The sequence below is a fragment of the Hirundo rustica genome, chromosome 7 (assembly GCF_015227805.2).
Source record: "Hirundo rustica isolate bHirRus1 chromosome 7, bHirRus1.pri.v3, whole genome shotgun sequence".
Taxonomy (NCBI): domain Eukaryota; kingdom Metazoa; phylum Chordata; class Aves; order Passeriformes; family Hirundinidae; genus Hirundo; species Hirundo rustica.
This window is the reverse complement of record NC_053456.1, coordinates 23,463,693-23,567,632: the sequence shown is the minus strand read 5'-3', so window position 1 is coordinate 23,567,632 and position 103,940 is coordinate 23,463,693. Positions and strand designations below refer to the sequence as shown.

The 103,940-nt window shown below is 39.8% G+C and overlaps 1 long non-coding RNA gene across 2 annotated transcripts; it reads left to right on the top strand.

Moving 5' to 3' along the window:
• Nucleotides 1-1,340: 1,340 nt before the first annotated feature.
• LOC120755188 (uncharacterized) lies at nt 1,341-42,146 on the top strand. Of its 2 annotated transcripts, XR_005701661.2 has the most exons (4): nt 1,341-1,412; nt 2,254-2,436; nt 3,524-3,573; nt 41,713-42,146. It is a non-coding gene; the product is annotated as an uncharacterized LOC120755188 (long non-coding RNA). The 2 variants fall into 2 exon arrangements; XR_005701660.2 differs by lacking the exon at nt 3,524-3,573.
• The last annotated feature ends 61,794 nt before the right edge of the window (nt 42,147-103,940 follow it).

Here is a 103,940-nt window from a genome sequence, read left to right as displayed (position 1 = left end):
GCACCTTATTGTTGCTGTGTGCAGTGATGTGACATGTGAGTTATTTGTTTGCTCTGCCATAAGATAGCATTAGGGGATATAATGTGAACAGATCACTCATTTGTGGAAATATTTATGTTGCTGCTTTCGAGGGATCATTCAATTCGAAAGCAGATGGCAAAGCATGGATATTCATGGACTATTTTAAAAGCTATCTCAGGTAAAATGTTTTCACACAGAGCAGCTAAAGCCTGTAACATTCTGATATTTTACAACATTTATTACTTAATGTTTACATATATTTACAATAAATCTTCATAAATGCTACTCAAGCAAGAATTTGCTAGTTCCAGTTTTTATTACAGTATATCCCATGAGCTCTTTATTGCTCAGGCCCCTGACCCTACAAATACCTACACATGACTTAAATAATATTCAGCTGAGGGGGCCTACTGTGTTCAGCAGTGTTTATAACATGGCAAACTTTGGGAACATGTGTGTATCAAGATTTTCAGTTATATGGGGATTTGAAACCTCCATCTCATGACAGCTAAAGTGACTCTAGCTCTAGAAGTGATCATCTTGTCTGCTCAGAACCACAGAATCCTTCTAAGGCATTCCTTTGAGCATCCAGAAAACAAATCTTTTTTAAAGATGATTTCCAAAGGCTTTAATAGTCTGCAAATACAGATTCAGGTAAATGTGAAGTAGCTGTTTTGATAATTTCATGTCATTCTTGCCCAACTGCTCGAAGCCCAGCTTTCCATAGTTCAGTGTTTCAAAAAGGAGATGAATAAAAGTCCACTATTTGTGTTGAGTTGGAGGACTGACCTTTTTCATAGAATAGGTGATTTAACATATATTAAATGCTACAAATTTTTCAGCTTCCTGATTGTGTATGTTGTCCCTCACCCAGCATTCCCTGGGCTGCCTCTTCCTTGCTGCCTTCTGTTCCTTCAGGAACATCCACATGCCCTTTCCACAAAGTGGCTTTAGAGATTCGCACAATGAAATTTGACATAAAAGGAAAAAAAAAAAATCAGAATGTACTTTGAAATTATTCCCTCAGTAAAACTTATGACACAGCATTTGCTTTACCCATTTCAGCTATGTTCACTTGCAGCTTGTTCACTTGTTTCCAGCTGACTATAACAGTCCCCATTGCATTGCGGTGCTTCAGGTGTGGGCTCTGTGCCTGCCTTTGGTGGGGTCTGGCCCTGGGTCCCAGCTGGGGCTGTCTGGGTTGTTCCCACTGCCCAGCTGTTTGCAATGAACAAATGAGCTGTGCCAGAGCCTGATTGGTTGGGATAGGCACAGCCAGGAGCTTTTCCCTGTGCCTGGGGGCAGGTGGGGGGTTTGGCTGTAGTTCAGGAGCTGCAGGGAGCACAGGCTCTCCTCAGTTTTGTGTAGGCTCTTTTCCACAGGATGGGCAGGTAAGTTATTCTGGTTTTATGTCACTGAGGCTGTCAGGCTCTGGGTGATGAGTAACTTTGATTGAGGAAGTAGGGGCTGAAGCGCATTAAGATACTACAAGTGTTTCCTAAGCAAATGTCTTTTGAAGTGCTTGGTTTTGATTTTTTTTTTTTTTTTTCAGGACTGTGTAGATATGAAGGTATAGTGCTGAGTGTGGATTGGATTATTTTGGTTGTGGTGTGTCCTGTTTCTGAAAAACTACTGGTGCCGGAGGTTTGACTAGCTTGAACTTTTGTGGAGTTGAATGCACTGGTCCCTGCCCTGCTGGAGTATCTTCAGATGTTAGGGAGAGGTTAAAAACCCCATTTTTACTGTTTCCATGGGGTCTTGTTATAGCTCTCACAGTAATAAAAATTATTATTAGTGTATCCTGCTTCTTTTCTCTCCCTCATCCACCCCAGCCTTAGTACAGTTATTTCATGTTAAAATTGAGATAAGCCCTGTGACTGAATGTGACCTCCTCACCCACTGTGGTCTGTGCTTATTCATAAACAATGCTTTTGATAGTGGACCATCCTTCAACCCTCCATCTAACTTATTGCCTTTTTTCCATCTTTGTTCTTCTGCAGCCTCACAATGCTGGTCTCTACTTTTTCTACTCCTACAAATTGGACTGTCTCTCAGCTAACAGTAAATGTTCTTGGTGCTATAGTAGGAGCAGTACATGCTCTGGGAAATACCTTGCCATGAGCATTCAAAGGCTGATGTAGAGTGTGTACTTACATGCATATGTACATGGTATTTATTAAAATGTGCTTGAGTAAGTATTAATAATGGATATAATGCTAATGTTTGTTATAGGTTTTCAACCCACTGGGGAAAGTGGAGTATAAACTACAACTCAAACTACTTCCCTGTTGAGAAATAGGTGGATTACAACTATTGCAGTGTGCTCACTTTTCAGGAAAGCTATTAGTTAAATCTTATTAATGCCATAAATTGTCTGAAGGAGATAATATGCCTCTGAAAAATGCTCTTGAGTCGGTAAGTACTTGTGTACAGCCATGTTAACAGCATAGCAAAGGTGGAAGCTGGTTTTTTCTGACTTAAATACAGTGTCTCTGTTATCTGTGCTTATCGAGAAAGACCTGGATGGAAGAGACCTGGGATTTACTGTCCTTGTTCACTTTGGCCAAATGTGGTACTGACTTTTATAGAAAAAGTTGGAAACTTAGATTGGCTAAGATGGTGTGCAGAGTTTGTGCGTGCTCTTTGGGTTAAATTATTTAAGCCTGGTTTCCACCATCATTCATGCTCTGTGCTGGTTTGTGCTACACAAGCCTGTGAAATATTACAGTAGGACTCTTTCAAATTCCTCATCTTGACTGGCAAAAAGAATACTAAGGGGTACAAGCAAAACAAACAAACGAGACTCAGCAAAACTTACTGGCTCTGCACAACGTTGAAGCAGGCAGTCTGTGGTAGACTTTAAATGAAACAAGAACACAGGGGACTATATTTAATTTAAACACCACTCATCCTAAAATAACTTAACCTGTGGAATGATTGCTGTGCAAACACTGTAATAATATAGCAGAGCTGTCACTTCAGTCAGTATTTAATAGACTCTGGCCGATTTCATTATTAACACTTAGAACACTTCATAAAAAGTGATGAAAGTATGGATACATAACCTGTACTGAAATCTCTGAGATCCCACAAAACATTGTTGTAGCTACTGCCTGACACTTCTCAAGGCGGACTGCAAATGATTGTGAACTTGAGCTGTTAGCAGCAGATGCCAAAACTCCTCTTGTTTCAAAATTGCAAAGTAGATGAAATAGGCTCCTCACAGTTTTGCTTCCATGTAGTCTGTGTGAAAGCCTGGTAAGGGAGATGAAATGTTTGCTCCTGTTACTGCAAATGATTGGGAATTATTTTTTTCCTCTTAATTTAAATTTATATGAAGACTATGGGGATATATTATACTGGCTGGAAGGTATATTGATGGAACAACCCAAAAATAAATACCAAAAAAAAAGACTGTAGCTGCAGGAAAAGTGCCTGCAGTTGTGCTGTTAATGTTTTGTTCTTATTACCCTGTATTCCAAAATTCTTTTCCATAACACAGGTCCTGATGATTGTAGAAAGAAGCAGACTAGCCAAAGTTTTTATATTTGTGTGAGTATATGGACACTGTCATTATGGTGCAAATGGAAGAGAGTACCACTAAATTCATTAGAGTTCCTGTGGTTTTCTTAAGGCTCCAGAAAGAGACTTCCCTTATAGTGAGGGAGAGTGTGTGGGTTTCTCCTTTTGTTTTCACTGGGCTTTGGTGGAGATGCTTGATGTAGCTGTGGCTGGGTTGATGGTGGTTGTTGGTAACAACTGGCACAGGGCTTAGTCCAGGGCTTGATCATTGTCTGAAGCAGCCAAAATGGAATCCCTGGAGAGCCTGGGTATTTCCTTGGTTCCTGGCATCAGCTCAAGCTGTAAGTCACAACCTTCCTGTGCTAAATTACAGCAGCTGGGAAGTTTGTGTATTTCCATTGGTAAGAGTAAGTAACATTAATTGGAGCTTGGCGATCTTAACTTTAGGTGCACCTGTGCTGACACCTGGCCTGGAATAAACATGAGCATGGAGCTTCTGTCCTTCCAGGCAAGAAAAATAGATGGGAAGGATGAGGCCAGTGATGCAGGGGTCTCCATGCTTAAAATGCAGAAAACTCCTTTGGGAAGGACATTCCTTTTCTGCCTTCTTCAGCTTCTGTATATATCTAGGAATGAATGCCTGAAGGCATTTGTCTGGTATTGAGTGGTCATCTGAGTTACTGTGGTCTTGTCTGAAGCTTATGTCATGAAATTGAGAAAATATTGTTAAAAGGACAGGGGATCACTAATAACTGGATTTTAATAATGTATTCCCAGCTGAGGTGTTTCCACTGGATGCATTGGTTTCTCTTTCTGGACAAGTGCATTTCAGATAACAAAGGAGGTGAGAGGTTGGCTAGATTCACTTTTCCTTAAAAAAAAATTGTAACATCTCACCACTGATCTTCTCTTTGGTGTTGCTTGAATGTGACACAAACTGTGGAACTAGGGAATCTCTATAATGTAATGGGGCTGAATATCTGCAGTCTAGAGGCTGGATTGGTTGGGCTTTCAGCTGATGTTCTAGAAGTACTTGGACATAAGCCATGCTTGATTTAAAGGAAAAGTAATGCTTAGAACTTTCTCAGGCTTCACATAATTGTTTGGATGTGAAAAAAAACAAATGAGCAATGAATCTTAGATTAATGAAGATTCATTGTGTGTTCATAGCACTTGGACTACAAGTGCCCAACCTTTTGTGTGCCTCCTTGCACGCTTCTTAGTTCTGGGCTGTCTGGCTCCTGTTACAGATGAAGGCTTGGCAGGTTTGCTTGCAGCAGTAAAGGGCTATGGGATCAGCCCTGTAGTGACAGAGATATGTGCAGCCTGGCTCGTAGGGCTGGTGCTGGCTGAAGCGAGCTCTTGGTGCTCAAAAGCAGGAGAGACAAGTTGGGTGCTGCCCCAGTGGGAAGGCAGGTGAGGGGTCTGGCAGAGGACCTGAGGTGCAGGATTAGCCTGGTGCCTCTTCTGGCCTATGCTGGGGTGAGGTTGATGGGCATTGGGAGAGGGCAACAGGAGGCCACTGCTTAATCTTGTTCAGCTCTTAGGGATGCATCAACTAAACTGGGCTTGTTCATTTAGTAAACTATTAAAGAAGTTGTCTTCAGGGTATTTATTTCAGGCAGTTCTAGTGAAGTAATCCTTTAATTCCTCAGAGTAAATGCTGATGAGGATTTACTGCAGAGTAAGCCATGTGCGGGTCACAGTGTGAGTGGTTGTAGAGTATGTTTGGGAGCAGTATGGCTGCTTTCCCCTGGGGCTGGGCAGTGGGAGCTGCAGGGTGTCTCCACAGCAGGGCTGTCCTCTATGGCTGTTGATGGCTGTGGTTGGGTGCTGTGCTTGGCAATGCTTGTGTCTGGCCTAGAGAAGGAGGCTGGTTCTGCTTCAGCTTTGGCTGAAACCACTCCTCCTCTTAGTGTTCTGTTTCTTCCTGTTGTGCATGCTGCTCAGCCTTCAGTCCTCTGCCCTGATCTTTTCCCTGGGTTGTCCCAAATAATGAGAGAAGCCCCAGATGAAGCCATGGTCTGATGTGTATAATTCAACTTCAGCAAAGTTCTGTCTATGTGTTATTTTGCCCACAAAATCGTAATGGTTTCTCATTCCCTAGGCAGTGATTTCTTCACTCTTCACAAGACTGTTCTGCACTTAGGAGGCCAGGAGAAGGCCTGTGCTCTTCTACTTAGTCAAAATAGATGTGTAGGGCTTCAATTAGCTAGGTTTGCAAGTCAGGAATTATTTATCCTTCTCTTGGTATTGCTGGAGCAAGTAAAAAAAAATCCAAGGGGAGCTGCAGCCTACAGTGAGCAAAGGAGCTTGGACTTTTCTATTCCATCCAGCTCCTTTTCCCAAGGGAGCTGGTTTCCTGGGAACACCAGGGGAGTGTTGTTGAAGCTGCATGGAAAGCAATGTGAGTAAATTCTCATGCCAATATTTTGGTTGGGAAGCTGGTTACAGAATGTCATTTGGTATTGAGAGTGATGAGCTACCTTATGCAAAGGAAATGATTGTCTGCAGTGGGAGAACTTGTAAGTCCAGTGAGTAACTTATTTGCTCTGGAAATTCCTTTGCTTATGGAAAATGTGTTAGTGGCCAGAGCATGGCTCTGGTCTGAGCAGGTACTCTTGGTCTCTCCCTGGCACTGCTCTGCTCTGACTCCCTTCTGTAAAATGTTCCTCCTGGTGACTGCAGCATTATTGGAAAAAATCTGATATTAGAAGCTTGTTCTTGGATAATAATAAATCAAAACCTGAAAGTATTGGAAAAGTAGTCGCATAGAAACTTGAAACTTTTAGCAACTTTTCTGCTGTGGAGGTAAAATGATAAACAACTTTTACAAGTTCCAAGTTATTAAATCAAAATTTAAACTATCTTTTTCTAATAAACTGGATTCTTTCAATGTCTTAATTTCTTATCTTAGACATGGAGCTGATTTACATGGAAACATTTTTGTGTTAGAAGTTGCAACATGTTATTATGTTTTCTTTCCATAGACAGAAAGAAAAAAGTTATATTAGAATTTTTCTTGAAATTAAGTATATGAGAAGGCACTTGAAACTTTAAATTGATTAACAGAGCACTTTAGTTTGAAATGGAATGTGCTTTTATATATAGCCAAAACATATAGGGTTTGCATTATTTCTGAGTAATTGTAGTCCCTGAATGATCCCATAGTTGAAAAAGGCTGTTTTGGTTTAATAGTAGAAGCTCAAAGATATTGGAAGCAGCTGTTCTTCAGTTTAGAAATAGTTTGATCTGGAAAATAACAATAAGTCATCTTATGAAGGGGAAAAGGAAATATTTTGACCTAGAAAATAAAGTAAGAAGTTTCATGAATTCCAAGTACCAGTAGTCACCCTTAAAAATGAGAATATTTGTGTGCCTTAATCTGACATGTCATTATGTTTATAAAGCTTGTGACATGGCTTAGTACAATGCATTGTATTTAGTGTTATCATTGACCTATGTCATGAAATAGCATGAATAATAACTATAAAAGTAAATACAAGGGCTTATTTTATAGTATAATTCAACATGAAATTAAAAAATATCCTGCTTCTGGAAATTGTTCTGAAAGAGAAGGGCAGATTGATGCCATTTGAGTGACAGAGGACAATGAATATGTGCATGTTCCTGCAGCCTCCAAATATCATTGTGGTGTTGGAAGCGAGTCAAGGCTGCTTACACTTCATAGTCTCAGCAAAGGGTGAAGTTGAGACTTGTGGGAGTCATTGACAAATTCCCGTTTGACTCAATGAGGTGAGGATTTTGGCAGTGGCTCCAAAAGCAGCTTTGAGTGGTTCCCATTGCCCTTGTGGAAGAGGGCACACAGGAGACCTCATGGGACCCTGGGTTGTGCTGTTCTGTGGGCACTCCTGACGAAGCCTGGAGGCTGGCGGGGGAACAGAGGGATGTGCTGCCAGGGGAGGGAACCCTGGTGTGACTGCCCTCTCTTCTGGCTGCAGCTGTTGACTTAATAAAATATCTCTGTCTCTAACACTGACAGGCACGGGAATCTCAACTTGGCATGTCTAAAACAGCAATACTGGTTGTATTTTGTAGCACAAATGTCCTCTTTGTGAGTGTTTGAGGCCTAAATGCAGACCTTTGAAAGGGAAGACAAATTGATAAGGCCAGCATGTAGCAGCCTCGCTCTTCGTTTACCCTGTTGAGATCAAAGTATGAGGTTACTAGACCCGAGTCAGTGGTTCATTATTGGGAAGTTTTTATTTAAGCTCTCTCAAGGTATTAAACTACTGCCTGTTAAACTGACTTTCCTTTTTCTGGTGATTAAATCAGTAGCAGATCTTTATCTTACGGTGGCAAGAAGAGAAAACACCAAGGGCAATGAAATTACGGCTTAAAGTACCATTGAATGGTTTGTGTTGGAAAGGACCTTTAAAGGTCATCTAGTCCAACTCCCTTTCAATGAGCAGGGGTATCTTCAACTAGAGCAGGTTGCTAGGAGCCATGTCCAGTCTGACCTTGCATGTTTCCAGGGATGGGGCTTCTATCACCTCTGGCCAGTCTGTTTCAGTGTCTCACTGTAATTGCAAAAAGTATCTTCTCTATAATGCAGTCTAAATCTTCCCTCTTACAGCTTGAAGACTTTACCTCTTGTCCTGCAGCAAAAGGCCCCGCTACAAGAGCATCAGCCTGCCAGGCTTCTTCTCTTGTACTTGTTGCTGGCTCAGTCTAGTGCTTGACAGCCTTCAAGAGTTAGTGAATTTTAAAGAGCTCTTGTGTAGTTATCTCCATTTTTGCAGAGGAGAAAAAGTCAGACACACACAAATGACATGCCCAAGGTCACAGAGGAAAAACAAACTTGTGTTCTGTGATGCTTTTGCCTACTGGCTGCTCTGCCTAGTTTTAGAAGAAAAGCTCTGCTTGTCTTTCTCATGCTGTTACTGGGATGGATGTTTTTCACCACACCTCATGAGGGCAAGCTGGGTGGGGAGCTAGAGAGCATCCCAACATAGTTATTTTCCAGTGGCCTTAACTGCTGTCATTTATCGCAAGTCTTTTTGTAAGGTTCATCATGATTGACTTTTGCCCTATTGCTCCTTGTTGTTTACCTAGCAGGAAGAAATAAGCACAACTATCACTGTTAGGTAGAGAAACAAATCTTCAGAGTAGAAGATGCAAACTTTATAATCCTCAGGATATTTGTAAAGGTGGATAATATTGTTAATGTAAGCTGTCCTACAGGTGTTCTTTGTGGTCATTAGTTTTGTGTCACATACACCTCTCAGCTTTGGTCTGCATTTGCCTCGCTCCTCTCACTGCTGTCTTCATGTCCAAATCAACTCTGTGGAGAAATCAGAGCAGCGGGAGTGCTGGTATTGTTTATTTTTTCCAGGGTCTTTGTCTCCCACTGCATTAACTATTTGCAGCACCAGTATTACTTAAAAATACAGTTCTGGGAGGACATTCTTGCCTGTGACTACAACTGCTGCTCCAGAGTCTTTCCATGCCTTTCCCAAGGCTCAGCCTTGCTCCACTTAGCAGAGGCACCTGTTCAGTCAGGACAGATGAAGGTCAAGTACAATAATGTGTTTTGGTGAATAAATAGTTCATACATGCAGTGGCATCTGAGTGTTCAGCAGTCTTCACCTGTTGCCTCTTTTGTACTTATGTTGGCCAATTTCCATTATGTAGTTTTATATAACCAGGTAAGACCTGTATCACCAAAAGATTATTTTTTGGCTAATTTGTTTATCCACATTCAAAGTGGACAAATTAATATACCATGAGTTTGTGTATTTTTTCAAATGCTGTATTTGGGCCTTTTTATATTTTCCTTTATAAAATGCTACAGGTGTCTTGGATACCTTCATTAGCCATTTAATAGACTACAGGAATTTTACTCATTAGTGTGTTATCTGGCTGCTTATCAGCCTTGCTCTTTAATTCTGAGTGTGTTGTCCTGTTACAGTAATTGGGCTTTATTCTTATCAGGTTTGTGTAGCATTGTATTAGAGTAGAAATAAAATGCTTTTGAGTAGAAATAAAATAAGCATGAATAATGTTCTTGTGTTATAGAGAATTTGTGTGGATTGCTGTGTATAAAATGTGTTTGTACCTTTAACTGATAAAGCTATAACGGGGCACCACACTGAGAAATTCGATGATTCAGACCTGGAAAAATAGTAGGGGAAAAACACAGACCCTCACCCTAATGGTGAAAGTGGGGAAAAGCCAAGGGGAGCCAAAAAAATTGGGATGCAGAAAGACCGAAGCTGAGAAAGGAAGCCACAAAATACGAAGGCCGTTTCTAATCTCTGTCTAGAAATGTTATCAGTAGTGCTTAACTTCTTGCCACAGAGTAGGATATCACATTAAAGAAGCAGGATCAAACAGTTATGGGAGTTCTTGCTGATCAAATATAACACTAAGAGCAGTACTCACCCTGGCTGGTATTAGCCCAAAGGTTGCATGCAAGGTCCTAGGCACTGCATTTTTCTCACTGGGGAGAAATAGGAGCTTCCAGTGGAAGCTGAAAAGGTGATCAAGGGGAGCTGTCATCCCAGAATTGATCCGCTAGGAAATAACCTACCCTGTTTCTTGCAGTCAGAAGTAATTTTGTGCATCAGCAGAAATACTCCAAAGAATTAGTGTATCTTCAGTGGTTTCAGTACTTAGTCTGTATTCATTTGGGTCTGTGAGAGATGGTAAGTCCAAAATAAATGCCCAGTCAATTGTACTGAAGATCTTTCTTATTATAGTGTGATTGAATAAACAGAATGGTGCTAACCCAGAGTATCTGACAAATAACTGTGCTGAGCTCTGGAATTAGGCATAATGACTCTCCATACTGATGCTTATTGGTACAGCAGCAAAAGCATTAATGTGCATCTGTAGTCTGGTTAAGAGTGAGAATTAATCTGTGCAGAGCCATGAGCTGTAGAGACCTTCATTTCCTCTGCATGTGCCTTAAAAACCTGTGTGCTCTGGCCAGCTCTTGGCTGTGTCCATTCTGCAGCTCCACATACAGACGCTCATTTCTTTGGAGGGGGGATGGCCGTGTCAGTCTGTGTTGCTCTGAGACTGAGTGTCACGTGAAACTAACAGTGCACGTGACACTTAATATGAAGAAAAAATGTAGTCAAGATGTATATTCTTTTTAAATGGAATAAACTCAATTTAGCTTATAGTTAAAAACAAATGTGATTCAGCATTATCTGAAGCAAAAATTAGCTGTACTTATTTAAGTAGCTAAATCTTGTTGAAGAAGGGGCTTAGCTAAGCAAAAATGGAGTTTTAAAAATTTAAATACTGATCTTGATTCAATTATTAGAGGATTTAGTATTTTTCTTTAATTTTTATTTTAAAAAATAATCCATTGCAGTCCCTTTCATTGAAGGGGTTGTTATTGCTCAGTGTGAGTTTCTCTCTTACAAAACTGACTTGTTTGCCTTTGAATATTAACTTTCTGTATATAAAGAAGAATTATATCAGATACTTTCTGGTAGAAAAACTTCCTTGTGAAATGCTGAAATAAGACTTTAAAAATACAACTTGCTGCAAACCTTTGAAATGGATGTACAAAGTACATTAAATTTTGGCAATTGTAGCTTTCAAGTTTGAATCATAGGATGGTTTGGATTGGAAGGGCCTTAAAGACCATCCAGTTCCTATCCCTGTGAGGAAGGGATACTTTCCACTAGACCAAGTCCTATCCAGTCTGACCTTGCACACTTCCAGAAGTGGGGCATCCACTGCTTCTCTGCTGGCACCTGTTCCTGTGCCTCATCACCCTCATAGTGAAGAGTTTGGTCTTGTGTCCAGTCCAGACTTCTTAAAGTTTTATCCATTACCCCACGTCCTATAGATCTGTGCCCTTGTAAAAAATTCCTCTCCACCTCTCTTGCATGCCTAAATCATCATGGTAAATGTTTTCTGGCCAAACTGAGTCTGCCTAGTACTTCTTGGGAGCAAAAGGCATTTTTTTCAACATCAGCAAATTTTGTCAAATTACCTAACCTATTGGCTGTTTGTACCACTTGTTTCCTTCCATTTTTATGGTGAGTAGGGTATTGCCCTTTCTGTGAGGACTCATGTAGGATGTGTTTAGTTTTGTGCACACTAGCTTTGTGTTTAACACGTGCAGACTCATCTTATAGAGGATCTTTAATGCCCTGATGAGATCATGTCTCTTTCATTCAGGAAATAGAGGAGTAGATCCAGTTCTGACCTGAGCTTTATTCCCACCTGAAACCAACCAGTTTGGATTTAAATGAGGATGGAATTTGGCCTGAGTCTTGTGCGCTTTGGAACAGAGGAAAACAAGAAATGATCTCATTGGATATAAAACCTGTAAAATACACCCAGATTTTATGAATGCTAACTTTGAAAGAGGTCTTTGACTTAATCTTACCAACTTGAGGCTTTATAGGAGGGTCTGCGTATGTTAACAAGTGGACCTTTGTAAGGATCATTGTTTAATATTTTACAGGTGCACTTTGAAAGAATCTGTGGCCATTGAGATTTGTTTTATGATTTGTTTGGAGATTTGGTGAAAAACTCTGCAACACTGCAGATCAGAAATATCTTTATTTTGTCTCTTCTCAGAGAGGCACCAGCCCAAGTGTGAAAAAGTGGAAAGGTAAAATGACAAACTGTGCCAACTAGGTCTTGCTTCCACTCTGTCTTCCTCTTTCTCAAGTACTGTAAATCACCACTTTCTCTATTAATGCACTGTTCCAGAATATTGTGTCACTCAATACTTTCTCTAGAGTTGAGAGCGTTTTACCTTGAGCAAGCTAGAAGTAATTCACCCTTATTGCCCTGCCCAAAGAGATGTTCTTTCTTTTTATATTTTTTAAAATTACCATATTATTTTTTGTTTCACTTCTGAATACACAGATTGGAAAATTGGATTAACTAGCAAGTCAAGATATTTCCACTCTGGGACACCAAGAAAAGCTAGTCTGTGGTGATAGAACAATATGCTCCTTTGTCATGATTTGTTTATCAGACTCTTAACAAATTAAAGTTCTTCTGGGTTTAGCTGTTTTTGTTTGGAGTTTTTCCCTTTCTGAATAACTTGGTTTTTAAAACTGATGGTTTAGTGTGGTTTCTGATGTGCTTATGGAAGCAATATAACACTGATAGCAATAGTGCCTAAATGAATCTCTAATGGCAGCTACAGTATTACAGGGTTGGGATAAGCCAGCAAATGAAGCTGTTTGAGTGCAGCTCTCAGCTGGAGCTGATGGCTGAGAAGATGGAAAGCCATTCCCCCTTTGTATCTCAGGCCAGCTAAAGAACCCTGGCAATGTGCCAGTCCCCATTCCTTCCTCCCTTCCCTGCCAGAGGCAGGAGAGCAATAGCAAATACTGCCAGATGTGGAGGCATCCTGCTGTGGGTTTGTGTCCAGGATTGGCAAGGACCCTTCTCAAACCACCAACTGCACAGGAACTTGCCAAGCCATTGCAAGTGTGGTTTGAGTAATCCCCCAGCCTCTCAGCCTAGGTTTAACTGCTTTGTGGAAGGTGTTTTTTCCTACTAGTTTTGATATTTTACTGTACTTTTTTTTTTTTTTAATACCTCAGATCTTTAAATTGGTGTAGTCTATACTTCAGCTTAGGAAAAGCATTGCACACAAACACTATCCTGAGCAGGTTTGATTGCTTCCACCACTGATTTTGTGGTAGTTTTGTTTAAGATTTGGAGGCTGCCACCATATGCCAAACTGCAAGAGCAAGTTGGAGAAACCTAAGCATCTTCCTCAGAAACCACACCTTTCCTTTTTCACCTTGCTCAGGTGAAATGCTGATTGACACAAGAAAAGGGAAAGGATTTCTAGTGGAATGGCTCTTGCAGTGGAAAAGCAAAGTTTGATGTGAGCAGCCTTAGTGCTCTTCTGCCAGTTCCAAGTTGGAGATTTCTCCTCTAGAAAGTGTTTTCTCTCCTCATAATTATACAATTCAGTCCAGCACGGTAATCCTGACTTTGCTGATAAATGGCACATCTTGCCTGGAGCACTCTAATTCCTGAGTTGCTGGTATATTTGTCATACTGATGTATTTCTCATGTACCTTCCAGACTTTGAGGCACACAAAAGACAATTATACCACTGGCTGGTAGAGGAGTGGGAGTTTTCTTTTTCTTGGTATCTGCTCTGTGTTAAATTTTGCAACTATAAAGTCAAGATAAGGTATGACTTCCATTGCCTGGCATTTTATGACCTCATTGGCACCAAAAAATGCAGATATGATAATAATGGCAATAATCTTTAAAGCATCATAAAAGTATGAAACAAAGTATCTGCTGCCAAGACCTGCCTAGTTCTAGCATCTCTGGGATTTGGCAATGCAGATAGAGCCGTTATTTTTGTGAAGGTAGAGTGTCCTGGGAAGCCCAGTCATCTTCAGATATAAGTCTCCTTTCTCATTAGAAGTGTTTTGTTTGGCTTTTTTCTTTTATTATTATTTTTCTGCCAGATTGGCACTGTTTCCTTGAGCGTGTGATATCTCTGCCTCTGTTTGCCTGTGATCAGTGTGAGTAATCATTTGAATGATGTATCACATATACCCAGTTTGTAGAATATTGTTGCTCATTATTACATTAGAGCTCCTTTCCACAGTTCTGTAAGTGCACTTCAGTAATTGCTGCTTCATATCTTGGGTCCAAGTGTTCTCCTGGTCAAAGGAACAGGCATCATTAATTACATTCCCTACTTAATTTTCCAAGGTTTCTGCTCCTGGCAAGCAGCTGGTCTGTGCAGCCTCTCTGCAGCTGGAGCTTTCAGCCTCCCAGCGAACAGCATTGAGTGTAATTGCAAGATGAGTCTGCACAAGGCAAGTGCCAGACAGTATTGGTATGATTATCAAAAAGAGGAAGGAACATGGCAAAGCATCTTGGCTTAGACAGGCAGCCACTTCTCAGAAGTTCCCCAGAAGTGCTGTCTAGCTGAATGGAATGCTGAGAAATAGTCAAGCAGCTGAAGCTTGCTGCCTGTTTTGATCAGCAAGCAAGGTGAGAACAGTGTCCTGTGTTCAGGCTGGCCAGCAGCCTGTGAGAGGACAATGCTGGCCCAGGGCAGTTTCTGTTCTAGGCAGTGTTTCATTTTTCTGGTACTGAAATGCATCCAGTAAGAAGTGGGGCAGCACAGCTGGCCTGCTGGCTGAAGAAGGCCAAGGAGAATCTCTGTAGATGGGACAGGAGTTTGCAGGCAGTCTGCTGATGAAAAGCTGCTTTTTCATTGCCAATTTGTATTTCATTACCACTCCTCTGTGTAGTTCAGTCCCTGAGATAGAAACTAATTCTTGAGCAATCAAAAGAAAAGATTCTCATTTTATTGGATCTATTATAGATTTTATGCTATAATAATTCAGTATAGACATTTTTCTTATGATTGTTCTTTTTATATTGATTATGATTTTTACAGATTTAGAATGTACAGTGGCTGAAGCTGTAAGATCAAATAAATTTGGTTATAAACCACCAGATTGGTCTTTGTGTTGCATACATCCTAGCTTTGTGTAGGCAGGCAATAGGCTTAGATATCAGCATATCTGTTTAAATGTAAATTGTTTGCTAATTTGGGTTTTGGTTTGTAGAAGAAAGAATCATTCCCCGTAGTATTGACCTGGAGCTGAACATTTAGAGCCCTGTCTTTGCCACTTCTCATTTTAGGTCAGGTGCTTCAGCCTACTTTGTAGTATAGGCAAGAGATCTACATCATACAAAAGAAGCCTGACAGTGCTTTCTGTCTTGAGTTGTCTGCCAGTGATGCCACTAGCATGTGCTTATTTATACCTTGCTCAAGGGCAAGGTATGCTTACTCTGTTCTGAAATGCCTTTTGAAATTTCAGGCACTCTTGGCTTTTTTGCACATCTCTTCACCCTTTGTCTTTGCTACCTATTTATTGATGTGCAATTATCTCTTCATTGGTTAACTTTGTTTCCTGTGCTCATAGTGTCACCAAACACACAGGGTCCACTCCAGAGATCTATATGAGGACAAACTGTATGCCTGACTTGCAGTTAATCCTTTTTCTTGTGAGCCCTCTGAATGCCGCAGCTCAGCAGCAGTGCAGCTGATACGCGTGTGCATGGTTAACTTACTGCAGAATCTCCTCTTCCCTCAGTGGTGCAGCTATGGCCAATCTCCTCCTTCCCTGCAATGACTTCCATGTCCATCCTCTCACTGCCCTCCAGTGTTTTTATAGATTCACAAGTTGAACGCAATATAGAAGTAGTTTAGCTCCTTTGGAGAGGGGATATTCAGATGATTTGGAGTAGATATCTCTGACCCATATGTTGTTACCTATCATCAATCTTCAAATCTTGGTCAGATGGCAAATTCTGAATGTTATGACTACTTTTGGTTAACTGCTGGTGGGACAGTTCCTCTTAACTATGCGAAGGCTGTACTTTGAAAGTGGAAGTTACATGCCTTGACTTATTGGTGGACAAAAGAATGTGTTTGGAGGGAAATGGACAATAAAGAGGAAATAGTAATTTTTAGTGATTTCAGAGCTCTTTGGACTTCACCTATAGTATCTTTCCTAGAAATTATTCTAAAACATAGCAGCTCACTGGATCCAAAATTTTTATGACATTCAGAAAAACTAGTTTCTCTTTAGGTTTTCTACACTGAGGGATGTGTATGTAATTTTCAGGGTTTGGTTTTACTTGCCTTGGTATCAGGCCTATAAAAGCAGTCTTTATATTAATTTCTGTGGATTTCTGCACTGGAACTGTATTAATTTTAGGCTGACTTATTGGAGCCAATTTTTTTAGAATAAACTGTCCATGCTGCTGTCAGCTTTTCAAGAGGCAAAAAGTGATGCAGCCTTGATTAAATACAGCTAATCTCATGTTTAAATCTGAATGCACATGGGAGCAAAGATTTGCTTGGATACTTAGACTACAGAGGGAGTGAAGCACTAGCCTAATGCTCAAAGAAATTTGTGTGGCACTAATACTTATTACAGTTTTTCTATGTGCTTTCATAGCCAAGAATGTATGTAAATATGCATGGGCAACCTAATTCATGTACTTTATGTACTAATTCACATAACTTCCATTGCTTAAGTTTCTAAAATGTTTGAAACTGACACCTACACACCAAGTTAAAACATCTCCTTCCTGTTCTCAGCAGATTAAGTGTGTGTGGTAGAACTGTATATTCTACATTATCATTTTGATCTACATAAATACAGATCCTTTTTGGTATGTCCAAAAAAATAGATACCACTAAGATGAATAAAGAGTTTACTTTATTATTGTCTTTGTCCGATCTTAATTTCCCACCTAAACACCTGACAGGCTTATTCCTGGTTATAGCTTGTTTTTCTCTTCAGTGTAATGAAAAGTGCCTTTTGCCCTTTGAGCCAGGAGCTTTTTCAGTGTCTATTTTCTTGTACAAACACTGCTTCCCTCCAAGGCCCTTGGCAGTCTCTCAGCCTCTGTTAAGATTCTTTCTGCAGCGTAAGGTGAGGATAACAGCATCACTAATGGCACCTTCCTACGGTGTGGGAAGAACGAGCAGTTACAGTTTGCAAATTGCTTTTATGATAACAAACTTTATTGGCTCTAGCCTCATTCTCATTGAGGCCAATGGCCAAAATTATGTAAATAGCATGTGTTTCTTCAGCATGAATGCATTCCCAGCCTCTCCCAAACTATGAAGCAAAATCCCTGAAGGCATGAGACTATCGAGGAAACAGAAGGCAAAGAAAAAAAAAAATTCTCTAAGTTGTAGTCAGAAATGTAGAAATTCTGGATATGTTATGTCTATAAAACCTGCCACATTATTTCTATTAAAGTTTAAAAAAGGTGGCTTGCTTGTCTTCTGAGCTATATAGTTGTACTTGAGTGACCTAGGAAATTCTGAGAAACAATGAGGAATGAATTTCAATGAAGTAATCCATAATGAAGCTTTCAATATATGTTTCTGCAGTTGTATAATTATTTGATATATTTCCTCTGGCAAATAAGCTTGCCACAAGGATAAATCTTAGACTATTCTAGCAGATGCTGTATATACTTAGATTATATTTTTGAGAACTGATCTGTAGTCCTTCAGCAGCAACCTTTATCTGTCATCTACAAATAATTGAGCTATACTGCTCTTCTTAAAGCTGAAGACATTGAAAAGAGGAAGGGCCATATCATTCACTGTCTGGAACCCTATTTCAGTTGTCTACAAGAAATAAAAATGGCTTTCCTGTAGCCTTGTACTGCGTTTTTGTGTACATTGCCTGAGATAGGTAAGGTTGGTTGTTTGTTGTTGTTGCATCTGAGTGAAAAGCTACTCTTCTTGTTGAAGCTGCATTTATGACTGGTAGGAGTGTCAGCAGGGTGCTGCTGGAGACAGTGCTGCACCTGGCCTCTATCCTGAGGGTTGGGAGCTCAGCTCACACTGTCCCTTCCTGCATGGGAATATGCACACACCGCCTGCAAGAGTAGGACTCCAGCCTTTTAATTGGTTTTGTTTCCTGGTAAGTTGTGAGACTGCTGAAACATAGCTAGCAGATGAAATACTGGGCAGTATTGCGCCTTTTTGCACCAGCACAGAAAGTTAATGTTCTCAGTCATTATTAAGCAAGTAAGTAAACTTTATTTTAACCTCTGGTGAAGTACAGTACTGAAGGATTTTGCAGTGTGAAAAAATGTTTCCTGCACAGCATAAAATAAAATTCAAGTGTGTTAGTTACAGAAAGAGGCCCCAACTCTTTAATAGAAGGAAGTGCCTTAAACTGTTACATGATGCAGCACATGTGTGCGGTCCTCTCTAACATTTGCAGCAGCTTTATTTGCTAAGATCTTATCTTGTAGTATAGCAAAACCTTCAGTCAGTTTTCAGTAGTATTTCATTTTGTGATCAGACTACACAGGATTATGATATTTATTTTGACAGGCTTTTTTTTTCCTTAAAATGACTGCTCAGAGCTGTGTTCACTTTTACATCAAGTATCATGTACATTTCAGAATATGAGTACATAATTACTGATCTTTGATACCTTTGCAAAACAGAAGTGTATCTCTTGGACTACTTCATGTACAGTTTTTTCAAGCAAGTTCATCAAGGACTTACTGTACTTGAATAAAAGGAAGGTTCTTGAGAGGTGTAGTGGGTAGCTTGAATCTGAATTTAACTTCGGGGAAACATAAGCAGTTTCTTTGAAATCTCTTTGGTACTGGCTCATGCCTCAGAGTTCAGCACTACTTTTATCTACTTTAGAGGCAATCCAGGTGGGACTGGATCCTGGCTGTTAACTAACAGAGCTTTATCAAAGGAAGTATGCTGACTTATGCTGGCAGAGGCACAAGGCCTTAATATTTTTAGGTCTTTAGCCCAGAAGTCTCATTTCTTTTATTATCAGTGCATCACTTCAAGTTTTAAAAAAGTTTACACAAGAGTATCAATCTTAGATCTATCAAATGAAATTGTAGGTCTTTCAAATATTTACATATGCAGATGAGTGTAAACCAATTTAGAGAGTTAAACCAAGAGTAACCATATGTCTAAATATGGTAGGGAAATGCATCATTGTAGATATTAGGACATTTTCCCTGGCTGCTGGGGGAAGGGGCAGAAGTACCACTGACATGTTAGTAAACTCTATACTATTAAGGGGTGCAAGCCTTGTGCAGGGTTGAGATAAGAAAAAAATAGATTAGAATATTATTGCAGGGCAAACTGAACTGTTGCAAAACCATTCAACCTTTCTACTGCTGTAAGAAAAGATTAATTTTCTCAATTAAAGTGGCAGAGTGTAATATACTCTGAAGTATACTGGGAGTATAGGTCAAGAGCAGGAAATATAATGGCTGAACTGTTTCATTACAGGCGACCTGCTGAAATCTTTGCAATCAGCCTAGTCTCATCGAGAGTTCTATCACTGTGAATGTACTCAGTTGCTATTACTGCTTCAAGTTAATTCAATGTTACCTGATCAGTGTTGGATATAATGTAAGATGAAGCTCAAAGCTGTTCTGATTTGGTTTTGGTAACCATCCCATTTTTCTGTTAGTCTCCTGACAGCAGTAGCCAAACTTCCTAAACTTAATTTGGGCACAAAAAAAGAGGAAAGGCACGAGGTTAAATCTTGTTAGTAACTCTTGTTAGCCTTGTCTAACGTTTTTCCAATATAGTTCATGTATTTAAATTCTGTGAGTTGGTGGGTGCCTGAAGCAGAGAGACCATCTCACTTGCTCCAGAGAGTGAATTTAAGTGCACTGGGACTGATTTCTAGTATGTTAATTTGGGGTACAAAAGTGGATGATCTTGTGCTGTTCTAAGTGAGGGACAGGCTTTGCTGCAAGCAGCCTTCTTCAGTAGATGGAGGCTGACATTTCTTCCTGGAAATGTGTTCTGATGATTCTTTCAGCACTTAGTGGGGATGAGGTGATTTCATCTTGGGTCACAACTTGCAGCTGATAAGTTCTGTGTTTTTATGATCTGGCTTTTAGAAAGGATCATGTGAAATAATAGGTGAAAAGTGGTTAGCTACTGCTGGGTAAAGAGAGACAGATGATTCTTGTGCAGTAATGAAATGTCTTGAGGTTCTTCCATTTCTGACATGTCACAAATGCTGGTCTACACACTTGGAATTCTTCTGATCCCTGTTTTCAGCCTTGTATGAAAGAAATTGATTTCTTCTGTCAATTGGCTAGAACAATCCTAATAGTATGTTTTGCATAAATAGAGCTGAGGAGTCAAATAATGAGATTTTTAAATAAGAATTTGTCAGTAAGTAAAAACTGTTGCTGTATTTATAGAAGAAAAAGCTTTGTTCAAGAGAAGATCTGGGGGTGCTCTGTTGGCCTGGTCTCCTGTGTAGGGAGTTCCTTGGCACCTTGGCTATTTCATGCTTGGGAGCTCTAAAACTCTTCTACTGATGAAAAGGCTAAGTCCCACCAGAAGAAAGAACCTCACTCTTCACAAATTTCATCCTTGACACTTAAATAATTCTTTTCTTTTTTTTTTTTTTTTTAACCAAAGGGATGAACTCCTGTACTCAGGTAAACTTTTATGCTCAGACTGGAGCTAGCACAAAACCCAAGAGCTTATTTAAACACTTTCCAGGCAACCAAGACGATACCTATAGTCCTGAGGCTGCACTGGTAGCTTTGTGGTTAGATGATGGCTTCTGACTTCTGCAGGTCACAACTGACCTCCCTATTATAAAATGTTTTATTGTTTTGCTCTGCTGTGCCTCTTCCACAGTAGGAAGCTCAGGTGTGTGAGAGCTGGTGAGGGCCAGTGTTCTTGTCCTGGCCTCCTCTTCTGTAGCCCTTCCCTCTGTCTTGGGGGTAGGTTGGCAACTAGGGAAAGTCTCAAATCCAGTTTGTGTGGATTATGCCTTTATGGAGTTGTAATAGTATTTTTTGTAGCTGAAATATGACAGCAAAACCCTCCTCTTCTGAAAAGAATTTATTGCTGATTCTGTTCGTGGCATTTTATGTAAAGCTTAAGACAACCCTTTCGTTTCTTAAAACCTTGTTAGCATGTTATCCTCTGGTATTGATCATGTTGTAAGGGTGGGAAGATCCTATGGTATTTTTAAAATGGAGGGGGGGGGGTTAGAAAATGACACCTTCATCGCTTCTTCCATGGGCTTTTTTTGTATTGTTGGGTTTTTTCCTAGAGAAAAAAAATAGTGATACAGTAAAGAATTAACTCAGTGACACACTGTTTCTCTTTGGCTGCTTTTCCAAGCAGAACTGTCTTACACTTTAATGTTTGAGGCTATAAAGGTCTGGTAAATGGTTTTGCCCATATTAATATGCAGCAAATAAGGTTACACCTTCCCTAGGCCAGAAATGGTACACAGTGCTCCTTGATCATTGTGTTCCTTTCTGGGCAGTCATGTTATTTAAGTAAGTGGCACTTGAAAGCTGTTTGTGAGAGTCTGTGGTCCAAGAGGTGATTTCTGAATCACCAAAAATGATAGGTCGTCTAACTTAATATACAGCCTGTGTTCCAGAAAGCAGTGCAATGAGAGAAGTTCTTTTGGTTTTTTTGACTTTCAGTAAAAAAAAAAATCTCTCGTGGAAAAAAAAAAGTAGCTCAAAGTAGTATTTTACTGAGTAGTAGCATGTATTATTTTCTGCTGCTTTTTGCTCTGGACCTGGTGTTATATGAACACTTAACAGAGCCCTTCTCCTCTTGTAATGATTGCTGCAACCAATGGAGTATTTTGGGTTTTTTTGAAAAGTCAGTTCACAGCAATGTCTGTGTGTGCCTCAGCAGGAGAAGCCCAACACTTGCAGATGGGCAGGACTTTTAAAAAAAAAAAAAAAAGGTGGGAGGGGTCCCTGAGGCAGGGCCCCTGCTCTCCTGAGCCTGCTGCAGCAGCCCCAGGAGTGTCCTGGCTCCCCACCAGCCTGCTGGGATGGTTCTTGCCTGTTCCTGTGCTCTCCGAGCTGGGACCAAAGTGACAAAGCAGGAGCTGATGCCAAGCCCGCCAAAACAAGTGTGCTATGCATGTGACAATTTTTAGCTTTTCATGTTGCTCTGGACCATGCAACTCCTGGTATAAATTAGGGTGGGGAAAAAAAAAAAAGCTTTGATTATTTCTCACTAAAACTGCTTATTTTTGTTTCTTATATATTCAGCATAATTCTTACTGAAATAGCTTTATATATTCTTGCATCTGTCTCAAGGAAATACTGTCATATTGTTCCAGACTGAAAATGTAAGCTAGGCTGACTGAAAAATTATACACTTCAAATACCAGAGGTGCTGTGAGCACATTGTTTCCAAATCTCCATTGCCAGAGCTGTGGGGAAAACAAATGAACCGGATTAATGTCACTGCTTTTCCATAACTCCCAGATATTTTCTTGGCAAGTTTCTTTTTCCAGCAAGTTTTTCATCTCTCTTCTGTTCCTCCTTAATTCATAACTCCTCTTTCTCAAGAAGCAGAAGGAAGCCCCTTTCTAGCTTTCAATGCTCCTTTGTGGTATATACCCTTTATCCTGGCAGTGCAAAAATGTTCCATGCCTTATTTCAGAGCTCGATCAGGCTTGTACGGGGCAGGGGCTCCTTAGTGAAGGGCTGGTGAATCAGCTGTGGGAACATGGACTTCATCTGAAATCCAGAGAATGTGAGAAGTTCAGCTGTAATTTGTATGTGGATATATATGTTACATTAAAAAGTAGCCTGAAGTGTGGTCATTACCTTACTGCAAGTGCATGAGTGTTCTAGATGCAACTTGTCTTTGAAATCCTCCCTGTGGGTGTAGCTTTGGCAGCTCGTTTTCACTTCATCAATTTTTTTTGTTGTTTGGGGAAAAAAGAGATGTTTTATCACCGAAATGAACAATTATTCATTTTCTGTTGGCATTAAATTTTTGCTGATATCAGAATTTGAATGCTTCTTTCTCAGCCTTTGGTTGACCTACCTTGACTGCCCTTTACTGAAGGGTGTTGCACCAGTGCTTCCATGTGCCCTTACTTCCAGTAAATTACGTGCACCAGTTCACTGCAAAGAGGTACCATGTGTGTCTTTTCTATATCTCATCTGCACACCTTAATAGCACTTTTCTATTAGAATTTTTTTGCTCTTATCATTGTGTCCTTGGAGCCCTTTTGCCTTCAGAAATGGTGGCTGCTCTTTCCAGTGGCTGGCTGGTTCCAGAGAGATGGACAAAAAGAAAATGCTTTTCTCACTTCAGTAATATGTTATTTGCAGGACCTTGCATGAATTCAGCAAGCAAAGAAAACGTGCTTCCCTTAGCTCATCCCACTCTGTGCATTTTGAATATATTGCCAAGTGATAAATACACTATTTTTGGCGAAACCCTGTTCAATGCTAGAGATTTATTATTTTATCTGCTACCCAGTGGCTTCTGCAAACAGAAGCTCTTCTTGTGTTAAAGTCCCTAAGCTCCTTCTGTCTCTAGCCAAATAATTAAGAGGTCAAAACAGAGATATGTCTAACTCTGGCTTTCCTGCTTTTTGGTAAGACACATATGATGACGTTGCAGGTGCATAGATATGAAAAGGAGGAACAAGTGAGTTGAAGTACATACCCACATAGTCTTAACTCTGTGTCCTGGCACTGCCTCAGTACCCTTGCAATATGTGGATTTCTCCCATTATTTTTCACTGCTGCATGGAAATTATCTTCTGTCTCAGCAAGTCTTTTATCCCATAAAAGGAGGAAGGCCATGCACACTTAATTCTGCAATTGTTGATGTCCTTTGCATGTCCATTCCTCTCATGTTCTGTGCCACAAAATGTGATGCTTTACTAGCTGTCATTAATCCCAGAAATCATGTCTGTCTGCCAGCTGACTACTGACCCTGGTAAAAACTTTTCCTCAGTTGTGACAGAGGTAGTCTGTATAACACTATCCTGAAATGAGCTGCTTTTGTTTCTCTGAAAGACTTTTAAAAAGTTTTGTTTTTAATCATACATAGAAGGTCTCTCCTTCCCTGTCTTCACCCCATGAGATGGCTGTTTCTCTGGTGTTTTTTCCCAGCACTGTAAAGCTGCTTTATGTAATCTCCCTGCTGCTCTACACCTACACCCCTCCCAGTGAATGCAGCTGACCTCTTTGTGGATACTACTTTCTGGCTATTACCAGCTTCAGGGCTGGCTGTGAGAGGGCTGCACTGGCCCTGCTGTGTGTATCTTGGCCCTGTCTTCATAATTTTGATCTGAGTTCCTCTTTAGGTATGTCATCGTCAAGGCTGGTTTCCTTGTTTTAACCCCTCTTTGAAGCAACAATATTCAGCAGAAAGAAAGGCTTGCTAAGTAGTGTGGAGCAGTTCTGTGTTGTTTGGGAAATTGTTTCAAACACAGGATCTTATTAGCTGAATTGGATGTGGTAGCAGGTAGTAGCATTTTCAAGCCAATGCAGAGAGGAAGATTTCACAAATGAGACTTAAAAGAGCTATTTTTGCTCAGTAGGATTACTGAAGGAGTTATTCCTCACCTGCAAGAGGTATACAAATTTTCTGGTTTTGCTCTATATTCTAGAGAAATTAGCCTGAACTAGAATGCTGAAGGGAAGGTGAAGAGGCAGCTTGGCAGCTCTGCACAGCAGCTCCTGGAGTACAGCTGCCAGGAGTAATAGTAAGGTGTAGTAATGCAGATATAGCAAATCCGTAACAACCTTTGAAAGACTTCCCAAAGTCCCCAAAGGGGACTGAGGGGGAAGAGAATCCTGCTGAAAGAATATAAGCAAAAGAATCTAGCCTTACTGTAGAAAAAATTCCACTACCATCAATTAACCTATTAATAACTTTGTCCATAAATGTGTCCTATAAATAAAAAAATCATCAGTTTTCCACTGTTTCTAATAGAAATAGGTTCTGTGCAAAAGAGGAATATTCATTGCCCTCTTTGAGACGGGTATTGTGAATATTCAGACAGGAAGTGTAAATAGTAGATTGTCTATTTCTACACTCTTCTTGAGCCATCTGGTTGTCTCCTTGAAAAAAGTTCTATTATTTTTGAGTATTCTTTTCCCTCATACATCCTTAGTTATATTTCTTGGAGTTTTGTCTCACACTTTTTACCTTATAATATTTCACATTGTTTTGTTTTTTTGATATGCAAGCTTGACAGCATATGCTTAATAGTAAAAATCATTAGCTCGGTACATCTGGGTAAGCAGAATTCAAGATTTTTAGCGTATAAGTCACTGACTCAAATTTTCAGATTACCTTCCTCCTCTGAATGCCAGGAGTTGCCTGATGTGCTGTGGGTGGTTCTTTTGCTTCTGTTTTCAGACAGCTAATAGCTGATCGTTTCCTAAACCACTGCTCTTCTCACCTTGGACTGAATCCAAACTATTGTTTTTACTTTGATAAGTAAACCTATCAAAAAGTCTGGCTTAGACAGTTGTACATTAAGCCACCACACATCTGTGAATTTAATTATCGCGCAGATTTAGCACTGTCCCACAATAACACATTCAACAAGCTAAAATTTAAAAGTTTATCAGAGGTAGAGTGAGCAGAAGATAATAGAAGTTCTAGAACAGTGTAGATTCTGCATTCCATGAAGATAAAACACCAGAGCTATGATGTGTGTGTGAAACTATGTAAGAACCTATTCATCTCCATGGACCTTAAATAACACTGTACAGTACAGGTGTGTTGCTGTGCTGTAGTAATGTGTTCATGACTTAAGGAGACCTGTCCCAAAGTGTGTCACTCCTATAGTGTTCAGAGTGGTGGGGTGGATTAAAACACGTGAAGGTGCTGTTTTACAGAGCACTGTGATGTCACTGTGACAATAGATCAGGAGAAAAAATTTGTCTGTTCTGGGCAACTTTAATTCCTAGTGGTAAAGAGCACTGTGTCCTTCCTGTGAATTGCTGTAGGTGACAGGATCCCCCAGGACACTGCTGTAACTTGCTGGGCACTGCTGTCATCTGCAGGCAGTGCTGGTTCAGACTGAGCAGGTATGCAGCCTGTCCAAGTTGTGACCAGCTGTTTGAGCTGTGACAACAAGCTAGAGCTGGATGGTGTAAAAATGACCTGTGCAGTCATCCTTAGAAACAGAAGGTTTTCTTTTCTGGTAAGTGCAAGGCATATGAGTTAAACAGGGAGACTGAAATACCCTTAAAATCCCAGAATGTGATGGAATAATGGTTAGTATTTCAAAGACACATGTCTTATTAGTTCATACGAACTCAGACACTGAGTAATCATTCAATGTGATAGGGAAAGCTGGGGCTTTCATCTGGATTTATTAATATGAGCTACTTATGGAAGAGTTCAAAAATCTGTCTGTGTTTAAATGTTTGAGCACATAGCTGAGGACAGACACCTAACAATTCATAGCTGAGTATAATCAGCCTTGCATGTCATAAAACATAAAACAGAATCCTTCCTTTTAAAGTGGTTGTTATGTCTAGATCAAAGGTAGAGGATTATGCAGTATGCCCAGTTTAAGAAAGTGCCATTCAAGAGGTTAAAGTAAAACTGGAAGCACAGCACTTCTTATGTTTAATGTTATCTACTATCTTTCTATTATGTAGAAACATTAGTGAGTGTTTGCAGCCAGCCATGCCAAAAATCACTGAGCTCAGAAGAAGAAAGAATAAAGGAAGCTTTAAACTGTGGGGTTTGTCTTTTAAAACGACAACCTAGATGTAGCATTGTGTTAACTCTGTTTCCAATCACTGGGTATTGGTGGCTTTGCAAGCTCTCACATAATTTTGAACAATAATGTGTTACATACACCTATCAGCCCAGCCAATATGGCCCAGGAATATGAATAAGTATATACTGGGTCTTGTGGCCCCGGTGCCAAGAGTGAAAGTGGTGACTAGGTTTGAGTAAAGGTCGGCTGCTCTGCATCATCTTCAGATCCTTGCCTGTTCTGTGTGGCTCCCAAGACCACAGAATTAAAAGAGGTGTAAGTGTGGTATGACTTCATGTGCTTTTAGTCCACATATATGGAGATTTAATCCAGAACTAACCAGCTTGAGTTTCAAATTTATTGGGGAGTTTGAAAGAGGTAAATTTTTCTTTTCTCTTCCTGGAACACTTTTGACTGTTGAGATTTGGAGGTGAAGGAATGTGGCTTTGCTCTTTAAACAAAGTCACTCTTCAGAGTGCATTAGCAGGAATTCCTTCTCTCCAGTGCTCTGATTCTCTGTAGTTATCTGTACTTCAAGATTCATGGTGCCTTCTGTAATGAGAGCAATCTTATGTAATATATGCAGCCTTTGTACTTTCTAGACTAGAGCATAATCCAGTTTAGTTCTTTGAAAAATGCCTTCATGTCTGCTGGCCTCTTTCAGATCTTGGGCTTTCAGAGTGTAAAGACCTGTATTTTTAATACTCTTGGCCTGTATTCTTTCCTGATGAAGAACTGGTAACCTTAAAAAAGTTGATAGTGAACCAGATCCAGTCAGAATCTGGTGGGCTGAGTGCATAAATATGTATGTACACAAGCAGGCTTTTAATGATGGTATGGAAACTATGTAGACAATCTATTGATACAGTAATAAGTGTAAGAACTGCATGAATAATAGCTTCTAACTTTGGTACTAGGGCTGGTTAGTGTTACCTTATGTGATGATTCATCATTATAAAGCCTGATCCTTACAAGCTACAGCAGTGTCCCAGGCAACTTGCCATAATTACTGTGTGTTTTTTCAAGAAAACAAAAGACCTTCTTTTGTCTGGTAATTGCTGAACAGTTATGTTTGTGATATGAAATAGAAATGATACTATAATGTTTGGTCTTTTGTCTGAATGTCCTCCCCAGTTATCTGGTTTTGCTTTTGTTGTGGTTTTGTTTTTGTTTGTTTGCTTTTGAGGTTTTTTTGTTGTTGTGTTTTGGTTTTTTGTTGGCTGTTTGGTTTGCTTTTTTTTTCCAGCTCACACAAAAAAATGCATCTCTTCTTACTGGTATTTTATTGGTAGAACACATTGTGGGGATGCTGCTGAGTTTGCTGCCTTTGTTTAGCAATTAAGACCTAGACTTGAAAGAAAAAAGTGCTCTCCCCTAGGATTTGGTGACTTAGCAGCGCAGTGGATTCAGATATCACTGAGACTTGTACCATGGAATTCAGGCTCCTTTTGTGCTGCGCTCACAGCACAAAATTGAAATTTCCACGAACTTTTGAAAGAAGTCTGCCACTATATGTGGTATTGAGGTGGCTCTTCTCACTGAGTATCTGGTATTTGTTGATTGTGTAGTTGTGTAGTGTTGGGTTTTTTGGGGGGAGGAAGGTAGGTTGTTGTATTATAAATAAAGTAATCCTAGCTTTATAGGGACTTTGGAAGTAGATAAGTCTTCCCAGATCTCAATATCTTCTCAAATATAATATTTGTCCTTCTCCAATCTCAGCAACTTTGGTGTTTTTTTCACAAAACAAAGTCCCAATCTGTCTTCTGTCTATAACTCAGTTTATAAACTTAAGGGGAGTAAAACACTGATGCAGAGTAGTGAAGAAACTGCATTTGTTGTTGAACTTCTAAGCAGACCCTTCATTTCATACCTAGGCAGTGTATTATGTAAAAATGTAAATTATGGGTTCATGTGTAAATTGGGTAGACAAATAATAGAAAGGACAAGATATGCAATTAATGTGTAAGAGTATTTGGCTGCAGAGTGTTGAGCAGTTGGGTGTCCCATGGGTGGATTATGAGGGACTGAATGGAGCAGGAAAGGCTTGAGCAGGAGATCCACTTGAGCCACTGTGTTTGGTCAGACAAATGCCTCTGAAAACATGATTGGAGACACCTTCTCTCCCTGAACTATTGCTTAGACTTCATGGGATTTTGTTCCACTTAACCTCTAATTTAGGAATGCCATATGGCATGTTGCTTTAAAAGCTGATGATTCCTTTTATGTGGAGCAGATTTTGGAAAATGATTTTCACTAAGTGAGCAAGAGATGGAGCACTTTGTATTCCTCATACATCCAGCACTATTAAAGAAACATATTGGGGCAGACAATAAACATTGCTCAAACACTGTTTAGTGCCTCTTGCAATACCTTAATACCACCATCTGGAGAGCTGAAATCATGTTACAGCTTATTTGTAGGTTCTTTTATATAATTTAATGGGCTTGTCTGACAAGGTTTTGACCAGGGAGCTGAACCTCCTAAAACAGGATTGTGGTGTGAGTGCTGCAGTACTGAGTGCTTGGCTTGCTTTGTTTCCTGATGTGAGGTGGGTGCAATAAAAGAGCACAGGGAATTCTTGTCTCATATGTAGGATTTTTGGTGCTCTGCTCAGCTTTTTTCAAGCTGCTGAGCCAGTGGAAGAAAAAACTCCAGCTCTTGTTGCATTCTGAAAAAACCTGTTGCTGAATGACTTGTAACGGTTTTGGTTCATGCAGGATCTGACTAATTGCTCTTAATTAGTTGTCTTGGGATGCTTATCTGATCTCAACTTCTAGACCTTCTGAATTTCATGTCATGAATCTGAGCCTCATTTTTAAGGGTGTTCTATATACACCAAGTTGATTAATGTCATCATAATGTAAACTTACTTAATGAATGTTCTTTGTGCTTGCTTCTAATTCCATCATGTGGTGATAAAAATCCCATTTTTAGTTGTTTCTTTATCCGTTATTGATGAATAGGGTTCTTAAACTGTGAAACAGCTCTCCCAGACTGTCCTTCTGGTTCTGTTCCAGCTGAAACATATTTTTGGTTTGGAATAAAGCATGATTATCCAACATTTTTAAAAAGAGGTTGGACCTGACCTGAGCCTGGCATTAGTTGCTGTTGCTCCTGTCTCTTTGAATTGCATCCAATTGAAATGAAACTGCTACAGAAGACACTGGCAAGTGCAGAAAAATATATCAAAACAGTTAAATGTTATGCTCAGTTTTTGTTAATTGTAATACTTTAAAATCCCATAGTATAAAACCTCAGACTAATGATTAATTGTTCATAATTAGCAGATAGCCCAGTGGAAAGAAAGAGGATTTCTTTTTCACTGACAGAATAAAAGGAAGGAAAGCAACTATCTTGGTTCCTATCCTGTGGGGAAGATTGTCATTATTATGAATCAATTTAGGCAATTTATTATTAACAAAGACAAGTTTAAGAGCAAGGACAAATGTTGATAGCCCCAGCCTGCATATTCACACTCTATTATAGTGTTATTTCTTTGATAATATTTTCTCCTAGGAACAGGAGTGACCACGTCCTTTTAGCAAGAAATCCTTTGCAGCTAAAAGAAAAAGGCAATGTATCCTCTTGTGCTGTGACCTGAGGTAAAAGATAAGATCAGTCTTAAACAACTACTCTTTAAAAGGTATTTATTCCCTCATATACCCTGGGAGAAAAAGAAAAAGTACAATAGAGGAAAGGAAAATTACTTTTTTACTCTTGACTGAATCATCTCTTTTCAGTGTTTGTAAAATGCAGTGTGATCATTTCATATTAAAAGGAAATTAATTTTTCTCTTAGGCCTGGTGAGACGTATTAAGTGGGCTGAAATGGCATTTAGGTTTGTCCAGCAAGGCTCAGTTGTTAAACCTGATTGTTCATAATTCAACCAAAATAATGATGAATAAATTATCCCATTTCTGCAACAGTTGGATATTATGGACATCTTATTCCATGGAGAGAGGCTTTCCAATTTGTTTTTCTAATAATTTGAGGAGCTCTATAGGATAGAAGGACTCTAAATTAGGTTTAAGCAATGGTCCAGTGGCAATATGTAATAGTGTGGATCCCTGTGTAGCTATTCCTACCATCTTAAAGAGCTTTTTCCTTTGATGTTTTTCAAATTAATGTTCTTTGAAACTTATTTTCTTATTTTTACTAGTTGGTTGAACAGAACTTGTAATTGTCAGGCTAACCACACTTTGGGGTTTTTATTTTGTATTTTATTTATAAATGGTTTAATGTTTTATTCCTTCCTAAATAATCTAATTGCTTCCAAGCATTGCTTCAAAAAACTTCAGTGCATCATGCTTGGACCAGTTGCCTTGGTTTTCTCTTTTTTTGTCTCACTCTTTGCAAGTGGGAATTGCTCAGCTGTCTGTTTTGTAGCACAAGATACTTTACTAAAAGAAGGTTATGCATCCTCTCAGCCTAGGGACAACATATTCTCTCATACTTGGTCTTCAGCGATATTGAGCAGCACTTGTGTGCTAAATGTAGCTTGAGAGAAGTTACATGACCATAGTGAAACACCTTACACTGCCACAGAACATCATTTCCCCATCTCCAGCAAGTGCTTGAACTGAGTGTCACTGTTGCAGTGGGAAGCAGGATCCTACCACTTTGGAGAATCTGGAGAAGTCCAACGTGTTTGCCCAGCATCAGCTGGAAGCTGAGAGGGGACTCCATGTGGCTAAAATGTCTTGAGGAAGGAAGTGAAATGTAAATTCACAAATGTGGTTGCTAGAGAGAAAAGGAGCAAATGGATGTGTTTGAATTCAGCTTGGTTACAAGAACCAAAGTCTTCATGTCTCTTACTATGCTGGAGTGAAAGCCAGAGGTGGTGGAGGTAATTTCAGAGGCATCTGCTGTTGGCAGGTGTGTTTGCATGGAAAGAAAGGATCAGCTCAGGCCTTGGTGACACAGAGAGGAATAATATCACTCCTTCTCAAGTGTAGTAACATGTGACTTAGCAAAAGAGCACCATATGTGTCTGTTACATAAGCAACAAACAACAACAATGTATAAAAAACTTGTACCTTCACCATAAAGTTGAGTGTGCCCATGGCAGTTTGTGTTACCAGGTTAGAAGTGCACGGATCACATGGTGCTGCCTGATGTGAGAGCTGGTGTTTGTGTTCTTGAGGTCAGCAGTTAAATGGAGCCAGGAGCTCCTTAGTGTAATACGCCCTCTTGCTAAGTCCTTTCCACCCAGATGTCTGTAGGACAGGCACCTGAAGGAGGAACTTGGCTTGGGAGCATGCAAGGCATAAACACCACTAGGAAGAGGTGCAGCAATATCTTTCTCCCTAGTGCCCAGCAGGATAAGGCACAATAGGGGGATCTGCACCCACCGTCACTGCCTAGGACATGGGAGAGGTGCTGGCAGCTCCATGTAAGGCTGGTCTGCTAAATGTGTGTGTGCCTGTGACTGCACAGGGGAAAGGAGGGAGCTTTGTCTGAGGGTTGGCTAATTAGCTGCCCCGCTTCCCCAAGCTGCTGTGTTCAGCAGTGTCGCTTGCTCTATACTTTGCAATTTCCTCTCCCTTGCAAAAATAAAGCATCTGCTGCCCCTTTCTTCCCCTTGCAGAGGCTTTCTGCTGATCATGTGGAACAAATGCTTCTTCCCCAGATGTTTTTGCTTTCCCTTGGCTGTACTGACTTGAGACAGACATGGCACTGTTCTGCTTGTGTCCCTGCTGTGGTTTATCCAAACCTACTATTGACATCTGCTCTTGTGTAGCGGGGACAATGATAATGGGCTAAGAACCTGCTCTTGCAGTAAGTTCTACTCCTGCTTCCAGTGGGACCAAGGTTTAAGGCAGGATTATTTTCTTCACTGCCCCTGTGTAGTTTATTTCACATGACTATTGATGTTGCCCTCCAATATTTTATCATGTTTGATTAAGTAATTAAGCAGAGACAGAGGGATTTATTCAGTGCATGCTTTTGTGGTGAATTGATACCCTTATGTATAAAGCACAGTTTTATAGACAAAATTGGGCAATTAAGTGAGCCATTATGTAGAAAATCACAGCTGCTGGAACAAGGATTCCCCTTCCTTTTTAAATTAAAAAAAAATACATAGCAATTAATATCTTCTAATATAACACAGGGATTAAAAATATTTTTAAAGAGCCTTGTGCTTGTTTGACTACTCAGAACCTGAAAGAGTACTACTGATTACATTAACCATGTGTTTAAATCTGAAAGAATTATACACAACAATATCAGGTAGATCTATTCACTCTAATATATGAAGTTGTGCATTCAATCCATTTGACTGTCACTTTGATAGTGTTAATGATAAATTTCAGGTTCCTTCTATATAATGAAATAAAGAAGTACCCTGTTTTTAAAAGCTAAAATGAGCTCTATAAACATCAGTGTTCATACATACATTTTTTAAGTCTTGAGTAAGCTTGTTGAAAATAAGTCAATTGAGCAATTGTGCATTTAATTGCTAATCTGTTTTATGTTTTATTAAATGCTGAGTGTTGTTTTCCTAATTCACTTACATGGTAATGGGTAATCAAGTAATGATGAGTGGCTTGTAATTTAAAAATAGCTTAATTGTATGGAACCTTGAAAGCTAAACAGGACCTGATACCTGAATGGACATTTATGAGCATATGTAACTTTTTCCCCCAACAAACACTAATTGTTCAATTGGTAACTGGCATTTACCTTAACATACCAGATGATTTCTTTATAGTCCATTCTCAGCACTTCTGAAAGCTGACTTTTGGACTGAAAACTCTTGGGGTTGATATTTTTTCCATGATGTGTTCTTATGGGTGTAAAATGTACTACTGGAATATATTCTGCTTTACTCTTAAGGTGGTGTGAGGGAAACGCACCCGGAGTGGTTTTTATTGTTCAGAAAAATAAATGGTGATTTGAGCCTGAGTCTGTCAGGCATGGCCAAGCTCTAGACACTATTCATGGCAGAGTATGAAATGCCATCTAGCAAGGGCCTTAAGAACTATGGCTTGGATCTCAAAACCTCCTAGGGAGAGAGGGGAGGATGGGAAGCCAGTGAGTAGCTGATGTGTACAAAAGAGCAAGGGCAGTGAAAGACAGTAGTTAGTGAAGATGTGAACCTCCAGTGCCACGCTAGCTGCAGTTTAGGTGACCTGGGTGTGTGTGCCTGGGCTGAAATTCCCTGTGCAGACTTGCTTGCCTGTACTTGGGTGCCCATGTTGGTGTAAATTAATATCCAGTGATAAAAAGAACAGGCTTTGCATTAACACAGACAACTGGGTAGTTTGTGGGAAAACACTCGGGATAGAAAAATCTTATACTCAAAGCTACTTTTTTTCATGGACAAATTTCCTTTCAAACTCCTAACAGTAAGGCTTTAAATCAGCAGCCTACACAACCTATTAGCTTAGAAAAAGTCAAACTGGGAGTCTACTTCTGAAAACTGACAGTGTCAACTAAGGTTTTATTTTCTAGTTTACCCATTCCTCAGGTAGATATTTACATGAACCAGTAAAGGAAACAATGCAGGAGTGTAAGTCAAAGCACAAATTTCATTTATGGTCAGTCTTGTAGTTTTGTTTCACACAAGGTAACAGCTCTTTGTTTAGTGAAGCATTAGAGACTTCACCCTACATAGAAAAACTTCAGCTTGCTTTAAGGAAAAAGATTATTTAACCGCAGCATTGAAATCCTTCATCAACCACAAAGCCCTCAGGGACAGCTGAGCACACTAGAGGTGTGGACTGACAACCTGCAGTAGCTTGCAAATGCTTGTGGAGAAAACCACTCGATGGGTGAGTTCAGAGCTGAATTGGTTATCACTACATTTAAGCAAGGAAAAAGGAGAAAATATGTGGCAAAATTCTGTTTTTCTTCCACCTGTGTTTAAATTTTCAATGAAGGGCTTCAGATAATGTTTGAGGAGTATGAAGTTGTAAGTAGGATGGCAATAGATGCTTCTAGAGATTGTATTACTTTTGAAACTATTAACTTATCAGATACTTCTGCTTTCTTATTGGTTCAGTGGGAGGACACAGACTTATTTACTTTAATATCCTCCTCTAGCAAAAAACCCCAGTGTTCTTATTGTGATAATTCAAAGGGACACAGAAGAAACCAGAAAATTACTGATTATGACAGGAATAAGCTGGTGATGTTTCCAATTTCCCCTGAGCATTTGTGGCTCTGTTGTTTAAATATAAGGATTATAACCCTGATACATTACAATGTATTTTAGGGGGAAAAAGTAAAACTGCTGCAAATGCAGAAGGAATTACTGCAGTTCAAAAGATGAAAATCTTAAGTAGGCCACTGAGGGGGGCAAGGGAAGAATCAAAATATGCCAGGGGCATTAGCAAATTCTCAGAGTGATGTCTTCCTTCTGTAGTTCAGGACCTTATTACAGAAGATGACAAAACATATTTAACATGAATTCAATTGCACACTGTAAAACTCAGTCCTTATTAATCTATGACCAAGTAACTCTGTTCCTCCTTGCTAAAGTATTAAATAATGATCTTTTATTTCACAATTAAGTAATTACTTGAGAAGCAGCAGGTGCAGTGGAATAGAGAAAAATGGAAGAGGGAGTTATGCAAGCTGACAGTAGCTGATTATGTATAGATTATCTAGAAACAAATACAACAAATTAAGTGGCAATGGGCATTAATCAGTTTTGATGTTGAATGGGGTAACCAGAAAAACATAGATTTGATATAAACATGTGTTTTAGGACATACTGAGAATTAGGAAGATGTGCTCTAATTTATTTTTTTTTAAGTGAGACAGGTTATTTAGGTTGGCTGTGAGCAACAGGATTTAAAAACCAACAGGATGACTCTAGTGGCACCCGGAGGATTGCTTTTCTGTCAGTTAGTGCTGGACTAAAATGCATTTGCTTTGTGTGCAGCAAACAGGGCTGACTTTCCCTCTCAGAAGCTTTTATTGCTGATGATCCTTTGATCCAGAAACATTGTGTCTTTCTGGGCATATTTTTGTCGCAAGTGTCTTGGCTTCAAAATAGTCACCGGTAGATAGCACACCTTTATCCTGTGGAATGAGGCAGGATGTTTGGGTGAGCCAGCAATGCATTTATTAAAGGCATGAGTCATAAACTTCCTTATGGGCATCTCTCAATTGTGACTTGACTCTGGTTGTCCTGCCAGGTGCAGGAGCACTGTGAGGGTGTGGGACAGCTCAAGGAGGACATTTGCAGTTTTGTGTGGTGCTTGGGGCTGCCTGGGCATGGGTGGCGGCTACTCAGGTGTGAGGAGGAGAGAATGTGACAAGTTACAAATTGTATTTTTGCAGGAGAGTTTCTGCTAAACAGTCACTAAACTCAGAGCATAACTTATACTGGAATTATGGTTTTTCCTCAAGACTTGGTCTTTTATTAGTGCTCTAACTAAAAGTGGAGTGTGAGTCCTGAAAAAGTGGAGGTGATTCCATAACTGAATTATTGATTTGGGTAGGGAGGGAGAAGATGATGGAAATTGTTTAAATACCATTGTCTTAGTGCTTGTTACATGCTCACTATTCTGAAAACTTAATTCCCTGCTTTGTTGCTCTTTTGTAACTAAAAGACAAACATTGTTATATTGTAATGCAAGTACATAATGCTGTTCAGACCCAAATGAATGGCAGACAAATTCCATTATTTCTTCTACATGTCCACTGTGGCTGGATGTTAGTTGAAAATTAGTCTATCAGCAAAGGAAGAATCCTGTTAGCAAAATACCATGGAGGGCTTTGGTTTGTTTGTGGCACCTGCAAACTGCCCTGCCTATATCTTGCTTTTAAAGATTTTGAAATGTTTATTTTAATGATGTTGACTGTGTTTCTTTCAGTCTTGCAAGCTGTGTGAGCTTAGGGAAAATTAATGAAAAGCTCTGTATTTGAACTGTCATTGTGGCTCAGGTTTTTGTTTGGTTTAACCTATACCTTCAAAGGTAGGAAATAGCAGTAGCCTTGCAATGTCATGTGCATAACTGACCTTTTGAGTTCCAGATTGCATCAGGAAGGAGAGGAAAGTACTTTGAGGTACAAAAGCATAAGGTTAAAACAAGGTCTAATAACTCCAGCACTTTGCATCACTGGTAACAATAAATACTGCAGAGATAATTGTGCAGTCCTGTGATCAAAGATGGAAGAAAAAAATGTAAATGTATCCCGAACCATTAAGATATTAAAGAAATGTTTTCAGCATCACTGTAACTTCAATTGTATTGAACTGTGAAGTTGAGTACCACAGAAGTAAATGCCAAGTGTGACAAAATAAAACGAGAGAGAGAAATTAATGCCAAATGGCATCATCCGAAGCTATTAAACAAGAATCAGACACAGCTACAGCATTCACTGTGTCTAATTCACTTGCATGCACTAGTTCTGATAAGCAATTTAGCTGCATTTCCTCTATCCTGGATAGCACAAAGGTTAATGCATGAAATAATTGCAATAATTGCCCCAGGGTTTGGAAGTTGTATGTGAAAAGCAGTGGTTTTGGTGTCGCTTTTTTTGTTTTTATTAAACAGTGAGAATAAAATCCCAACTTTTTAAACTGATGTCTGTGGCATAACTTTTTTTGATAATATTTTTGATGTAAGTAATAATAACTCATGCTCCAGCAAGTGTGAGGCCTGTTGTGCTGCCAATACAGAAATGTGGAATAAGAGACAGGTGCTGTCCTCAGAGAAATTGCCTTCCAAGCAGTATAAAACTGGAAAAAAGTATAAAGCAAGTGGCTTACAGAAGCGATTTCATTTAAGTGATATCTCTGTAGTGAAGAGGTGTGGGGCTCCAGAATCTCAGAAGGTAGAGGGGGAAAGAGAGCAAATGACCCCAACCCTTCACTGCAGAACTTTGAAGTAAAAATATCAGCAGCAGATCATGAATTAATGTTATCTGGCTGGGTCTGTTCTGAGATGTGCCTGCTCTCTCTCCCTCACAGCCCCATGGAAAACTGGCTCTGGGGTCTACAGGCCTGTGGAGTGCATTCAGTGAGTCAGTCATAAATTTAATTGTGTATGTACCACTTGCTGAGATGGGTGTGAGAGCTTCTTTTGTCACAAGAAGCACTCCCTGTGCTGCCACATTGTCTTGTGGCATCCGTGGTGACAGCTGCTTAGGGTGAAAAGGGGAGTGCTCTGCTCCCAGCAACAAGGGGAGTGGAGGAGCATTGCTGGAGTTACCAATCACCTGCACTTTGTGCCCCAGTTTTCCCCAGCTCTTCTTTTTGAGCTGTTTTTTCATTTTTGTAGCTTTTGACAGTCATGAGCCTTCTTGCACTGCCTTGGAGCATTGAAGGATTAGGAAAGACCTGTCACTGTTGGATGGAGTGGACTAGGATTCCATGGGTTTTCTGCTCACCTTGCAGCTAGAGCGCAGAGAATAAAGGCTCATGTGTTTCCTTCTGTGTGTAGTAAAACAACGTTTTTGGTGACCTGAGATGGCTAAGCACAGAAAAAAAAAATTATAAACATCATAAATGAAATTGAAGCTTTCTCTGTTTGATCTTGGCCAGGAGGAGCCAGTGTCTTCTATTCACATGATGTGTTAAAGAGCAGGCTGCAAGGCCAACCCAACAGGAGCTTTGCACCTCAAACCTGGAACAGGTTAGATGCCTGATCACTGGAATTGCAAAAAGATAGATACTTTTATCCAATGCATTTTAAAATAAAGGTCAAGCCTGCTGCTTAAAACATCTTCCATTTTAAGATAATTATAATCTGTTTTCATTTATATGCCCTATGCAAGTGCTTTATTTCAAAATGGTGTTTGTGGCTTTTTGTTGGCGTTTAGTGTGAGAAATTAGATATCTGTCTTAGGTGCCAAGTTATTTTCCTGTGGCTTTAAATCCCAGTAGCCTTCTGTATCCGAAGCCTCATCACTTTGTGAAACAGAAAACACTGTGACAAACCATATTCACAGTTAGTCTTTACCCTTCATATTTATGCTGTAGTTTCATTCTAATCTAAAAGCACAGTTGCTTTGAGGATATATAGTTAGCAGTATAAAAAGCTCTTAAATGGTATTAAGATCTCATTTGTTAAGCTGCCATTTTTAAATAGCGTTTTACTCTACTTGTAAATCACGCATTTTTGTGCATCTTATGGTCCACAGCCCTTGAGGTTTTTCAGGCACTTCCAGCTGCTCAAGATGTGGACTGCTCTCAAGTAGTGAAATGATTTCCAAGTCTCATGTGGCTCACAGGTGCATTAATACTGCACTTAAATGTGAGCTTGTCATGTTAGTAACACACAGGCTAGCAAGCCTTGAAACTGTCCCTCAGTATCCTACAAAGATTGTGTAAGAAACAGGGTAGTTCAACTTAATTTGAATTTAAGTTACTGCTGTTGTTTTTATAAATAAAGTGAAAATCAGACCTTACCACCTGCTGAAGAGAAGATAATTCTTGCGGATGAAACTTCTTGTGCAAATTTTAGCACTCCTGTGCTAAAAGGAAAAAGAATGAACAAAATCTAATTGTACAATAAATATAGTGGTAAAATTGTAGTGTTCATATGCTTGGCCTCTCTAACCCGGCCTCTGGAGCTAAGAGATTGTCCTTATCTTGTATCAGGTGGTGAGCAGTTTCTGGCAGAGGTATGACCATGGCTTGATGGTGAATGCCCTTGGGTTCTAATATTAAGAACAACTTTATATGTGTATGCGCTCAGTTTAGATAAACTTGATATTGCAGAGGGTATCCTATACAATAAGGCTGGATCTTGCTGTCATTGACATGGAATACTGGTTTTCCATCCTCTCAAAGTACATTATTTTAAATGCTCACTTGCTAAAACAATTAGTAGTAACATCTCCTTACTAAATGCAGAAGACTCTTCCATTAACAATGGAGCTCTGAATCTCATGTTGTCAATTTTGATGTTGTTCACCTCTTTTACTGATGGCTGCTGTTTCCTCAGTGAAGTTGGCAGACAGCAGTACAGCCCCAAGCTGTAGGGTATCCACAGCCAAACCCAGTATCTTTACTGAGAGTTGTGTTCTCCAGCAATTCAAGCAGAGGGCATGATGGAGGCTCAGGCAGTAATTCTGAAACCACTGAAAGTAGTTGCTGCTTTGACAGGAGATGCAAATAATTTCTCCCCACCAAGAAGGCTCTTGAGTATAGCAGGACTGATGTAATGGGTTAGGTATGACCTAGGGTAGTTAGCTGAAAATGATCTTGTTGTCTGTTAGATACGATTTGAAAATTGAGATTGGGGAAAGGGGGACCAGGGAAGAAACCTGATTATTCATGTAATCTCTAATGGAGAGCACCTGAACAGAATTTCCTGGTTTAATAGGATGTCTTTTTGGCAGTTTCCATGCTCTCCTTTACTGGCTGTGAGTTTGAGACATTTAAATTAAAAAGTTCTGACACATCCTGCTTTTATTATTCTCTTTTCTGAGATTAATTTTTTCCCCTCTTCCTGTGGGAGATTAACCAAGATTCCTGTCAATTTCTGTGGTGTAGCATTGGGAGCAAGGAGACTGCAGACTGAGATGTTGGAGTTTTTTGGCCGTTCTTGCCCATTAATACCCTTCTGCTGATGTTTTAAGAAGTGAAACATTGGTTCTTTTAGAGAAAATGTGGAGGGGGAGGTGTGTGCAAGGCTGGGCAGGGCTAAGGGAAGGTCTCTCCAATCCGAAACTGAGCAGGACACTGGTGGTGCTCTGAATTTCTAATGATCATTTAATTTGTCAAGCTCTACAATTGCACGCAGTGCAAGCCATACAACTGTTGGTAGCAGATATGAAGCATTTTGTGTGGCTTTAAAAAGATTATTTTTGTCCCCAAATAGTGCCTCCTACAAAATGTATTAGTTCGTTTCACTGCATCAATATAATTAGTTCAATCTGTTAACCAGCTTATTTCATATAATACTTTCTCCCGCACTTGCTGACAATACAGCTACAAAAAAATCACAAACCGACTGAAAACAATGCAAACAGATTTGTTTGCTGTTTCTTCTATGGTGGCAGTTTGCCGGAGATGACATGCTTTGCTAAATGTCACTAACTATAATGTATTTAGGACTTAATTATGCCTTTAAGGCACTGTCCCTTTCAGGGAAGAGTGGATGAAATTGCTTCCTTGAGAGCTTTCAGCCATGCTCTGCCTGAGAAAACATGACTGCTGGTCGCGTGGTGGGAAATGAAAATGCAAGTTGATCATCTATTCAAGATGATGGAGCATATGTTCTTGCCCACACCTCTAGGCTTGGCTGATGGATGAGATCTCACTGCTTTGGGCATTAAATAAACCTTGATTAAAGCTATGTCTGCGACCTGTAGCCTCAAATGCTCTTTTTATCTAGAGCTTATAATGAAGAAGAAACTTTCAGGCTATGATGTCTAAGACTCTAAATACTCCTAGATTTTCTTACAGTAAAACAATGTGAATGGTTAATTATAAAAATACTTTGCAGGCTTTTATCCAACTAACAATGAACCAGGAGGGCTGAGAGGGGGGTAAGAGTCTAGACTGGGACCTTTGATCTCTAAAGAGACTGTCAACCCAGGACACACAATTGCTGCCAACTTCTGATTCTTAACTTCTTGAAAATATCATATTTCATAGCATATTTATAAACCTTAGAATATATTCAGAGGCAACTCATGGGAACACAGCTAAATCAGGATTATACTCTGTGGAAGCATGTAGGATGTAGCTGTTGAATAATTTAATGCCTCTTTGCTCTATCAACTTTTTAGTCAATCCATTTTCCTTAGCATTTAGTCAGCTCTCAAAGGTTCTCTATCAAAACTCAAACTATTACAAACTCTTGCAGATGTGAGTCTGAGTGCTATCAGTAGTACTGCATTTCCCAAGAGCTCTCTCTCATGTCAGGTAACTTCATTTAGCGTTTTAAATCTTTAGTCAGTAACTCATTGACAAAAGTAGTATCTGTTTAAAAGTCTGCTTGTCCAGGTTACAAGAGCAACTGCCTAACCTGGGAAAACTTCTTCCAGTGCTTCCTCATGGTTCACAAAACTTCTCTGTGGAATAACAGTTTGTAGGTTCAGGAGCCTGGCATCTCCCTTTTTTCTGCTGTAGTACTTTCCACCTCTAATGTGAGCTTCCTCCAACCCACCTCTGCTGGATAACTTCACTCAAGCTCTTTTCCAGGGCAGAAGAATTTGAAGAGACGGAAACAGCATCTGTCTTTGATGGAACCTGCTCCCCTACCACCAGCCATGGATTTAATGTCTTCACTGATTTCTGGAAAACTTTTTGAAGTTTTTTGAGGAGTTAAGCCTACCATTCATATATTTTTTTAATTAGAGGTGGTCGCAGCAAATCCTTTAATCTTTGCTATGCGTGTACTCAAACACATCTGGGCTAAAATATTACAGCTTAGAAGAAAGTAACATATGCTCTAGTCTCAAACAGTGTCTTTCAAACCAAAAAATAGCAGAGCCTGAGTTCTAATAAGTAAAACAGAGCTACACCTCCCATGGACTGTTTGATTTTAACCTTGACTTCAACAGAGAAAACATCCTAGAACCTAGGACATTATATATTCCTTGCTGTAATATAAATAAAACACAAATGCACTCTAATGTACTGTCATTGGTGATATTTATATTAAGCACTGGGTTTACAATGGTACATAATTTATTATTGAAATTATCTTTAATTGCACTGAAATATTACTCACTGCATGCCTCTTTCCATTCTATTATAAATGCATCTTAGTATGCTCCCCGCTTGCAGCTGAAATAATGAATGATTTCATAACTTGAGTCATTTGTGGGATACTGGAAATAGGTTTTCTGTCAGTACAGAGACATTTTATGAACTTGTTATGGTGTGGGTATTCATTGCTTCCTCTCTTCTTGCAGGATAAGTCTCTGCACAGTAGTATCTAAAATATTTTGGACAAGATAATGTTAAGAAGAATATTGAGGGTAGACGTCAAATTATAGTTTTGCCCAAGATTTTAGTTTTGCTGACATGTATTTATTAATACTTCACTAAATAACTTCAAATCTGTACATTATAATAACAGCTTTGTTCTTGTGTTATGCTTTCATTGCTCTCAGTGCTTTTAAAACAGATCTTTCTCCCTCCATCATAAAATTTATCAGTATGTATTAATAATGGGAAAAACAATGCATCTGGCATAATGGTTGTCATGGAAAATATTGAAATGCTGCCACTTCCCACAGAAGGTATTTTCCCAGGACTTAGGTGAAACACAAGATAACTCTGATGCTAGAAGATTTGCTGTGTAGTAGTTTTAGAGACTATGGTCTTAGATACCATCTTAATAACAAGCTAGTATTCCTCTTCTTGAAATGCTATTAAGACTACAATGTGAAATGCACAAAGCTTAAAAAAAAGTTCAGAGTTCAGCAGAGTTTTGAAACCCAAACTTGGTGTGTTAGCATATGGTATGGTCTTTTCTTTCTTTTCCTCTTCTTATTTCTGCCTTATTCAACACTTTCTATGAAAGGTATTTTTTTCTCCATCTTTCAGTGTGTGGTCACATGTATTATTAACTACTTGCTATTCTAGCCCTGCCATAAAAAACCCCAGGCAAGTTAATGTATGCCTAGACTTGTGTATGGCACTGTCATCAATTGTAGTATTGTGACAAGTATTAATGAACCCATCCTTAAATTGGATCTATTATGGGAGACTGTGTGTATGAGAGAGAAAAATGTCTGTCATTAGCTGTAGATACATTTTAGACATGAGGCTATGAGACACAAGGTTAATGCCATAAACTTGTCTGACACTGAGAACTCTGAATTTTATTTTTGAAGTACTTGATATGTTAGGAAACTTTTTTTAATCGTAAGGTGAGTGCATGGGTACTTGTCGCTTCTGCAAATCACTCTATAGGCATTGGTAATTTGGCATCTGTAGGTGTAGTTGATGGAGAGAGAACATGAAGGGCTGTTAAAGATTAAAGGACTGTCAGAGGAAGTTAGAGGTGGTTCAGTGCTCAGAGATGTGTTTGTGGTGGCTTAATGCAGGGCCTGGGTAACAAGCTGGGACCAAATACACCTCGTTACAGAGGGAGTGCTGTTGGTGTGGTGCTGACAGCTGCTCAGGCATGTGTGCAAGCCCAGCTTTGGAGCTATAGCCTGCCTCTGCCTGGGGTGCAGGGCTTCAGAGGCAATTGTGGGATTAAGAGGATGGTAATGACAGTCCAAGCAGTATTATCCTGTTGTTACTCTGTATAAGCCTGCTGATGACTCTTGAAAAATGTGCTGGACTTGCATGCTCTTGGGTAGAGCTTCTGAAGTTGGAAACTTTTAAGAAATTTTAGATGTGAAGGCATCAGTTCTAGGAAGAAATCAATACCAAGGTTTGCAGTGCAGACCTGTGCAGTTCAAGCCAATGCAGTAATTCTGTGAGAATAGAGTACTGAAGAAAGATGAGATGTGCTTTTGACTTCATGAGAGAGGAGTGATGAGAGGGTGAGGCTCCTGGTTCAGTTTACAGTTGTGTATCAGTGCAGCCTTCAGTAGGATTCTGCTTCTGCCACTGTATGATCCTCAACTACTTGCATCTGTCCCTCCAGCTCCCAGTGCCCTACCTGTGCCCTTTTTACCATGCCCTTTTTCCTATGCCCTTTGCCAATACATCTGCATTTCTCCATAGTGCCTGTTATTCTCTATAAAGTTGTTTCTTTGCCAAATTGTCCTGGCATCTTGCCTCACTCATTATTTCTTGTAGCTTTTTGGGTTGTTTTTTTGGTTTGGTTTTTTTTTTTTCCCTGTGCTTGACTAATGTTCTTCTCTGCCCTTCTTTTTCTGTTTCTGCAGTTTTCAGGTATCAAGAAAAGAGGAGAAATATCTCCATTACTCCTTACTCTTTAGTCAGTCAAGCTGTTCAGGCACAAACTCCAGAAGGAAAAGTAATTGTCCTCAGCAATAAGGGCAACAAAATTTTACATTTTGGGTGGTCAGGCAGATAAAAGATATTACATGCTCAAATAGTTTCATTCCATATTGGTAGATCACACCCTTTGATCTGTAAAAATATATATTTCTAGCCTGGAATATGTCTGTAGTTAATAATCCTGTTTCTCTTATCCTTTTGGCCACTTAGAAAATTTTTAGGACTGTATTGCTTTAGGGATCTGATTGTACAAACTAAATCATGATTTCATGCTCAGACTATGTTTTAAAAACAATTGCTGTGATGAGGTGACTGACTTGTGGTATGGATGCTGTAGATGAAATATGGGGCTAAATATAATGCATTTCAATGCTAATTAAAATCTTGCACTTGAGCCAGTAACAGGCTCTGGGTGTTCTCACTGGGTGAGTCAGTTCCCTCCCTTTTCTCTCACATCAGAAGACCCACAATTTGTACCATTGATCCCATAATTTGTACCAATAATTATTAGTAATGCCAATGCACAGACCTCAATGAAAAAATGAGATTTTCTTTACTGAAGTGGTGTATGTTTGAATTTCTGCTGGTTGGTGTTTGTCTATTTATGATTTCTTCTTTTCTTGAGGACTTTTCCCTTTAATTCTTAACAGAAATGGTGGAGATGGTAATTTCAGTTCTTATTTGTGATGATTGTAAATTTATTGCCACGGCATTAATCTTGCTAACAACATGTATCTTACAGAAACATTCACTAATGTAATATGCAACATCCTATAATAGTGTTTCTTACTGAAGTTGTCAAAAGTGCCATAAATTTTGGCTTACCAAACTGACAAAACTCAGCTTCAGTCACCATCAGGTGCAGGCTTACAGAGTAAACTGTCTCAATTTGTGCTAGCTGTAAAGCTTAGTTTTCAGTTGGAATATAGAGGTAAACTTGGTGTTTTGTCAACTAGTGGAGAAGAGAAGCTATGGTCTTTTGTTACAAGCAATGGTGACAAGACCTGGTAGGAAAGAACAACTCCAGAAAAATGATTAAGAATGTATAATGCCTTCAAAAGGTAAATTCTAGCTTGAACAGAACTGTAGCCTAATTTAATAACTGAATGGTGTGCAGAATCTACCACACTTAACATACTACTTGACTGTTTTTATCATAAAAGAGAAAACAATAAATCATGCTGGCTACTTAGAACCATGATTAATTCATTGGTGATGAAGTGTGAGGTCTGCTACCTTTCCTGGTTCAGCTTTGCAGGATTAAACTTTATTCTACCACATGGGAAGACTCGGACAAAATAAGTTGGTGGAGTCCCACTTTCTGAACTCACTGTTCTTGGTTAGGAAGGAATATCAGCAGCTCTGCTCCCTTGAAGACTGAGAGGTAGAGTCTGATATTTTGACTGGGGACTGACACATTTTTGAACAAAAACCTTTCACAGGAAGGGGACAGGATTGAGAGGCAATTATTCTAAGTACGTGATCATTACTACATAATGTAGTATTTTAAAAATACTCACAAACAAGTACTATGTTGGCAAAACCTGAACACTTATAACTGCAAAGAAGGCAAAAGATCGGAAGTTTTATTATAGTGTAATGGTTTCCAAAGTAGTAACAAGCGTGTAGAAGGTGTTGGAGGGGAGGGATCAGGGCCAAGAGAAAATTTTGCTCTGATGGAAATTTATGGAAGAAAGAGTAGAGGTAAGGGAAGGCGGGTGCCTGATTTTTCTCATTTTTCTTAAAAATCCTGTTATGTTGTTTTTCCTCTGCCTTCTTGAAACAGCGTTCTATGTGGTAACATATTAAGCTGGTTTTTAATTTGGAATGTCATCTATCGTGTAACAAGTATAAAGATTTGCATTCTGAAGGAAGTGATTTGATTTTACTGAAAGAGTATTTTGACCTGAAAAATGCTGTTCCGGAAACTTGTGGGATAGGAAATGGTAACCCCATGTGGTAATGGTACTTGGAGCTGTGCTTGACTGAGACAAAAATAGGTCTGGCGGCTGGTGTATTCCTGCAGCAAGACTGCACTTTAATCAGGATGAAGAGGATTGTACAGCCAGGAAGCAGGATGATATGGTGTGAATTTTACCTAATGAATTCATGTCTATTATCCTGAGCAGAGGAGAGGCTGTTCTGCTTACTGAAGGCACTCAGGGAGGATTGAAGCAGGAAGAGGGAGATTTTTCCCTTGGCAAACACAGTTCAGAACTCAGGCTGTCCCAGATACTTGTTAGATGAAGAATGAAATCAATCACTATGTTCCTGTCAATTCAAGCACACACTCTGGCTTTTCCTCTCCCTTCTTCCATGTAGCTCTCCATCTGTCTTGTACTCTGGATAACAATAACCCTTCGCTCTCCTTTGCGTTGTTTTTGTCTCCCCATGTGTCCTTGCCCCACCAGTACTCTCCTGTATGACATTTCTAAGATCTGGACACTCCTTCATATCCATACTATTTTACATCTGTTTCTTAAACATCCTCCTGTTGCCCCCCAATGCCTGCAGAGTCATTCTTGATCTTACCTGTTGTTGATTCTGCTGCTAAAACCACTTTCTGAGCTCGTGCTGCCAGTGCTCCCAGTTTCTGCTCACCTTCTGTTCTCTGGCTCCTTCTCAGTATTGCAACAGTCAAACCAAATGTCTCCCTACCTTTCATTACACACTCATTAATGACCGTTTGCCTCCTGCCCTGATTGTCCTGTGCCTTGAGAGGCAACAGTGTACTGCAAGAGCTAAAGAACAACATGCAGAGCACTTGTGGACAAAATAACCAAATGAAACCCATGACTGTGAGGAATGAGAGGGGATTAAAAGACTCACCATGCATGAGGGCATTGGGCAGGGGCTGATTTGGAAGTCATCGTATGAAGGACTAGGAAAGAGAATGGAACGGGGTATACTTCAATGGCTGGCTGAAAGGGATCTCAGCTGTTGCTGTCCTGCTGAAAAGGGGGTAGTCACACTTTCATCAAAGGCCCCACCCCTCTTGTCCTGGCAGCAGCTTTCCCACAGTATGCATTGACTTGGGTCAGTTTGCTGATTCAGCTGCCAAAGGCGGGGGGTGCAATAAAAACTACTATAAAAGCATCCCTTTAGAAAGGTGCATTTAGTGTTCTGAGGAACGAAGAGGAAGAAGAGTACCTGGAGGAGAGTGAGTCTGTGGAGGAGGGATTGCTCATATTTTACTGAGTGTTAATACCTTGTGGTGGTGCAAAACTGTTTTATTAGATTTTTGTAAGAAGTTTATGTTATGGTTCATTTCACTGTATCCCCAATTCTGTATCCCTTTTGTGTTGTCTGTATAATAAGGTGTTTTGTGTCAATCATCCCATACTTCACATGACATGTAACATCCCCTCTGCCCCAACCCCCCTCTCTGGGGCAGCTTGCCTATCACTCCCGGGGTCCCTCCCAGATTGTGAAATCTCCGTGAGAGAGCTTCAGGTGATAGGCAGCCTGGGGGGAATTCCTTTGGCTCTGGATTTTAGTGGTCTGAAGCTTGGGGGTGGGCACACCTTGTTACCCCCTGAAACCCCTGATTTGTGGTCTTTTTTGTATCCTCCCTGGGACCCTCCCCCGCTTATAGGGGGTGGGAGGGAGGAGCAAACTCTCTCAGCCGCTGGGTTCTCCACCTAGAAGCTCTCAGCCGCGGGGTTCTCAGCCTGGAAGCCCCGAGCCGCTCGCCTCGGAGCTTGGAGATCTCTGCTAATAAACATCCTTTAACCTGCTAAGCTGAGAGCCAGCCTTTTCTCTTCTGCTGCTGTTGACTGTCACCTTTGGGTCCAGCTGCCGAGCCGAGAAGCCAAAACGAACTGGAAACTTTGTGTCTGTGTTGACCCGAGCTAGCTGGAGGTCAGCTCCCACCCGGAGCGGGGACACAACCGGACAATACCTCTAGAAATAGAACATGGGGAAAAATATATCGAAGTAATTGGGGAAGGAAGGAATAAAATACCACATCCTTCCTTCTCCCCAAAACAATTAGGAGGGGAAGGGAATGGTTGTATTGACTGAGTAACTAAATATATCTGATAAGTCAAAATATCCAAAACAGTTGTCAGCTTGAATTTTGCACATGGCTTCAATCTAAGCAGGAAATTATTTTACTGGTGGTTTAACTGCCCTTTCTTCCCCACCTCCTTTTCCCTCATTTCATTCATCTGTTGTGCCCTTTCATTCCTGAACATATCTTTTTTGTAAGTGTGGTGATCCCTTAGTGTATGATTACAAAATGCAGAAGATAACGGGACCTTGATCTCTGCCTGGGGTCTCTACCTGTCTGTAGTGACATTTCCAGTGAGTCTGAGTCTATCCAGACAAGGATATCTCTGCCTTTGTAAGGGATACAAAAATAAACCATGCCTACCAAGGACCTGGTTTCAGCTGAGACAAGCCCACTTTCAAATGAAAGCATTCATTTAGGCATAGGGATGCTGAGTGTTAGTTAAATTAACAGATGTGCCTGCCTTGAAGTAATACTGCTTGGAGAAAGGAAATTTAACAGAAAATATCCTCAGGAAATTCGGTCTTCTCCTAATTATATTTTTTGCATATAAATACATAGACAAGTTAAGACTATTAGAAATTTTACAGTATTTCGATCAGCAATCACGACATTTTAGGATGAATTACGAATTCATAACTAGCAGGTATGTAGCAAGTAATGGGGTTTGTAAGAAATAGCACATTCTGAAAAAGGTGATATAAAATGTGTTGGAGAAAATTCTAGCTAGTGGTTAGGTCTGAGGCAAGGCTCTCTTCTCTCTAAGTTTTGTTTCAAGTCCACATCCAATTCATGTCCTTTGTAATGTTAGGGTTATATAGCAATCAACTTTACTGTATTTCTTATTTCAGCACTACTTGTTTTGAATCCTCATTTTCCCATACTCATAACTTTGTCTTTGCTTTCTTCCACTCTGACAATGGTAAGAGATCTTTTAAGACCATGACCAAATTTTAGTAGCAAATCTATTTGTCATGTCTGAGTAGCTTCTTAATTACTAGTAAATTGTTTGATGTCTTATCTTAATTGACACTTGAACTGTACTGTCAGTTGAGTGTGTTTTTGTAACCCAGCCAGATTCCATGTGGAAAATCAGCTCTGACAAAGCTGAAGCCCTTTACACCTTGCATATTTCTGGGGGGTTAGCAGACGTTTTAGCTGCCAACAATTTGAACATCTCAGTGATTATTTGTCTTTCAGATGCCGCAGATTGTCTTTCTTTGGTGTGTGCTCACAGCATTTGTTGGTGCTCTGGGCAGATCTGGCCTCAATATGTCTGAATTCTTTTCTCTTGTGTGCATGTTTCCTCATTAATGTTTGGTGGTTTCTGTGAGTTCTAATTATCTTGGAAAAGAGACTGCTTGAATAGTGGTGGTGGGGTTTTGCCTAGCTGACTGAGCTGCTGCCAGGCACAGCCAAACTCTGTTCTGGAGGGCTTTGCCCTGTGCTGAATGAAGAGCTGTGTGTAACAACCCTTCTTCCTCTTGCTGAGTGTAGAAAAATAGGAAAATTATTCGTTGTAAGTCATCACAATTAAATCTTTGTGTATTCAGTCTCTTGATGTCATTCAAAAACTTTAAAATACATTTTAATAAACATTATTTCTGTAGTAATTTTAAAGGGAAAAGTCTTATTAAATTATACCTGATTGTATATTCAGCTTCCAACTTCTGTGTTTTGAATTTCTGAATACACTAGTGCTAGAGAATTAGTCTTGCTGGCAAGAGGTAGGTAGGAGAGCTCAGGATGTGCTTCTTTCTGGTGTTGTCCTCGCAGATATAGGCTATAAAGCATGAAGAGCAAGGAAAAAAAGTAGTTGGATTTTTTTAAAAAAAGTCAATTAAAAGAACTATGATAAATTTTTCCAAGTAAAAGAAGAGTCAAGTAGAGTTGAGTTATGAGTCTGTTCAGCATGCATTTGTTTCCCCCAGCCCTCTTTTGCATTCTTTACTCAATAACATCTGTGGTATGTTCTATAACATCCCCATGCAGCAGTATTTTAATGTTACTTGTCATCTTCTTGAAAAGAGGAAGAAATATGATCAGGAGACAGAATGAGAAGCTAAACAACTGCCTTCTAAAGTGATTTTAATACAGTGAGGAATTGAGTGCAGAGGTATTTTAATAGAACTAAAAAGATTTATTGCTACTTTGTCATAAGTATTAAACTATAGCGCTGGCAAAGTGTGGTGTCCTTTGTTTTGGAATCCGGAGCTGGTGTTTCTGAGATGGCTTTGTAAAAGCAATTGCAAATATAATTTTTCTTTCTAAAAAATTAAAATCTGGTGTGTCATATACTAGTTTTCTTACCCTATTGAGCAAATGAGATTAACAGTATCTGTACGACTGCTCATGATGCAAGTTACATCCTCAGTGGAAATACAAGTGATAGGTTCTGGTCCTACAAAGGAAGTCAAATTTTGGAGGAAAAACATATGATTTGGTTTATGTATTTTTTATCTTTAATTGACAGTCCTAAATATAAATGTTAAAAAGTTGTATAATAAAAACCACTTGCTCACAATGCAAAGGATTAAGAAATTTACTCTTTATGACAAAATCATGTTACGTGAAGGTGTTTGGGGTTATTTTTCCTTCCTAGCAGTGTCTTAAATATTTAATGAAGAAAATTAGAAAGAACACTAAACATATTTAGTTAATGGTTATCCAGTGTGTAAACACAAATATACTATAGGGAGAACACAAGTCCTATGCAAGGTAGCTGTTTTAGAAAGCACATAACTTTTTACTGGAAAATACCTGACTTTTCTGTTTTACCTATAGATATGGTGCAGTAAATTGTAGTTCTGTTGTGACTACCTGATGTCTGGACTAGGAAAATAAGTGTTCATCTTGTCTTAATGCACTGAAGGAAGAGATTTAAATTTTGCATTCATCTTTCCATTTTTAACATTGAGTTTCACTCAGAAATGTTATTTTCTCTCTGCCTTTTGAAGAGTTTACTGCAACTTCAGGAAATCTCAAGACATCAGAAAAATACTTTTTTTTGTGATCTTTTGTTTATTTATAAAAGATTACTTAATGGAATTCATTCTTTCCATCTTGCACACTTATTTAAAAGTTGAAATCCAGTTGCCAAGCAAAATAAACACAGCAGGGTAAGCTGCTGTGGAAAAACAAGACATCAATATGTAATTTTGTTGAACTGACAAAGTGAAATCATAATATTAACCTGATAATAGTGTAACAGACAATCATAGCGTTATTTAAGTAGTGTACTAGATGTATAGCCTTGTGAGAGAAATTCCTCTGGTTTTGCCACAGACGTGCATGTTTTCTCCTTCACTTAAAGATGTTAGTGATTTGTAAATGAAGGAGCTTGTAGTAAAGGAGGTAAGATAACTGGCTTTGTGCTGAATATCCTGTAATTGCCTTGGCTGCCTGGTGCAAGGGCAGTCTTGAATGTCTTGCTTTTGGCAAGTGGTGTTCTGCAGGGATCCCTGGCAGGTTTTGTAAACCTGCACAAATGCTTTTAGTATAGCACTGTGCCTCTAGGGGCACATCAGGCTTTCATACTGATCTCAAAAGGGCTTTTTTAGAGGGGGAGATAGTTTGGAGATACAAAACTCTACTGATCGTTGCACTGTAATGAACCAACATAAACATGCAAGTAGTAAAGCTGTAGATTACTGATTATTTGCTTTTCTTATCTGATCTAAACACCAAAAACTAATAAACTGACCTGTCAAAACCTGGCAATAAAAAATTCTGATGGGGGAGATTCATGCTACAGTGGAAAATGTCTTTAGGTTTTGTTGTGGTTTTTTTTTTTTTTTCCTGGGAAGCTTCATATCAGACTTAGTTGTTCCAGCCTGTGTTGGATTAACAAGACATTGAGCAAAAATAAGCAGAAATTGAACCATTAACTATTTTGGGAAGTTTGAGGAGTACCAACTTAGTTTTATGTTTTGTTTTCAGGAGTTTTTCAAGTGCTGATCTGGACAACCTGTGTTCAGGGGTTATAAGGTAGGATTTGCATTTTTCGGAGGTAGCCTGCTTTATTTTTTATAGATAAATCTATGTATAACAACACACTGTCTCTCCCTGTGAATCTATGTGAAAGGATTTTTGTTGTCCTAAGATGTGGCACTGCCAATTATTGGCATTCGAATTCTGCAGAACCTTTGAGATGATGAGCAGTGCCTTGCATAATTGAGCCCCTTCCTGTGCCTGAAATGTAGGCACTAGGAGAAAAGTCACTCTTTCCTCTGAAATAGTTGTTTGTGTTCTTCTCCAATGTATGTGCATAGTCTTGGATTGCCTGCCAGAAATGGTGAGCCCAAATACTACCACACTATTGAAAGGGTTTCCTTTAAATGTAGTGTCTTTATGATGAACAGAGAGCTCTAAAATTGAGGCTGCTCTGTTTACTGTCCTTACCACCACAGACAGCTAGGACACCTGGTGAGCTGATGCAGTGAAAGCCAATTTTCCTCAAGATAAGGGTTTACAGAATAAAAATATTACTTGAGGACTTTCCACAGGTGTGAAACTACATTATATCATTAACAAAGGTGTGAAAATACATTATGTAATTAACAAATTAATGCAGGATTTTAAGGCAGTTGGATTTAAAGGGTGTGTCTGTCATGAAAGTACGTAGCATTTCTCTTCATGCAACGTTCAGGAAGAACAAGCTTTTGGGCTCTTATTTCCCTCTCTGCTTAGCTGGTTGAGGAGCATGTACATGTGATGTTTCTGTCCTGGCAGCAGAATTGACAGAGCATGGTGTCTTCTGTGAATCAAGATGACCTCGTGTTCTCACACATTGTCTTTTTGGGGTTAACAGAGCCTTAAGCAGTGCCAGTTTCTGTCACTGTAGCCCAGACAAACTTGGCAGTTCACTGGGAGCTTTAGCATATGAGATGGAAACGCCTGGGTTAAAAGAATAACCAGAAACTAATACTTGAGTTGTGCAGGTGGTTCTCCTAATCAAAACACAAATTCCTTTCATATTATGCAAATCCCATTGTATTACATGTGTATAAACTGTACAAATATTGTAATTCCCTAAGTAATGGAAATAACGTGATTTAGGAGGGAAAGGTCTTTCTTAAAGTGATAAGGCACTGTGTATAGAGCTGAGACAAGAATAAATGAGCATAAGTCTCAAATTATTCTTCATTGTCAACATTAAGCTGCAAGCTACCCTAGAACCTAACATTTCATGATTTTTTAAAATTATCGTAATTTAGAGTAGAGTTGCATTCTTCTGCCTTTCTGCTATATCTTAGTCACATGCTCTCTGCAAAGCATTGACAAAAAAATGTATATGGGTATATATGAGCAGGAGTTTCTCCTGTAGCTACTGTGTCTTAACATTTGGCAAAGAGTTGACAGCCCAAAGTTCTCAGCTGACAAATCTTTCCATTCACTCCCTGAACCAGTCTTTCCATGAGTGCTCTGCAGAGTTCAGACCTTGGCAAACTGCAGCACCATTAAATACTGGGTTACACAGCTGAAAGGTAGAGAAGGTGGTACCAGTCATCAAATGTGAAATGCAGGTTTTAAGGTGGTTGTGTGTCCAGGCATGGTTTATTTCAAACTATAAAAAAGGGATGGGACTTGGTTTCATTTGATTTTTTTTTGGGGCTGTTTTTTTTTTTTTTTTTAGCTCACCAAAGTAATCCAAAGTCCCGCTCCAGGCTGTCAAAACTCTGCTCTCAGATATTTTTGTTAAAAGAACTGACTGTTACCAGGGCTGTATTATCTCATGGGTCACGTACTGGTGAAGCTCATGTGTCTGGTGCTGATTTGGTTTTCCTTTCAGATGGCTTAGTATTAGAGATGTAGACACAGGGATGCCAGAAATAGTTAAAATTTTACTATTGAACTATATATGACGTTTTCAGTAGCGATGGAAAAAACGGTTCCTTAGACTAAATTTAGCACTACTTTTTTGTAGAACTTCACAACAAATAATCTTCATTAATGCATGCAGGGTGAAGCAGAATACAAACACTTTTCCTGAAGTCTTTTTGATAGAGATGGAAAAGTTATTTTACAATGAGCACAATTTAATGTTTTGGTTTCTGGAAGTAAGACTATGCTATGTAGGAAGTAGTTAATGTTTTTATCTAATTTCCTGTTTTAAAATAATGAATTGTGTGCAAGGTAAATCACCAACTGTGATAAATTTAACAAAGCTCTAAAGAATTATCTTGCTTTAGAAGTTTTATTTTCTTCAAATTGCTTCTTAGTTTCTAAAGGGGTCTGGACACTTTTGAGCTAGTCACCATCAATAGTGTTGAATACTTATTAATATATTTTCACCTGCTTTTGTAATCTTTGACTTTTGAATCAATTTATCACAGAAGAGGATTTACGTGGAGCAATGTTCAATCAGCATAGGGCTGAAATTCCTCTCTCTTTTTCCTGCTGGCCAGAGGAGGTGTGTGACAATTCAGTTTGCTGGTGAAGTGTGGAGCAACTCTACTCTCAAAATTACCAGACTCCTTTTCTTGCCTCCTCTTTCTGGTTGGTTTGGCTTTTTTTTATTCCTTTACTCCTTGACACCTTCATAGCTAATTGCTCAGTGTGAATAAAATGAACTCAGGTTTCAGTCTCTGACAGGAAAAGAAACTTTTGGTTAAAACCTCACCAAGATTTTTAAGGGAGAACTATGCACAGTATAAATTCAGGCAGCAGTAAATTGAAATTTCCCATTGCAGGCAAAATGCTTATTCTGTTTAACAGCAAATGTCACCTCGCTCTGTGCAGTATGGGAACTGATTTCTGTGCAGGGGTAAGGGCAAAACAGGGTTTACTTAATGACAGCTTAAATAATTAGCATTTGAGCTTTATGGGAGTAAATATGTTACATATGTACAGGTTAATGTATAAAAAACACATCAATGCTGATGAAATCCTTAGATATCTCTACCTGCCATTAGGAGTGCAATTCAAATTAGTGCCTTATTAAAATGCTACAGATTTAGTTTATCTGAATCAACTTGTTTTTGGCAACCTGAAGGAGTGGATTACTTACACTTGTAAAAAAAATTTAGTTGAAACATGGATAAGACGCCTTTATAGTCCTTAAACTGTCAGTTAAAATTATTCAAAGGTTTTTTTATAAAGAAAAGTTATTTTAGTTTGATTTAAGTTCTATTACTCTTTTTTTAGGCAACCATTACCAAAAAACTCATTGTCTTCTTCCTTCTCATAAATGACACTCAATGTCAGACCAGTGAGTGATCAGGTGCAAATATAGCAGCTGCTTTATGTGGGCCAGGGAACTGGTGATATATTATCTTGTCTTAAACCTGTGTAATTAATGATTTCAATGTGAAATCTGCATGTGGAAGTGGCTGCATTTATGTGATGAGCTAGGGATCAATTTCATGTTACCAAAATTCAGACTAAAGTCTCGCTTCAGTCAATGAATTTGGCGGATAGTTCAGAACAAGACTGTATTTGAGGGCATTTTGTCTTTGTGTGGGGAACAGGAAAAACCAGGAGAGAAAAGCTACAGAGCTTGCTAGGTGATTCAATCCTCAGTGGTGAATTTCTCCAGTTCTTGATTTTTTTCTGTAGTATGTCAGAACATGTCTGGGGGTCTGGTCACACATAACCCGACACTAAGGAAAACTTAAACTGTAATACTGCTCGTTAATTAAAATAGAGTTGCACCAAATGTGGGAAGAGCAATGGTAAATTATCAGTCCTGTGTTCTAATTATGCTGCAGATCATATTCTTTGCCAGTATGCTAACTAGTAACCAGATATGCCTCATTCCAAATGTTAGTTGCCTACTGGAGCAGCAAGTCTTTGAGTGTTTAGGGAGTTTATAGCTTCATGTTGGGCACTCTTTAATTAGACAAGGGAAAAATTATTTCATAAAACTTCAAAACCCCCTCAACCCCCCCCCCCCAAAAAAAAAACCAAACAAAAAAAAACCACAAAAAACCCAAGAAACAACACACAAACAACAATTAAAAAAACCAAAACAAAAAAAACAAACAAACAAAAAAAAAAGGAAACAAAAAAACCCCTGCAAACCCAACCAAAACCAAATAATCTAAAAAGCACCACACATAAGACAAAGCAAAACCAAATAAAATTCAAAACTGGCTTGACTTTTTTTTAGGTCGTTCTGAACATATTTTGAGATACTGACCAAAAACTTGGTATATCCCACCGATCAACTGCAACAATTGTGTGACAGAATCCATCCAAAGAAGTGCTTGAGATTTTATAAAAAAAACAAACTCTAGTGGTTTACAGATTTGATATGCAGCTGTTTCCCTGTTTAAGTTCTTCAGTAAGAGGTGCCTCAGACTGTCACTAGCTACTAAAATTGATTTTCAGTGCTCTGAGAATATGGCTGTATGAACGAGGGTATGGTTGCTGGTAAGGTTGTTAAGAATCTGTGCTGAAAATAACTGAGGAAATTATCTGGTCTGTCTCAATCTTACCTCTCCTAAATTCTGGGTGTAACAGTCTGTAACAGTCTGATGCATAACAGCTTATTAATAGCTTTGCTTTGTGCAAAGGGTGAAATGGGGAAAGAAATCTGAGTGTCCATAACAACAGTGAGACCCAGAGAAGATCCAGATAGCATTAAAAATTGCAGTTTGCTTCCTGAATGACTCTTTGGACTCGTTTCATGCAAGATGGCCCAAGGTGATGTTTAGAACTAAAAGAGACATTTGTGGTGTTAACCAGCATTTCCTTCTCCCAGGAGAAGTCTTGTTTACACTTTTTCATTATTCTTTCAGTGGTTTTTGGTGTTTCTTGGTTTTCAGCAAAAGCTGTTTCCTCTGGTCTCCAGGTTTTGTTAGACAAAGATTGCTTGTTGCTTTAGACTTTTGTGACTAAATTATCTGCTGCATTTGCTTTGCAGTTTAGCTCTTGCTTAATTCAATATCACTATTAATTCACTAATCTTATTGTTTGGATCTCTGCTGTGACTTAATTTGGTGATAGTTCTGTAACACTGCCCATCAATCAATAGAAATGGAAAGCATTTCAAGTGTTTCTTGAATGTCAGCATCAGCTTCAGTTTCTTGAATGTCAGCATCAGCTTCATTATTGTGCATTTCTGAGAAGTTCCTGAGGAAAACCACTTAAGATGTGACTAGTTGACATTGACTCAGGTTCCCTAAAAAACTCTGAGCTGGTGATGCATTGCTTGCAACCTCATATCGCATCTCACACAGAGCAGAAAGCAAATCTGAAGCAAATGATCTTGTAGCTCCTCTTCACTAACCCTTGAAGTTCTAGCAAATTCTCCTTCATGTGTTCTATGCTCATCCTGATTCAGAGAAGGTATAAGCTTGTCCTATTACCTGTTTTGCTCCCTTTGGAGGTCTTTGTTCAAATCAGACCCACTCTCAGCTGAGGGGATTAAATATAGCTACGGTTTCAATGTGCTCAAGGTCATTGGTATGTAAAAAAGCTTTATTCAAATGATGCTAATAATTAAAATATATTCTGTGTTCTGTGTCACGTAGAGACATTGGTATTGCTGCTACGTGCCTCCCTTGATACCGAAAAGCTAAAGGAAAATGTTAAGTTTTATTTGTGCCCTGAGAAAAGAATCTTAGGTTTATATTGCCATCTATTTGTGGAGTAGACAATAGAAATATTTCTAATTAGGAAAAAATTATCAGGTAACTTTCACGTACCGGTGATGACACAAACTGGGCTGAGAGAGAAAATTCCCTTTGGCCCAAAGAGTGAGAGTTGAAATGAGCTGAGCCCTTAGCTGGTGTAACAGATGTGGTCATGTTGGAGGTGCAGGTGGTTAGTCCTGAGTGTGGAGCAGCTCACCAGGACCTGCCCCAGGGCCTGGCAGGTGACAATCTGGCAGAGCGGTGGGATTGCCCTCCCTCACTGGGCAGCAGGCAGTTGTTAAAGTGCTTACCTTTTTGTGGAAATACTGCTTTTTAAAGGAGAAGACACTGGAGCAGCTGTGGGAGGGTGCAGGGTGCCCGTGCTGCAGGGTTGGTGCTGGCAGGGGATCCTGCCTGCAGTGCTGCCCACTGGGGCTCTGCTCTTCTGCTGCACAGTGTGTGGGCATTTCATACATTCACCAAGCTGAAAGCTGTGCTGGGGGTTTCTACCTAAACTTACTGATGTGTTAGAGCAACAAGAACATCAAAGGGTTAATGTTCTGTAATCAACAGCCTCAAAGTTGTCTTTCTTCAAATTCCTTAGTTCTCAGGTGTGAAAACCTATTCTGGGGTCTTACCATTGACATTTTCTAGTCAAGCAGGAATTTCTTTTGAAATATTTCTCAGCTGCTTCAAACAGGACAGCGCTTATTGATGGCATCCCTGTAGGACAGGCATTTGTTTCCTCTTCCACCTTTCCACTAGGGCAGTTTTATTTCATGTATGAAAAATCACTTGGAGCAAGGAAAGGGAAGTGTGAGACAGGGAATTCCTGTGGAAGATTAGGCAGTTACTTAAGTAATTTAAATCAGTCTTGCAATGAATTTGTATAGGAAATGAATTAGGAAGACTAGCTTTTATGAAAAAGGAATTGATTTTCATTATGCTTTTTATTGTTCATTTCACTCAACATCTTTACCATTTTCCTCTTTTTTAAAACCTGTGTAGGGTAAGTTTCTAATTAATTCAAACTCTTGTGAGAGTTTGACTTTTAATCTTTGTACTCTTCTCCCTCTGCATCTGAGGCTTGTTAGTGAATTTTAATTTTTTTAGGAAATATGCTGGTTACCAGCTTCCTTTCTGCTACTACCACTCATGGCACAGTATGGAACTGGAAGGTATAGTAATCACGGAGTTCAGGTTTCTGCATAATGGCCTGGCCTGTATGTAGAGCAGCATATGGAGTTGTATTTGTGCTCAACTACTCGGTGGGTTAGAGCAGAACAGAGTTCTGTGACAACAACACCACTAGTCAGGTAATCTAAAAAAAAATAAATAAACATAATAGTATATATCACTTTCCATGTTTAATAAATTCCTACTCTCTGAGTACCTTTTTAATTTCCCTCCAGGACTTCAATATACTAAAAAGAAAAAAAAAGTTTTCAGAACGATGATATTATAGTCCAACTGGTAAAGCAGAAGCAAGGGTAACTTTAAGAAGATGAGGGTTAATTTTTTTTTTGAACACATAACATATTCCTTCAAAGTTATCCTGCTCTCCCTGTGACTACAGCACCCCTATTAAAATCAATTGGAGTTTAATACAGGCAGATACTGTTGAATAGACTTCAGGGAAGCCTGTGTGATGATCAGGGAAGAGCATTTAACTCTTGCTACTTAGCAACTGAGAAAATAAAAATTATATATGGGAAACTCCACTTGTAGTCACAGCTGGCAAGAGCAACCTTACACAGGCTCTGTAGCCTGATTCTGTTTCCAGGGTAAAGAACAGATACAATATTGAGCTCCAATGATCCAGTTTAAATGAGGGCTTATAATATCAAAAAGCCCCCTCAGGAAATGGCAGGAGTGCAGAGGCAGGTGTGGCTGGAGTGTAAAACGTGTCATCCTATAGGCAGGGAATCTAATTACCTTTCCCAGACAGGAGGAAGCCCTGAAGTCTGCTCATCTGCACTTTTATATCTGATGCTTTAAAAGCCAGTGGGGGCAATATTACCTTAATATTTTTAGTGGCCGCTTTATCCCAGCAGACCTTATACTAGATCAGACATCATTAATCCAAGTTACTCAGGTTTTTCAAAAGATTTAGCATAAAACCAGCAGAAATGCAGTGTGTGCCGTGCCTGGCTGGGTTAGAAGTGTGTTCTGCCTGGTGCAGGTCAGATTGGTACCTCAGCAGCACCAGCCCCGTGCACCTTGTGCAGAGTAGAAGCACAGAAAGCAGCATCACTGAAATTCACACTAAACATTAAGTTATGGTGCAAATTTTATCAAAGATGGGTGTGTAGAAGGCTCTATGCCCAAGAGGTAATTGGGGCAGGGCCTCTTTGACTACAGATTTCATGCAAGTTGTAGGGGTTTTTTAGTTATCTTTGGAAATTGTATTTAAATCCCTGGCTGTGTGCTGTAGCTGGGGTGGAAATACACCTGTTCTCATGTCAGGAAATATTTTATTGATGTGTTTTGGCCCATACATTCTTGTACTTTGACTATATCAGCAGTGGTAATTGCCCAGCAAGTGAATTGTGGAAAATCGTGAGTGGCGTGTGTGACGTGTCACAAGAGCCTACAGCTGGGCTAGTTAGTGCTGACAAGAGAATTTTCCTAATCCCATGCTACCTGCAGGCTTGTGTTTCTCATATTGGGTTGACACTGAAAAGCAGGAAGACAAACCTTTAGGGGATGTAATTGTGGTGGGAAACTCCAAATATTTTCATCCTTTATGTTCAGTGGGTCTCCGACCCCCATGTGCTGTTACCACTCCGTTGGCTGTTGCTGCACTAAATGGCAGTGGAGCTGTTACCTTTTTTCACACTCCAGCATATTTTAATAATGGACAGTAATAAAAATTTCCATCCAAAGAAAGAAGGAAAACATTCTTAGCTGCTGCTGGAGGTTATAGTCAAAACATTGTTTCCTTATCACTTGATAGAAACAAATCTGGCAAAATATTGATGTGCATGTTGCTTTACATCTATCTTTGTCATTATTCATAGCTACCCCCACCCATAATGCTGAATTTCCCCAAGTGCCATCTGTCACTATCATCTGTGATTAAAAAGAAATAATTAGGAATTGGTTGCAAGATTATGTACAGCATCTGTGGGTGCAATAGCTGTGATAAAACCATCCTTGCTATTAATTTTGATTGCAAAATCCTACAATGGGTAGAAGTAAAAGAATAATCTTTTCCCATCGTAGCAGTGGATGGCTGAATAAATGAATATGGCGATACACCTGCACATAAATACGCATCAATATACATGGGTATTTAAGATCTGTTTTATCCTTGCAGTTTTTTATATTTCATTAGTATACAGTAAAATTCAAGAGGCCTTCATTAAGACTGCAATTCAATGGCAGATCGTCCTACTGTGGAAAAAAATTCAGGATGTCATAGTTTTTATTAGCACTTTAAAAATTGCTCCAAATGAAAGTTGACTATTTTTGCATTTTCTTTCTGAAAATACAAAGATGCTCATTATGATTTTTCTGTTCCCTATTTATCACTCATATCAACTCCTATATGATTCAGTATTTCCTTTAATATGGAAAAAAGACTTGAGACAAAAAATTCTCAAACAGAGTAAGTTCTTTTAAGTGTATGATCTCTTTATGCAGAAATCCTTTGCTTGCACAAAAGGAGCTGGAATAGAAAGAGAACACTTACAGTACCATCTCTGACAATATGAGTGTAAGCATTACTGTATTTTTAGACCAGATCCTAATGATCAGTTTCATCAAGTAGACGTGTCTTAATGTCTAATAGCGTAAATGTAACTATACTTTTTAAGATACATAGAAATGTGAAGGTATCTACTTCATTTAAAAAATGCTGTTTACAAAAGTTTTCTTATAGTGGTTGAACTTCATATTCATAGACTTCACCTTGACAAAACTGTGTGATTATCAAATGACTTTGAAAAAAAATTTAATGGTGGTGGTCTGCTCTTGGCCTAATTGTTGCTTTGTCTCTTTGGTTTCTGAACCAAACTCTGCTGTGAATAAAAGTGCGTGGTCATACATCAAGGTATCTAAACCTATGATTCTTTATAGTGGCTAGAACCAAATGTGTACCTGCTCTTTCTGGAATAAAGCCAGCAGTACAGATTTCGGTATTAGTGGGTATAAGAATTAAGGACATGAACCTGTCACTGATGCCCTTGTTACTTCATAGATAAAATCAAAACACTTAACTCTGAGCCCTTCTCAATTTCTTCTATATCTTGAGCTTAAATAAATGTCAAAAAAGGTGTTGGTTTTTTTTTTTTTTTTCTCCTAATAAATCATCTCAGGTTACTCCAGGAAAGAGTTATTTTGTATAAGAACTGAAAGTTTTACCCTTATAATATACATTTCTCCCATCAAATGAAAGATACACAAAGGTGATTAATTCAAAAAACATTGGAGTCTTGTACTGTGGGTAAATAATGTTTGTATTTGAGCACCTTAAAATGGTGTAATAGTAGACATAGTCTAACTCTAGCAAATTGTGGAAACAAGTCTCATATGCTAGGAAAACATGCTTGACATCTGTAAAGTAAGTTTTAAGTGAGCTTGGAAAAAGATTAAATGTTATGGTTCATTGGCTGCTTCATTTTGTGTAGCTTAGTCATAAAGAAACAGGTGTATTTAGTTTTAGACCTTTATTCGAGTTGCTAGAGCATACATGCCAAATTGAAATTTATTTCATTAAAAGAAAATTCTATCTTCTTTAAGTGACCTTTTTGTTCAGAAGTAAAAGAAAGTAAAAAGTATTGGCTATAAAATGGGCCCAGATTTAGTGTTGCTCAGGTCTGTCATTTATCAGACTCATGACTCCAGGAGCAGTAATCCTGTGAGGTATCGGAGACATTGCTGTAGGTGCAGCAGTCTCTAACAGTGAAACCCAAACCAAGCTCAGGGCAAGTGCTGCTGTTGGGTGAGAACTTGGAGTCTGCACCAACCTCCAGAGCCAAAGGAATTTTGGCTTCAACAGGTCAGAGGAGCGACATGCTGGTGCTTTGGATTCAAGAGACAGTTTTCCAGCTCCAGACAGGAAAGGCTGAGTTTAAATGGCTGACTGCTGGATATCCCCAGAGAGGAGCTTTCATTGGAAGTAATGAGCCACCGGGGAATTTGGGAATTCAGTTTGTGATGTGAGATAACGATGACTGAGGTTGGGCCTGGGCAGTGATGGAACCTGTGTTTGCTGCCAGGAGCCTTTACTGACATTCAGATGTGATGAAAAGTGCTGTTACCTGGGGTCTTCTTTGGTTTTTGTTTTTGGTTTTTTGGTGTGTGTTGTTTGTTTGGGTTTTGGGTTGTTCTTTTTTTTATTCCCTTTTTTTAAAATCTTCTAGCTCTGAAGCCTCTTTAGCTTTCTCCTTTCTCTGAGCTGAGAATTCTGATTTGGGCTCTCCAATCTAGAAATTGTGTGGTTTGCCACTGTTGCTCTCTGAGAGAGGAACAGTGTTCCTTGAATTGTTTTCCCCTTTCTAGCTGAAATGCGGACTGCTGCTGGACAGAGTCCCTTGGCTGCAGGGGATGGAGGGAGAAATCAGAAAGAAAGCCTTCCTTAAGGAATAAACTACTTCATGGTTTCAAAACAAAATAAAACTTGTAGCATTTGTCTTTGTCCTAGAAACTGGCATATCTTGGGGAGTGGAAATATTTTTACAGTGTTTTTAGGACAGGTATGACCTTCTTCCAGCCCTTGCTGAAAAAAGAGTTTTGGTGCAGCAAGTATACCTCAAAAAAAGTAAAAAGGTTATCATGTAAAATTTTGGGGGGTTGTTTGTTATTAACAGGAACTTCAGCAGTCCCTTCAGCGTGTCGTAAGGGCCAGGTGTCTATGGAAGAAGTCCCATCCCCTGGAGCAGCTTGATCCCTGTCATGCTGGGCTTGTTAGAGTTTTATCTGATGATATGCTTTGTAAGGTTTTTCTTAGTTTGTTGTTTAGATCAGAGTTAAAAGTATAAAAATGGAGCAGTCAAACACTATTTAAAGGGCTGCACATCCTTGCAGAACTGGATGGATTTATACCACAAGATCACCACGGAATTTTTTTCTGACAGCCTTATTTATCCTTTGTTCAGGATATACAAAACATCCTTAAGCCCCTCTGAACTCAAAGGGTCTCTGGCAGGCTCTTTTGTATAAATGGAATCGCTTCTCGTTAACTATTTTTGTACAGAAATTTTTATGGTTTTGCAAATGTACGTGGCAGCAAATTCTGCTTAGTGCAAACTGTCTTATCAAAACATGAACAGGGATGGAAGTGTAGTGTTTTTCCCTAATGGTGTCGTGGGTATCTTGGAAAGATAAATCCTGTTTTTTGGGTCAGCGTTGGGTACTGCAGCTTTGGCACAGCAGGCTGTGTTTCCTGTTGATTTGCTTCTGCGCTGTAAGGACAGTTAAGTATGTAGAGGGACAGAAAACAACTCCCATAACTTGATGGTTAGAGGACTTGCTTGTGACAGTCTAAATCCTGAGCCAAAACTGGAGTGGAAGAGCAGGGTGTCCTGGTGTTTGTGGCCTCTCCTGCAAAGGCACAAGATCACTTCTTATTGGATGATGCTTCTGGTCCCTTGTCTATTCAGTACGTACAGGGTATTTATCTCCTTGTGTGTTTGTGTCATCTTTTCCTTGAGGGACTGGAGTGAAGCATATGACCCAAAATGGAAACAACTTTTGTCAAGGAAAGACCTTTTTGTTCCATCTAAAATGTTTGTGTTTTGAAATTAGACTCCACACTAGCAAATTGATTGTTGACATAGCTCAAATTAATTCAATGTTTTTTTGTTTTCACAAACCTTCCTGATAGCTTTTAGTAAGGTGTTATCTGATATAAGAAACTTTAATCTTTTTAAAATCCTATCATGGTGGTATTTGCCTTGTTTTATGCGAACTTGTAAAAGCTTTTTCCCAGCAAAGCTATGAACTCAATAGACTTGAGTAGTTTGGCATTCCTGTAGCCCAGCTCCTGGAATTGAAGATTATCCTTCTTCTCCAGACATTTCCTGTTTGTCAGCAAAGCTGAATCATAATGCTACATTTCTCCCATGCGTTGCCAGCCTTGTGTGACTAGGGCATGAAATAAAACCCAGCACCTTCTCCCTGTGGTACCTGGGTAGAAGAGTATCATCCATCACACTTGTCTGTGCCAAGGGTTTGTTATGAAGTGTTCCCTTTGGATGAAAATCGGACTTTCTTTCCTTAGAGTTTCTTCAAATCTAACTCTGAAAAAGATCTTTGACTTTTTATAAGGTAATTTCCTCTATCAGTAACCAGGAGGATGCAGTCTCCAAGAAGGGAAGGAGTGTGGAAGTTTTCTGCAGTTGGTTAAAGATACCAGTACGTCTCAAGGGTGCATTTCCACAAAGCAGGTACTGGGTTATCCTGCTCTGCTCATGATGAGAAGTTACAGTAGAGATGGCATTTAACTCTCTCCCAGCACCAGTCATGTGTGTCCCCCAGTGAGGCTCACAGAAGGTCTGGGGTGTGTGCACACAGCTGATATGTTTGTGACAGAACTCATTCGGTGTTTTCTGCAATAATAAATCTCAATCCATGTACTAGTAGCTGTTCAGAATAAAATGAGCTCTTTATAAGATTTTACCTTGCTTTATTATATAACCTCTGCTGTGTAGATGATAAATTTTTGTCTCCTGATGATCGGCACCTGTATTAGAAGTTTTGTTCATGGATTTTGTGTGGCTCTGCAACAGGTTAGCAGCAAAAAAAAATTCAAATCCATTTTTAACATTATTTAGAATACTTGGTTATGAAAGTAAACAGTATTTCAGTAGAAAGAAGTCTTTAGTGACTAGGTAGTAGTTGAATATATAACTTGATAATGTAAAACCTGATTTTTTTACACACAGGTGGTGCGTGAAGCAGAAATACCCAAGTGTTGTGTATTTCAGGTAAAAATGGCTCCACCTGTAAAGACTTCTAGAACAGAGAGGCACAACTCTAATTATTTAGTACTTTATAAGAATATTGAATATTGCCACATCCTCATATTTCTTATCTGATAAAATTGATCTATACTGATATCATTGCAACTTAAGGTATTTTGTCTTTGAGAGGGACAGTAAAACTTTAGTTTGCACTCTTCTGTTTGCACTGCTGCTTTTAGTCTCTGCACAGCAGTCGTGTCATCTTTTGCATTTATAGCTTTTAGTTTCAGCTGTAACCCATGGGACTGATACTAAGACCAGGAAAACAAAAGATTTTTAACAAGTAAACCTGTAATGTCAAATTAATAAGTTCCAGGGTGCAGCTGGGATCCTTCTGCCTCTAGAGGAGGGATCTGTGGGAGGGTGGCTGCTGCCCAGCCCTGCCTTGTTGTGGGACTGATCCCCCAGACCACGAAGAAAAGAGTTCAAATATAATACATCCAATTTGACACAGTAATTCTTTCTCCACTGCAGGATGCACGTAGTAAAAATTTGAGTGCACTGAAGTTGGCTGTGTGCCTCTAGAAGGCCTGTGGATATTTAATCGCTTAATGAGCTGGTGATTCCAAAGAATTGTATGGATGGCGATCAAGGTTGAGTTAAAACAAAATCCATTTGCCCATTTTTTGTAAGTCTTAGAAAATAAAAATTTAAACTTTGCCTTTGGATTTAAGCAATTTTAAGATTTTATAAATTAATAATCGAAGGAAATGGCAACACAAGTTGGTGCTGAAAAAATCCATATTTGTGTCAGGAAGCTTTTAATTTTTCCACTTTTTTCCTTGATAAAATGACATGAGCAGTTTAGCAGAAGAGATACAAGTTTACAGAGTTTTAGCCCAGATGAATCTGCAGTTTTCACTCCCAAGGAAGTATTTGCCAGAGCTGTTCACATTGCTGTAAAACCAGCCTGTGACAGGAGCAGTGACTTTCCTATGTCTTGTGGGACAGAGATTGAATTATTCCTACCATGCTCTCCATCAGCTGGTGTTGGCAGAGCCCTGGCAGCAAACCCACCTCCTCCTGCAGCTGCTGCGTGCCATCCAGGTTCTTCTAGGGTGGCTTCAGTTTCAGCAATGGTGGGGTTTGAAGTGTCTTGCAAGAAATGCTTCCTTTCAGAAAGGTAGGAGGCATCTCCATAGCAGGGAACTCTCCTTCAAAATAAGTTGGATTTTTATGGTGATATTTGAGATCGGTCATTGTATGTGAGCACACATGGATCGGCTGTTTCCTGGGAGTTTAGAATCCTAACTGTACGAGAGAGATTCAAAGTCTTCTTTGACTTGAATAATTCTAGCATGAAAGTAACACAGCTGTGTTTGAAAATAGGCCAGATGAAGAGAGATGCTTTCCCCCTTTTTTCTTTCCTTCCTGATGTGTCTCTCAAGGCAGAACAGGGAAGGGCTGCTTTGCAGCAGGCAGCTGAGGATGACTAGGGCAGTAAAAGGGGGTTGTAGCAGTTCTGGATAATTCAGCCAGACCCTGTAACTTCAACTCTTTGTGGTCTGAGGTGTACTGTGCATAGGGCTCCCCTTGCACAAGATTTTTTAATGTGTAACAGGATTAGAGGTTATATCTGTATTATGAAAGGAAACAGGCTTGGTAAATCTAAAAAAAAAAAAAACCCAACCTATCAATAAGATTTCGAGAATAACAATGATGTTCTGTAAATATTTCCTTGCTTAAAAAATTGCTGCTTCAATGATATAAAACTGTCTGCATAACCTTAAAATAAGTGTTAACACCTCTCAGTTATCAGTTCTAGGTGATTTTAAAGTTCCAATTGACTATAATAATACTTGCTAATGATATGAAAGTACTCAATTTTAAATTAAAAATTACTGTGAGCTAAAACTTTCTATGTTTCCTTTGATTTTGTGTAGTTTAAACAACCAGTATGCAGCTTTAATGCTGATTTTGTTTTAATGCTAAGTCTGCCTGTAAATTTAGGTCTAAATCAGAAATGCAGTAATATAATAGTCACGTAAAAAATTTTATAGTCAATAAACAAGCACACAACTGTGAAGTAGCAGAACTATTTTAGAATGTTTTTTTTTCCTTGGAGAGGAGTAGAGGCTAATATGGATTGGAGAAGCAAGTGCTTCAGGAATAGTCCTGTTGTTCACTTTTCAGTGTGACCTCACATACGTAGAGTGAAACCTGTGGAGCTGCATTGGCTCTGCTGTATCTCTCTTGAGACTGCAATTTCTGTTTCGTTTTTAGGCTGTTGGCATTTTCACACTGTAGCAGTATGCATTGAAAGAGCACTCTGTGCTTCACATGCTCCTTTGAAGTGAGTGTTGCCCTTAGATGAGTGTGTGGGATCTGGAAGTGCTGGGACTGTGACAAGCATGGCCCAGTTAAACAGAACTTTTTTCACTGCATGGGATGGAGGTGCGCATTCCCCATCAGTGCCAGCTGTCAGGCTGGGCTAGGAATGAGCGTGTCAGTTCCTGGGCAGAGCCAGTTAAGACACTTTGCAGGTTGTAGCGTGGAGCACACTCAGCATGTGCAGGCTCTGAGCTCAGGGCAGGACAAGCCCCATTGCTCTTACGGGTTCTCATCATACAGCATACCAGGACAATGACTCTGTGGGGAAAATGGCTCCGCGTTTGGCAATGCATGGGAAATAAAGCAGGAGTGGGATGCATTTCAAAGAGGCTTTCTGCCTAATGTTTGTTTGAAATCCACAGACTCACTTAATCAAAGAAAGAAAAGTGAATTGAATAGGTTCAGTGTACCTGGGGCAAGTAATTAACTATTGGTTTTCTGACAAGATCAAACTTGATCGCCAAAACCTTTGAATAGGAGCAGAAAAGAGAAACTGACTTGATTAATTAAACCTCAGGAGTGCCTTCCTCATCACTGTTACTGTCAGGGTAAATGGGAATCAAGGGGCCAGGAAGAAACAGCAGGGATGCAGTACTGCTCCTCAGAACGCAGGGACTTTATTTCAGGAGAGTTTGGGAATGCAGTGAGGGCATTGCCATAGAGGAGCTTTAAACCTGCTAAGACAGAAGCCTGAGAAACAGACCCAAAAACCACATTTTCCCATGACTGTTCTTTTGATTATCCATCATCTTCCATATCAAATAACGCTCATAAATTGTGCTGTAGTCCAAAGCAGTTCAGCCACCTCGAGGTCTCAGCGCTGCAGGAGCTGGGGGCTGCAGCCAGTGGCTGCTCTGACCCCCTGGGCAGAGGCTGTTTGGGGAGATAGTAATGGTGCTGCTTCTGCTCCCTCCTCCCCTTTCCTGTGCACAGCTCTCAGGACAATTTTTTTCTAAAACTGTTGTTTCATCACTTATGAAAAGGAAAAAGCTTTTAAATAAAATGATTTTGTAAGATAACTTTTGTGTTTCTCATCCACCCTTCCTTTGCTCTGTGAGTTAGGAACTTACAAGTTTAAAAGCAGTAAATGAAAAAAAAGTAATTTATACTACTGATATTTGCTTAATTAGATTTCTAAAGATACAGTACCAACTTGTAATATGTTTTTTAAATAAAGTAAGTCACAATTCTCTAAAGTTAATATCTTTTTCTGGAATTTCCTGCTATAATTCAAAATTCTATTTCTTTTTTTTTCCCTTTCCATAATGTTTCCAAATGTGCTCTGGTCTTAGTAACACTTGTGATGAGGTTCAAGCCAAGGATTTCAGTCGGGCAGGACAGGAATCAGCCTGGGGGTGTGTGTTTTCCCCTTTGTAGCCACAACAGCACCTTGGTGGCTGCTTTCTCCACCTGAATGTTTCTCAGCATCTGCCCTGTGTGGCTCTCCAGTGGCTGCTTTTATTCCCTGTGAAGTCTGATCCTTAACACACATCAGTGAAGCTGAGAGAATTTTATTCCCTGATGGAAAAATGCTCACTCTCAAATGTTAGGGAAACTGAAAGTTTGGATGTTCTGACTCAGCTGCTATTTCTTGGGATGTTCCCTTCCTGTTTTATGAGGGCCATATCCTGCAACTGGCTCTGCTGTGGTGTGTGTACTAATATACTCCTTATGTATATCCTTTTGTATATTGTTATATGCATTGTCTGCAAACCTTATTTGCTCTACATATTTTGATTTGAAGTGTGAAAGAAGAGAGATCATAACTCTTGCAACCTTTGTTGGCTACTTGGTGTATCTAATTTCTGCAGATAAGCTGTATTAGAAAGAAAGCAAAACTTACCATTTTGTAGTGATCAAACTAAAAATGCTACATCTTCTCATTGGTAAGGCCCATTTTATAGAGGCTGTACTTTGAGTTTCTCTAAAATTGAAGTGCACTGACAGTAAGCTCTTTTATGTCCAGTCTGGATGAAATGCATTTAAAAAATTGCATTTCTTTTTTTGTCTGCTCCATTACCAGTGGAATGAAAGGTTGTTGCTTATAGCTTAAGTTTCATACCCAGTTTCTTCTTGGCAGATTGGTGATGAGATGAGGAAGAGGCGCCCCTCCCTCTGAGCTCTTTCTAAAGCAAAAGATCAGTTGTAGATGCCTCTCCTCCAGGTTTGGAGCTGCTGCAGAGTGATGGGGCACTGATGTAGGCCTAATGTGAAATCAGCAGTAGTATTTAATAATTTGTACATAACCTGATATCAAACACATGAGCAGCTGTGAAACCGCTAAAACTTTTGTATGTTGTCTTCTGTATGTTGTTGTACCAGACTGTAGAAACCCTAGGGTCTGTTAAACATCAGTCAGCCCCCATCACATCATCTCCTCTACCCATAAAATCTGTAAATTATTACAACATCAGGAGTTTTGACGTACAGGGTCAAACCAGTCAGGAACCATGCAGGCAGCCAGGCTGAGCAAGCCATCCCTGCCACCTTCTGCCTCTGGAGGAGCTGCTTCTTGCCCTCTACACTTCTTTATTCTACGGTCCATGTATCTCAGGCGTCATCCACTGTCCCTTCCAGCCAGGGGTGAAAAGACACTTTTAGAGAAATCCCATTTTTTTCTTCATGTGCACAGGGCCTAAAGCACTCTGTAGGAATTTATCCTGGCCAGTGGCTGGCATGCTCCATGCAGCATTCCATGGGTTTTCTTGTGCTAGGTGTGCTGTTTCTCAAGTAGTAACCCAAATTCATAATTTAATCTTGTTCTACTCATGACTTTCCCCTTGTTTCTCTGGCAGGACAATGCAAGAGGTGTGTGTTTTTTCAGACATGGATATTTCAGCTGCGCTATATAAACATAACTACATTTAGAAAGTTAATGTCGCTATAAAATCTGAATATGTTCTCATTTTTCTAATATTTGAGCTAAAAATGTGATATCAAATTATCTTATTTATCTTTGTGCTCAAAGTGTATGTAAAAATTAAAAGCCACTGCTCTTTAGAAGCAAATATCAGTCCACTTTATCTTCCTGATGTACAGTAAACTGCACACACAGTGGAGGTTAGTAGCTGAATGGGGAATGATTATGAAGATGAATGCGTGGCCGGGAGACAGAGTCAGTTTAATGAGCTGAGCAGTAAGGAGGCTGTAATTTTTATAGATTAGCACTGAACTTGTCACTTACTGGCTGATACAACTTAGTTTCAGAATTACAGTATGTCAAAAATGAGCTCAACAAGCTCACAACCAGTGGCAATCTGATTATCCCCCATGTAATCCAAATTACAAGTTCTCTGGGATCTGTATTACCTCTTCCTAATGTCTTATCTGTCACAGGTAAGAAGCAGAAGCCAGAAAAGTGCACAATTACTTTTGTGTCAGATGATTATTTTAAAATTCGTTTTCCTTCACTTTGCTGTAATGGCAGAACTTCTGAGCAGCTTCCTGTTGCCAGGCTCTCTTGTGCTCAGTCAGCTCAGCACCTCATCAGATGCCAACCCTGAGGGAAGCACCACTGTGGGGAACCAACATTATGAATGTCCAGGACCACCACTTTCCTAGCGATGTTGATGATATGGAGCTTTCTTTGGTTACCATCATTTTAAGTTCTTGTGCTAGTCTTTAGCAACCTTGTGACACTCTGTGGGTTTGTCAGGGCTTTTTGTTTGGTTTTTTTTTTGGATGATCGCTGTACAACAGTGCCTTTGTGTGCCCTGGTTTGGAGGCAGAAGTTTGTTACGCCACAGTGTTATCAACAGTTACTTGTTTTAGTGTCCCCAAGAAGCCCCTGCCTCCCAGTGTCATTGGGTGCTAGTGCCTTATCTGACCACGGGGACTGCTTCTTGCCATAGTTCTGTGTGGTACAGATGAGCCGAGGACCTGGTTCCTGACAGGAGAGTCAGGAGCAAGACAAAACACCCAGGCTGATTTGTTTTTTACAAACTGAGCAAAAGCCATTGTTTTTTACAAACTGTCACAATTCTAGAAGTGTTATTTTACAGGCATGATGCATTTGATAATGGCACTGCTTCTGGAGTAGTATATAAGGCATAATTATTGTCAATGAGCAGATGACAGAGTTGATTTCTCCCCCTCATAATTCACTCAGGTCACTGGCTGATTAGTTGGAAGAAGCATTTCGGTTTTAGACAGCTCTGGGACAAGAAGGGGGAAGGCCATGCTTTGTTTAAGGTAATAGGCAACTGTAATTTTGGAGATGGCTCTTGTGATCAGCTGTAGACAAGACTGTTGGGACTCTGTTTTTGGTGACTTGAATCCACTTTGAGACAAGTCCAGGTCAAGAAATGGTGCTCTAGTTCTCTGTTCTGGCAGTGTTTCCCAGTGCTTTACAGAAAGATGTACGTTAGCAGTGTGGGGGGTTTTCAGGCACCATTGTAAGATTTTGCTGCTTGTGTCTGCTCTCAAGCCCCTTCTCTTGGGTAGTTTGCCTTTCCAGTGAACACAACTTTGTTCCAAAAGCTAAGTTTTCTCTTGATATTTACACATTGTGAAAGTGCAACAAAAGCAGCAAAACCTGGTTAACTTGATAATTGGCTTTTCTTTCTTTAGCCGCTCACCTGCCATTTCATGCTAGGAACAATTTTTACCCTCTGTATTTCCTTTTCTACCCATTAAATGAGTGCATTAAATGATGATGTCTTATTTTGCTCAGCCCTCTGAGACTTTACAAACACCACAGGATATTATGTAGGCACTATTACCACTGTGCATCTTACAGGTAAATTGTTTCACTTTTATCAAATGTGCAAACTCAGAAAAGCTATTTTAAAAATAACATTGTGCTGCACTAGGTAAATAAGCTTCTTATCCAACAGTTTTACTGGCAGTTGTCAGCAGCCAAAGCAAGATGGCTCTGGCTGCCCTCAGATGGACACAAGTCCTGCCGTTCCTCCCCCTACACTCATCATCATGTTTTCAATTTGTTTTCTGCTGGATCATGCTAAAATTAGAATTCTCACTAGGAGTTGCTCCTCATGAACATGCAGAAGTGACTATATGGCTCTTGATGACTTACACCAGCAGTGCTTTTTAAAATATAATTTTCCCATGTGCTTACTGAGGATTAGTTAAGTTACAACATTCATCTGTCAACCGAGGACCTGAACAGATGAGTCCAATATTTTGTGTGTTTAATCTTGTCTTTTAAAATATAGGTTCCAATTTTTAAAATGATTCATAAAAAAACCCTAAACAAACAAAAACACAGAAAACCCACCACATATTGACCCTTTAAAACCACTGTATGCCAGAACTTCTTAAGAGATTTGGCACTGACATTTTTTTCATAATGGAAGATTCATTAAGGTCAGTTATAAATTTGCTGCAATAAATACAGAAGAATTAAGAGCTCATCAGCATTACCACAGCGTAATGTTCAGTGGATTGAATTATGTACTTAGAAAGATGAATCTGTGGCAATTGGCAAGCTTCAAGAGGAAAGCTGCATGTGAGCATGGACATGTACGTGCACATGTGTGAGGAATGACAGAGGAAATGAGGGGAGGAAAAAGGAGTTTAAGAAAGCAAACCACTTTTTTTCTAGCACAGTAGTATTTAGAGTAGACATGATAAATATTACGATTGTACCTCTTGCTCAATGCCTTGTAATCAATGTTTCTGGTGGTAAATGCTCTGGTGTGACTGGTTATCTGTCCTGCTCTCCTCCTGTCATGGGTAGATGCTGTCTTTTGAGCCATATTTTGTGCAAACAACAGTATTGATCATGATTGATGAAGAGTGTGAGAGGGTCAGCCCTTTGCCTGCCCCCTGGAAAAACTGGGCTGCAGTTTGTTAAAGGGTAAGAGAAAAGATATTAAAAATGAAGAAATGTGCTAAGTGGGTGTGAACTGTGCTCCCAGCTGTTCACAACATCTCTTCAGTAATACAGAGCATCAGTCTAATTCTCCACACACAGGGTAGGAGCGTGGCAAGTCAAAAGCCTCTGATAGGCAGTCCTCACCAGCAAGATACAATGTTCAATTTAAGGAAAGATTGAAAAACATCAGTCTTCCCTTAAAACAATTTGTACAGAATAAATTTGGCACTTGCCAGCTATTCCCACAGAGAGAAACTGATAATAGGACAGAGAAAATCATGTAACAATGATTTAGGATTCCCAGGATGGGATTACTTGTAATAAAACGGGAGGGAGGCGGGAGAAGGAAGAACTGACTGTAAGCTTGATGTTAATTCAGAATGCTCTCAAAACGCTGGAAATTCGGGGCTGAGAGTAGTGTACGCCTCTCAGCATCAGGACTCAGTCTGTGAATGCAGGTTAAGCACAGTTACAGATACTGGTTCTGAGTTCCTCAGCTGGAGATGCTGGGTGCAAATTCCTTCAAAAACCTGCCCCCCAGGGCTTGTGTATCCTACAAAATAATCCTGATGAAAACTGGTGTCAGGTGCTGAACTAGTGGCTCACATGGTTTGCCTTTTGTCCTTCCTTCTGGCAAAGTCATTTACAGGATGTGTTCAGCTGAATCTATGCTGACTTCCCATTTTGGTAATAAAAAAAAGATTCTGTGAAGCTTAAAACTAGATTCTGCTGTCAGTAACCAAGGGCAGCCCTTACATACCTCCTACCCCAGATGTCTTTGGGGGGATCTGAGCTGTATTATGGACTGAGATAATGGTGCTGGAAGGCATTTTATCTAACAAAGCCTGGTACCACTGATCTGCTGGTTACAGTATGAAGAGGAACGTATGGTCAGCACTGAAGGTATTAATCCATTTTGAAGACCTCATTAGTGTGGGCCTCTAACAAGTCCCAAAGTCCCATAGGGCAGGAAGTCAATACTACTACTTGTCATTCACAAGTTGCATGTAATTACCAGGCCTCTCATAACCACAGAACTGAGAAAGAACAGATGAAATTTGGTTTTCTCACCATAAAATAATTAGTGTCCACTGCATTTAAAGTCTCTGACCCCAGGTCAACAGCTGTGCTTCTGCATGGCTGAGGACCTGAATCCTGCTGTGCCTTACAATAACAAAATTTTATCTATATTCTTTCAGGACTCCATTGTAACTAAAATATATTGCTCTTATTCTAATTTTAGCATGGTTTTAGTAGGTGAGACTAGAGGTTTCCAGAAACAGATTTTCTCACCAAAATAATCTTCTGCATACACTAAATGATATTTACACATTGCTGAAAAAAATACTACAGTCTTTTTAATACCATAAAATAAATTTTCTTCCTTTAATTTTGTTCTTTAACTTAGTGTTTTTTGTTCTGTGACATTGTCATTTTCTCAAGGCTAATGATGACTTGGGGAAACAGAGCAGAAAGAAAACACATTCTTGGGGTGATGTGTAGCTCCTAATGGTGTATTTCCATTCTCCCACACAGTGGGCAATGGTGATATTTTGATTACAGTCCCTGTGGAAGGCATACTGAAAAGAAAATGGGTCCTCATGGAATATGCTGTCGTTCCTGTTGCGGTTAGAATGGAAGCTTCAGACAAAGTTTTGTAGGAAAGACATGCTGTTGAGTCATGAGGCGCAACCTTCTTGCTGAACTCCTCAGAATACTGCTGGATCCAATATTAGCCCCAGGCTTGGTCAATAGTTTGTCCAGAGGATTATACAGATGTAATTGAACCTTTATACAGCCTTGTCTTGCAAGATTAAGTACAGAAACACAAATATAGATATAAAATGCATTATTTGTTTTGTTTGTGATAGACTAAAAGACTTATGATTAGAATTATTTACTATGTAGTATAGGCAGTGCACTATACTAGCAGTCATACCTATTTTTTAATGTAAGATTTAAGCAATGATATTGGTGAAATAATTATTAATTAGAAATTGAAGTTGTTCATCCTTATCAATGACCATGGGTGCAAATGTCTTTCAGGCAGCCTAAAGGAGTAACTTTGTGGGTTGTCCCCACTTGGGAGGAATCTCCACATATGCTCCTAGAAGTTTTAGAAGTCCCTGTCCTTAAAAAGTGAGACACCCCATTGTATAAAGTGCTTTCCTGTCAGTCATATGGTTCCAGACTAGCTCTGTCAGCTCAGCAGCTTTAGATAAGTTATCAGATCTATCATTTGTTGGTTCCTTTGACAGGAACTTTGCCACATCCTCACTGGTGCCAGTGTCTGCCAGGAAACATTGTACTTCACATCCTCAGGATGTTTGAGATTGGGATTGATGAATTAGGCTGGTCTCAGCATTCTTTGCCACCCAAGCTGCATGACCCACACCCTTTCTCCATCTGCTGCTGTTAACTTTTGGAGATAGTGTCATATTTGAACTGTTTTACTTCTACTTAGGCAGTGTCCCCTGAAGAAATGCCTGTATGTACATAGCACGTGTAATGCTGAATCTAACACTGCACAAAATGTTCTTTACCTTGTCCTAACTGCCCCCAGCTCCTGCCTGACACACCACCAATGAACCTGTCCCACAGAGTCAGTTGCTTAATTCATCTGTGGATGAAGTTGGTTGTGTCTTAAGTCCTTAAGGAAGGAGCTGAGATTGTTTGACTCTTACATGCTGACCTTTGTAATCAACTTCATCAACAGGTCACTTGTAACTCTGAGCACAGAAAACGTAGATCTCATTTGAGTTCAGAATCTGTAAGCTACTTGTAAAGTTTATTGGGACTAAATCTTAAGCCCACCTAAAGCCAAACTGAGCTTTATGCTATTTGACCTCTTTGTTATTTGTAGAAATGCTAGAGGCTGGCCGGATGGTGTCCACAGAACCGAGTAGCTTCTGTGCTCCCAGGCTGAAGTAGCTGATGGAAACAAGGAGAAGCCAGCTCCATCCTAGCTGTGTTGTGCACCCATCAGAGCCCCTGTAGCCCTCCTTTCCTTGCAGCTGCTCCTGTGTAGGATTCGGAGTTGTTGCGCCTCTCCCTGCATGCTGTGGGAATTTCCACAAGCCTCATGCTCAGGAGCCTTTTTTCCTGGCTGAACAAAGTATGGAAGGGCCATCACTTGTGAGGGCCTTTGCCCTTGGGTCCTATTTAATCAAAAAAAATAGGAGGAGGGGATCCATTCTTTACATTAATGCTGCTATTTAAGGCTTCCTGGAACACAAGATATCTGCAGTCTTGAAGCTGAGATGAGGGAAAAGAGCATATGTGCTGTGATCATTTGTATTTATAGACATTTCATCACTGGTACTGGAGCATTAAGTTCTCCTTCAAGGCATACTCAACCTCAAGGTGAGAACGAGGGGTCCTGTTAGAATTAATGCTACTCAGCCTCAAACCCTGCCATGAAGTATAGAATCAGAGCCTGAAATAAGAGTTTGGATCTAAATTTGACATGTAAATTTAGTTTTCACTAGCTTTAAAGTCTGCCTGTGTATCGATATAGCGACTTTCAATATGGGAACCTTGGACAACCTTTCTATAGCCTGTGAAAGAAATAAAGAACATATATTCTGTACAATATATATACCTAATTTATATGCTGTACATCAATCTGCAAGTGTGACAGCTTCAGTGAATGCTTAGAGGTCCTATTGATCAATAAAGCATGAAAGCAACAAAAATTAATTCACTTAATAATGAAAATAAATGCTAGTTTACAAGGAGTAAATTATAAACTTAAAGGTCTCCTTAAGGGATGTCATCCCTGTTCCACAAGTAAGGCAGATTTGTAATGCTTCCAGGAGAGATTTAGAAGAATATCTAATAGTCAAGTACTGTTAGCTCTTTGTCCATCTGCTTTACAGTGCACTGAGATACATACTTAGAATTTTATCATGCTTTTTGCTTTTTCCTGGTACACTGAGATGAACTAGCAAAGCTGACTCCATTTACATGCACTAATTGCATAGTAAGGTAATCAGTTAGTTAGAAATGTCATCATAAACTTGCCTCAGTAGAGCAACTTCACTTTTTTTCCCAGCAATGCCCCTGTTGGAATAAAACCTGTAGGCAGGAGAAGGATGATTAACAAGAGCTTTTTTAATATTATGTAATTACTGCCTGGTTCAGATTGCTAAAATTATGGTGATAGTAGTAATATAATTAAAGAAAAATAATTAGTCTGAAGTAAACAAAGCCAGCCCATTCTCTGCTGCCACCCTTCCCCTAAAAGAGCCAGCCAGGGTCTAGTCCTGCGAGTGAGTGAAGTGGCACTTTGGAGAAAGGTTGTTACTCCAGGCCAAGGCAGACAAGAAAAGCAAGGTGATCTCTTTTTTCCCTTGCTGAGTTCTCCCTGCTTTTGCCTTCAGGCACAAAGTGCTCTTTCCCGCAGCTAGCACTGCCCTGGTGCTGCTGGAGCCTCCCTTCCTGCCCCATGGATGCCCCAGATGGGGTCCCCAGCAGTGTGGCTGGTGGGACAGAGGTGGCACCAGCGTGGGGGCTCAGCCAGTGGCTGCAGGAGGCACCAAGAGCAGAACAAGGTGCTGCTGCCCAGGGACAGGCTGAAGTTTGAGGCCTGTGCAAAGACCCTGCCTGGTTTTAATGAATGAGGCTAGGCTTTACATTTGTATTCAGCCAGTAATTAGCAAAAGAGTGGCTCATGAAATGTTCCCTGGCAAAATTGCCAAGGACTACTCTGATGTCTGGAAAGGTTTTAAAGACAAGATTAATGAGCTAAGTGTGCTATAAGATCACAGAGAAGCTAAAAAGTTAGGGCAGGTACTGGTTAATTACTCTCAGTGGAGTATGGTGTGGATGACAATGATAATGGCAGTCTGAATGGGCTGACAAATCTTGCTACTAGGCAGAGAAAATTATGATAAATGTCTGCATAAAGACTTGAGTTTAAACTCTTGCCAACTTCTCATCGCAAGTGCATTCTCAAGGGGTCTAAGAATTCAGAGGCTTCTTGCCCAGTTACTCTATGCTGAACTTGTTCTGTTTTTAATTTCATATTTGAACATTTTTTGTCTTTCTGTGGCTTCTTTTGATGATGGAATAGCTGTGAAGTACTGTAGTTCCTTTGTAGAGAAGAGTATTTAAGCACAAAATGTGTGAAATTTCTTGTTCTTTGTTGCAAGTATGAGTTCATGTGAGTAAGTTTTGTCACATTTCTGTGTTTTGTTTTGAGCTATGGAGGTTTAGATTTCAATAGTGAGGGTTGTTAAGATGACTTTGTGCAAGGAAGCATGCGCTGCAGCCTGAGCAGGGAACAACCAAACATGCCAGAGAACTCAGCAGCACAGCCATCACTGGGGCTGTTTTGCAAGTCCCCAACAGGCAGCCAAACCCCCAGTACTGGCTGCCCTGCATAGAGGTGTTACAGCATCCTCCTCCATTCAGTGAACAATTTTAGTCAACATACGCTTTCCTGGAGAGTATTGATTACTGTGTATTACAGATTTTTTTTTTTTTTATTAAGCTTATTTAGGTCTCTCAGATACTGTGGGTGTGATAAAAGACCTGAGCTTTGAAATTGGATATGACTGCACCAAGGAAAAGATGGATGTATCCTAAGAGGATTGTGACTTAAAGGGATGAAGTTATCCTTGTTATATCCTATTCTTTACATGACTAGAGCTGCAAAGCAGAGGATAACATTTTTAAAAGATGTTGAAGTGACTTGAGACTCCACATTTGATTCTCATAAGTGACTTTAGTTACTCTTGTCCTTATATGCTTCAGCCTTCCAACTATGATGAAGTTTAAAAGGAGTAAGCAGTGGAAATAAAGCGCTGATAAAAGCCACCACCTCAGCTAAAGCTCCTCTTATCCTTTTCAGGTCCTGGCAGTACTAATGCCAACCTAAATGTGTTAGATATAGTAAAACAGCTGATTTTACTCCTTCTCAGGGCAGAGCATGACAATCATCCCTTTACACTTTGTGTTATGGGGCCAACCAGGTGCCCCTCTCTTCTGTCTGCGCTGCAGGCCAGGTGCAGAAAAGCACTACAGCCACTCCTTTAATTGTAATGGAAGAAAGAGACACTGGAGAGGCCAGGAGCATGAGAGGGTTGCTGTTCCTTCGGGCCTGATACAGAGTTCAGCTGCAGTGCTGGTGGCTGCTTTCCTGAATGAGAAGAGCAGGGTGAGTCCTGCCCTGGAGCCAGCAGCTTTACTGAACATTCCTGAGGCCACCCCAGGGGCCCCCAGTCAGCAGTCACCGCCTGCCAGAGCAGGGCTGCAGCCGCTGTTTGTATGAAATGGGTTGGCAAACAACGCCATCTGTATAATAAACATGATTAATTTCAAATGCTATTATCTTAGTCCCTCTCCTTCTAATCTCCTTCAGATCCTTCTGGAGAAAGATCTAGCACATTTGCTATTACCTCATGCTGTTGTTTTCTAAAGCTCCTGCTTTCCCTGTGAAGATCCCTGCTTTATCATCCCTGAGATAGTGACCAGTCAGTTTCCCATTACCCTCTGGTTCTCTACATAATGTAATTTAAACTACACTGGCATCCCCAAAAGAATGAAGCTTGAGTTTTTACTGAGATTTTAATCCAAAGCAGACACAGAGCTGATGTTGTTAAGTATGGTATAAAATGCAAAAATGTCATTTCTTTGCCTCTCCTTCCACTTAGAAGTACCCGAACACTTTTATTTCAAAAATAAATGCCATTTTAAGAACTAAGATTTTATATTTTATGTTTGGCAAAGAGGATTATTCTTCCTCCTTAGTTTCTATTCCAGTAATCAAATGACATTAAGTAAGTTTGCTCTTCACTGTTTTGTTTAAAAGGAAAAACAGAGATACATACAATGCCTCGATAATTAACGTTAATACAATCTGAAGCAATGTGAGAATAAGGCATTTTGGCAGGGATTTTTGTTCCATTAAAACCTGGTTTCTGTTTCCTTAATACGTTGCTCTTACACACCAACCTTTTTTGGTATCTCCCAGTACATTTATTTAACAAAAAAGGTCTTTTAAAAGTAGTTCTTGAGTTGTAGACACTTCATTAAAGAGAATAGGATGGGTGCTTTCAGGATGTTTGCTGACACTGGAGCTCCAGCGGGCAGAGGCCAAAGGCAAAGGGAATTCCAGCTCTTTCTCCTCATGTGTGTGGTCCAGGCTGAGAGGCCTTAGGTAATACATAGAAATGTATTTTTATTTTGGTGTTATGGTGTGGGGAAGGGAGAGAAAAATAGAGGTTGTAGGTTCTTTCTGCAGGGGTAGGAGAACCTTATTTCATACAAGTAGAAGTTGGTGAGAGCTTGAAATCTTTACTGACTGTATTTTTTGAAGTGTTTGCTGAGAAGGTTCCATCCAGAAGGGCATCCAGTAATCTGCTTAGTTTGCTCCAAGGACTTGTTAGATCTGCAAAATGGATTCTCTTGTGGTTTCTTTGCCTTCCCGTTCACTGGTAGTCACAAGGGCAGCGGTGCAGTCCATTCTGATGTCCTGGATGAAACGCGTAAAGCCACATCGAAACAGAAACCCGTAAAACCATATCAAAACAGGAAACAAAACTGGTCAAGAAACGATGCAAAGGAAACAAACATTGAAACTTGTAGTAAAATCTGTAGCACTTATACCTCTTGCCCTCTTGGGGATCATTGTAGAAACCTCTGTGCAACACCAGACCCTTTGTGTGGGCAGCCAGAAGGTGCAGAGAGGGAGCCTGATGCCTCCTGTGCTCAAAGGGCTGCTCTTCTCTGGTCCCACTCCCTGAAGCCAAGGGCTGCTGCACCATCTCTGCCAAAGCTCACCATGCCAGGAGCTCCCCTCCCAGGATGGGCACCTCAAGGAGAAGCAGTTCTGGGTCTTCCTGTGCTGCAGAGAAACACTCCCGGGGCTCTTCCTGCAGGAACTGTGCTCTGGGGTGTTTTCTACTTGTCTAAACAAATGTCATTCAGGATTAAAGAATGGTCTGGTCTCTCAGTATAGGAAAACAGGACAGATAGAGGTTATTTGGGCTCATCCAGCTCATTTGTGCTTGTGAAATTTAGTCCCTTTAACAGGTTCTGTTAGTTTAATCTGTTCCTTATCCCACTGATCTTCCAAATAGAAAAATGCTAACAATATATCTTACTTGAGCCTTTCAAGTGATCCTTGTGAAACACTTTCATTTGCAGTGTAATGAGAACCATCAGGTATTATTGTTAAGGGCTGCTTCAGTCCTAGCTGGATACCAATTCACCTCTCGAGCTTGAAGAATAGTGTATTTCACTCCGTGTCATTTGTTCGTATCCGAAGAACAGACTTTGAAATAGTCTTTTTTCATCTCCTTTTTTGTTTAGTTGGAAGGATTGACACTAGAAAAGCTCATTTCATGAAATAAGTAGTTCTTGAAGTGATGGGTAACAAAGGGATATGCTTTAAAGAGAACAGCAACACAATTCTGTAGTTATCCAGCCTGTGACATTAGGTCTATTCACAAAACGCTAGAAAGGCTGGAGTCAAACTCCCATGCAATCTCTTGGAGCAGGCTGTGCTCACTCCAGCATACCTGCCAAATGCATGTGAGGCATTCAGCAAAGAAAATATATATCACTTCATCTTTTCTTCTCAGTTTCTATCCCTTTAATTCAGTGAAATTATTTTTATCATGTACACAGGTCATACTGCATTGATGGCTGTATGGAGGGCAACAATGTTTCCTCTCTTCCATGTCCTGGGAAACTGTCTCAGAAATCCAGAAAGATGGTTTCCTCCAAGAGGAGGCTTTCTGGAGTCAGCTAGGATAGCTCACAAGGTAGCTGGTTTTGGCCTTAACATTAGTTAGGATACTGATTTGAGTGAGCAAGTTGTCAAGCTCTCCTAATTGCAGTTAGTTCATCCTTTAGTTTTGGTTGGTTGTTTTGTTCAATGTTTGAACAATATGTCACATCTCTTACATCTTTTACACTCAGCTCCTAATTTTGCAAGCAACTGTCTTTGCTCACCCAAAGAACGACTGTAGCATCACAAGTCGGCATTGCTGCCCTGTAATCCTCCTCTAGCTAACACTGCCACAAAAAACAAGTGACGAGAGCCAGGCTGGCAAAGTTGTCATGGTGAAAAGGGGACAAAAATTAAGGCTGCCCTTCCCTGGCAGAATCCCAGCTGGAATGTGGCACTACAAACACCATCTGCTTTCTCCTGCAAATAAGCCCTTACAGGGTGCAGCGGGTCTGCCTGGTGGAGGGGGAGGGAATTCTGCCCCTGTTTATCACAACCCCTGTGGGTTTGGACTCAGCCTTTGCTTGTAAGTGCAAATTATTATTAACTCTACAGCATGTGACTGAGTCTAGAACTCGAGCCTGGTTGGCACCCTCTCTATTTGTGACCATTCAATGTCATCATAAAATCAGTAGGGTCGGAAAATACCTCTAAGGTCATCAAGTCCAACTGTTAACCAAATACCACTCTGTATCACCAATTTTTTTTTTTTTCCCCAAGCTTTTAATTATTTTTTTTTTTTAACCAATAGTTTCAGCTATTTATTAAATACTTTTAAAAACTTGAACAGGTAAATCATAATCAAAAAACCCAAACCAAAGAACATGAAACACTTCCCCCTCAAAAAAATCCCCAAACCAACAAAGAGAAGCCCTCCCCCCTACCCTCCCCCTCAAAAAAAACCCCAAACAAACAAATAGAAATGACTGCCACCTCACAAACAGGGTTTGGGAAATATAGGAGGGAGGGTTTGGGAAATATAAGAAACTGTCCCAGGATTATGGTTAGTGTATAACAAACCAGCTTTGATGTCTCAGCTCCCCAAACTTCTGAAAATTTCATTATGGTAATATCTTCTAAATCTTAGAATTATGTCTGCAAGTGACCTCTGGTTCTTGAAAGCTTCCTTTATTCGTGCTTGTAGGAACAGATACATTCAGATGTGAAAGCAAGTTTGCATGTTAATTTAGGAAGCAAGTCTGTGAGCACTGCTAGTGTCTCCACTTTTGTCAAATAAAGCTGAGCAGCTCACTGCAATGTGCTTGTTAAAACCAAAATTGTCAGTGTTACTGGTGCGCTCCTTCTTGAAATTCATTTAAGTAGCTGATGAAATGGGACCTGTGACATTTCAGTTAAGTACCTGAAGCTACTCGAGCAGTAGCTGCTTTGTCTTTGATGCTCAGGTTCAAGGCTTCACCATCCTGGGTCCTGCCATGCTCAGGCTCTGTCCTGGAGAGACACTAAATGTCCCTCTCTGTTTTATGGCTAGAGAATTTCTCTTTTGCTTATCACTGAAATAACTGGATATTTTGGTTAAGAAATCATGCTTTTTGTCTTATTATCCACTCAAGCCCCCTCTCCTATTTTTTCCAATTATATATTGAAGAAACATCATTTTACTAAATAGTTTAGTCTGCGACTAGAGATTCTCAAGCCTTTCTCTGCTTTCCAAAAATCGTATGAAGTGCTGCCACTTGTGTAGGGAATGAATACATATATCCCCTGCCTTGTATTCTTTGCAGCCTGAGAACAGGCTCTGCCCTTTTGTCCCTTCTAATCTCAGGCTATCAGGAAAGCTTCTATTACTTCTAGGCTGATATGATATGAAGTTTCTTGGTTTAATCCCATTTCCCTAAAGACTTAAGGGATTTTTCTTCTTGAGTCTGTAAAATTATCATTCTTTGAAAATAATTTGTCCTTAAAGCCTGGCTAAAACTACTGCCCTATTTCTCCTCTTTAAAGTTAATGGATAAAAAGTCTTATTTGGAAAAAAAAAAAAAAAAAAAAAAAGAAGAAGAAGAGGAAAAAAAGCCTCAAATTGCTGTTTCATTAAGTTCTAATTCAATTATTGTGATTGCTATTAAAATTTGAGGAAGGGAAGAAGATTTATCAATAATTAAAAGAAAATCTCTATGTCCAGACTATAATATTCTGGGTGATAGAAGCAGAGATTAAAGATGTGTGAGTAAAATAGCTATTGACATCAACAAAAACCAAAGGCCAAATAGGTCATGAGTAATAGATAATCATAGATTATCATAAAACTAATTATTATTGATTATTGCTTCAGATTCATCTTGGATAACTATTACTCTCTTATTATTGAATACTATATAGTATTAGCTAAAAGTTAATTGCCATCTCTATGGATATAATTCACCATATACCTACATTCATATTAAATTACCCAGCTCTTGTTCCTTAAATTCAGTCTCTTTTGTAAATCAAGCTCAACCTTAAAGTGCTTTGCACCTGCTTTCTGTTATTACTTTTCTTGGCATATGGAAGTCCTTTTAAAATTTCATGTACGCATTTAAATCAGGTTCTGTTATTCTCCAGGGCTGTATAATTTAACAACATTTATTTTTTATCAGTGTTTTTAAATGTATTTTGACATCTTATTATTTAGTGTAACTGCCTTTTTAATTCTATGCAACATTTAAAAACCACTGCACGTTGTAAACTGTCCCATGAAGGTTTCTTTACACATTACGTCTCTTTATTTGAGCTCACGTGTCTTAGACTGATGTAGTTTTTCCACTCTGAGATTTAACAGGACCCACACAATTTGCACCACTGTCAAGGGAAACCAAACCAAGAGGCCAATTCTTCTCAAACGCTGCTGCGTGCTTTGCAGCCAATGAGAGCTAAACCAAGCCTGCACTCCTGATTGAGAGCCCAAAGTTTGATACTCCGCCGCAAATGAAGAGCACACGCAGAGCCCTTTGTTCCGCCGGCAGCAGCACCCCGGGGTGCGGATGCAGCCAGGGTGGCCCCAGCGCTTCCTGCCCGTGTGCAGGCTGCTCACGAGCTCTGCTCATACCAGCGCTTTCCTTCTCACCCTCAGGAGATCACTCGGGCATTAACATTTAAACACGTGCATGTTCTACTAGTGGGACTCAGATGGATTTCAAAGTTATGGGAATGATGTGTTGGGGAGGGGCAGGGGGAATCCACCTGTTAGGATTTCCACCTTCGTGGAATTGTTTTAAAAGTTTATTTTTTCTACTGTGTTTTCTTGGCCTCTAATGATGGAGATCAGGAGAAAGCACAGAATGGTCCCTCATAAAATAGAGGATTGAGGTTTTTTTAAAAGACAATTTCCTATATTAAAATTACAAAAAATTAAGAAATTAAGTTAAGACAAAACTTTCAATAAGAAGAAAGATTTATTTTGGCCGTACTGAATTTTTAAGGAAAAAGTTTTCTCTGCCTCTGTGTTGCATAAAGAGTGTAATAATAGACAATTATAATTTTACATTTACATTATGAGCTTTATCTGAAGGATTTTTATTTGAATTTTTTACATGCCAATGAGTAACAACATGTATATTTGGTCACATACTAAAACACTTTTTTTAAAAGGATAAGATTGCTCATACCTTCTGCTATTTACCACTTTTTAAATGATTTTTTGTAATATGTCGTAAACCGTATCGATTCATCATTTTTAGGCCTATTAATTCTTACATGATATTCTTTTAATGTTCTCAGTTAGTTCCCTTTGATCACTGTATACATCTCAATTATTTTGTGAGCGCGTTTTTTCTATCAAGCAGGTCCTTACCATCAGCACAGTCCCCACTGTGTAAATGACTCTGTCTAAAAGGAGCTTTCATGAAAGCAGTCTTGCACCTTGCTGGATGTCATTTCCCTGATACTTGTGTCCTGCCAGGAAATGCTGCTTCCACTTCTCAGGGTAGATGGCATCTACGTGTAACATAAAAATGTTACAGATTTTTATGTAGATCTAGATTAGGAGCAATGACCATCTTCCATAATGTTTGAGGGATTTGGTTTTGTGATAGTGGATCTTCTGTCAGTGGCTTGAACCAATTATCTTCCAAGAACCTGCACATTTTTGAGTGAAGGGTTTATGAGAATAAGGAAACTGCATTTTCTGTACATTTTTAGGTTCATCAAAACGCTGCTAAGAGCACCACCAGCTGGTGCTGGTGGTCAAGCACAGGGCATGGCAGCAACCTCAGATCCACCTCACCAGCTTCTCACCAACTCATGGAGCCCCTGCTGCCACAACATTGTCTCACTCTCTGTGTCCGGACATGGAAACTGAATTTCAGTCTCCTCTCGAGCAAAGAAGGCATCTGATATCCTATTTCCATCCAGTCAGATGCAGCTGGTGGCTCAGCCCCTATGGGAATGTTTCTTTGACAAGCTCCATTAGGCTCCTTTCCTTGTGGTTCACTTTGTCCTCACTGGTCTTTCCAAATATATGCTGGCTCCAAACACAGTAAGTGCTTTACAGTTGCATAGACTTCTAGCCCCCAAAAGTTCCTGGGTTTCCCAAGCACCTGCTGTAATTCAATCTGTCTTGGTGGCAACCACAACTGTCGTGAACAAAATGTTATTTGGCAGGCAAGGGCAAACAGGTGTCCTGTAGCATGAGGATGCACGTGTTCCTGCTCTCTTGTAGCCCTCTGTGCCTGAATAAATCAGTGCTCCATGGAGCATAAGGCTGGAATCAGAGCCGTGGTTTGGAACAGCGGGGCATAGGCATTCAGGCAGCATTAGCGAGGCTAGACAGTAGATTTGGGACATAACAACAAGGAGCAATAACGTCTCTTCTGTAGCACTGGCTGGGAAAGAGGGTTGTATGTCCTCACCTCAAGTGATGGAAAAGCCACAGGGAATGTGAACAAACCAACATTCATGTGTGTGGCAGGGCAACACTGCGTGAGACAGAAATGAATCCTCTACTTCATTACAAGGCAATGAACCTCTTTGAGTTCACACTGAGATTTTGGCTCTGGTTACCGTATTGGCAACAGAGTTGTGCACAAGCTACAGGCAGCTTCAGGGAAATAGCAGGAAGGCCCCCAAATGTAGGAATTAGAGTTATCCAGATGGGGCATTACACAGGCTGCATAAGCATCTGATGATCAAGGCAGGACATAATGATTCATATCTTGGAGCTATTCCTGGAATTACTGTGGGAAAACTCAATAGCATGGTCCTGTGACCCACAAGGCTCCGGAGAGGTGTTAAAACAATGATCAGGAGATTTCATGGAAAGGAAAAAACCTCAAGTGGCTTCTGCAGGAAAGCACCTGCAAAAATAGGCAGGACTTTAAAGCAAGGTTTGTCTCTGCTAATACTACTATTTTGGCAACATCTTAAAAAGGCTAATTAGCACCATGACCTTAAAACGTGGCACATGTGTCAGCAACAGCCAATTCTGAGATTTCAGGAACAAGAGTTATCACTGTGCTACCTTGCTATACAGGATGCAAAGTCATAGGACAAATCTGGTGCTGAGCAGAAATGTGTTTACAAAACAAACTGCCATGGGGACGTGCAATGAACGAACATAGTTTGTGAAAAAGTTAAAACAAGGCAAAGATGAACACCTTATTTATAAGTGATATTCACAATGCCCAATAAATAGGAAGTGAGGGGAACAAAAAGTCAACAGGAAAGATTAAACTCCTGCAAGTTCATGTAGGTAATCACAGGATCACTCCCTTGAAGTTGTAGACCCTGGATGTGGTCCCATGGTGGATTGACTATAAGAACACAGCCCAGAAGGGATAATGTGCATGTGTAGAGAGGAACGTTTAGCTCTGTGCTCCAAAATTTAGCAGAGTATGTCAATTACTGGCAGGTTTTTTTTCTAGGAGACCTCTACTTTATTTGCAGAATGGATTTCACTGTAAAACAATACTGCCATTTAGTGCTCGATACTAGACAAAATTCATTCCACTCCAATCTGCTTTATAACTTTTGCAGTATAGATGTTTCTACAGGTATGGAATAACCATGTGGTTAAGAGTTTCTGAAAGTAAAGGAATTAATAATTAGCAAGGTAACATTGCTATAAATTTCCCCCCAGTTGGGGTCTCTTCAAACTGTTGGCAGAAGCAGCTCTGAGGGTGTCGTACAGTGAGTGTTACCAACTCTAGTGCTGCTACTCTCTGCTAGCAGCAGGCAGGGGTGCAGCTGTCCCGCTAATCTGGCCAAAGAGACTGCTTTGGAGTGATGTTCTGTGGAGAAAGGAAGAGGGGTGCATGGGCAGCCGCTGCTGACAGCCCAGGCACTCAAGGGCAAACTCAAGGACTGCCTGTAGCCAGATGGCACTTCTGTCTCAAACCTGTTTCACAGGTTGCTGGTGAATGTGCTTAAGTCAAGGCTGGTGTTTCTTAGTAAAAGCTAGTATGTGATATTATTTTATTTGTTTAAGAACCCATAGTCATTATCCAGCTTTGCTGAAAATTAGACACCAAGTGAAGAATTTATACCACCTCCAGTACCATTACTCAGCTTCTCTCTGGCTGTTTTCTCGGTGCTGGCATGTGAGCGGAACCCCCTGCAGAAGCAATGCTGCTTGCTGTGCTTTGTAGGCTGGCCACAAACTTGTTACTGCCGGGCACCTGTGCTCTGTGGCATGGGGCCAGACAACTTGGGAGCAGGCACTGCTCTGTCCTGACAGATGGGGATTAACATCCCCAGGCTTAACATGCCTTGGCCCTGTACTCTACGTATCAAATATTTAGGATAAGATTCTCAGGTGGGGCCATCTTAGCTCTAGTCCATAGTGAGTTTCTGCTGCTCTCTTTAGGAGATTGTGCTGTCCCTAATCTGATCTCATAGTAGTTTTCTAAGAAAAGTGTTTTTCAGAGAAGCCTGACTGCCTTAAAGTTTGTAACACAAGGCAGTAGGGCAGTACTGTGGACAGGGAGGTATTACAAATATTTTGGGACCTGGGGCAGAAATCCTCCAGTTGGTGGGAGAGGAGTTTCTTCTTGGAGGTCACAGATCCAGGGGTGCTCAGGGCCATCCCCCTGTTTGGTGTTCCCATCTCTGAAGTGGGGAGTCACCCAGGACAATTCACTCAGCCAGTACCAGGCCAAGCGAACAGGGTATGAGGAGGAAGGATCAATAGCTGGACACGTGTTCCTGTTTGTTTACTACTTTGATGTAGTCTTCTGTTAGAATAAGATCAGACGTGTGAAAACTCATTGTCAAGTCTGTAGAAATATGTGCAAGGTTTATTAGTAGATAAAAAATTAATACAGTCAGGAGCAGGGCAAATTGAAACTAGAGTGAATTGGCTCATCTGCTAGCATATAGTGCAAAGCATAAATGATTAGTGCTAAAACACCAGTGCACATCAGATGTTTGCTAACTATGTGTCACTTGTTATGATTGTAAAATGTTCTTGTACCTGAACTTGACTTGTTTTACAGAAAGATTATTTCTTTAAAAAACGTTTGGGGTTTTTTTTGTTTTTTAGCTCTGCTACTTTTCTGACATAATGCTTGCAGTCATCTTTTGATCTTTTGCCTTCAGGAGGCATAGGGCTTAAAATATGGATCTTATGGACCTTGGGAATCCTGCTGCTGACCACTAGTGGTAGTACATCTGGATTTTATTTCAGTGAACATTAGCAATGGACTGGTAACTGCTAAATGTGGCACATTCTAACTACAAAGGTCACAGAGCAGAAATTAAATTGTTTTCTTTTGAAGGAACCTGGATACTGGATGTTTTTTCAAGATGTATTATCTGTCAGCCCCTTACAAATGTTTCATGAGAACTGATCTGTATAATGCATTGCATGTCATCTTAGAAAATTCATGCAGAGGCACTATTGAGTTCCTACCGAGAAGATGGCATTCAGAAGCTGCTCAATTTTTAGGCAAATAATAGATAGACAATGCTGTTCTGGATACACAAAAAAACCCTCTCTTTCCTGCAAAATGCACTCTGAAATCCAGGCTACCATTTTCCATTTTGGCTGGTCTTACCCCCCAGGCCCAGGGTGTACCTTCTGCGTTTGCTGTGCTCACAAGTGCAGTGTTCAAAGACCAAGCAGTTCTTGTGGTTTGTAGCATTTCTGCTCATTCAGCTTACACTTTATAGTATTTCTCTCGCAGCGGGAAATAACAAAAACATTACTCTCTACTAGCCTGCTCTTGGAAGACTCATAGTGCAGTTTTTCACTTTAACAGCTCAGTTCTACATGAGCGAAACCAAATGTTTGGGGTTTTTTACGATGTTTGTGTCTGTAGTATGAGATTCTAGGTCTTAGGATGGAATTACAGCTAATGAAAATCTAATACAGACTTCTGCTTATCATTGCCGTGTGCGTATAATTGTCAAAATTCAAAAGAGTTAAAGATTTAAATGGCTGCAGGAATTTGGAGAAACCTTAGTTACCACATCTTTTTTCTCTTGGGTAAAGAGGAAAGAGATACATTTCTTCTGACTTAGCTCCTCAATCACTTAAAAGTCACCAGGATAAAAAAAAGGTTAGTATTTCCTTCCCTACAGGTACTTGAAGTTTTATAGCATTGCACCCATTCCTTTACGCTGCAAGGGCAGAAATAAAATAAATTTACATCCACCTTTGAAAACATCAAAATCAAATTATAATTCTTTTAATTACATCAGGAAGAAAGAAAGAACTATTCCTTCATGAACTCCAAACTTTGAAATTTTGACCCCAACCCTAGCAGGTTTCTCAAAATGCAAGCATAATGCAGGATTTTTTTGAGAGAAATTTTGATTATCCTTGACTGCAAGTCTACATTATGTTCTTATTTTGACATAAATGGGTATTGCAGGAGTTCTTTTATGAAATAATAGAGCATTTCTCTCAAGAAATGAGATGAAAATCTGGGCCAGTCTGTCAAAATAACAGCTATTTGAGCACTCAGCACGTCATAGTTATAACTTGATTTCTCAGTCAGAGCTGCTACTACAGTTATGTTCTGAGTAGTGGAAAATATTCTTGCATCTCGCAAGCTGGCTCAACAAATTATTGCTAAATGGCAACTCTGCTACCCTTTGATCAAAAGAAGTGAAAATGGTCTGTGACCCGCTGTGATCCATCCAGATTTCCTCTCTGCCTATGTCCCAGTCCTCTCTGGTGCTCTGGAGCTTTGGCACGTCCCAGAGCTGCCCTGCCCTCTGTACAATTGTTTTGAGCTGGGTTGGCTGCTCTGCCCCCCTGGCTGGCAGCAGGCTTTTCCCACAGCTTCCCAGCCATGGGCAGCTGGAGCCAGGCATTATTGATGCCTCTTTGATGCATGGGCCCAGGTGAGAGACATGGCAGCAAGCAGCCATGCCCTCAACACTTGGAGCTCCCAGAACAGAGCACCATCACCATCTGCTTTTATCAAAGTATGATAGATCATGGATGCACAGGAGGGTTCCCTGGCCTGAATGCAGGTTGGAAGGGAAGAGGGGGAAACCTGTTGAGGCTGGTATTTTCTGCACTTCACCCTGCTCTTTAACCAGGAGCACAAATGTAGCTACCAGTGCTGCATGTGCTGATGTTTTCTGCTGTGGAGGTCACTCCAGAAGCACTTCATAATCATGTTTGGGGCTCATTCACCATTTCATAGATATTCTAGAAACAGCTTTTTTTCCGGTGTAAGTAAACAAAACTACCACCTGCATCTGTTAGACTGCACAAAGGATCACCAGTACCCCTCCAGTTTGACACACTCAAGCTCAGTAAGTGCTGTGGGCCCCAGTGTCCAACCTGCAGCTCCAGAGCCCCTCTGGAGTCATACACCAGTCACGTAGTTCAGGTGCTGTGACCGTAACATGTGACTTATTGAAAAGCTCCACTCTCCTGGGAACAATAGTCTCCAGTGCAATTCAGAGCAGAGGACAAGGCTGGAGGGGCTTCCAAAGCAGGTCTGGGCAGTGCTGTCTCTCAGTGGAATTGATCCCCCAGGAAACCACTGTCACAGCCCCTCTTCTTCCCTTCACTCTTCCAGCACGTGCTGTGTTGCATGACAATGTGATTTAGGAAGTTGGTTTATGATCAGTGTACTTGGTGTCCTGCCTATGTTTGAGAAGTTATGGCTTTGTTGGAGAAGGGATTGTATTATTGTATTATTTGCTGCTGTGCTGAAGGTTAGTGCTTTGTTGGTTCTTGCTTCCTAAGGGGAGGTTTTGATGCAAGGTAGCTTTAGGAAACTAAAAATTACTGTATCAAATGTTCGAGGCTTACTTAGGACTGAAGAATGGTTGTTATTAGCACAGTTCCGGATAAGATATAAATAATGGTTATGGGAATTGGTTTCAAACTGATGCTTGAAATTGTGGTTTGAAAACGTTCCTAAACAATTTTGCTGATCCAGTAGGTTCTGCTTAATTGGAATAAGGTCTCTCTAGGGAAAAAAAAAAGTTCCAGATCCTCTACTCAGAGTTTATTCCCTCTAAAACACTTATTCAGATCTTTAAGGAAAACACATGTTATGTGAGCTCTCCTGTGTGATGCTGCTTAGAGGCTGAGTATGTTGATGTGCTTATTTGAAAGCTAGGAGAGCTGTTAAGAAGGTCTCTGTTGTGTGACAGTTGAAATCCATGAGTTATGAATCTGTTTTAAAGGATGGTTTTGGTCCATGTGTGATATTTTGTGTCAGACCCCACACCTCAAGCAGTAATACCTCAGTTATGCCTATATGGACAAATGCTGAAGCATTCAGACTCTTTGGAGGGTGGGTGCCACTGCCATGCTTCAGGAGTAAGGGATGGAAAATGAAAATGATGGAGTTCCTTTCTAGGCCAAGTGTTTGCAGATTGAACAGCGATGGCCGAAGCGATAACTGACACAGAAGTGAAACAAGGGCAAGAAGGGACAAATAATGTTAACAGAGCAGACCTTTGGCTTGTTGTGGGGTGGCATCTGCAGCATGGAGCTGAGGGCTAGAAATGGACATGGGGACATAGAGAGGTTTCTCTCTGTTCTCATCTTAACACTTTCTAGTGTCAAAAATCTGCATATTTAAAAATTTGGCTCTAATTCATATTTTCATGAACTCCTAGGGAAGAAAGGATTTTGAAAACTAGCACTGGGAAAAAAAGTACCAGTGGGTAGAGCAGATGTTGCTGAGACATAAACTTTAGAGAATTAAGGATTTATAAGGGTTAAGATTTTAGAGATAAGCTTTGCTGAAATTAACTAAAGTAGATAGGTAGGCTTTGCTGAAATTAAAAGTTAGTAATTAACTAAGAGAAACTGGGTTTGAGATCACTCTTCCATATTAGAATAACTGATTACTTGTCAACTTTTTTTGGTTAGCTGTGTTTATAATGAAGAATACAGAAACTGATAAATAGCTTTTAGGAATGTAAGACAATTGTAGGCCTCCTCTGCCCACAAACCCATTGAATGGTCACAAAGACAGGAAATAGAAGTCCTACCAAGGGCTCATTTATCACATTTGTATTGAAAAGGTAGAAAGGTCAGAATCAGGAAGACTTCTTTGCTTTCTCATTTTGGGGACCCCTCCCCATGAAAAGGACCACCAACCCATTTCAAAGAACAAACTACGCATGCTTAATAGCTTTTGAGCTAATTACCATACGAAGCAGGGAATGGGATGTACCAGGGTTATGAATATGCATTTGTGTTTTGGATATTCAATACTTTTGTAAATAAAAGGACTCTGTGATCACCTGTAAATTGCGGTGTGAATTTGGGATCTATCCCACACACCGTCCGGCGCTGTAATAAACGTACACTTTCTAACTTTAAACTGTTCAAGAGTTTTTGTCTGTCACAATTGGGTATCGATACTAGGTCAATACCCATATTTTCTTTAATAAGTCATCACAATCCTTTGCTTCTTAAACAGTCTGCTTTTAATGGCAGTCAGGACGCAGCAGAGCTTCTTTCTGTGACACATTTGGCTGCCATGTGAAGTGTGTTGCACTTTTCTTTTTAAGCTGAGAGGCCAGTAGAAGTTCTCAGGATCACACTATAAATATCAAATTATTTTTTTTTTGATTGCAGGTTAAGCTAATTAATACAGTACTGTCCCATGAATATTTATGGGCTCTTGAGACATAGAAGATAGATATCAATAAACCTGGAGCAATGTACACTGTTAGTTAAAGAGCAAATTCCTGTTTTTCCTGCCCAAGAGATCCAGGTCTGTTTTCTTATGTGGAAATGAGATGCCTCAAAAGACAAAGCAGAGTAGACTCAAAGGTCTGAATTTCACTTGTATCCTCAAAATCTGTTCTGCACTGTATCTGTCTGGTCAACATATATATGTATATATGAGAAAATATTTAATTTCATTTTATTTTGACCATTTTTATTATTTCTAAAATGCAGCTAAGGACAAAAGTGGCCTTGTGATCCTTAGCTGATAAAGAAAAAGCAGCTGAGTCTATAAAACTGGCATTCAGAATTCAAGCTTTGCTTGATTATTTTTTTTTTCCCCCTCTCAGGTGCATCTAATATCTTTTAAACTGTGTCACTGGGGTTTTTATGAAGCTGAAGATAATTAAGAGGCACATACAACTGTGATATAGGTGTAAACTTCAGAAACCTGAAGGGTAACAAATAGCTCATCAGCTGCATTGTCAGGAATGGCAAATTTCAGTGGATTGTGAATCAATTTAAGACACAGATGGGTAAGATTTTTTTCAAGTCAAAAAATGGGGTTTAAAAGCAAATAAATTAAAAGACCTAACTTGAATAGAAGTGCTTTCACTGCTGAATGAGTTACTGAACTTGGTTTTGGTTTCTGGTTGAAACATTCATCTGGAGTGTAAAAGGACACACACACACAAACTACCAAAAATACTTACCAAAGCAAACAACAATAAAACAAACAAACAAGAAGAAAAAAAAAAAAACCAAAACCCTGAAAGCAAAGTTGAAATAGAAAAGTAAATAGTCTAGGTTCACTACCCTAACTGAGTGAGGCACAAGGAAGAAATGCTACAAATACAGGAGAAAAAAACCCATTCTGTTTTTCCTTGACAATATACCTTTAAAATAAACTATCTCAGTTCTTTATTGAGTATTTTCTAAAGTGCTTCACTGAAGCTAAAACAAATTCTAGTATAAGCTAAGGACTGCAGAGTCTACTGTAAAAAGTGCATATTTCTGTTACTAATTCCGTCCTCAGATCAGGTTGTTCAAAGCCCCAGGTCAGACAGGCTTTGAGCAATCTGATCTTGGTGAAAGTTACCCCAGTGTGTGGCAGGAGGTTTGGAGAAGATGTTTAAAGGTTTCTTCTAGCCCAGATCCCTCTGTTATTCTGCTCTCAATACTGCCTTATTGATTCTGCTGGAGGTATTTGAGTTACTATTCTGTAAAAATGTGAAAACCTGGATTGCAGACAGGTAGACGTACAAGATCTCTTTACCACTTTACCTTGCACAAGGTCAAATATTCATCAGTGCCAGAATAGAGCCTGTGACAACCCCAAATTCCAGCTTTTCAAAGCACTGGGAAAAACTTTAACACAACCACTAAATGAATTATTAAATGGAATCAACATGTATTGTGCATGGACATAAGCACAAAATAGGCTGAAATTGAGTTCTTTCATTTTATGGTTTTTTAAGCAGTGTTCCTCTTTTCTGGTGGATTGTAGGACTTAAAAAAAAAAAAAAAACCAAAAACATATCCCCACTGTCCCCGGTGTAGTGTTGGTTTCTGCTATGCTCTGTGCAAACCCACTGTCCTCAGACAGGAAGAGGAACTGTTTTGTGAGTCAGTCTTTCCATAACTGGGTGCATTGGTCACAGTGTTGGTGGCAGACACAGAGTGGGGGTGAAGAATGTAAAAAGTCTACTTGTCCTTTATTTCTCATCCTTTTCTTGTTTTATATATATATATGTATATTTTAAAATTTCTAGGTTTTTTATCTGGAAAAGTCTGTTCCTAATGGCTTTGGATGAAGCCTTGGGGGTTTGACTTGGTGGCAGCCTTGTTGCACTGTTGGTGCAGTAGCAAGGAGTGCTGGTCACTTCTGTGAGAGACACAGCTTTAATTGGCAAAAAAACCTCTTGGTTGTGTGTTCAGTAAGTGGACCAAATTTCTGTGTTCCTAGGAATTAAACCTTATGACTCTGGCTGTCTGAATAGATAGAAGAAGACATTTTGCAATTTTACTGGAATCATAAACTATGTATATTACATTGATAACACTAATTGTTACGTGAGGGATTTATTAGCCAAAGTAGTTACTTTTCTTGAGTATCAGGGATTCAAAACTCACTGACAATTTCTTCTTGCACATAAACCTCAGGGGTTATGAAATCTTATTAATTGGGAAAGTGTAAGACACAGTTAAGCCATGAACATAACAAAGATGTTTCTAGTAGTACACTCCTGGGATATAGATCTGTGCATTTCAAAGAGCTGAAAACTTTCTCTAGCAATTTCTGTTCTGTGAGCAATTACTATTTAATTCATACCACTGAGCTTCCTCAATCAACAAATACAAGTGCAATGAGATCATGGGACAAATGAGGTATATTAAAGATCAAGAGAAGATGGATAATTTTCAAATTACTCTGAATTTGAGAGAGACAGACAGTGGGAAAGCTATTCCATATGTCAGGACTTAAGACGTAGATCATTTTTCCAGCAGCTTAATGATTTAGCTAGCTAAGATGTCAAACCTTCAAGTGAACAGCCATCAATGTGCAGGTGTGATGTTCTGCTGTTTTGCAGTACAAACTGTCACTCCCAGGTACAGCAATGCTGGCAGCCTTGTCATCATTGACATGCAACCGTGGGCTCCTCTCCACCTGTGACCAGTGGAGTCTGCACGGTCACGGGGAGACGCTGCACGTCTTGGCAGGGCTGCTGCTGGCATCCTTCACACTGGGATTATTTTAGATTGACTGCAATGAATGCGTTATTTTCCATTTGTTAACACATGGGGACTTGTAACTCTGACAACTGAGAAAAATACACTCATTTATATGATGATTACTCTTGTTTTCTCCAATGGAATCTGAAAACACGCTCTCTTTACCTCCTCTCTCACGCCTGCATGGTCCAAAAATTGGTGACAATTGCAGAACTAATTGTATGATGCTTTCTTTGGCAGCAAGGAAAACATTTCACTAGTATTTTCCAGTTTTCTATTCCAGATGTGAAAATGAAGATAATCCATATTCTTTTAGCAACATAGAAAAAAGAAGAATTGTAGCAAAATAAACTTTCTTTTTTTATTATTTTGATCAGAATTATATTGCACCTGTTTCTGGTTTGAGTGGGAGGTTAAATTATTGCAATTAAAACCCATTGGGAAAGTAAGAGTATAGTATGGTACACTGAGCTGTCCTTGAGAGCTGGCACAGTTTGGGCTGAAACAGGCAACCAAAAGTGAGTCTTTGCGTCCCAGTAATCAAGGTTCATGATTAACAATAATAAATGTCTGATAGCCATTAATTTTTTATTGGAGCTGTCATAGCAGAGAGAATGCAACTAATTTAAGAAATTAAAATTAAATTATAAAAAGTGAACTGATATGTAAGTGAATATTGCTTATGTGATTTCATATTTCAATCATTGTCTTTCGTATCCCTAAAAGCCACTTTGTAGTGAGGTAATTAAAAAAAAAAAAAAAAGCTCTTTGAATGATTTCCTTGGTTTATTTTGTTAGGTGTGGACCTGCTGACTCCTGAATATGCCTTCATCCTCCTGAGGTTTGGCCTCAGGGAAACACCCAGCCCTGACCTGCATGGAGAGAATGGCCACAGGCCAGTATTGGGGATGTGAGAGTCCGTGTACCACAACAGAGAGGCAGTAATTGCAAAACTGAGGATTTCCATCCCAGTAACTCTACAACAGGTTTGTTCCTAGACTTCAGTGTGCTTTTTGTAAGGAACAATCTGAAATTAGCACTCTTGCAAGATGAGCTGGGACACTTAACAGGGCACACTGCAGTGATGCTACTGAATATCTGGATGGAGTTGAAAGTGCCACTTTTGAGCTGCTAATCACTAAATGGCTTCAGCTAAGATTTCACTACAAAAGCTTTCCTTTCTACATGGTAGCATAACAATTATGATCACTATAGATTTTCAAGATAGTTGCTCTGATAACAAGAGATAAAAAAGGCTTAATGTGAGTCCCATGGTAGAGTTTGCTTTATTTTCCTTTGGTCCATGAGAGCTTTAATTTGCTGACTCTTATCTCATGCTGAAAGATTCCTCTTTTGTGCAGACTCTGGGGATAGGGGAGGATGACAGTTCTGAGGGAGTCGCCTGCAGGCATCATTCCTCAGAAGTTCCTGTGGCTGCAGTTTCACCTGTTGTTTCAATGCCTATCACCAGGAGTTAAAAGAAACCCATTCCTCTTTGAAGGTGAAAGAAGTCTTGTCTCATGCTTCTTGCAGGTTTTTATTTTTCTTCTGTCTTAAATATGCAGAACAGAAGCCTTTGTGCATGCTGGAGTCCCCTGGCACAATTTTGTGCCTGGCAAATTCTTGTAGGCTTCCTGTTTGATGACTTCCAAAATCATAAGTCTCTGCAGCCCTCAGGATGGCTGCTCTGTCAGGATTGTCTTCTGCTGCGGTCTCCATGGGTTTCGCTGGTCCTGCTGATTGTCAGACACTTTTAAGATGTGCCCTTGGTGCTTTGTTGAGAGGCACATGCCTATCAGCTGAATTGGCTTGAAGTCATGAAGTCAGAGAGAGAACATATCCTTGATCCTTCCCCAATATGTCTCCAGCACCCAGCATCTCTGATTTGTGTTGATCTTCTTGGGTTACTTATATTAGCCCCTGATCCTGGATTTTTTGGCCTGTGAAAAGTTAATTTTATTTGTGAAAGTGAAAGAAAAATATTGGTTTGTTCTGCCCCTTTTTTGCCCATGAGTAGTCGGCCCTTTGTGTGCAAGGCTTCTCAGGGAAAGTACAGCTCTGGCTGTTGTAAAAAGGCTTTAGGGGCCTTTACTGGCCAGAAGAAATTTCACTCAGAGTGTACTCCCCCAGCTTCTCATCTCACAAGATGGAATAGGTCTTGGCTATCTCTTGTGACATCAGTCACACTTTTTCTTTCTTAGAATTTGTAAGGCTTTCTTTTCATTAAAAAATTTATTCTTGCCTCCTTGTGGTCCCTTTCCAGGGTGTTGACTTACTCACATACTGGTTATCACATTTCCACAGTGCCTTGAAGTTAATGAACTCACCACATAGATTTTACTGACATTTTTCACAATTGTTAGTTACAGACCTGGGAGTGTGGTGTAAGAATTCAGTCTGGTATCTTGATGTTGCTCTTTAAGATAAGCACAATCATCATAAAGGACTGCAGCTGTTTTGGAGGCAGTGATGAAAAAAATGAAGCCTTTACTCTGGTCCTATTAGAAACGTTTCAAAAGCTGTTTGATGCTGCCAGTCCTGTTCCCAGTAAGAGACTTTCAGCAGTGCAATATGTGGCTTTTCCTGTGTTTTCTGTGTGTCAAACTCATCCGGTTTTTGGTTTTCCCTGTATGCCTGTACCAAACTGCTGTATTGACCAAGGGTCAGTGTCTCACACTGAACTTCATATAATGATTTCAGGAGGTTGGCTGTTTCTTTTCCTGGGTATGGCTTGGACTTCCTGGTGGTTTAAAGCAATGATTGTTGTTGTTAGTATTCCATTTATCATAAGCTAAAGTTACCAGTCATCCTTTTGGCCAAGTCTAATCAAGAAATTGTACCATATTTGGTATTAATATATCTGGTACTGACATCATTAGACATCATCCCAGTGTGTGACTCCCTTTACCCTGACAGTGGTTTTCTCAAGGCTACCCTGAATAATTTATTTTTCTGATTGCTTCTGAAGAAACCATAAGCGTCAAGAGCTGATCTTTTCATTCTTGTTTGCAGCTAGCTCTGATGTATCTACAGGCCATCACCCTGCCCCTCTCCACTCTTCTCTGGAGCCCCAACACTATGTTTGGCCACTGTATTGTTTTAGAGTTCAGGCAGTTCACTGTGACTAATTTTTCAGCCACTGTACTATCACATTACACCATTAAATGTCCACCAATTATTTTAAAGCAATTTTCTGTGGGTGTAATATTAAAAGAGGAGAAAGGAGTCGCTCTCTTCAAAAACACCGTTAACTGCCTGTGAAGGGAAAATTCACCAATGCACATGGAGTTAAGGGTAAATCTGAGACTGTGAAGTAACACCTGCTTCTTTCCAGTGCATGGGGGGTTAGCAGCTCTGGTAACCCTGGCATACAAAATTGCTTTTTGCACGGTTGTTTTTTAGTCTTCTTTTAGCCAACATAGCATGGTTTGTGCAAGTTAGAGTCTGAAATCAGGCACTGAACCCATAAATAGGAGCTTTGCAGCAGCGTTCAGTGGGTGGGTAATTTAAGCAGAAGACAACAAGCACAACTGATGAGGTTTATTTGCTTCATATGCCTGTGTTTCTTTGGGGCTGGAAAGCACAACTGCATGTGCTTTGTAGCTGCTCATGTGCCCTCACCTTGTCATGAGAATTTGACTTCACTCGTGCTGATTTTTCTGATAAGAGCTCCTGACATTTCTGCGCTTTGCTTGTTACAACCACCACATCTTTGTTTCATTGTGCTTGGCAGCTTTCATAAATATGTTTAGCCATCTGTGGTTGTAGACCAAATACAAGCCTTTTCTTCACGTGTTATTGTCAACATTACTGTGACTAATCTTTAGCAGTGGTTCCTGCATCATTCTGAATAAAAAAGTGACAGTAGTTGTAGCTTGCAGCTATCAAAATTTTTTCATGGTTTGTTTAATAAGAAATGATATGTTTTTACAGATTTAAAGAATGGAAAGAGGAGTACTGGAAAACCCCTGTTAGATTAATGGGTTGTACAGATCTCTGCTATGATCTGTTGAAAATTAACACAGGCGGTTGGTAATGGCTTTCATTGCCATGGCAGAACAAGAGATACATCTTTAATAAACTGTTTGTTAAATGATGTAGTCTAAACCTATGCTTATGTTAATCCGTTGTGATCAGGGAAAATCACTCAGTTCGGTTGAAAGAATGTACTGGGCTTGGGAAAATGGAACAGATTTGGAAATTGTTTGTAGTTAATGATGTTTGTTGATTCAGCTCAGGCGTTATTACAGGCAAATTCCTCCTAATTGGCATTCGATTAGGGAAGACTTCTGAAAGTGTTTTAATCTGATGAGGTACTTTTGGCCTTATTTCTATATTTAAAATCCATACCTATTTTGGAGCCTAATGTATTTCTTACAGATACACAGACACAGGTATTTACTTACAGACATAAATGTGGAGCAGAACATATGTAATACATGTATCAAAATAAAAATACTATGATATTTAAGTCATTCTCTGCTTTAAAACCTCACATGACCAAAATTTATTTGTTCTCATTGAAGTGACTTAAAGTCCAAAACTTAGGAGAATTTCATTAAATAATATTTTTATTACCCATCAAAGAATATATGTATTCACATTTAAGCAGGACATTATAGAAAATTATTAATATTTAAATAACTTTATAAAAAGCTTAGAATAATCTACTTTAGAATATGCATTTTCCCCATCTTTACTTAAATCAGCCAGAAATGTGAATCCCTAAAATGTGCAGTCCCTTCCAACAGAACTTCTAATAACCCTTCCTGCCCATGTAATCCACCCAAGCTACACTCAGTTTTAAAGTTCATTCTTTATGATAAAAACAATTTTTTTTTTTTCCAAAGTGGTCAGACTAAGTGAATACCGATGTAAAGTAAGAAATAAGATCAAGGCAGGACAATCAAACCAGTAGCTTTGTATTAAGAAGGAAGAGTGACTACATTTGTACAAAACCCCTGACTTCCAGGGTCAGAATGATCTAAAGTGAACTACCTTTTTTAACAATTTACATCAAAAGCAAGGAAGACAGCACGAAGAGGTGTTTTCTGGGGATGCCTCCTATAGCCACCATATGTCACAGCACTGACAAGGCAAGACAGAGACATTGCTTTAGGCCACAGGAGAGATGGGACTTTCCTGGCATGTAAAAAAAAGGATAGTGTGAAAATCTACACGTGTTTTGTAGCCCCAAAAGAAATAATACTGTGGAACTTTTAAAATACTGATTGCATGCTTTTCCAACAGTGAAGTATGACCTGCAGACTCTACACGACAGTGGGTGCAATTCGGTTTCCATCAAAGTGAAGAGAGGCATATCTAATGGCCATAAACATGTTTGGATGTAAGAGGCAATATCTCGGCTGTTTCTGAATTAGGTTTGTATGTATTGGCTGACATTTGGGACTTGATGCCCAACAGGCTGATAGCTCTGGAGCCTGCTCCCTGCATGTCAGCTCAAACAGAAGCAGAGTTTCATCCCAGTAGCCCATACATAAACGATACTTGCTGAATAGTGCAACCTACCGTCAACACACTGACACCACGGAAAATGGGAAGGGGGGAGCTGTGGGTCAGATACAGTGGCAGAGCTAATAATGTCTACTGGGAAAGAAGCTTTTTGAGGAGTACAGTGCAAATGATTTAAGTACTTCTTCCTCTTGCATTGTCGTCTAATTTAAAAACACAGTGGTTGCACACACCAGTAGTAGGAAAGGTTAAATGCTGACTCAGTGCTCCAGGGACTGTACGATTCACCTGATTTGAATGAAACTCAGCCTATGGCACACCTGAACACCTGGTTCAGTATATACTGAACCATTAGAGTATATCAGTCTAGATAAGCTACGTTTCCAGCCATCCAGAAGCAAAGCTGATGAAGTTTCTCATTATGTAGCTACACCAGGTGCTTCATTAATCATTCTGGCCAGCTCTTAAGGTGAGAAGTTGTGAAGCACTGGCTTTAGCTTATGGAATCTAAAGTAACCTGGACCTAGGAGAACTGCTTTCAGTGCAATCCTTGAGGAGGCTTGTGCCAGAGAGATGTGAGAGCATCTCCAAATTGCGAGAGGGAATTGCGGCAATAGGGTGTACTCTGAAAAATTTTCTTCTAAAATTTTCCTTCTAAGCAACTTTTCCAGCACTCACTCATATAATCTGGTTGTATTCAGGTGCACAATTTTTCTTTTGGACTGTTTTAGGGGATATGAGAGTTTTTGT